At 40.6% G+C, this 127,056-nt stretch overlaps 3 protein-coding genes and 1 long non-coding RNA gene across 4 annotated transcripts; 2 read left to right on the top strand and 2 right to left on the bottom strand.

The window, feature by feature from the left end:
• The first annotated feature begins 1,917 nt into the window (after positions 1–1,917).
• Positions 1,918–22,222, top strand: LOC138976219 (sulfotransferase 1C2-like). Its single transcript, XM_070349054.1, has 8 exons — positions 1,918–2,839; positions 3,964–4,071; positions 13,779–14,049; positions 15,083–15,251; positions 16,450–16,764; positions 19,903–20,000; positions 20,310–20,478; positions 21,666–22,222. Exons 3-8 carry the CDS (start codon positions 13,930–13,932, stop codon positions 21,788–21,790), a joined length of 996 nt encoding a protein of 331 aa, XP_070205155.1. The 5' UTR covers positions 1,918–2,839; positions 3,964–4,071; positions 13,779–13,929; the 3' UTR covers positions 21,791–22,222.
• A 41,538-nt stretch (positions 22,223–63,760) lies between these two features.
• On the bottom strand, positions 63,761–93,461 carry LOC138976231 (BRCA1-associated protein-like). The gene is made up of 15 exons (XM_070349065.1): positions 93,266–93,461; positions 91,541–91,738; positions 90,223–90,562; positions 88,593–88,703; positions 86,499–86,580; positions 85,455–85,568; positions 81,874–81,939; positions 77,456–77,538; positions 76,849–76,924; positions 75,969–76,036; positions 74,659–74,839; positions 72,832–72,921; positions 69,442–69,555; positions 66,976–67,122; positions 63,761–64,295 (listed from the first exon to the last, which is right to left on the bottom strand). Exons 1-15 carry the CDS (start codon positions 93,342–93,344, stop codon positions 64,119–64,121), a joined length of 1,926 nt encoding a protein of 641 aa, XP_070205166.1. The 5' UTR covers positions 93,345–93,461; the 3' UTR covers positions 63,761–64,118.
• A 772-nt stretch (positions 93,462–94,233) lies between these two features.
• Positions 94,234–98,933, bottom strand: LOC138976234 (uncharacterized). Its single transcript, XR_011458916.1, has 4 exons — positions 98,460–98,933; positions 97,503–97,599; positions 96,817–96,964; positions 94,234–94,963 (listed from the first exon to the last, which is right to left on the bottom strand). It is a non-coding gene; the product is annotated as an uncharacterized lncRNA (long non-coding RNA).
• Positions 98,934–104,291: 5,358 nt separating this feature from the next.
• On the top strand, positions 104,292–117,473 carry LOC138976233 (nicotinate-nucleotide pyrophosphorylase [carboxylating]-like). The gene is made up of 3 exons (XM_070349066.1): positions 104,292–104,970; positions 112,850–112,981; positions 115,045–117,473. The coding sequence occupies exons 1-3, from the start codon at positions 104,392–104,394 to the stop codon at positions 115,261–115,263; spliced, it is 930 nt and encodes a 309-aa protein (XP_070205167.1). The 5' UTR covers positions 104,292–104,391; the 3' UTR covers positions 115,264–117,473.
• Positions 117,474–127,056: the final 9,583 nt, after the last annotated feature.

A 127,056-nucleotide genomic window follows, 5' to 3' on the forward strand; every position in this document is an offset into this window, starting at 1 on the left:
AATACTGTGGTTAGGGAGGGTATGTATGGTTTTTTGACGTGCTTTGCGATAATTTGGACAATCTAATATGAAGTATTTTACGGTTTCGGACGGAAATCCGCAGTCACAAGATGCATCTGTAGCAACGTGTCGTCTCACTAGATCGTTATTTAGATCACTTATATATATAGCCTGAGCTTACAGTGAATTGTTTGTGATATGCGATCTCCAGAATACCAATAACACGGCGGACTTAACTAATTTTTTGACATAAAATGCTTGAGGGACTTACTAAGTTTTATGTAGTCTGGTAAAGAATTCCAGAGTTGTGCTGTAGATGGGAGAAATGAGTTTTTTTTTTATAATTCAGTGTTAAACGATGGAACTTTCCTATCTAAAGGTCTGCGCTGGCGATATGGATTATTAGTTGATATTAATGGTGGCAATATCGCATGTAAGTAGTTTGGCACCTTACGGTGTACAATCTTGTGAAATAATATCAATTTTTGACGTTTACGCCTCTCTTAAAGTGAAATAAAGCCTGACTCGTCGTACAGTTGTTGATGGCTTGTACCGCGGACTGTTCCAACAATGGTCTTCATCTTCAAAGCTTCATCTTTGGCGAGAAGTGATGTCTGAAGAGGTTGATTTTGTGTGTTAGTTTTAGTGTGTGTGTATGTGTGTGTGTGTGTGTGTGTGTGTGTATGTGTGTGTGTGTATGTGTGTGTGTGTGTGTGTGTGTGAGAGAGAGAGAGAGAGAGAGAGAGAGAGAGAGAGAGAGGGGGGAGTTTTGTGCAATAACGCATCCTTTGAACACTTCTATGACAAATGACCAAAATATCGTTTTTCTAGCTAAGGACCCGCTCCTGCCAAGGTACCTAGTACCTAGTAAACGCCCCCCCCCCCCCCCCCACTTTTGGGCAAAACTGGTACATAGGGTGGGTGGGCGTATACAGGGTAGTTAACGGTAATATCATGTTAACCATCAATTTTTAAAAAAACCTCATTCTCGCCTAAAATTAATTTTTTAAATCAATTTTGATATTACAACGTACTCTTTTGCACACGAAGAAAATAAACAAAAACAAACAAAATTAATGACAAAGAGTAAAAAAAAAAAAAAAGTAAGGCCTGATGGCGATTCAATCTCGACTCAATCGCGCATCAGGCGAATTCGATAACCGTTCGGCTACGGAATCAGACACCAAATTCTCGCCACTGTAATGCATTAAACAAGACGCAAGCACGCTTTCGCAACACGCCGTTATGATCGAGCATCGGTTGAAATCTTTCGCGAGCAGAAGCTCGTATTTGACCGCAAGGCATCGGTGCTTAAATGACACCAATGTGTGTCCATGAGGGACATAAATCTACGAACAATATTTGAACAAGATTTATTCGAACTTGACGGTTTTAATGAACAGTGTTGGTGAAGTTACTGACAGGTAGCGACTTTACAGGAGGGGGATGGGTCCTCTAACTTTACAGCTCGGAGACAACCCGGTAAGGACTTACCGGTGTTTCATAAATAACACTCAGCAGTTGGCGGACTTATTGAGTTTTACAGGCCAGTATATGAGATGCAGCTTTTTCAAGAATAAATCTTGTTCAAATATTGTTTGTAGAGAGGAGCAAGCATGAGGAATCTCCTATTCTAAAAATAACCAATTCTGGTAGCTGCCGACCTTCCGCCAGACACAAATTAATACCGGGGGAAAATAAATAATTACTGGGCAGTAAAAATAAATACCGGGCGGTAGTTAAACGACAGTTTGACTTTACAGGACACAAGGTTGCAGCGTTTTCAAGAATACGAGCCCAGGCTATTTTGTTCAACTTGTCCTTTAACGTTAGTGCTCACAAAGTCTCTCACAAAAATTGTTTTATTTGCATTTTCTGTCCTTTTTTCCCCTTAAAACGTTGGAAGAAAATGCTCAGCAGAAACCTTTTTTTCCTCTAAAAAGTAAAACTTGGTACAGTTCAGTATTCTCTCTCTCTCTCTCTCTCTCTCTCTCTCTCTCTCTCTCTCTCTCTCTCTCAGGCTCTGTCTCTCTGTCTCTGTCTCTGTCTCTCTCTCTCTCTCTCTCTAGCTCTCTGTCTCCGACACGCGCGCGTGCACGCACGCACGCGCACGCACATACACGCACACACACGCACACACACGCACACACACGCACGCACACTCACACACGCACGCACACACTCAAAAATTAATATCCTCATCCAAGCGTTCTCTTCTCATTTCTGAACTGTCATACTAGCGGAACCACCCAACCGAAATTCGTACTCATTTTTGGACAACTCCCGAAGGACAGGTGACCGATTAAGTCAACGCAACTAGCACACACATAATATATTACGGTCGTCTTTTCCATATGATTATATAACAGTGCAGGCAACTTCTCGTTACGTTTAACCTTGCTTTGGTCGTGGGCGAAATCCGGGACGGTCGAGCGACCAGTCAGACAAGCTATCCCCCTGTCGCGTACGTAGGCGAAATCGGGGTCGGTCGAACTAGTGGTGCGTATGACGTCACAACACCCATCTACGGTCGAACGAACGGCTAAGCAACAAAATACTCTTCACGTCTCGACTAGAATCTCAATGAATTTGTATCGCGCGGCAAGTCAGTCCACCCACTCCGATCCAGCTGTGTATCCCAGAATGCCGCCTGACTCCGCCCCCTCGAATGTTTACAAATATTCACCCCCCAACTTGTAGCATTCAGTCTTCAGTCATCGACCGGCTTGAAACGTTGTCGCCGATTGGCCCATTTTGTCGTCTGCTCAAGTCCAGAGAGAGAGAGAGAGAGAAATCATTGAAAGAGTTGTCATTTTTTGGGGAAACAAAAAAGACATAAGTAAGTGATGGTGTTTAGATGAGAACTCTGTCTGTTTGTTTAGAATGTTTTATTTAACAATGACCACGGGTCTGTCATCAAAGAAAAGATACATGATTATCCTCTAGCGTTATGCGTATTGTATTCAAAAAGGCTTGTGGTATCCCTGCGTGCAATTGGTAATCCTGCACGGTCTTTCAAACTATTTCACTTTTCTGAATCTTCTAACATTGCGTTAAGTTAACCCCTGCCAATATTACAAAGGAACTGGGAATACACATTAACAAAAGAATAATAAAGAAAACAGTTATTTAAAAAAAAGAACACTTTATATCTCGTTATAAGTTTAAGGTTTCATTTATTAAAAAAATTTCAGTTTAATCATTTTGATTGCTTCTGTGTAAATGAACTATATCTTAAAATAACTTTTATGATTTTTTTTAAATTTTGCCGATGTGGGTGCCATTCTTGACATTATGCATGATGGCATTACTTATTTGCCGATCTTTATGCATTAAAAAATAGGGATGTAGACGAATTAAATCAGTCCTTCTATGGATTCAGCATAATAAAACAAGATCAATCCGGGGGAAAAAGAAGAAAAAAAAAGAAGTAAATGACAAGAGCAGTAGAAAAAAAAGTTTAAAATTAAAAGTAACATAGAATGAGTCAATTACAGCGAAAGCTACAACACTAACAAAGAACAATTTGAAGCGGTCGTAACGTTGTCATAAAGTCAGTGGTACGTTACCTGAATTGTAATCATGCCTACAGTCACACAGATGAAACACGACACAATCTCATAAGTAACAACGATAAAAGTGCATAACCATTATCAACACTGCCACACTCTTAACCACAACTCCAAACAGGTCACGCGTTCACTACCTTCACGCACTGACACATATTTTTCTGTGGAGTCATTTAGCCACATCATTGTTTTTTCAAACAGATCTTCTTCTTGTCGTTTGCTGTTAGATCGTTAGTCCGGACTGCAGGACGAAACGTGCTGTCCTGTCACGCTAAATTGCAGAAATAGCATAGCTAACAAGCATGAAACTAGCGTCCATTCGGAAAGAAATTCTGGAAGTTTCAGCGAAAAAAAATATATCACCGATCTCTCTGACTCGATTCTTCTTCTATAGGGGAGGCTACTGTGTTTATGCCAAACTCGTCTCGACGAAACGCAGTTCACTCCGTTGTCAAAGGTTTGCTGCAACCTCGCTGGTATCAGTCGTGCAAAAAAGGAACTGGTAAGTACATGCACTCTGGTGACGGACTCATTCTTTAGTTGCTGTGTGTTTGTGTGTGTGTTTTATTATTATTATTATTATTATTATTATTATTATTATTATTATTATTATTATTATTATTATTATTTTATTTTATTTTATCATTATCATTCTTATTGTTGGATGATCGCAGATGCTTTACACTTTTTCTTTTTTAAGCCAGTACACCTATAAATAAGAAAGAAAAAAGTTAAGCCCAGTATACATGTAGATAGGATAAAATAGGTAATCCCAGTATACCTGTAGATAGGATAACATAGGTAAGCCTCCACCTCCACATCACACACATATTTTCAAGAACACACTACACACGTCACTTTCTATCCACAAGCACCGGTGCACCCCACCATAACTGTCCCCCAAAAATTCAAAGCTCAAACCAAGATTAAAACATGAATAAACGAGTTGTAAAAAATCATAATTAGGAAGCGAAAGTAAAACAAAAATGCAGGAATACAAATATAGTTTGACCTAAAGATTTGTCTGTCTGATATGTCCACCTTATCATGTTCCTGTTTTGTTGATCTGTGCAGTACATTAAAAATTGCTTATAGTAAATAACAGGGGCGGGGATATAGCTCAGTTGGTAGCGCGCTGGATTTGTATTCAGTTGGCCGCTGTCAGCGTGAGTTCGATCCCAGGTTCGGCGGAAATTTATTTCAGAGTCAACTTTGTGTGCAGACTCTCTTCGGTGTCCGAACCCTCCCCCCGTGTACACTACATTGGGTGTGCACGTTAAAGATCCCACGATTGACAAAAGGGTCTTTCCTGGCAAAATTGTTTAGGCACAGTTAAAAATTGTCTACCTATACCCGTGTGACTTGGAATAATAGGCCGCGAAAGGTAAATATGCGCCGAAATGGCTGCAATCTACTGGCCGTATAAAATTTCATCTCACACGGCATCACTGCAGAGCGCCTAGAACTGTACCCACGGAATATGCGCGATATAAGCCTCATTGATTGATTGATTGATTGAAAACACTCCTCTGATACAAAATTAAAGGCACCCTCCTTCCCGTGAAGGGTTTGGCTCACCATATCAGATCTGGTCGGGCTTGTACATGGAATAAGACCATCCCCATTTTAAATGTGACCCTCCACGACGGTATGAGTCGCATGTCACCTTTGCATGATTTTCATATTTTTACATTTTCCTAAAGAGTTTTTTATGCTCTATCCAGTGGTGAAAACCGTTTTAGAAAAGAGCAAAAACTGTTTGAGTTAGAAGCCTGTGACTAAGGTGACCCTCATACTGTTACCAGACACTCCCCGGACTTATATGAAGCCCAGCGCAGAACCGCGCGAGGTGACATGCGACTCATTTCGTGGTGCAGGGTCACAAATAGTGATATCGACACGTAGTTCTATTGAGACGTAGTGATAATGGCATGTGTGAATTGTGGCAATAGCACTACGTGCCGATAGCACTACTGTTTTTGGCAATTTGTGTCGATAGCACTACAGAAAATAGCGCAAACGATACGTAGCACAAATGACACGTAGCGCTAGCGGGACGCACCGAATATTAAGTCCGGGGAGTGTCTGGTAACAGTGTGAGGGTCACCTTAGTCACAGGCTTATAACTCAAACAGTTTTCGCTCTTTTCTTAAACGGTTTTCACCACTGGATAGAGCATAAACAAACTCTTTAAAAAAAAATGTAAAAATATAAAAATCATGCAAAGGTGGAGGGTCACATTTGGTCACATACCCAAAATCAACAACCTAGGTGCCCTTTGTTTACTGTATGAATTTGTTTTTAATGAACTAATTTTGTTAAAAAAACAAGTGCCTTTTAAAGATATCAATTTTTTTTTAATCCAACTCACTGGAGCAAGCAGCCGGGCTCTTGGATTTTGGTATGTGACCAAGTGGAGGGATGGTCTTATTCCATGTCTGTCTGTCTCTGTGTGTCGGCTGACCAGATCTATGATTGTGAGCCGAACTGCTTTCATTAAAAGGAGTGCGCATTTAAAACAAACAGCATCTTTAAATGCCAAGAAAATGTGCATCGCACAACATTAACTGCACATTTGTTATAAACAAGACTTACGGCTTCCTTGACCTCTGATTTGACTTTTGTTTCCAGAATGAAAATATTGTAGTGTTAGTTATTAACTGCTTGACGTTTTGCGTGGTTTGTGTGTGTGTGTGTGTGTGTGTGTGTACGTGTGTGTACGTGTGTGCGTGCGTGCATGTATTATTTTAATTGATTAAATAAGTAAATAGTGCTTACATCATAGAAGAACATGTTATACAGGATCAAGCCAAAAGAAAATGTCCTTATTCTGAAGAAGAAAACCGTTGTCGAACAAGACCTGTTGTTGGTACCTTTTGAGAGTCTTTAGCTTGTGCGTAATCTTTTCGTCATCAGGCCACATGAACAGTTTATTGACTTGCTTTGAGTATGTTTCGTCCATGCATACTCGTTACGTCAGACCACGCGCACGTAGGTTTATTGATATGCTTTCAGGAATTCGGTCAGAGGGCTCTTGTACCTATAGGTAAAGTATCACACAGGAATGTTTATAGGCCGAGTTCGTTTTCGGGGAAACCCTGCCCCTAAACATGCATTATGTCTTCTCAGAACACGCCTACATAACAATCCCAGCCTTTGCTCGTCGAATGAGAAGCTTTACGAGTGTTGAAAATGTTTAGTGTCGTGTTTGAAGAAGTGACAAGTTCCAGGCTTCTTGGAAGAGAGAGAGAGAGAGAGAGAGAGAGAGAGAGAGAGAGAGAGAGAGAGAGAGAGAGAGAGAGACACACACTGTGACACACACTGTGACACACACACTGCTGAGAGAGAGACAAACAGACAGTGACAGAAAGGGTGACACACACACACACACACACACTGTCACATACATACACACACAAAGACAGACAGACAAACAGACACAGACAGAGATAGAGTGAAATATAGAGACAGACAGACAGACCGACCGACATAATATAGACTGACAGACAAACGGACAGGAAGAGAGGTGGACAGACAGACTTCATTGTGTGGCATGCTTACCAAAAGGAGCATGGCTACTGCTGTATGTGTTACAATAAAAAGCTTTGTCATCATTTTCACGAGTTTTCATTCACAAACACCTGGGAAATAAATCTCATGTTCCCCATGCAATAAATCGAGGTGGTGAATGGGTTCAAGCTTTCAGGTGAAACGTGGATTGTCAAAGTAAAAGCCAATCAGGCTGATTGTTTGATGTGTGGAACCATCGCGGCTTTGGATTTGTGTTTCCGAGGACAACGATTGTAAGCATTCACTCTCAAAGACCCAATCAATGTTGATAATTACCGCGGCGACTCATGGTCAATTTGCAACTTATCTCTGTAATCGCAAAATCCACAACGAAAAGTCATAAACACTTAAAAAGAAAAGAAATATGCTCAACACTTACTGAACTCACACGTATGATCGCAGCTCTGTAAATTTTGAGACTGGAAGAAAAGCGTCAACAAGCTACGTTTGACGTCACATACAAGTTTGACCTGTTATCTCGAGCTACTGTGGCGATGCTTTGTGGCCCGGAGTTGGATTCTAAAAATTCGTCTCCCTGTGGGTTATTGTGCATTTTGTTGCACAACCAAAATGATGACAAAAACGATGTTTGGTGGCTTGTCGTCAGACCAGCATTTTGTTGTTGGTCCTCGGGGAGCATATCGCCTTTTGTCTCATATTTATCAACCGCGGCCTTCGGCCTTGGTCGATAAAGATGAAACAAAAGACGATATGGTCCCCTTGGACCAACAAAAATGCTGGTCTGTCAACAAGCCACCAAACATCTTATATTATTACCAATTCAGTGCCCCATATGGCTTTTTGACAAATCAGGACGGATTCTAGGTGACCCTCTAAATGTTATAACGTTCAGGCAGGGACCCTTTTTGTTTATCAAGCTAAAAATGAACAAGACAAATTAAAAATTTAAATCAGCAATATCAGTGTGATTTATTCTAAAGAATGACACATCAAATGCTGTCAGATAATACTCTCTTTATCTAAAAAATACCGAAAAGCGAGTTTTGTCGGTGGGTGCTTTACGGAACAGCGAGGCACCGCCCATCCTCTGAGTGTGCAATGCCGACTCGCTCACTTAAAACCTAAATTATCAAAGTTCGGAAAATCAAGTGAAATTGGGTCACTCGCTTTACGTCAAATGTATCTGTAGGTCATTTCCCATCCGTCTGGAGTCGGTTCTAAATCTGTCGCTCTCTGTTCAACAAGAAAAAGCGAAGCAACCGAAACGCATGTTCAACATGGTTTGTTGTGTGTCAAACGCATTTGACCTGTGAATATTCATCACGTAAGGTGTGTTACTCTGATTGGCTGACCCAGGTCACGAGAATTCTTTGACTGACAGGCATAATCAGGTAGGAGCGCTCCAGTTCCCATTGCGGCTGTTCTGTCTAATTCGCAGGGTCGCTTCGAAATTTCTTTTGGTCGAATTAAACGGTAATAAAACCGTTATTTCTAATATGCTGACTGTTAGCAAATGATAACAGACATGTCTCACAAACGATACCAGCATTCGCCTAAAAGGCTCATGCTTTATATCTTTTTTCTCGACATGTCTGTTATCATTTGCTAACAGTCAGCATATTAGAAATAACTCATGTTAAAAACATTTGAAAAAAACAACTCACTGTCGCCCATAAGCTGACACTTCAACATTTCTGTTTAATTACACTTTAAAACTCTTTATCCGCCCTTGTTGAAAGGGTGCCAATATCGTGTGTAGAAACCTGACGACGGTTAAAACATGTAATTTACTCGGAAAGAAAGCATTTTTAAACGTACGTACATTCGTATTTATTTATTTATTTATTAAGGAGATTTCTATAGCGCATAACTAAAAGCACTAGGCGCCGACCAGGATCGCGATTTGAACTCTTGAACTCTACCGAATTATATATGCGTCACATGTTTTTTTCCTCCCAAGACCTTGAGGGAGCTACCCCAGTTAAGTGTGTTCACGCATGCTTCGATTGAATCGAATAACAGCGGGTATCGTCTACTGGGCTGGAGTTATGCAGTTTATCATATCTGTGACAGTTTTCCCTACTGTATTTGTATACAGACCATCTTTGCCCGAAGCCGAGTGATTTGAATATATCTAATGACCTGTGAAAATTATCAGCAATGGTGGATGTTTATAATTGAAATAAAGGTCAATTTTTATTGTTTCTTCTTCTCCTACGATTTGTGTCTTTAATTTTTTTTTTAACCAATGACTTTTCTTTATTTCATGGTTGTTACAAAAAATGATTTACAGATTTGGAAAAAAGGCTAGTCTGCTTCTGTTTTATGTTGAACAATTTGTATTTTAAAATAAAGTTCTTGGAATTAATATATAAAAGAACCAGGGCTTGTTAACCCGTGATTTGTAAAAATGTGAAAACATTTTACAAATTACAGTACGTCGAACCTAAAACCGCGATTTGTAAAAATGTAAAAATGTAAAAATATCGCATTCCACAAAGTAATACATGCCTTTTATGATTATTAATATTTGTTGTTTAGAGCCTCTATGCTGGGTGGTGGGGGGTGGTTTCGGCCCGATAGATAAAATACTACGATTTTTAGCATAACAAAGAAAACAAACCCGAATTTCCCAGCGATGGGACAATAAAGTAATGACATTTTTTTTGAAAAAATCTAATAGATCTCTTGACTTTGGGGTAGCGCGACTCTGTTGCTGCTAGCTTTCCACTGGGAGGAAGCGAAACGAATTTCACAGCGATGGGACAATAAAGTAATGAAACAAAATTCTAATAGATCCCTTGAGTTTGGGGTAGCGCGACTCTGTTGCTGCTAGCTTTTCACTGGGAGAAAGCGACCCGAATTTCCAAGCGATGGGACAATCTAATAGATCCCTTGACTTTGGGGTAGCGCGACTCTGTTGCTGCTAGCTTTCCACTGGGGGGAAGCGACACGAATTTCCCAGCGTTGGGACAATAAAGTAATGAATAACTTTTTTTTTTAATTTAATAGATCCCTTAACTTTGGAGATGACAAGAAAATATCGGGCGCATTTACGTATACGTGGTTTATAAAACACTGATTAAAAAAAATAAGTCGCGTGGAGCGATTACAAAACATTTAGTCAATCTGTCAGCCTGAGACTAAATCTGAAATTAAAAAACCACTAAAAACCCGGAAATCACCGAGACTATTACAATAATTCTTGGTTATCCTAAACTTGAAGTTGAACTTTTTGGAAATTTAACTTACGAATAACTACAAACTGTGCCCAATTTCTTATTTTTCAAGGACAAACCTGAACTTGAACTTTTTGGGTCTAACTTACGAACAATATTGCAATCTGTGACCATTTTGTGTGTGTGTGTGTGGTTGAAATCAACTTTTCTTCTGAGATATTAGGGATTACGAACGGAGATGTCTTATTTTACAATCTTAAAATAACAACAACAGCTTATTCATAATATATTTCTATTGTGTATAATAAATAAAATAATCATTAATCAATCGATAAATCAAGAAATAAATACTTAGACAAATAAATAGGTATGTAAATTCATAAGGAAAAAAATTAAAAATTAAAAAATTAAAATTAAATGCCTAAAAACAAATCAAACTTTAACCTAAACACCTACAGTATTTTATAAAAAAAAAAAAAAGATTTTAAATCTTTTATTTTTACTTCACAAATTATTCTAATACACTCACCGAAGTTTTACTATTTTTACTTTCGTTAAATTATATTTATTATTTTCATTTTTTAAAAATTATTTTTGAGTCACTTGAGAAAAAGTGACTCTATGTAATCGGTTAGTGTTAGTCTGTCCGGCCGGCCGTCCGGCCGGCCGGCCGTCCGTAGACACCACCTTAACGTTGGACTTTTCTCGGAAACTATCAAAGCGATCGGGCTCATATTTTGTTTAGTCGTGACCTCCAATGACCTCTACACTTTAACGATGGTTTCGTTGACCTTTGACCTTTTTCAAGGTGAAAAATTAGACATTTTATATCTTTGACAAAGTTCATCGGATGTGATTGAAACTTTGTAGGATTATTCTTTACATCAAAGTATTTACATCTGTAGCCTTTTACGAACGTTATCAGAAAAACAAGGGAGATAACTAGCCTTTTCTGTTCGGCAACACACAACTTAACGTTGGGCTTTTCTCGGAAACTATAAAAGTGACCGGGCTCAAATTTTATGTGAACGTGACTCATTGTGTTGTGAATAGCAATTTCTTCCTGTCCATCTGATGCCTCATATAATATTCAGAACTGCGAAAGTGACTCGATCGAGCGTTTGCTCTTCTTGTTTATTATATCTTTATTATTATTACTTTACATGCTTTTATTACATTACAGTTATATATTTTTTAAACAAAACATTACAACATTTTATATAATTAAACAAAACATGTAACAATTAACAAAACCCAAATAATTAATATGCCTATTTCTTATGTTTTCAGGACAAATTTGAACTGAAACTTTTTGGGACTTTAACTTACGAATAATTGCGATCTGTGCTCATTTCTTATTTTTTCGAGGACAAACTTGAACTTGAACTTTTTGGGACTTTAACTTGCGAATAATTGCGATCTTTGACCATTTTTTTCTTCTTTCTTTCTTTTTTGTGTGTGGTGGGAATCAGCTTTTCTTCTGAGATATTAGGGCTTACAAACGGAGATGTCTTATTTTACAATCTTAAAATAACAACAACTTATTCATAATATATTTCTATCGTGTACAATAAATAAAAAAAAATCATTAATCAATCAATAAATCAATAAATCAATACTTAAACAAATGAACAGGGATGCAAATTCATGAAGAAAAACAAATTAAAATAAAATAAATATAAAAATCAAACATTAAAATAGATCATAATTGCCTAAAAAATAAATCAAACTTTAACCTAAATACTTATTTTATCAAAAAATATTTCTTACATATTTTATTTTTCAATAAACATTATTTCTTATACACTCACCAAAATGTTCTTTTTTTAATTTTATTTAAAGGCTGACATTGTCCAATTTAATTACTTCCAGGGCTTTTCCCATCGTTGCGGGGATGTATAAATTAAGCTTCCTTGCAAAGTTTTAGCTTTGAAGTCCTTACCAATTACGAGAAATAATCAATTCTATATTGCTATGTTCTCCAGGACTTGGGCTATTTTTATACCGTCAACACAGACAGTACAGCGTCGCTAGACAGAACAGCCGCAATGGGAACTGGAGCGCTCCTACCTGATTATACCAGTCAGTCAAAGAATTCTCGTGACCTGGGTCAGCCAATCAGAGTAACACACCTTACGTGGTGAATATTCAAAGGTCAAATGCGTTTGACAAACAACAAACCATGTTGAACATGCGTTTCGGTTGCTTCGCTTTTTCTTGTTGAACAGAGAGCGACAGATTTAGAACCGACTCCAGACGGATGGGAAATGACGTAAAGATACATTTGACGTAAGGCGAGTGACCCAATTTCACTTGATTTTTACGAACTTTGAAAATTTAGATTTCAAGTGAGCGGGTCGGCATTGCACACTCAGAGGATGGGCGGTGCCTCGCTGTTCCGTAAAGCACCCACCGACAAAACTCGCTTTTCGGTATTTTTTAGATAAAGAGAGTATTATCTGACAGCATTTGAAGTGTCATTCTTTAGAATAAATCACACTGATATTGCTGATTTAAATTTTTAATTTGTCTTGTTCATTTTTAGCTTGGTAAAAAAAAGGGTCCCTGCCTGAACGTTATAACATTTAGAGGGTCACCTAGAATCCGTCCTGATTTGTCAAAAAGCCATATGGGGCACTGAATTGGTAATAAATATTTTTTAAACAAAACGTCACAACATTAATTTTTATACAATCAACCAAAACATGTAACAGTTAACAAAATAAAATAAAATAATGTGCCTATTTATTATTTTCTAGTACAAACTTGAACTTGAACTTTTTTGGACTTTAACTTACGAATATTTGCAATTTGTGCCAATTTTTTTTCGTTTCTTTTCTTTTTGTGTGTGGTGGGAATCAGCTTTTCTTCTGAGATATTAAGGCTTACAAACGGAGATGTCTTATTTTACAATCTTAAAATAACGACAACTTCTTTATAAGATATTTCTATCATGAAAAATAAATAAAGTAATCAATCAATCCATCGATAAATCAATAAATCAATAACTTAAACAAATTAATAGGTATGTTAATTCATTAAAAAAGAAATTAATAAAAAGGAAAATAAAAGAAATATAAAAAATATAAAAATAAATAGATCAGCAAATACCTACAAAATAAATCAACATTTAACCTAAACACCTATTTTATTAAAAATTATTTCTTATATATTTCATGTTTTCATAAACATTATTTCTAATACATTCTCCCAAATTTTTGTATTTTTATTTTTTTTAAAATTTAATTTATTTATTAATCTTTGTATCTTTATTATTATTTTTATTATTACGCTACATTCTTTTATTACATTCCATTTATGTTTTTAAAACAAAACGTCACAACATTTTATATATTTAACCAAAACATGTAACAATTAACAAAACCAAAATAAATAATGTGCCTATTTCTTATTTTTTCAGGACAAACTTGAACTGAAACTTTTTGGGACTTTAACTTAGGAATAATTGCAATATGTGCCCATTTCTTATTTTTCCAAGACAAACCAGCATTCCAGCAATAGGAGCATCATCATCATAATCATCTGGGTAGCACCCAGGACCTCAAACTGACATCCCACTTTGTCAACATCACGGGCCAACGGATATAGACACAATCATTATCGGACCCTGAAGAAGAACCATCATCATCATGACGACCTTCTGCCAGTCTCCAAACGTGGCTCAGACGATCGAGAAGCTGGTCCTTCATGAGCAGGAGATGAACGCTCGCCTCGACGTTGAGGATGAACAGGATCAGGAATATGCCAAGGTCAGTCAGTCGGCCGATGGACAAGGACAATGAATGAATCTATAAGCAACTAAATAAACGAATGAATTTAAAAAAAAATTAAATAAAAAAAAGTCGGGGGGAGGGGGGGGGGAGGGGGTGGTGGTGGTGTTGTCATCGAAAACATGAATCAATGGATCAATTAGCAAGTAAATGAAAACAATGAATGAATGAAGAGTAAAAATTAATTAAATAAATTATTTTTTAATTTTATTTTTAAAATGTTTTTTTTTTGGGGGGGGGGGGGTTGTTGTTATAGAAAACATGAATCAATGGATCAATAAGCAAGCTAATAAACAGATGAATGAAAACAAGCCGCGTAAGGCAAAATTACTACATTTAGTCAAGCTGTGGAACTCACAGAATGAAACTGAACGCACTGCATTTTTTCACAATGACTGTAGTCCGCCGCTAGTGCAAAAGGCAGTGAAAGTGACGAGCCTTTCTGGCGCGGTAGTTCTGTGCTGCACAGCACGCTTTACTGTACCTCTCTTCGTTTTAACTTTCTGAGCGTGTTTTTAATTCAAACATATCATATCTATATGTTTTTGGAATCAGGAACCGACAAGGAATAAGATGAAATTGTTTCCTTCGCGTGACGTCTAACCCTCTTACGCCATAATGTGACGTCTTCAAATGACGAAATGTTAAAGTTTCTACCACAGACATACACACGCACACACACACACACACACGCACAGACAGACAAAGTTACGATCGCATAGGCTACACTTACGTGAGCCAAAAAGGACAATGTGGAAGAGAATGTGGAAATAATTGTATCAAAGAAGTATTTATTGTTGCTTCTTCGCAGTGAAAAAGTACATTCAGCTGTTTGCACATTACTATGAGATGGGCAATTTATAAAAGGTGACGATGATGATGATGAAGACGACGACGACAAAGATGATGACGATGATTTTGAACACGAAGATGATGACGATGATAATGATGATGACGACGACGACGATGAGGACGACGACGATGATGCTGATGTCGATGATGATGTGTGCAGACAGGTCTTCAAGCGTTGGAATTGGAGGACGGGGGAGGCGAGGTGCTGCGCCTGTTGGATGCGGACGGTTTGTTGCTGAGTCGGAACGTGGACCCCAACATCCTGGATAAGTTCCAAAACTTCGAGGCCCGCGAGGACGATGTGCTCTTGGCCACATACCCGAAGAGTGGTAGGTTGTCTTGTTGTTTGCTTGATGCATGCAATCATTCGCTTGTGTCTTCACTGCAAGCCGCTGAAGATTTTTTCAAGATATGTGTTGTCTCATTATTGTTGGTCTGTGCAATTAAAAGACCGCTTGGTCGATATATCTGTGAAGGTAAAGGGGTGTTTGACGTTAATCCATAATGATGGATGTCAGGGAATAATTGAGCTTGCGGACTTTGTGGTCCGGTGTTTGCTTTTCCATACACGGGGTTTCTACATTCGCATACTCATTTATACATTTTTGCACACCGAGTCGCACACTATCACACACAAGCTTACGGGATGATGACAATTAACACGCACTCGACCATGACACACGGCACACAACGAATGAACATTTCAAACATTTCACTATTGAATCCAATCCAATCATCTTCATCACAAATCAACACAACACAATACCTCTGGTCACACCGAAGAAAAACACAGTCCGTCACTGTTCACACTACACTTCCTTCACTGAGAATCCTTGGAACCGCTGTTCACAACACATGTCCTCGGAATCACACACTAAAGTCCTGGAATTTGGTATAGTCCGAAACTCTTGTCTGTCCTAAGACACAAGTTCATTTCAGCTTCTTCTCTCTTCGTCGCAGTCATTAAACTAGAAGCTAACTACTCCAACCAAGAAAACACGTTCATCCCTCTACACAATAAACACATCGGCTCGCATCAGTCTCGCATCGCTCTCTGACGTAATACTATCATCACCCTCACAAGGTCAACCTCACGACCACTGCATTCATACAGAGGGGTCACAGCATACAACACATCGCACAGGACAACCGTCCCTCACTAAAGCACTGATTTTACCTATTCAAATTAGGCGAGTCGGCGCTTCCGCGAGACCGTTTCATCAGGGACCAAGAGACTTCGCACAAAAATAAGACTGATTCCACGATTTCATGGGCACTGTAATCATGTCGAAACCACTATCACATTTTCCCTTGACAGTAGACTTCACAAGAGTCAACCAGAAAAATAAATTCTTGGGGGTGGGGTGGGGAACTAAAGCTAAACAGAGGAATCTACAGGTGGGGTGGGGGGTGGGGGGTGGGGGTGGAGGGAGGGGGGTGGAGGGAGGGGTGGAGGGAGATCTTACGGGCAACCAAATAAACAAAATCAACATACTTTAAGGTCTTGAACTCTTCTCTCCTTTTCAGGGACCCACTGGGTGTGGGAAATCGTCTCCATGCTGAAGAAGAGCAGCCCCACTCTAATGTCAGAAACCATCATGCCCCTGGACTTCCTTCCGGCCAACATGCTGGGGGCGCTGCCATCGCCGCGCGTGCTCTCCACGCACATGCCCTTTTTGCGCATCCCACGTGACTTCCTAGCACGTGACTGCAAGATCGTGTGGGTGGTGAGGAACCCATGGGACGTGGCCGTGTCTTACTACCATTTTGTCAAAAAGCTCACCGTCTTCGAGTACTCCGGCGACTGGAATGGCTTCTTCGAGCTCTTTTTGGATGGAAATAGTGAGTCAAGTCTGTGGAAAATGGACAACTTGTCTCGTACTAGGATTGCTGAAAATAAGCACTATGCTTTAGTGAGAAATCCTACATGCCTTATATATATTGTTTATGTCACACGGCTAATTCAGCCTGCAGTTTAGTTGGTCCAGGGTGGGGTGTGAAGAAAACAGAAGGGGGCTTGGGAGGAAATATTCTTGAACACCTCAATTGGGGAGGCAAGTGCGAGCGGCAGTGTATGATGGATTTGTAAAGCGCCACGAGACTCTTATCTGGCAATGAACAGCGCTATAAAAGAATGTTTCATTATTATCATTATTATTATAAGCGCACTTTAGGACAGTGCCAGTCAGCGGTCACGCTTAGATTGATGCTACGGGCATCGGCGCCACCGCCTTATCAGGAGAGGCGTTGTTTATGGTAGCTGACCTTTTTCAAAATCCAAGGCTGAACTTTTATTAGACTTAAAACACGATTATTTTCGTCAATATCAAGCCTGAAAAAGAAAATTGATTAAAATAAAAAAAAGTGTGACTTTTAATAAATTACAGACAGACAATACAATTCATTTTATTTTATTAAAAACATAGTTGGTGGGGATAATGGCTGCATGTGTGTATGAAAGATCAATGTGGAAATGTAAACTACCCGTGTTACCTGTGACCTGCAAGGGGCGGTGATCTTAGTACTCCCAATGATCCTCTACTGCATCAGAATTACACAATATCAACACCGAGTCTGAATTGCACTTGTCCGTAGAATGTTATTCTGCACTAACTTACAAAGCACAAAACTCATCAAGAATCAATTTGCTCTGGGTACAAGACGAAAAGTGTGTTCTGCTAATGTATGTACACTATCCATGATGACAACAAACGCGTCAACACTGCACACATGAAATGTCCATCTCACGGAAGAGGAGAGTGCAAGAACCACATACACACACTAAAATTTAATACGCAGCCATACAAACTACAGTCCACTGGTATCCAAAGCAGCCACACAAACTACAGTCCACAGGTATACAAAGCAGCCACACAACCTACAGTCCACAGGTATCCAAAGCAGCCACACAAACTACAGTCCACAGGTATACAAAGCAGCCACAGATGGTAGAGCACTGGACTTGTGATCGGAAGGTCGCAGGTTCGAATTCGGGCCGGGACGGACACGGGTCAACTTTATGTGCAGACCCAGAGACGGATGCCATGTCCCACCCCCGTGTCATCACAATGGCACGTAAAAGACATTGGTCATTCTGCCATAAGTGCAGGTGGCTGAATACACCTAAACACGCAGACACCTGGGTAGCGCGACTCCGTTGCTGCTAGCTTTCCACTGGGAGGAAGCGACCCGAATTTCCCAGCGATGGGACAATAAAGTAATGAAAATGAAAAAAAATGAAAAACCTACAGTCCACAGGTACCCTAAGCAGCCACACAACCTACAGTCCACAGGTATCCAAAGCAGCCACACAAACTACAGTCCACAGGTATCCCTAGACTTTTTTTTGGCATTTGGGGGAGAAAAAAAAGTCTTTGTTTCTTGGCAAAATAACTTAAAAATATGGTTTTTGGGAAGAAAAAAAAATCCCGACCTACCGACCCTATTTTTTTGCCTATGTTACTGTAAACAGACTTTTTTGTGTGTGTGCCTAACTTGACTCGTAATAATCCCACAACAGATAGACTGCTAATAACCTACCGTTCTTGTTGTTTTGTTGATGTTTTGGGGGTCTCGTAATAGATGTCGTTCGGACATAACTCTACCGGGTTATTGTAACAGCCAAGGAAAAATCACTCTCACACAATTCATAACAAGTCGCGTAAGGCGAAAATACAACATTTAGTCAAGTAGCTGTCGAACTCACAGAATGAAACTGAACGCAATGCAACGCAGCAAGACCGTATACTCGTAGCATCGTCAGTCCACCGCTCATGGCAAAGGCAGTGAAATTGACAAGAAGAGCGGGGTAGGATAGCTGAGAAGGATAGCACGCTTTTCTGTACCTCTCTTCGTTTTAACTTTTTGAGCGTGTTTTCAATCCAAACATATCATATCTATATGTTTTTGGAATCAGGAACCGACAAGGAATAAGATGAAAGTGTTTTTAAATTGATTTCGAAAATTTAATTTTGATCATAATTTTTATATTTTTAATTTTCAGAGCTTGTTTTTAATCCAAATATAACATATTTATATGTTTTGGGAATCAGAAAATGATGGAGAATAAGACGAACGTAAATTTGGATCGTTTTATAAAAAATTTTTTTTTACAATTTTCAGATTTTTAATGACCAAAGTCATAATTAATTTTTAAACCACCAAGCTGAAATGCAATACCGAAGTCCGGGCTTCGTCGGAGATTACTTGACCAAAATTTCAACCAATTTGGTTGAAAAATGAGAGCGTGACAGTGCCGCCTCAACTTTCACGAAAAGCCGGATATGACGTCATCAAAGACATTTATCAAAAAAATGAAAAAAACGTCTGAGGATATCATACCCAGGAACTCTCATGTCAAATTTCATAAAGATCGGTCCAGTAGTTTAGTCTGAATCGCTCTACACACACACACAGACAGACACACATACACCACGACCCTCGTCTCGATTCCCCCGTCTATGTTAAAACATTTAGTCAAAACTTGACTAAATGTAAAAACACGACAGAGTTCTTCCCGGAAGTCACTGTTTAACTTTGTTAAAACCTGGTGAGGTTGGCCACACGCATGGATTAACTTCTAGAACATTTACAGTTGATCTTCCTTTTTTTTTTTTAATGCGTGTATGTTGTCATCTATTCAACACCCAAACGAACTCTGTAGCTCTCGGCTCAATTTCAAATCTGTATTTCCTAGACCACTCAGGGGCGAAAGGTAGGATACAAATTATGACTGGCGCAAAATGGGGTCACAATAAAAATTACACTCAAAACAAAGCCGTTTTCAATTTAAGTAACTGAGCGCTTAAACGTTTGTTTTTAAGGTATTTCTGGAATGTGGTCACATAATTACATTCCCCAATCTAAAATGTATAGCTCTTGGGGCGATGAGAGACAGTTGTTTTGCTAAATATTATCACTTTAAGGTGTATAGCAGTAAAAAGTAGAAAGTTCTTTAAAACTCCTATTATTCTGTTACAGTCCCTTACAACTCGTGGTTTGAGCACACCCAGGAGTGGCTGAAAGGCATGGACACCACGTCAAACATTCTGCTGGTCAGATACGAAGATCTTCACGCGGTGAGTACCCACTAAATGTATAGTGCAGTATTAGTTAAAATAAAGCGTGTGTCATTTCGTTCATACAGTTTATCTACCAGATTAAGGCACCCTCCGCCTCCCGTAAACCATCTGTGTCTGATCACTGAGCTCCCCGAGCCTTTACACACAGTACAAACATACTTCTATTTGAACTGTCACCGAACGGGAACATCCTGGCTGCTTCCAGTTGAGAGTGAGACATTTTCAAAGAATTTTATATTGTGTGAACTAAGTGCGTGTTTTTCTTCCAAGGCGCAGGAGATAAGTTTTGCATCTTCTGTTTGACAGGATTTCAAAAAAGAGGTTCAACGACTGGCCGACTTCCTGAACGTGGAAGTGACCGACGACACGCTGGACATCATTCAGCAGGAGACATCCTTCGCCAACATGTCGCTAAAGAAGGTCGACATCACAGTGCCTATTTCCAAGGACGGGAACTCATGCGTCTACAGAAAAGGTGAGAAAAGTGCACACAATTTGACACCTCTATGGTTTTTAGTGGAATTCTTAATTCGCCCGACACTGCTTGGCAATTTTCCTTGTTTTTATAAGGACAGTACAATTTTGAGTCTTTGCGTCTTAGGGTCTTGAGTCTTGGAACCCCAAAACTGACTTTTTACCCGGTACATTTACTAAAGCTTCCGGGAATATCTGAACTTGATTGGTTATCTTTACAATACCGGTATAAATTGGGCCAATGAGAGCCTGAGATGCCCAGTAGATTCCCATTGGCCCACATTCTACCGGTACTGTTAAGAGAACCAATCCAGTGCAGAGATACCCGGTAGGTTGTGTAATCTACCGGTAGATTTTAACCAGTAAAAAGTCAGTTTTGGCGTTCCATACAGCTCTGTTAGACAAAAAAAAAATAGGTGTGGTTAAGGTAACATAGTCACACAAAAAAAAGGGTAGAAAGGTAGGCAATCACTTTTTTTTTTAACTCTTTTTTCTAATGTGTACAAATTAAACCTACTTGACAGGGAAATAAGTGTGCGACTCGAGCGCTGTCGCTTTCATTGCGTTTTCTGCACTCGGGTTTGTTGTTTTTTTTGTTTTTTGTTTTTTTTGACAAATGTAATAAAAAGTTATAGGGTCGGCCCCTAAAAATAGGGTAGGTCGGGTTACCGTAACCACACCTATTTTTTTTTTAGGCCTTAGCAATAACAATAAATGTTAAAAGACCGCTGGGTCGACGTAGTGTAAAAGTAATGTTTTGCTTTGACATAAATTAAACGTTCCAATAATCTACTATTCTTGTTCACTTTTTGATTCTGAATTTTGAAACGTTAGCAGTCTGTCTATCTTTGGATTTTTAACAATTAAAAAACAACCTGGTCATATATTTTTTTATTTATAGTCCACACAATGTTGATATTTCACGAATATCCGTTTTTCGTTATTGGAAAATGTTCGGAAAGAAACTGAGAGATTTACGACAAAATTCAATGGTACATGTACCTGTTTGTGCGATTAGGTAGATGGTGCGGCCAGCAACATTTTTTCGATATTTCTGTTTATAGTTCACTGTTTAGTTCATATCTTTTGAGAAAAAAAATTCTCGTTATTGTAAAATGTTCACAACCAAATCGAGAGAGAGAAAAATGAAGATATTCAATGGAATTCCGTTCTTCTTCGTCCAATTAGGTGAATGTGGCGATTGGCGAAACTACTTCTCAGAGCAGCAATGGGCGGAGCTGAAGGGTGCTTACCGCGTATCCCTGAACCACCACCAGAGAACCCTACAGTACACTTCTGAAAAGATCAACTAGCAGCAGATTCTGAGCATATTCTTTCACTGGTTCACTCAGTGGGAATGCTTTGCCTTTAATTCTCGAAAGTGTTGACAGTCTGTTGGTTTTCTGACATTCTCTGGCAAGATGGAGGGTTGCTAGCTATAGAGATAGCAGATCATGTTGGATCATGGTTTGCAGTCAGTTTATTTTTGCCCGTTAAACATAGAGCGAGACTCTTCTTTCTTTCTTTCTTTATTTGGTGTTTAACGTCGTTTTCAACCACGAAGGTTATATCGCGACGACGCGAGACTCTTCAAAGAGTGTTGATATTGTTAATGTCTTTCATGTTGAAAGTTATTGTCCGTTGTACGGAGCACGTTGATCTTAAGGCAGACTCTTTAAAGGCCGTTGATTTGGTTAACTTATTTATTGGACATTGTCCAATTTCTGCCCCCCCCCCACCCCCCCTCTTCCTCTTCTAGTTTCTATACAGCTCCACTCTCCAAGATAAGAATGGCGGGGAGGGGGGGGGGGTATGGGGTGGTTGGATGTTGTCATCGAAAACAAACATTATTTTGTGCCTAATCAGAAATCGGTATTATCATTATCATAAGACAAAACAATCGGCATTTTCATTATCATGAGACAAAGAACGTGAAAGGAAGGTTGTTGACTTGTAGTTAGGCCCGTGTTGATTATTTCCAGTAAGCCTTTGTTTGTTTGTTTGCTTAACGCCCAGTCCACCACGAAGGGCGGTGCTGCTTTGACATTTAACGTGCGCCACACACAAGACAAAAGTCGCAGCACAGGCTTCATGTCTCACCCAGTCACATTATTCTGACACCGGACCAACCAGTCCTAGCACTAACCCCATAATGCCAGACGCCAGGCGGAGCAGCCACTAGATTGCCAATTTTAAAGTCTTAGGTATGACCCGGCCGGGTTCGAATCCACGACCTCCCGCTCACTGGGCGGACGCCTTACCACTAGGCCACCGTGTTGCGGTCCAGTGAGCCTGCATTGGCTGCACATGTAACACAATGTACAGTAATTCATTTTTACATTTAGTCAAGTTTTGACTAAATGTTTTAACATAGAGGGGGAATCGAGACGAGGGTCGTGGTGTATGTGTGTCTGTGTGTGTGTGCGTGTGTGTGTGTATAGCGATTCAGAGTAAACTACTGGACCGATCGTTATGAAATTTGACATGAGAGTTCCTGGGTATGATATCCCCGGACGTTATTTTCTTTTTTTCGATAAATGTCTTTGATGACGTCATATCCGGCTTTTTGTAAAAGTTGAGGCGGCACTGTCACACCCTCATTTTTCATTCAAATTGATTGACATTTTGGCCAAGCAATCTTCGACAAAGGCCGGACTTTGGTATTGCATTTCAGCTTGGTAGCTTAAAAATTAATTAATGACTTTGGTCATTAAAAATCAGAAAATTGTAATTAAAACTTTTGTTATAAAACGATCCAAATATACGTTCATCTTATTCTTCATTATTTTCTGATTCCAAAAACATATCAATATGTTATATTTGGATTAAAAACAAGCTCTGAAAATTAAAAATATAAAAATTATGATCAAAATTAAATTTTCGAAATCACTTTAAAAACACTTTCATCTTATGTCTTGTCGGTTCCTGATTCCAAAAACATATAGATATGATATGTTTGGATTAAAAACACGGTCAGAAAGTTAAAACGAAGAGAGGTACAGAAAAGCGTGCTATCCTTCTCAGCGCAACTACTACCCCGCTTTTCTTGTCAATTTCACTGCCTTTGCCACGAGCGGTGGACTGACGATGCTACGAGTATGAAAAATTGCAGTGCGTTCAGTATCATTCTGTGAGTTCGACAGCTTGACTAAATGTTGTATTTTCGCCTTACGCGACTTGTTTTCATTTTTCCCAACCATCCCCGGCCCCTCTCTCTCATGATCCTCAAAGCAGATTTGATTACTCAACAGGTTGTGACCGCCCTGATATGGCCCTTCGTGGTCGGCTGAACGTTAAGCAAACAAACAAACAAACAAACAAACAAACAGGTTGTGATGATGTGACCTAGTGGTATTTTCCTTCCCCTTATTTGTCAACAAGGTTTTCTTTTCTTTTCTTTCTAGAACGTGTACATACAATACTGCCCCCCCCCCCCCCCCCCTCCAAAAAAAAAAAATACAAAAAAGGGCTGCATTACTTTGTCAAGGCTCCAAACCAACCAGAATGAAAGTAATCATTAAGATTGCAATCGTGGTTGATCATTGGAACAATTTGACAACGACAATTTAAAGAACAAATCTTCTTGCGAATCTTCGTTTGACCTTCGTGACAAGGTTTGAGAAAATAGCTCCCAAAACTCCCAAGCAAATAAAGTTCCAATTGTGCATAAATCTAATGACGAGGCAATTATAATTCACGTGACGTCGACATCACACGACATTGAGACAAAGAAAAGACAATTGTTAAAAGAATAAAAAAATACTTTTCCATATGTACTTATCTCGGTGCATGTGCACTGAATTGCTGCGCCGGTGTCATACGAAATCCGGGTTTTTTTCCGAGGAAGGTAATAGAGAGAGAGAAAAGAAATTGTACCTGCACAAACCTGGCCTATGCTATTGCAAACGAGAAAAAAAAGGTTATCGTTTTTCTGTACAAAAATCTTCACCGCTTTTTTGGTGCATTTAACGGAGCTGAACTAAGCCGCGTACGTAACTCAAATGCTAATTAATCCAAAAAGAAAACTTGCTTTGTTGACACTTAAAGTTAGTAAGAATTTGTTTTTGAATTTAACCGAATAAATAATAGGATGTGACATGAATACACATACAAGAAAGATAAGTACGATAAAGATGAAGATTTGTTAACGAAGCATCCAATATTATGTCGACCTAGTGGTCTCTGAATTAAAGGAACAAGCAAGTAATAATGAAATGATAAGCAGAAAATGAAGTCGTTCAGTGGTCTCTTTGATACAAAGATGGCAAGATTCCTATTTTGAGTAACAGTACACCAGTCATTCATTTGCATTTTCAGCTTAGCAACTAATCCTTCTCGTAGTGCCAAAAAGAAAATACTGAAATGCCCATATAAATATGCAGTTGGTATGTTCCATCTTATCATAATCCCGTCATGTGCATAAATCACACGTGCATTAATTACATTTCAAACTTTGCAAATGGCTGCCGAAATTGCAAATGTCGAAGCCGAATGACTGTGACGAAATTCACACTATTATCAGAGACTATAGAGAAAGGGAGAATGTACGTTCTGGCTCACCGATTCCGACAGACCCTAAATATTAACGCAAAATAGGCTTCTGGACTAAACTTTTACTAAAATGAAACATGCGACAAAATCAGAAAAATACTGCATAAATCCATACAAAAAAAATACAGTAAAGTAAGGTTGTTTTGAACCAATGCCGGGTCTGTCGGAATCAGTAACCCAGAACGTACATTCTCCCTTTCTCTCTGTGCAACGCTAAATTTAGTTTCCATTGAAATATTAACTAGTTGCAGCCAGCGTGCGTATTGATCCAATCTGCCCGTTCGTCGGTAAGCCATAACTACCGTATTGATCTGGTAAAAACAAACAGCAAGCCTGTCTTCTATATTCCTCCAATGGCAAGACAAGATTAAATCATGTGTTGGCAACAGTTACGTCACTTCCGCCCACCACTGTCTGTTGATAACAACCCGATCTAGTTTGTGTTGTTAGCAACCAGGCAGACCTGTCTCGCCATTTCGTATTGCGGTGCTGTTCTGTGAGGACGTGTATGTGTTTCAGTGAAAAAAGTGCTTAATTTAACAAGGTGAATGTCGCAGAATTAGAGAAAGAGCTTCTTGAATCGCAAAATGTTCATCAAGAATTGTTAGATTATTCTAGGCGGTCAACAACTTTAATTCTACCTGACATGGAACAAGCTTGTAATGTCCCACTACCAGCGCCAACACCATCAGAATTTTGGACAGAAGAAGAACAGCATGTACTAGAAGAGAATAGAAAATATTTTGAGCAGATGGCCTTAATAGCAGTTAAGGCTAAAACAGAAGGATTAATGAGACTGCCCAAAAAACCAAAAAGGAAGATAGAAGATTTGTTCAAAGAAAAAGACGGAAAGAAAAAGAGAGTAGAACCAACAACGCCAAATGATTTACATCACTATCTCGTTTCAAACCAAGCAGATGTTAGCCATGCTATATCCACAGAAGCTTTCACAAATGCTTATTTTGCTCAAGCAGAAAATGAAAAAGATATTGTGGAAAGACTGCAAAAAGGGATGAGAAATCTCAAAAGACAGGACGCACAACAAATCTTAATTTACATTCAGTTTGGACAGTTTTTGATTATGTGCAAACAATGGCAGGAGAAGCAAAGAAAAGAAGGGAGAATGAAAGAAACGTGGGCTGACTGGTTGAAAGCAAAAACTGGCTATTCCGATGTTCATGCGCGTAGACTACGCGCCGTTGCTAGATCGCTTTATGCATTTCCGCGATTTACCACTGTTGGTTTGCCAATCAGTTTTATCATGGGCAAACTTAAACAAATCGAAGAGATGCTCCAGATCGAAGAGTACAGAGAGTACTGGTCAGAAACGCCGCATATTCCTGTCACATCAGAGCTCCAACAGTCCCAGTCTTAGACTTACAGTGCTTGTTTGTGCGCAACAACAGAAGTATCACACTGCGCCTGCACTGTTAGACAAGTGTTTAAATATAGTAACGATCATGCATGTACGGTTTCAAAAATAGTAATGACGTGATTCTAAATATAGTAACGATCATGCATGTACGGTTTCAAAAATAGTAATGACGTGATTCTAAATATAGTAACGATCATGCATGTACGGTTTCAAAAATAGTAATGACGTGATTCTAAATATAGTAACGATCATGCATGTACGGTTTGCTGCGCCTGCCCTGCTTTGGCTGTCTTCTTAATCATCCTGCTTCAACACCCTGCTTCAGCTGTGTTATTGGTTTTGCTTCACTCTGTTTCAACGCTTCGCTTCACTACGCTTCACTACGCTTCACTACGCTTCAATATTTAGGCTGCCTTCGGGCGGCCGCCGAGTGTTAACTTATTCAATTGACTTGTTTATTTTATTCAAGCTTTTGATAAGTGTACTTGGTGGCTGCTTTGAAACTCAACAAAGCCTACTAACTCCCCTTTCACAAACACTTCCCAAACGCAAGCAACGTCCTCTCCCCCGCTGCAGTCAAAACAAAGCTGTCATAGCGGGTTTTCCCGATTGACAAAAATTCTTATTACACACTCAGACTATTTGAAGCCGCGTTTGTTCTCCAGTGCCCAATTGCATAAGAATATTCTGGTGATGAATAAACGCGCTTTGTGTCATTAGCATCTAAAGATTTCTTGTTTACAATAGTTGTGTTGATCTGATGAAGCGCGGAACTGATCTTAGGGTTGTCATGGTGAAACACTCGCTTCTGAAACAGTGCTTCCTTGTAGTTATCATGCGATATGCTCGACTTTACAACCTGTTTGCTTACACCCTTTGCTTTTTTAACCACCCCTTTCTCACTTGCAACACTGTACATCTTTGCACGCAATCCAACATACTCCTTAATTATCTTCCCATTCATTTCATCTTTCATCTTTCCAATAACCTTCTTGTTAACATTTGAGTGCAATGGTGATTCTTTAGGGTAGTCGCAAGTGTCATAAAAAGAATCTTTTCCTTTTACTGCAGGACTTTCAGCTTCTAGATCTTTGTAAATGTCATCCGCTGGAATGTCAAGTAAGAATGAATCTGTGTCTGTGTAAAGTACTCTCGATTTGGGATATCTTGGTTTCAAATAATCATACAAAAACTCAAGCATCAACAGTTTTGACAACTCTAGCACAGTAAAGCCTATGAATACTGGTTTGTCAAGCTTGACTACAAGTTTTTTCATTAAGATACCATACAGCTGTTCATGAAAGTATTTAAAGTCTTGATACTGTGGTTTGGATGTCAGCTTGATGGCCTCATTTTCTCTTGTAACAAGTCTAACATCCTTTCTCTTGTGTGGGTTTTCCATTGTCTTACCAAAGCAACTGTTGTTCATCAGTTTAAAAAAGTCTTTCTCTGATGCATCAGCGGCTTTGGTTCTCAGTTCTGTGTTTTTCATAATGTAAGGTTTCATAAACTGTTCTTGATCAAATAAAATTATACGATGAACAGCCTTCAAAATTAATCCATGTCTAATGTAAAACTGTAACAGTCTGTAGTGACACACATACTTCTTTTTGTGAAACAGATTGGGCACCAGCTTTGGAGGTTCTCTTGGGTTTACTTTTAACCTCTCAGCCGCTAAAGGATAATCATTATGTAGATCATGAAGTGATAGTGGATAGTCTAAGTCAACTTCCAGTATCCATCCCTTTCGACTGTCTGGGCCTGCTTTTAATATTGTCATCACAACACATTGTGAAAATGGTCCTGAATAGATCTTAAAGTTCCGAAGTGGAAGCGTCTGACACATTGCCCAACCATACAAATTGTTTGCATCTAGATACATGATGTAATTAGAAGGTTTCATAGGATCAAAGTCGTCCAAGTATTTGTTGTTGGCTTTGCAGTAATTGTGTGAAGCCATACTGATTCCTCCACGTAGTCCATTTTCAATCATCTGAAGTGTAGGAAGATCTGATAGCAAGTCAATCTTTACTCCTGTAAATCTAAGAAATGCATCCCAGCTCATGCCTGGTGCAGATATGTAATGTGAAGGATCTAGATTGTAGTGCTTCATACATGTTCTTCTGTAATTCTCAAATATATCTGCAAGTAAACAAACATCAGCCAACAAATATTGATCATGATAATCACCCATTGTATTACATCCTAATTTATTCCATGCAGTCTTAGCGTGTTCATAGTCTTCGTCACTTATACCTTTACCCTTCAGCCGTGAGAAGTAAGCATCCTTTGGTGGTAACTCATCTTCATCAAACCTCTCCCACGAATCCATGTATTCATATGGATAGACTCCCTTTCTAACTAAGTCACTGTCAAAGTACTTACATGTGATTGGGAAAGCAGTTAGTGATGAAGATAAAGACTCAAGTGTTCCCATCAGATGTTGAGCAGAATCGTAGAAGTGTAAACTATTCAGAGTAAAGGCCATGTACTTTTCTGAAGACTGCGCAATGCATCTTGCTTTGTATTCATCAGTTACTGCCTGCATGATCAGATGTGAATCATAACCGCGCAAGTTATGGAAGAAGATTGGAAGCTTCCAAGTCTTAGGATCAAACTTTAATTGTAGATTACATTTGCTGTGTGCTGCTCCTCGGAACTGCCCACTTACATGATCATGATCTCTTACTATTGGATTGTCTGTGTTTGGTGTTAGACTTTGTTCGCATATCCAACACTGTGTGGTAGAGTTAAACTGTTCTTGGTCTTCAGGTTTCATAACAATGTCTGAAAGATTCAGTTGTTTGGAGCAGTCATTTCGCACTTGGTTCATTTGCTGTAAGAAGTTCTTTGCTGCATTAGGTCCTCTGTACAATTGCGGTTTAGAATGTTTACCATCTGAACTAACAACAATAAATGCATATGAACAGACTTGATGATTACTTAGAGTTACTGTTTTAGGTAGGTCTTTTGGTAAAGGTCCTTCATATGGCACAATGATAGATTCAAAGTCAGCATAAACAACATAAGGACTTTTCTGTAGTTTGCATACATTCTTAAAATACACTTTGCTGTCTGGCGGTGGTGTTGTTAACTTCACAACCGCATCATCAACGCTCTTACAATGTTGCTTGTGTATAAGTGCTGCATGAATTGATGGAATACGCAAGAGACATCGCCTACAAAAGTCTTGTTTACTATTGTGATTGCTTGTGCTCGCCATCAGTCTACTCATTGTACGAATCAAAGTGTAATGATATGTTACACCATCAGTCATTAGTAACATGTCAACATGGTTAGTATCACAATCACCAATCGTTGGTGAGTTCTTTGATATTCTGACTGGTTTCAGTTCATCTTCTTCATCCCACGTGTAAACATTTACGGTGATGGGTTTGTTTTGCTGTTCAAATTTGTCAATGCTTGTAATGCTGACAGGAAATTCAATACCAGTAAAGTTTAGTTTATTTCTGTATGCATGATAGTTCGACACTCTTTCTGCATTTTTCTTTACACTGTACAGTCTTGCCAGAACACACCACATAAAACATTTGTCATCATCATTCTTTATGTTCAGCACAGCACGTTTTTTGACAAGAGCAGGAGGTAAAGGTATGTAACTTCTACCTCTGATGGGGGCAAATTTACTTAGCTTCAATTCTATTTTTAGAATTTCACCTTCTGACCATCCGGATCCTTTCATCTTTGCATCCTCTGCAGCTTGCTCAAACCGTTTCATCATTTCATCTGCCCAGTTTCCATTCAATTCTGCCATAGAATTAAGTGCTAGTTGTCTGGTTGAAACATGAACTTCTAGCACCTCATCACTGACTGTTTTGTATTTTATTAAACTGACTATCTGCACTTTTACTGGAGGTTCAATCAACAAATTGTTTGGAATTTGTTCAATGGCGTCTTGCACACTGGACTGCACATTTTGAGGATCCGTTACTTGTAATTCAACGGTGTCAAATACTGTCGATAAAGATTCTAATACAGAGTCTTCCATCGCTGTGAGTTTGATTTTATAACTCAAAATAAAAATATAAATCAAAAAAATGAAGTTGCTTAGAATTCTTTCTCAGAGCTTCCATTTTTGTTAACACTATAAAATCTGAAATAAAAAATCATTTAACATTTGTACCACGTGGAACTAATTGTAATTCCTCTTTTACAAAGGCTCTTTGCGGTGCTGGTTCTCTCAAGTAATATATAGGTGGATTTGTCTCTACTACTCTCTTGATTTCATGAATGTCAATACTCCAGATTGGATCCGTTGCACGCTTCCTGCTGTCACCCTCAGCTTCACCGGGTGCATATAAATATCTGACTTTCTGATTGAAAGGTAGTAATGCCACTGGTGTTGTTGACTTTGGAGCAACAGGTATTGTTTTCTGTTTGATTGCATCAACTGGTCTTAACCCTGTAGCTTTAAATACCTCCAGATTCATTGCTCTAAGTACTGATGGTAATCTTTTGACCCATTCAGTGTTACGCAATTTACTTTCTGTGTCCAAAAATTCCTGATGGTACTGATATGAAAACAGTTTTTCTGCCAACTGTTTGTTAAAGCTCTCAACAATAGCCTGTGACCTGTGGTTTCCTGGAATACCTCTCTTCACTGTAACATGATGTTTTAACAGAAGCTGGTTGACAGCTCCTTTAAACTCCTTACCATCATCGCACTGAATCATTCTGGGATACTTTAGTGGTCCACGTCTGTAAATTTCTTGCAGGGCAACAGCTGTAGCTATAGCACTTTTCTCTGTCAACGGTTCAGCATCTTTGTATCTTGTTGCAACATCAACTACAGTCAGTGCATACTTATATTTCTTCCTTCTGACTGTGTCATGCGGTAAATACAGCAGGTCTATTTGATGAGTGTCATTCGGTTTAATGTTAACAAAGTGTGGTCGTGTAATTTTTCTTGGTGCAGGTAAATAGATCTGCCAAACTGCCTGCTTTGACAACCATTTCTTTGCTATATCTTGAGAAACACCTGCTGCGTCACTGAGCTTGTCAATAGCAGTTCTTCCTTTCCAGTATCCTTTTGGGGAATAATATATTTTAGATAACAAAGCATCACTCATGGTTTTTTAAATGACAGAATATTAAGATTTGACAGCACGCGCAATAAAGTAAACAACAGCCATACCAATAACAATGAAAACAATCTCGCCCACCTTCTGCTCTTCTGAAGGCTGATAAAAGTCACCCAGTTTTGGAGGAGCACTTGTCTTCATTTTCTTTCCAGTTACAAGATAGTATTCTTGAATGGCTGCATCAACATTGGCAAAGGTTTTGTTTGCATGTCCTTGCTGCCTGAGTTTATCATTCATAAAGTCTAACTGCGCAATTCGTTTCTTCTCGTATTCATCCTGTGCTTTCGCCAGTTGTTCCATGGCTTTGTTGTGCCTTTCCCTCTCTTCACCATTTTGCAGTTTAGAAAACAAATAGTTGCTGCCAGAAAATGCAAGCGCATTTACAATCGCACCTCCCACCATCATAACCAAGCTAGCCATTTTATTGTCTTACATGTTTATATTTTCTGGAATAATTCCTTGCTTCACCAGGAAGTCTTTTGTTGCAAAGGAAGCTGTCACAACACCAATTAGTTTAGCACCGTCTTCGAAGTCTAACTTTCCCAAGTCGGCTGGTTTCATTCTGAGGAGACTTTTACCCAGCATTGTGTAACCTACACTCAAGCCTCCAATCACTGCAGCGTGATAAACTAGATTAACTATTGTCTTTTCAGAACTCATTTTTATGTTATCAAAATTAAAATATTAAAATTATTCCATATGAAATGAATCCACTGCAGGTACTACTGTGGGCTTTTTTATTGTTTGTACTGCTTTGTTTGTTGGTTTTGGTGTTTCTGATTTTGGTGTTTCTGACACTTTATATTTGCCTTGCCAAAGTTTGTAAAGCAAGTATCCACCTCCTCCAACAACAGCTGCTACAGCTACTTTTCTGTATGATAGAAATGAAGATTTTAATTCTTGATCAGTTTGTGTGACCTTAGTCACTTCAGGAATGTTTGGTGTCTGCTCAACCTCAGACATAATGTTCTGCTTTGCCTTTTGATTTAACTTTTTTTGTCTGTTCCATTCGGCTAGTTTTTTTCCTGCTTCTACTCTACCAGGTTTCTTTGTCACTGTGTTCACTTCTGGTATTTTCGTCTGCTCCACTGTCTGCTTCAACTGATCTGTCATCTTTTTTATTCTGAAAATTAATGTGTTTGAAAGTAATTAATCCAGCAACAAATGGTACTAATAAAGCACCAAATCGATAATACAGGCCACAGGCAAGAGATTCGAGGGACTTGGAAACAACAGGGTCATGAGTTAGATCATGTGTTAAGTCTTCCTCCGAGTCGAGAGGTGTAAAATGTCCAAAAATCTTTGTGTACAAACCTATAACAGTCTGTCCAATACTTCTAACCATCTTAGAACCAAGCACTGATTCATACCGTCCATGATACTTTTCTATATCTTCTGAGGAAAGATGTTGTACTTCTTCCACAGTTAACTGCCGCCCAAGGTAGTGTTTTGTTTTTCCACAAACAGCAAGTGAATACAATCTTTCTTTTTTATCAGGTATAGTCCTACTGTCACAGATTTCAATATCTGTAGAAGTCTGCATCAGCAATTCATCACAGTTCATTTTATTTTGATGCAGAATAAAATAAAAATCTAGTAATTAAACTTGAGTAAGAACTTGGGTAGGAACTTAACAAGAACTTAGGTAGGAACTTGAGTAAGAACTTAGGTAGGAACTTAACAAGAACTTGAGTAAAAACTTAACAAGAACTTAGTAAGAACTTGACAAGAACTTAGGTAGGAACTTGAGTAAGAACTTAGGTAGGAACTTAACAAGAACTTAACAAGAACTTGAGTAAGAACTTAGTAAGAACTTGACAAGAACTTGAGTAAGAAATTGACAAGAACTTGGTAAGAACTTGAGTAAGAACTTGACAAGAACTTAGCAAGGATTTCTACAAACATACATACTGAACTGGTTGATCAGTTTTTAAAACCAGTTTCGAGTGCTTAGAAGATTTCAGATTATTCTTTATTCTTTCTCTCTCCTGTTTGTTTTCAATGACATCATTTTCTCGAAGACACTCTTCAAAACTGTCACGGTCCTTTGAATAGAACAATGTTATTGTTTTGAGTTGCTCTCTAAAGTCTTTCAGAACTGCATTGTATTTTTGTGTTAATATCCAAACTGATATTAATGCATGTCGTCCACTGAATGCAAGCTTTGCTAGTGCACTTTTCTTTCTAACAATGTCACGTTCTGCTGCACAGTCATCAATAATAAACAGTGTTGGTGTGTTCTGAAAAAGATCGAAATAATGCTCCAAGCAAACATTTAGACGATCAGAAGGATTTACAATAAATATATTTTGATCAGACCATATGAATTTTCTCTCCTTGTATGTTCTGTTATGCTTTATGGTTGGACAGAATATGACTATGTGTTCAAAGTGATTTATGTAAACAGTCTGTAATAAATCCAAAACATATCTTGTTTTGCCGCAACCTGTTGCCCCACAAATCAAAGAACAGTGTGGATCTTTTGGAAGAAAATCTAGATACTTCATTTTAACACGTTCAATAAACAATATCCTGTAATCTGCTTTCAGAGATGTTTAACTGCGCATCTGACACAACAAACACGTAGATCTTAACTGATTTACTACTACTCCCTACTTCCTTTTCAATTTGTATTGTGATTCCTTCTGATCCGTTTTCAATTCGCCTTCCACTTCCATGCAGTTTGTTGTCGTCAGTTGTTCTGAGATCCAGCCATAACGCATATTTATTTGTCAAGAAATCTTCTACGCCAACACCGTGTAAATGCAGATCTTTAGCCACAAGATCAGATGTTGGGTCTTTCAATCTTCCTCCAGTAAAGTACTTTCTTGCTTCATCATAGTGTTGGTATGGCAGCATGCCAGATGCAAATATTTGGTTTGGCTGCCCTTCAATTGTGCAATATACTCTATTGATTAGTGGATTGTAAAACTTTTCTATTTGCCTTTCATATGAATCTTTTGGTTCCTCAAACAACATAAGTATTCCCTTCATTGACCTAGCTGGTGTATTCAAGTTAATGTTCCAGATTGGATCAGCCTGGCTTTTTGAAAGTGTACTGTGATTCAACACTCTTTCATAATAGATAGGCAGCTTAGAACTGTACTGATTTTCTATAAGTCTAGCCAGTTCAGGATGGTTTACAACATCAAACTCTAAAGAAATTCCAGACACCTTATACTTTGCTTCCGGGTCTTGTGAAAGCATAACACGATCATAACTATTGAAAGTCAGGTCGTATGACAGCCTGTCACGCAATGCTCCTTGATAGAAGGGAGGATGTGAATTTATGAGTTCAAAGTCAAGTGGAATACAAAATTTGTTTCCAAAAGCAACATTGACAGCGTTATCTTTTTTGTTGTCAGCTTTATCTCCGGCTCCTATTCTAACTTTTATCCCATTGTCTGACTGAATCCCTTGAAACACTCTGTTTTTCTTTTCATTGTCAGTTAACCAATTATCTGCATAAACTAAAAATACATCTGCATTATTCAATGACATCACTTCCCGCCCTTCCAGTTTGACAGTAATCTTCCTCACAATTGCTCTTCCTACATTATAAGCCAAAGTCCTATTTTCATCTGAGCCAGATTCTAATTCTAATTTGAATGATAGTCTTACAGTGCCTGGTACAATAACATCGTTCTTACCTAGATTAGGAAACCTAACAGTAAGTATTTCATTCTGATCAATAGTAGAAGGATTATTTGTGACTATAACTGTTTGCCTTATTCCTTTTACCCCGAGAGGTTCTTTCAGCCTTCTGTAAGGATCAAGAACAGAACCGAACGATTGTGCCATCTTTTTTTATTTTCAAAATAAAAAATAAGTTACAAATGGCAGAAGGTGGATTTGAAGATTTATTTGAGCCAGCGGACGACATGAGCGAAGCAATCCCTTTGGTTCCCTACCATCATTCACTGCATTATGAGGTGGCACGACATGAACTTCTGGAAGGTAAAGTTAGAGATTTCTACAAAAGTTTAGGAGAAGAACCTGATGTTTTAGATCCAAACCAGTTCAAAATGGAAGCAAATCATTTATATACAACTAGCGATAAAGGAGAAAAAGTCCAACTTACATATAAATCTAATCCTGCTAAGTTTCTATCAAAAGTTTCACTAAAACAAAAACTTACTGCTAATCGACTTAGGCAATTAGATATTGTGCCTAGCACACGGTCATCAGCTTCCCATGTTGTTTCCTTACTTCAACAAGCAGAACTAGGACTACCAACTGCTACTCAAATAGAATCTGTTCCATTGCAAGATCTTAATAAACTTGCAGATGAGGCTGATCAACTTATACAAGAGATAGAGACTTCTTTTTCTGAGGAAACTTCACTGAAGACTCCACATGAACTATTACCTATGAGAGAAATAGAAGCCCTTAATCAATCACTACAAACCATCAGAGGTGAAATAGCAAATAATCTGTCAAAACTAGGTCAGCTGGATGAAGATATAAACAAAGAGAAACAAAAACTTGCTGATGCTGATGATTTGAACCTAGAACAAGAAGTAAAAAACAGAATTTCTAAGCGTTTAAAAGATTTGCAGGAGGAGAAAGCCATAAGGTTAGAAGTTCTAAGTAACAATAGAGAACAACTGAGAACACAGGTCAGCAGAATAAAAAATACAATTCAAAGAATCCTTTACGAAGACACAACTCTTGCTGAAAGAATTAGAACGCTTTTCAGAGAGCAGGGAATCACAATAGCTAGTATACTAACTGCGTTAGGATTTGCAATAAGCACATTAGTGTTAACACTCACAGGTGGCACTGTCACACCTCCACCTCCACCTTCACCTTCATCTCCATCTGATCCGGGATGGGTAAAGAAACAACTCAAACACATTGCAGAACTATTAAAGAAACTAGCAGCAAAAGCTTTGGATGCACTTCCAGGAATCATTGGTTCAATTGTTAGCTGGCTGTTATCTTTTGCAGGTAAAGTTGTTGGTTTCATGGCTGAACATCTCTGGACTCTAATAGTTTTAATTGCAGGTGTTCTGCTAACGAGAATAAAGCAAAAGTAAGCCTACACCCACTCCACCAATTACTAGAGCAGTCTTCTGCGATTCATGATCATCACTAATACTAACAGCTTGATCATCACTAGTGACAGAATGATCTTCACCTGCAGCGTGATCTTCACTTGTCACGCTTTGTTTCTGTTCATTGTGATATGGCTGTAACATCGTTCTGATTTCTGAATTCAGTTCTTCACCCTTTCCAAGCGGCTGGGTGTCACTAGCAATAATGATTTCATTGTTATAATTTGTTATTGTTCCAATCTGCAGCTGGAGATCAGAAGGTAACATGTAAAGGCCGTTACCAACAGCAAAGTCAACTTTTGATCTTGCATAACGGAGAGAGTCTTGATACCTTTTGATGCTGGAAGGCAGATCAACTGCAGAGTTTATGACATCTTCTAAATTTGATAACAACTGTTTCTGTGCACCAAACCCTGTGCTTGTTCTCATTATGTTTGATCGTGTCTGTGCCTGCGAGCCTAGCAAGCACCACGCATATGTTCGGATAGATTCATTGATCCTTTCAACACCTGATCCAGTGAAACCTTTGCCGGTGTCTAATATAAAAGTAGTCCATGCATTGTGGTGCTGTTGTTCTATTGATCCTAACTGTACCTGCACATTTGAAGAAAAAGATGTATGACCTGGCCAGTAATCAAAATTATACCTCCTGTGGACACCCCATAAATATAGTGTTCCCATGCCATGGTTTTTGTCTTGCTTTTGCCTAAAGTCGGTCTTAAAATCTATATTGAATTCATTGCAGAGACGCTCATACACTTTCATGTTTATCCTATTGTTGAATGGGTTCCAGCTCTTTTCATGCGGCATTGGTGCCTGAAGTTCAGACAAGATTCTCCTGCACTGATAGTAAACGTGAAATGTGTACACACACTTTGTCAGTAAGTTTGAATTATTCATGTGGTCTGCATAGGACACTCCACATCCCGTGGTTGCACAGAATATTGCAAAGTTTAACTGATTCTGATAGAACTGAATTGGGTGAGAGTTCCACATCTTTGGAACACTATCATTTTTGATTGGGGGATTTAGGTAAGAATGGAATGGGTCAGGCACTTTAACGCGAATGGATTCTGTTTCTGTTACAGCAAAGTCCAACTCATGGAAAGAAATAGTCTTTGGATTGTAATATGGTCCAGTTTTGTATTTAACATCTTTGTTGAATTTATACTGACTCATTTTTGTTGTTGAATAAAAAATGTTTATCACACTAACAAATGTGAAGACTAGTGTGCCAGTTAAACTTGCAAACCCTATCAACAATCAAAATGGAGGAATGAAAGTTGCACTGCATGAAATTATGTACAAGGTTACTTGGTATAATATCAGTAAAAAAAAGAATAACAACTGGGTAAGAATTAATGGTAAAACACATTCTGTAGAAGATGGTTACTATGACTTCTGCACTTTAGAGAAAGAATTGTTTGCTCCAGTAGGTATTACAGCGAGTTTAAATCATGCAAGTCTCATTGCTACTCTTACTATGCCCAAAACTAGAGAAGTAAACGTTGAGTTTCCAACCAAACTCCTTGATATGCTTGGAATTACAAATTTATACAAGGGAACACGTCCCATTGACATGGATGTTAACAGTGTACTGTTTGTTCACATGAGAGAGCTTAACACATCCTATAATCTGTTTAATGATCAGCGTTCTGATCTGCTTAGGATTCTTCCACCGAGTGATGCCTCTTTTTGTAAAATGCACGTGCCAACATTTAAGACACTTCAGTTCAAGGACTTGGAGGAAGGGTGTCATGAATTCCTACACATTGATCTGAAAAATCAAAGTGGACAACCAGTTGATTGTTTGTTTAACATTACATTGGAAATAGTTCCATAAAATATTGAGTATTAAAATGTCGAGTGGACCTACAATAGCTTATCCTGTTGCATGTTCAACTATAGAGTTGAAAGATTTAGCAGACGCTATCGACTTTGAGAGCAATGCTGAAGTTGGTGCAGTGTATGCATTCGAGTTTACAGACACTGGTCATTACAAGAGAAAGGAAATCGACGATGAAAAGAAACCAAGATTTCTCAAACTAGGCCAAATCCGTGATGTTAATGTACCTGATCCAATTGTCGATGACATATACTACATGTGGAAACATCAGAATAAAAAATGGGTACTTAGTCCTGTTATAAAAAAGATTGACTGGGAAATGAAGTTTGAATTTGTGAGTCCATACACTCTTGTTGGAAAAGACGACACATTCCGTAAGTCAATCAATGCTAAACCACTAATTGTTAGCCTTGTTCCTGCGTTTAACAGCAGGGGAGAAGTTGCAGTTAAACCTTTCCATAAGAACAACTATCTCATTCACAGAAAACAAAGTGTTGAAAAGGACGCTGACACCATTGTCGATTTTATACCCAAGCTTCCAATAGGGCAGAATGCAACTATGATATTTGATATAGTTGTCAGGAAAAGGGAAGAAACCACAAACACTGTTCTAATGAGAGGAATAAATCTCAACTGGAGACCATTAAATGTTGAAGAAGTCAGAGTATTTATTGCTGTTCAAAAGGATTCTAACACAATAAAAAAACAGACGTCAAACCAAAATGTTGTTGTTAACGCAGATATAAATAATTTAACAGAAATAAGAAGTATTAATCTTACTTATCTTGATTTGATTGCTTTCTACTATACAGATAAGGTGTTAAGCAATGAACAGCTTCAAAGCTTAGCAGAAACACTGGCCAGTGAGAATTAAGATAAATATTTTATATTTTGCATTAAAAAGATGACTAGCAGTGTGAAGCTTTATCCTAATATTGATGAAAGTGCAGCAGAAAGTCAACAATTCAGACTGGCACACATTAGTAATATACAAAAACAACTAGAAGATGAATTAGAAAAATATTCTCGCGCTAGACGTAAGTACTCAACAACTTACAACAGCCTTTCTAATGCCAGCACTGGTTCTACTATCCTTGCATCAGCTGCAGGTGTAACGGGAACAATTCTGTTAGCTACCGGAGTAGGGACTCCAGTTTCTCTAATCCTAGGTGGTGTGGCAGCAGCAGTTGGTGGTTTATCATTTATAGCATCAGCTATAATGAAAAAAATTGTGAAAAAGCTTGAAAAACACGAATCCATTTCCACTCTTGCATCATCAAAATTGTCTAGCCTAAAACTGTCTATCAGTAAAGCACTTGAAGATTCAAAAGTTTCTGACGAAGAATTCAAACAGATACAAACAGACTTTGATGACTACAAAAGTAAGAAAGCAAGTATTCAAACAAAAACACGAGCTGAATATAACAAGCCACTCGATATAGAAGATCTGAAAAAGCAGTTTTTAAAAAAGGGGATTCAAATAGGACGGGAAGAAAAAGTAAAAATAGAATCACTTGTAAAGAGTTAACTATTCGTTTAGACAGTCACATTGCATGTATCAGATATAATTCTAACAGTGAAAGAACATATGAAGTAAAGTTTGTAAATGAGAGAGCGTATTGAGCTTAAGAATGTTGTATAAGAGAAAGGGGGAATGTACGTTCTGGGTTACTGATTCCGACAGACCCGGCATTGGTTCAAAACAACCTTACTTTACTGTATTTTTTTTGTATGGATTTATGCAGTATTTTTCTGATTTTGTCGCATGTTTCATTTTAGTAAAAGTTTAGTCCAGAAGCCTATTTTGCGTTAATATTTAGGGTCTGTCGGAATCGGTGAGCCAGAACGTACATTCTCCCTTTCTCTACTATAGTCTCTGCTATTATCACCGCATACCGTGCCGACGGGTGGGCTACGATAATCACAATATAAAAATGTTCAGGAATGTTTGCGATTGAAGAGAGAGACAGAGAGAGGCAGACAGACAGACACATAATGACAGAGAGAGAGAGAGAGAGAGAGAGAGAGAGAGAGAGAGAGAGAGAGAGAGAGAGAGAGAGAGAGAGAGAGAGAAAACGAACGAACGAGTGAACTGTATCAAGTTACTAAAGGATTGCGATTTTAGGCTGACGCCTAGAATTACAATCTGTCCCTGCTAAAACAAAAACATAAAGATGGAGACAATAAAAAGGACCTTCTGTTCGTAAACCGACACGAAAAAGAAGAGAGAGAGAGAGAGAGAGAGAGAGAGAGAGAGAGAGAGAGAGAGAGAGAGAGAGAGAGAGAGAGAGAGAGAGCACGCGCTAGATCCCACAGAACAAGTGCAGTCCTTGCACTTTATCAGCGTGACATGACCTGGAAAGATGAGAACCCTTCTCACTCCGTGCAGGAAGTTTAAAACAAGTCGCGTAAGGCGAAATTACTACATTTAGTCATAGACCAAATGGTCTATGATTTAGTCAAGCTGTCGAACACACGGAATGAAACTGAACGCACTGTATTTTTTCACCAAGACAGTACAGCTTCGTCAATCCCCGCGTGGAGGAAATCGCTCACCTTCCACGTGCAAAACGTAGTGATATTGACACGCCAGATTAGCGCGGTGGCGTATTGTGCTAAGCAGGAAAGCGCGCTTTTCTGTATTCTTGTTAACTTTCTGAGCTTGTTTTGAATACAACCTATCATATCTATATGTTTTTGGAATCAGGAAATGATAAAGAATAAGATGAAATCATTTTTGGATCGATTTCTTAAATTTTAATCGTAAGACTAATTAATCTATTTTCGTTAATTGTGATCACATTTTAAGAGTAAACATGACATATGTATATATTTTTAGATTTAGAATGTGATGAAGAATACGATGCAATCAATTTTAAATCTGTTTGCGAAAAATCGATTTTAATGGCAACTTTAATGAGCAAACTCATTAATTAAATTTTAAGCCTCCAAGCTGAAATGCAATACCAAAGTCCGGGCTTCGTCGAAGATTACTTGACCAAAATTTCAACCTGACTAAGTGTAAAAAGGTATGCTTATCCTACCTTGCCAAGCCAGTCACAGTGTGTCAGTAGTGCCTGACAACTTACCTCACTAACCTAGATCTCATTTAGGTATCTCAATCTTCCATTCACGCGAAGCACCTGACCTTGCGTGTCAGCTGAGCAGCAGACGACTTTTGCTGTCACTGACGCCCTCTCAAATGTGGAGCACAAAAAAAGAGATTGGTTGGAGTCTGTGTATGGCGGCCTACTAGTGCCAATAGTTATTATTATGTGGAAATGCGTTTTGACTCACAAGCAGTTCCGGGCAATATTGTGAGCACCAGAATCTTGCCAGGGTATGAGCAAGTAAGACTTTAAGCGCTAGTATTTTGCAAAGATTAAGGGGGAGGGAGGGGGGGGGGAGGGTATTGATTACCGGCCCTGCAAAAACATGGTCAAGGCATATCAAACCAGAAGAAAGCGGAAATGACTTGTTGTAACGTTTTCACATTGTTCGTGGTGCTTAACGCATACTACCAGCAATATTGTTTTGTCAATAAGAAACGTTCCAGCAACCTACCTTTCTTGTTTTTTGATACTGCCAGCATGTTATCTTAAGACTTCAGAAGTACAGGCACATTATCTTTTAAGTCACACAAAAGCCCATGGTTACTATTGTACATACACTGTACTAAGCAATTATAGCCTACTTTCTTATCTCAGTTAGAGAAATTTATTTGTGCTGCTGACTATCCAATTATCACCTTACAAATAATGCAGCTGTTATCAGCGATAAGAAAGAAAATCACGTCACCGCGCGCATTTGTTGTATTGTTGTCACTTATGGCGCTCATCGGCCACCGTAGCTATGGGTGTGGGCTGACTGAGACATCCGAGCTCTTTTCTTTCGGAGACCGATTGACGTCACAGCGACAGGGTACAATGGCGGTGTTTTGGCGTCCAAAAATGAGATCGAGTTTTTGTTCAATCATTTAACCTGAAACAAGGTCAGGTCCGTGTCAAATGATAAATACTTTGTCAAGTCGTTCTGCGAATGAAGCCTTACCTTAATAATTAAAAGGAGTTACCTCGTAAAATGTGTTTCTTTAACGACCATTGGTCTTTCTTTGTTCCCCCACTACACACACACACACACACCGGACAGTGCGTGTCGGACACGCATCAAAAACAACTTCTATTTGGACAGATAAAAGGAATTAATCTGGATGATTCATAAAATACTCTCAAGTCAAAAATGGTCGACATTTATAAAAAATAAAAACAAATATAAAAAAAATAATAACTCATTAGCGATTTGCAATTTGACATCATTGCAAATAGGACTTCGAATTCTTTGGAACATGTCCTTTTACTTCAACGCCAACTATACAAAGCCTCATAACCGATTTCCGAGCCTTCTTGACCGATATCGTCGATAAAAGTACCAGGTTCTCTTCAGCTAACAAAGACTGAAAAACTAATCTTCCAGTGATTCAACAAACAAACAAACAAATATATAAATTTTATTAAAAAAAAACCTCTTTGTCGGTGATACCCGGGCTGCATGCTAACAGCTACTTTTTGAGGGGAAAAATGCTACTTCAAAGCAGGTTCAGGGCGTTGTGTATGAATATCAAATATTTCGCTTTCAGTTGTTTTGTTGTCCTATTTCTGGGTTAACTATCAGTCAACTTGTAGGCTATACATCGGTCGGTCAAGTAATGTGTCAATCCACCGATGAACCTGACAGTTAAAACACCTTCAGCACTTTATTTAGGAAGAAAATTAAGATTAGCATTTCATCATATATCTTTTGTTTATTCGTAATCGAGAGGACGGTTCTATGTTCGCGCACATTCTTTCGTGTCGTCTGCCCCCAATGAACATGGCTACCATTGAAATCAGATGTATTATAAGCTAAACACTGCTGATAATGATACCCAAAATGGAAAAAGTGATCAATAAAATTGAACTCAAACCGGATTGCAGATTAAACTAACACTTGCTCCTCGTCCATGCTATTTTGCAGACAGAAAAGAAAAGTATTTGACCGATTTTATTTTTTAGCTTTCACTGACGTGGTCAAAATTTTTTTCGTCATGACGACAGCGTCTCGCTAGCTCTTCTTTATATTCTTCGGCAAACTTGAATGTTGCGCATGCGCAGTCGTCTATTTACCTGGTCGAGTTTGGCATTGGACTGAATTGGGGACAGTTAACAAACAAACAAAACAAAAAAAAAGGTCAGTCGCGTGAGCCGGTGTAACACAAAATCTTTACTCCACGAAAAATTTACTCCGGAGTAAAAAGTTCGTACGAAATTCTTACTCCGAGTAGATCTACACCTTTCGTACGAGAAAAGAACTCCCCAAGGCACGAACAAATTACTCCCTACACGAAATTTTTACTCCCCATTTTTATATTTAGTCAAGTTTTGACTAAATATTTTAACATCGAGGGGGAATCGAAACGAGGGTCGTGGTGTATGTGCGTGTGTGCGTGCGTGTGTGTGTGTGTGTGTGTGTAGAGCGATTCAGACTAAACTACTGGACCGATCTTTATGAAATTTGACATGAGAGTTCCTGGGTATAAAATCCCCGAACGTTTTTTTCATTTTTTTGATAAATGTCTTTGATGACGTCATATCCGGCTTTTCGTGAAAGTTAAGGCGGCACTGTCACGCCCTCATTTTTCAACCAAATTGGTTGAAATTTTGGTCAAGTAATCTTCGACGAAGCCCGGACTTCGGTATTGCATTTCAGCTTGGTGGCTTAAAAATTAATGAATGACTTTGGTCATTAAAAATCTGAAAATTGTAACACAAAAATAAAAATTTATAAAACGATCCAAACTTACGTTTATCTTATTCTCCATCATTTGCTGATTCCAAAAACATATAAATATGTTATATTCGGATTAAAAACAAGCTCTGAAAATTAAATATATAAAAATTATTATCAAAATTGTTTTTTCGAAATCAATTTAAAAACACTTTCATCTTATTCCTTGTCGGTTCCTGATTCCAAAAATATATAGATATGATATGTTTGGATTAAAAACACGCTCAGAAAGTTAAAACGAAGAGAGGTACAGAAAAGCGTGCTATCCTTCTCAGCGCAACGAATACCCCGCTCTTCTTGTCAATTCCACGGGCACTGCCTTTGCCACGGGCGGTGGAGTGACGATGCTACGAGTATACGGTCTTGCTGCGTTGCGTTGCGTTCAGTTTCATTCTGTGAGTTCGACAGCTACTTGACTAAATATTGTATTTTCGCCTTACGCGACTTGTTGTTACTTCCAGTAAAAATCTCGTACGCGAAAATGGGATGCGGGCGAAGGGATATAATGCCAATAGGCCTATGTGATCTCGCGCAAACGAATGTTGCGCTACCCTCCCTCCACCCCTTCCACCACCTTCTTCTTCTTCTTCGTACGACGGTTGTGTCAGACTCGGAATCTGGAGGATGCCATGAACATGGACGTTCTTTCCAGGTCCTCCAGTGCTCCCCACATTTTGGTCCTCAGATCTGTTGGGTCAGGCCATGTCTGGATCCTTCCACCACCAAGACCAGGCTAACAGGGGACAAGGGAGTAAAAGTTTCGTACACCTGGCATGGGAAGTTAAATTGCTCGTGTTAGGGTGGAGTCATTTATAAGAATAAGAATACTTTATTATCTCATACAGAAATTCAGGCGTGGCGTTATTTATTCGTCAGGGGAGTAACATTTTTGTACGAAATGTTTACTCGGAACTCATCTGTCGTGGGGAGTAATTTTCTTGTGTTATGGGGGAGTACTTTTTTCGAAAAGGGAGTAACATTTTCGTACGAAATTTTTACTCCGGGGTAAAAATCTCGGAGTAATTTTCTCGTGTTACACCGGGCGGAGGGGGTGAAAAAGTGTCAAGGTTAAATCCCTTTCAGATGATGACCTAGGTCTGTCCAATATTAGGTGCACGCGTGTTTTAAAATTTTAAGGCAGAGGAGCATAAATCGTGTTAAGGTAGTGGGTACTTCATGACACATAACACCGAAGAGAGAGAGAGAGAGAGAGAGAGAGAGAGAGAGAGAGAGAGAGAGAGAGAGAGAGAGAGAGAGAGAGAGAGAGACGTAAGACATTTTATTGATTAAACACACAAGGTTCATTTCAACGGGGTGTGGGGAGGGGGGGGGGTCAGTAATACATGCCGTGTGTTTGTATTTATGGACAATCAACCGGTTTTTATCTCTTTCTCTCTAACATATACTCACACGAACGCGCGCACGCTCTCACTCTCTCTCACTCTCTCTCCCTCTATTTCTCTTAAACCTAAAGACATATCCAGCGCATGAATTAACAATACGGATAGGTGCAACGACAAACAAGTTTACAGTGCTAACATACATTATCGGCTTTCAATTATGAGTCTATCGTTCCACGGCACAAACTCTCTCTCTCTCTCTCTCTCTCTCTCTCTCTCTCTCTCTCTCTCTCTCTCTCTCTCTCTCTCTCTCTCTCTCTCTCTCTCTCTCTCTAACATAAAAACATTTCCAGCGCAAACTCAACAATTTGAATAGGTACAACAACAACACAAGTGTACTACACCAGCATACATTATTTGCAATCAAACCTGCTCTAACATTCCACGGCACAAACTATGTATAACACATCGCCGTCTCGTTCACCTGTTCCACATTGGGTAACTAGTCCAACAAACTTTTTTCTTTTTTGAAAAACACGATATATAAGAATCTGGCAAGGAGTACTGTATCAGAGCTCCTTGGAATCTGGCCACATGCACCACTGAATCCCCTTTATCTACAGACATAACACGTATAATACTGTTCGCATCTTCACTCTGGTTTTTTTCTCTTAAATATTTTGACATCAAGTCTGTAATCACAATATCCTTCCACGTCCTCTCTGCATACAGGGCAAATCAAAAGGCCCGGTACAACGTCAGTTCGATAGCGGCATTTGTGAGTGTTTATGGGTGAAATACCAAATCGAAATTGTATGTATGCATCACGAAAACAGCATCATTCAGTTGATAGAAATAGTTCGTTTCGCTTCGTATTCCGGTTCAAAGTTTGCTTTTTGCTCAGCACTTTCCGGGAAAACCCGAGAATTCTGATGCATCCAAACGATGCATCAAATTCGTGGTTTTGGATGCATCAATTTCCTGCATCAGTTGATTCGATCCGCGTTCCGTACTGGGTGTCCTTGATCCCATTGACACACTTCACAGCATTGTTACTGTCAACACTGGCAGGTACAGGCGCCCCACGTCGTTGTTTTTGTTGAGTGTTGTCCCTCATCATGTCGTCAATTCGTCCCTGCTTTTGTTGGCCGCTGTAGTACGTTTTGCTTTTCGTACCACCAGCAGTGCTGTTGATGTGTCGTCCCGAACGTAGGCGATGTACCGTTGATTCCTCATCGTTGAGCGGGGGTGGGGGAGGGGGGGGGGGTGGGCGGCAGCTCTGGTGTGACGATCGTGCGATACACTGCCACGGCCGAAACCGCGGAGGGGCACACTGCCACCACTGGCTCTGATGACACCTCCCCCGACACTTGGGACGCTGACATCGGGGGTGCCGCTGATGCGGACAAAAACCTCCCCCTCCCTCTTCCCCTGCTACCTGATGAGGGACAGGAGCTGTTGAGTCGTGGTCCACTCCTCGCTGCGCCGACCTCGCCGTCCCTCATCACAGGTGTTGATCTCTGGGTGTCGTCAAAGCTGAGATGGCGGCGGGGTGGGGGTAGGGAAGGGAACTCTGTGGTATACTCGCCGCTGGTGCCGTTGTGTGGTTCTTGTGCTTGCGTGTACACTCCGCGAAGGAGCATAAGGCATTAGTAGCTCTGCGCAGCAGTTGACATGGGAGATCGAAAAAATCTCCACCCTTAACCCACCAGGCGTCCGCGGCCGGGATTTGAACTCTCTCCGATTAGGAGGCCGATGTCTTATCCACTATAGGTCACTGTCAAATCAGCAAACAATTCTCACTTTGAGTGGGAAGCAGCGAGGCTGTTGGTTAAAACAGTGGTTCAATCAATCGTCCATTGATGTAAGATAAACATACAGTCTGTCCAAACATTATTGGGAATTTTGCTTCTGATTTCAAACACAGGAGCTTGTATCAAAGCGTCGGTCGAGGAGTATATTTTTATTTAAACATACGAAGTCATGGCAAATTACATACCAACATTCAGTTGATCAAGTGCCCTATATGGACATTTCAAACATGATCAACTTTTAAAGTTTCTCTTCCCGCTTGCGGTTTGCCAGACGACAATAATTATTGCCTTTGGATGCAAAATACGGGATTTAAAAAACAAAACAAGAAAGGTATGGAACGTTTCAATGGAACACACATTCCAATAACATACATACGTTCTAATAAAATACATTTCTTGTTGTTTTTTTATTCTGAATTTTGGAACATTTGCAGTCTATTTGTTTTGGAATTTCTGCAAACTACGGGTTTACTGAAACAATCTTAGAATCAACAACACGTTTTAGGTTTATGATGCTGATGCTCCTATGAAAGGGATGGCCAAATCTCAATATTTTAACTCCCTAACCGGGCGAGTAACTTCAAGAAAGTTACACGCCCGCCAGAAATTTCGCTGGCCCGGTACATACCCCAGTTGCTGCATATGCAGTGTTCATATGGCTTTGAAATTCGACATGACAACCAAAAGGGTCGCATTGGGCCAGAATTTTCACTGGCAAGCCGGGCGAGCTGAGTTTAGCCCGGCGGATTTTTTACTCGCCCCTGACGATCGGGCGGACGATTTGGCCATCCCTGTCAGTGAGTATGGTGTGTAGATCTACATGGTTGTGATGATTTTTTTTATGCGAGACTTTTACACAGATGCTATTGACCTTTGTTATGTGTTCAAGTGGAAGCACTCTTATTGCATGTAAAAGGCCTGGCCGACAGATCTGTAATCGTTTACATGATAGTTTACACGAGGTAGAAGATGCCTTTAGATTTGCCTGTGTTCGAGCAGTTCACGGGTAGTTTGTGGAAGGAACTCAGCATGTTCTAAGGTTGAAATATCTTTTCAAAATAAGTTTATATACGTATGTACTTAATTGCTGTACTTGGCGAGAGTGGATATCATGAACTGTTTAAAGTAAAGGTTGAAATATCTTTTCAAAATAAGTTTATATACGTATGTACTTAATTGCTGTACTTGGTGAGAGTGGATATCATGAACTGTTTAAAGTAAAGGTTGAAATATCTTTTCAAAATAAGTTTATATATGTACTTAATTGCTGTACTTGGTGAGAGTGGATATCATGAACTGTTTTAAAGTAAAGGTTGAAATATCTTTTCAAAATAAGTTTATACTTATACTTTTGATTTTGTGAGTGTGGATATTATGTACTGTTTAAAGTGCTTTGGTTAGTCCCATGAACTTTGTTGTAATGTATGTGATTCGACTATGTTAGTCAGAAGTGCATTAAACTACCTGTGTGTTAATGTGTTATGCTGTCATTGTTTATTGTTTGATTTTTCGACCACAAATATCGAGAAAAAATATATAAAGTGAACAGAAGGTGGAATGCTTCGTGACATATCATATATTTTTTGTATGCACTGCAATAGTATACTCACGGAATAAAATAACTTAACACTGTTTAAAATTTAATATATCAAAATCGGAAAAAAGTTACAGGAGTGATTTTTGTACCACCGTAAAGCTTGTTCAATTGCTCATTATGGGAAAAAAACCGGAATAGTCTGGGTTGTTCCGTTTTTTTGCAATTTAAGCTCAAAGACGCATGGTGTCATTTTGGAGTTTACAAACTTAGCACTGTGTGTTTGACAGCGCCGTGCGTGCACTGATTGCCTGGTCACTCCGAATCTCCTAGCAACATCAGTATAATAAGTCATCCCTCCTCTCAACATCCCTATTGCGACGAGTCTATCGTTCACACACGTTCGTGGCATGGTGAAAGAGAAAGACAGAGTGGACAGTTTTGGGCAAAGAGAAAGAAACATTTTAGTGAGTTGTTCTCACTCACAAACAAACGGACAAACCAAAGGCAGTACTTTCATGCAATATTCGTGGATCAGCAGCAGACCTTTTGCAGGTTTCAAGTACGGGTAGACGTGCCCCGAGAGTCAAAGAGTGCAGGCCTACCTGTTTACAGCACACACAGCGTGCACTGGCTGTCGGCAGCGTCGGCAAGCTTAGGCGTCAGTCTAGTGAACTCCAAAATGACACCATGCGTCTTTGAGGACCAATTGTGAAAAAACTAAGCAACCGAGAACATTCCGGTTTTTTTCCTCTTCTCAGGAATTGATGGTTCTATGATCGTACCACCCCGCTCTCCTGCAACTTTTTCCGATTTTGAGATATTAAATTTTAAAACAGGTTAAGTTATTTTATTCCATGAGTATATTATTATGGTATTTACACTGTGTTAAGTGGCGTTGGTAACTTATTGATATCGTAATTGTGTATAGCCAAGTTTTGACTAAATGTTTTAACATAGAGGGGGAATCGAGACGAGGGTCGTGGTGTATGTGTGTGTGTCTGTGCGTGTGTGTGTGTAGAGCGATCTTTATGAAACTTTACATGAGAGTTCCTGGGAATGATATCCCCGGATATTTTTCTTTTTTTTCTCGATAAATACCTTTGATGACGTCATATCCGGCTTTTTGTAAAAGTTGAGGCGGCACTGTCAAACCCTCATTTTTCAATCAAATTGATTGAAATTTTGGCCAAGCAATCTTCGACGAAGGCCGGACTTCGGTATTGCATTTCAACTTGGTGGCTTAAAATTTAATTAATGACTTTGGTCATTAAAAATCTGAAAATTGTAAACAAAATATTTGTTTTTATAAAACGATCCAAATTTACGTTCATCTTATTCTTCATCATTTTCTGATTCCAAAAACATATAAATATGTTATATTTGGATTAAAAACAAGCTCTGAAAATTAAAAATATAAAAATTATGATCAAAATTAAATTTTGGAAATCAATTTAAAAAAAAACATTTAGTCAAAACTTGACTAAATGTAAAAACCAATTTCATCTTATTCCTTGTCGGTTTCTGATTCCAAAAATATATAGATATGATATGTTTGGATTAAAAACACGCTCAGAAAGTTAAAACGAAGAGAGGTACAGAAAAGCGTGCTATCCTTCTCAGCGCAACTACTACCCCGCTCTTCTTGTCAATTTCACTGCCTTTGCCACGAGCGGTGGACTGACGATGCTACGAGTATACGGTCTTGCTGAAAAATTGCATTGCGTTCAGTTTCATTCTGTGAGTTCGACAGCTTGACTAAATGTTGTATTTTCGCTTTACGCGACTTGTTTAAGCCTAGTTTGTTGTTGTTGTTCAAATTTTTTAATATATCTCAGCGTTTACTCAGTTTGAGGTGAGGTTTATTGTAATAAAGATGAGAAAAAAATCCCGTCGAAAATGTCTGCTGGTTTTTGCTCAGCGTGTTTTTGCTGAAGAATGATTTATAAGGTGATGTGTCCATGTGCCTTACAACACACACACACACACACACACACGCGTGTGCACACACATATACACACACACACACACAAACACAAGCATGTGCGCACACATAAACACAGAGAACACACACACAAACAAGCGTGCGCGCATACATAAACACAGAACACACAGAACACATACACGCATAAATACACAGAACACACACAAGCGTGTGCACACATACACCACACACACACTGACACACACACACACACACACACACAAACACACACACACAGAAGTAGGGTAGCCTCAGAAAGGAATAAACACATCTACTTTCTAAGTACATCTGGAATAAGTCCGAACACTTGGACAATGTTAGTGGAAAATGATGAAAATGATACTCCAACCAAGCTGCATTTAACATCTCCTTACAGAGGAAATGTCAATGCGTGTACAAATAAAAAATTTAAACAAGTCGCGTGAGGCGAAAATACAACATTTAGTCAAGCTGTCGAACTCACAGAATGAAACTGAACGCAATGCAATTTTTCAGCAAGACCGTATACTCGTAGCATCGTCAGTCCACCGCTCGTGGCAAAGGCAGTGAAATTGACAAGAAGAGCGGGGTAGTAGTTGCGCTGAGAAGGATAGCACGCTTTTCTGTACCTCTCTTCGTTTTAACTTTCTGAGCGTGTTTTTAATCCAAACATATCATATCTATATGCTTTTGGAATCAGGAACCGATCGATAAGGAATAAGTTGAAAGTGTTTTTAAGTTGATTTCGAAAATTTAATTTTGATCATAATTTTAATTTTTTTAATTTTCAGAGCTTGTTTTTAATCCATATTTATAACATATTTATATGTTTTTTGGAATCAGAAAATGATGGAGAATAAGATAAACGTAAATTTGGATCGTTTTATAACAATTTTTTTTTTTTTTACAATTTTTAGATTTATAATGACCAAAGTCATTAATTAATTTTTAAGCCACCAAGCTGAAATGCAATACCGAAGTCCGGCCTTCGTCGAAGATTGCTTGGCCAAAATTCAATCAATTTGATTGAAAAATGAGGGTGTGACAGTGCCGCCTCAACTTTTACAAAAAGCCGGATATGACGTCATCAAAGGTATTTATCGAAAAAAAGAAAAAAACGTCCGGGGATATCATTCCCAGGAACTCTCATGTAAAATTTCATAAAGATCGGTCCAGTAGTTTGGTCTGAATCGCTCTACACACACACACGCACAGACACACACACATACACCACGACCCTCGTCTCGATTCCCCCTCTATGTTAAAACATTTAGTCAAAACTTGACTAAATGTAAAAAGATATAAAAAAAAAAAAACTGTGCATACGAACGCAGACAAAGCAAGGAGAAGAGGAAATGTGTTCGACTGTTTTTATCTCCCACGATGGATTGGAGAACAAACATAATTATTTTCTTCAAGGACAACATGGGCCGCCAGATTTAGCTCTAGTTTCTCATGCTGGCAACACCAAATCAAGCTCTGTGGTCTTCTACTACCGTGGAACCCCCCTTTTAAGACCTCCTTAAGTCTGAGAAATGCCGGTCTTAATAAGGAGGGAGTCTTGAATTGGAGGTAAATTTACAGAGGTTCTGAACAAAAAATCTGAAAAAGCAAGGTCTTAAAAAAGAGGAAGTCTTAAATTGGGGGGGGGGGGGGGGGGGGGGGGGGTCCTTCAAAGGCTTTTTTTATATTTAGTCAAGTTTTGACTAAATATTTTAACATCGAGGGGGAATCGAAACGAGGGTCGTGGTGTATGTGCGTGTGTGTGTGTGTGTCTGTGTGTGTGTGTGTGTAGAGCGATTCAGACTAAACTACTGGACCGATCTTTATGAAATTTGACATGAGAGTTCCTGGGTATGAAATCACCGAACGTTTTTTTCATTTTTTTGATAAATGTCTTTGATGACGTCATATCCGGCTTTTCGTGAAAGTTGAGGCGGCACTGTCACGCCCTCATTTTTCAACCAAATTGGTTCAAATTTTGGTCAAGTAATCTTCGACGAAGCCCGGGGTTCGGTATTGCATTTCAGCTTGGTGGCTTAAAAATTAATTAATGACTTTGGTCATTAAAAATCGGAAAATTGTAAAAAAAAATAAAAATTTATAAAACGATCCAAATTTACGTTTATCTTATTCTCCATCATTTGCTGATTCCAAAAACATATAAATATGTTATATTCGGATTAAAAACAAGCTCTGAAAATTAAATATATAAAAATTATTATCAAAATTAAATTGTCCAAATCAATTTAAAAACACTTTCATCTTATTCCTTGTCGGTTCCTGATTCCAAAAACATATAGATATGATATGTTTGGATTAAAAACACGCTCAGAAAGTTAAAACAAAGAGAGGTACAGAAAAGCGTGCTATCCTTCTTAGCGCAACTACTACCCCGCTCTTCTTGTCAATTTCACTGCCTTTGCCATGAGCGGTGGCCTGACGATGCTACGAGTAAAATGGCATTGCGTTCAGTTTCATTCTGTGAGTTCGACAGCTACTTGACTAAATATTGTATTTTCGCCTTACGCGACTTGTTTTTATATTTAGTCAAGTTTTGACTAAATATTTTAACATCGAGGGGGAATCGAAACGAGGGTCGTGGTGTATGTGCGTGTGTCTGTGTGTGTGTCTGTGTGTGTGTCTGTGTGTGTAGAGCGATTCAGACTAAACTACTGGACCGATCTTTATGAAATTTGACATGAGAGTTCCTGGGTATGATATCCCCGAACGTTTTTTTCATATTTTTGATAAATGTCTTTGATGACGTCATATCCGGCTTTTCGTGAAAGTTGAGGCGGCACTGTCACGCCCTCATTTTTCAACCAAATTGGTTGCAATTTTGGTCAAGTAATCTTCGACGAAGCCCGGGGTTCGGTATTGCATTTCAGCTTGGTGGCTTAAAAATTAATTAATGACTTTGGTCATTAAAAATCTGAAAATTGTAAAAAAAAATAAAAATTTATAAAACGATCCAAATTTACGTTTATCTTATTCTCCATCCTTTGCTGATTCCAAAAACATATAAATATGTTATATTCGGATTAAAAACAAGCTCTGAAAATTAAATATATAAAAATTATTATCAAAATTAAATTGTCCAAATCAATTTAAAAACACTTTCATCTTATTCCTTGTCGGTTCCTGATTCCAAAAACATATAGATATGATATGTTTGGATTAAAAACACGCTCAGAAAGTTAAAACAAAGAGAGGTACAGAAAAGCGTGCTATCCTTCTTAGCGCAACTACTACCCCGCTCTTCTTGTCAATTTCACTGCCTTTGCCATGAGCGGTGGCCTGACGATGCTACGAGTAAAATGGCATTGCGTTTCATTCTGTGAGTTCGACAGCTACTTGACTAAATATTGTATTTTCGACTTACGCGACTTGTTACTGTATAACAAGGCTTGGTCTCTGGGAGAAGGATTTTCGGCTTTCAGAATGTACTTTGAAAGGAAAACTACAAAGGTTCTGACAAACCATGAACCTTTAAACAAGAACAATTCATGGAAAATTGACTTGCTATGTGCAAAACAGAAAGTGATTTATACAAAGGGCGCATCAGCCTTGTTGTAAGGGTGTCAGCCTTCGAGCTTGAAGGCTCGGGGCTTGAACCATGACTGAGTCTGATGGGGGAAGGTTGATCATTTTTCCGATCTTCCAGGTAGACGGCTTGCTAGCGCCTTTTCCCCTCTAGCAAGTAGACACGACAATGTCAAATAAGCACAAAAAAGATTATGTAGTCCATGTCAGAGTTCGGTGGGTTACAAAAACAAGAAAATACCCAGCATGCACCCCCCCCCCTCCCCTACATCCCCGCCCCCACAGAGTACGACTGCCTAAAATGGCGTGGGAAAAGCAGCCATGTATATAAAACCTCACAGCCCCCCCCCCCCCCCCCCCAATAAAACACACAAAAACTACAGTGCACATGGGAGTTACAGCTCATAAATACAGAAGAAAAAGAACACAAAGTTATTAGTTTTTTCTCATGGATATACATTGTAGTTACACACAAAATTCCAAGTAAGTTTTAAATATCTGTATGTTTGTGTTGTATTGTATTCAAAACCTAATTAAAAATGTTTGTTTAAAAACAAAATAAATTTTTGAAAAATTATCAGCAATGCACTCATGCCAAGTTCATGTACTCAAACTATCGTTTTTGCGAAATCAGCATCAGTACACCGCATGCACTTACTTCTGCACCTTAGACTACTGCATTGTGCATTTTTATTTCATATAACTTCAGGCCCTGAACTTTCGGCATTGACACAAATTATACGTAACCAAGTCCAAAATATACGCAACATTCATGCACTCTTCTACAGCAGGCACATAACATGGATGTTAATACACACAAAAAGCAAACTCCAGGTGCCTTTTCCGCTTTTAAAAAAAAAATTCAAGTGCACATGTCACGACCCCACATATAAGTGCAAGCTTATTTTTCTGACTATTTAAAGTTACAAAACATGAACTTTTAGTCACTGGGGTATGTACTCGTAAAAAATCGTCCATCATGCGTGAACGAGGTACATGTACACTGAGCCCAAAAAGTTAAGGATATTTTTTCAGTGGTATACCCCAGATGTTAAACAGCAATTTTTGGGTCAGAAATATACGTGTATTTGAAGATCAGTCTTTCTTCTGCTTAAAAATGTGTTTCTTGAATCTGAGCAATATTTGGGTATGACGTCACATGTCCGTGACCACGCCTACCCTAAAAAATGTCGTTTTTTGACGGCATGATTCACCTTCAACCGTCGAAACGGTGACTTAAACTGAATAATATTTTGCATTTTTTTACACCAAAAGGTTTATTTGGTGTCTTACCTAACAAGTCATACAAATTTCGTTCAAATCCGCCTCGCAGTTAGGCTGATCCAACGTGTAAAGGAAAGCGACAACAATCCTGAAAAACAGCAAAAAATCCAGGGTTTTAAATTATGGTGTTTTTGCTGGGTAGCCGCAGTTGATATGCAATAAATCTAAAACTACAAATAGCAGCCTCTCCAAATTTCACAGAGCGATGACAAAAACCCTCATCTGGATATGTTCCAGTACTTAGGTCAAACAGAACCCAAGAATGGACGTTGTAACGGTTTTCCGTTAAAAATTTGGAAACGTTTGTAACGTCTAAGAAACAAATGTAACATGCACGCAACTTTGTATACTTTGCAAAGAATGGTGCCATTACATGTGTGCCAAGTTTCAAAAACATTCTTTCACGGGCTCAAAAGGTATGATCAAAAGAGGTGAAAAATACTGCCCCTTTTTTTTAGGACTTTTTCTATAATTTTGATTCTCGTTCTCCGATAGGATGCCTATAGCCTTTCACGGATGATGCGAACCACTTGCTCGGTAGAAGTTGCAGAAAAGAACTTTTCGCGTGTTTTGAACACAGCTGTGCTGTATAAGAAAGAAGTAAAGAATACAAAGAATCAAATAACAGAAGAATGCAGACATGACGTCATATAATTCCAAAAATATGACGTCAGATGGAGGCTGCCTCAGGCCGGCAACACTGGGTTTTTCTCATCGTCGTCTTGATAGCGGCGAGACACAATCTGGCATTTGCTGTGACGAATCAGACAGTTTGAATGCTACGAAATGGAGCTGTGGAGATGGACATCGCCAGGTTTTTAAGAGTCTGTAAGAGCATTGTCTCGATCGTGGAAAATGTGTGTCCTGATCACTCAGCCACCTTGATATGAGTTTTGCAGACGTCATCGTCTAAAAATAGAACAGCAGAGCGGAGTGAGATTTTACTTTTTATTTCTTCAAAATCATGAGGCTATATCTTTTGAGCCCACGAAAGAATGTTTCTGAAACTTGACACACATGTAATGGCACCATTCTTTGCAAAGTACACAGAATTGCGTGCATGTCACATTTGTTTCAAGGACGTTATGAACGTTTGCAAATTGTTAACGGAAAACCGTTACAACGTCCATTTTCGGTTTCTGTTTGCTCCAAGTACTAGCGCGAATCCAGACTGAGGGTCTTTGTCATCGTTCTGTGTAATTTGGAGAGGCTGCTATTTGTAGTTTTATATGTATTGCATATCAACTGCAGCTACCCAGCAAAAGCACCACAAAAACCTAGGATTTGTTGCTGTTTTTCAGGATAGTGGTCGCTTTCCTTTACACGCTAGATTTGCCTGACTGCGCGACGGATTTGAACGAACTTTGTATGACTTGTTAGGTAAGACACCAAATAAACATTTTGGTGTAAAAAATGCAAAATATCGTTCAGTTTAAGTCGCCGTTTTGACTGTTGATGGTGAATCATGCCGTCAAAAAACGCCATTTGTGAGGGCAGGCATGGTCATGAACATGTGACGTCATGCCCAAATATTGCTCAGATTCCTGAAAGGCATTTTTGAGCAGAAGAAAGACAGATCTTAAAATACACGTTAATTTCTGATCCAAAAACGGCTGTTTAACATCTGGGGTATACCACTGAAAAAATATCCTTAACTTTTTGGGCTCAGTGTATGTATCCCACATTTTGACGCGGGCAAAGACATGGAATAGTTTCAAGCATGAGAATCAAAAACAGGGTGGGTTGTTTTGCTGTTGGGTGGGTTTGGGGTGGGGTGTTTTTTTTTTTTTTTTTTTTTTTTTGGGGGGGGGGGGGGCAGGAGGGGGGTTGGGGTTCAAAGAGGTGTGTGTGGGGTCTTAACATTTATTTGCGCAAGGACGTACAGTGGAACCCCCCTGTTAAGACACTTTCTACCCCACCTATGTTGACCAAGTTGTTTTTAGCCGAGACCAGCAGCTGTGCTGCAGCAGGTCGCTCAGAATTGTAGTTACTGTGTAGTAACTGTGTATCAACACGCTGGAATGCAGGCCTTAGATGGACCGACGTTACAGGAAGCGACTGAAGCTAACACTCTGAGCGGATATATCCGTACCTGGTCAGATAGAGCCATATGAGTTGGTAGGATATATCCGTACCTGGGAGACAATGAGTTAAGACCCAGTTTTTGTCCAGACTTTCTGTTCATAACCTCAGTAAATTGACCCCCTATTTAAGACTCTCACCATTGTAAGACCCAATTTTCTCAGATATTTGGAGTTCGTAAAAGGGGGGTTCCACTGTATTGTCATACTTATAAGACAGACACAAATAATTCTTCTAAAAGGTTCTTATCAAACAAGCAGATGCGGTTTTATCATTACCACTTCCTTTCGAGTTTGCAATGCATTGAGTAAAGATGTAACTGTAATACTATTTTGAAAAAAAAACAACCTTGCGAGAAGTTTAGTGCCTGTGTGTACTAGGATGTGATAGTGTCCTTTTAAATGTTATATATACATACAACCTACGGGTTATTGAAATAAATCCTTGACCTAAATTAACTGTGTGCGTCCATGAGTGTGGCGACATATAGATACAGTGGAACCCCCCGATTAAGACTTCCTCTTTTTTAAGACCTGGATTTTTCACATTTTTGGTTCATAACATCAGTAAATTGACCTCCATTTTAAGACTCACTCCTTTTTAAGACCTAGTTTCCTCAAATTTTTTTTTAGGTCTTAAAAAGGGGGGGGGGGTTCCTCTGTACAGTAGAACCTGTCAATCACGATCACCCAAGGAACTGACCAAAAGTGGTCATTTTAGACAGGTGGAATGGTGAGTTATGTTGGGTAAAAAGAACCTTTTGTTTTTCAAATCTGTTGACAAGGTCTGTAAATTCACCTCAATTATAAGACTCCCTCACCTTTTGACAATCTGATATTATCTTTGTCTGTTTAGGTCTTAAGGGTTGGGGGGGGGGGGGTGTCACTGTATATCACAACAAGTCTTTCTTTATTTGGTGTTTAACGTCGTTTTCAACCACGAAGGTTATATCGCGACGGGGAAAGGGGGGGAGATGGGATAGAGCCACTTGTTAATTGTTTCTTGTTCACAAAAGCACTAATAAAAAAATTGCTCCAGGGGCTTGCAACGTAGTACAATATATGACCTTACTGGGAGAATGCAAGTTTCCAGTACAAAGGACTTAAAATTTCTTACATACTGCTTGACTAAAATCTGTACAAACATGGACTATATTCTGTACAAGAAACACTTAACAAGGGTAAAAGGAGAAACAGAATCCGTTAGTCGCCTCTTACGACATGCTGGGGAGCATCGGGTAAATTCTTCCCCCTAACCCGCGAGGGGTACCTTGTTACAGAATCTTAAGGTCTTAAAAGGGGAGGATCAGATTGGGGGGGGGGGGGGGGGGTAGGGCTTCACTGTATATTACTCCAGGACTTAACTCATTTCAGAAAGCTTACAAAATACCTCACAACACAGTTTGACAGAATCTGCTTTGTTTTGTATAAGATCAAACATTCCACAAACTAACCTTTTTAAAACTAACCTAACTGACAGAATCTAATTACAGAATCAACTATGCAGGCCATTTACAAAATGTACAGTAAACACACATCTAGAGAATACAAGGAGACATTTTTGGCAGGATGAAGGTTAAAGACAACAACATTTGATTGTTCCAAACAAAACTGGAATGTGATTGTCTCACACAACAGTGAAGGTATTACACACACACACACACCAGACCAGCAAATGTTCCAAAAGTAGGAAACTAAGCTGGGGTCCAGGGGCAACGCCCCGGTAGGGGGTTCAGGGGGGCAAAGCCCCCCTGACGGAAAATGAATGTTAGAATTATAAAGGCCATTTTGGGGCCTCTCCTGATAGCAAAAAATTAGATCATGCCTTTTTAAAAAGACATAAAAAACACAATAATATGTTTTAGCATTTTAAACAAAAGTGTAATTTATAACAATCACACACACACAAAACTTACTTGAAAACTTTCAGAACCAACACATTTTTTCCACCAAGTCCGTATTTCACCACGCAGTGGCCGTTGTCGCACCACGTGCACACGGCCTGACCGGGAATCATGGATATCTTGGCGATACTGTCGCCAATGAGCTGGCGCCTTTCTTTCTTGTTGATAATGACAGTCACTTCTTCTGACAGCCAGTTGGCTTTCCACTTGTTTTTCACACTTTGGTCGTCGATCGTAAGAGCTTCCACAGCCGACAAAACAATACGGAATCCAGATGATGCTACATTTTTCACCTTCGGCGTTTGGAGATCGGCAGCCATCAAAACAACCCGCAAACCGCCATCGGTGAATAATTAAGCCTAGGCGATAATCGTCGGAGATCGACAGCCAATCAAACGCGACCCATGATACTGCTATGGGTTCACGCGAGTGCTGGGGTGCGAATGCACTGACTTCAGACGCAGACAGCTTTAGCTGAACGGTTCATACCACCACCCCCCCCCCCCCCTTTTTTTTCTCAACAAATTTGCATCGATCTCAAGAATGGTCTGTGAGCTAAGGAAAATATCGGAATTCCGATAAAATTCGGACCAGTCCCATGTCTGACACACACATCCACACGCACACACACATCCACGCATACGCATGCACACACACACACACTTCAGACATGTTTATCATCAACTATCAAAACAGGCACACGATTTCGGCAGCAAAATAACTGCCTTGATTAGGACAAAGCAACGTACTCATTGTACCTTTCTTGTTGTTTGATTCCTCGTTCCTACGTGAACATCTATTCCTATTCCACAGGAAACTGACTCAGCCCTACAGAACAGGTGATGTAGAAACCTCAGCAGGTTAGGACCGGAAAGCAAGACACTGAGTATGGATTAGGGGAGACAAACTTTCCACAGGCAGGGGAAGCTAAGGAACAAAAGCAAAATACATGTACCGAAAACTACCATCATTACAAATCCTAAAACAAAGAGACTGCCAACGTTCCAAAATTCAGAATCAAAAAACAAGAAAGGTAGGTTGTTGGAACGTTTGTTATTGACAAAACAAGAAAGGTAGGTTGTTGGAACGTTTGTTATTGACAAAACAAGAAAGGTAGGTTGTTTGAACGTTTGTTATTGACAAAACAATTATACATTCACAGATATTTCGACCCAACGGTCTTTTAAGTGAACAGACAAACAAATATTCACACAAAACTTATCTTGATAGTTCTATCAGTTTAGGAAGCCCTGACGAGTGGACGTAAACTGATAGAACTATCAAGATAAGTTTTGTGTGAATATTTCTTTGTCTGTTCACTTAAAAGACCGTTGGGTCGAAATATCTGTGAATGTATTGTTTTGTCAATAACAAATGTTCCAACGTTCTTGTTTTCTTACCATCAATACAGACATGTTCAGAAAAGAACTCCATACAGCATGATCACAGATCCACATGTGACACACACACACACATATACGCATGCATGTGCACACACACACACACACACACACACACACACACACACACACACACACACACACACAGAAATGGATACTTGAAATGACTTGTTTATGTCCAGGTATACAATTTATCACATTAGCCTTCAATTGCAAAATTTAAACAGAACCTCACAAATGAGGTACACATGTAGACAAGTGACAGATTACAAACAACTTGAACCAGCTTCATATCAACGCACATTATGAACCCAAAACTGAAAGATAAACAAACAAGCGAAACAAAAGTGACATGGTTTTTGTGGTCACTGTCAGAGATTTTAGGAAAAAGCAAATGGGATTCTGGCAATTAACTACATAGTACATGAATCAATTTACTGATCAGTGCTTAATGCTGTCAGTTGTACTTCACATTATGCTTGTATTCACACACACACACACACACACACACACACACACACACACACACACACACACACACACACACACACACACACACACACACACACACACCAGGTACACACAAACGTACACCAGAGGTGCAAAATTATGCAGTATATAAGTGACAGCTAACTTTACTTCTGACATCAACTAGCAGTTGCACACACACACACACACACACACACACACACACACACACACACACACACACACACACACACACACACACACATTCTCCAGAGGTGAAAAATATTTCTCTATACAAAAGTGGCAGCAAACCTTACTTTAACCATGAACTTCTGAACATCATCACAGGTTATCACACCTCTCTGTCTCACAAACAAGCAGTATCAGAACAAAAAGAAAAAAACGCAACATCTGTGTAAACTTGTTTGATAGATAAAAATCACTAAGTAACTACACAATTGTAATTTAAGTCTCTAGGTCTCACAGACAAGCAGTATCAGAACAAAATGAAAAACAAATCTTAGTACATTGATGCAATATTCACCCATTGCTTTCAACATGTCGGGGTGTGCCTAAATTGTCTCACCTGTGATTTGTAAATGGAATCCCGAAGGCCGTAGGGATTCCATTTACAAATCACAGGTGAGACAATTTAGGCACACCCCGACATGTTGAAAGCAGCAGGTCGATATTGTAATTGTAAATCTATCCATTCAAAGGATCTTTCTTTTTGGATGTGAAGTGGCACCTCAATTCATCAATTTTATTCATGACTTGTCACGTACTTACCATCGCCTTCGGTGAAAGTATAGTCCCATGGAATTACGATGTGCTTAGCACATTATAATTCGCTTGAGGTTATTATGTGCTTTTCTATATTTTACAGACTGACTTTTCCATGGCTTGTTCCTTTTGAGAAGTCTGCAAAGGCCGAATCACAAAGTGACGTTCTCGCTAGAACAATTCGTCATTCATTATAACATGACGTCACATCCTTTTCATGTCTCGGTCACCAAATTGCGTACATGCTGTCTTCCATTTCCCTTGATTTGTCTATCGTTCGTGCGCATGACCAACCGGCTGGCAGAAACTATTGCAGTCATGGCGACACGTGAAACACATGACTTGTATTGATACGCTTGCCAGGAAGTGTACATTGAGGCAGATCCATTTGGAGGTGAGACACGCTGATTGCCTGACCGCTGAGTGATTGCATTGACCAATCAAAATGTCAAATTAACAAAGAAGGATTTACAATTCACAATAATAACGATTGTGTTGACAGCACAGAATCTTTCAAAAAAATCCACCTACCTCCCTGCTTTGTTGAAAAGCAGTTTTAGAACAAAACAGAGAATGTAATTTAATTTAATCTTAACTTCAGAATGGTACATGTACCAACCATGTTGACAGTATATAACCTTTTACAAAAACAGACAAAAACTCATCGTATGAAAGAACAAAATCACAGAAATAATCCAAGTTTGGTGCAATATTAACATGTCAGCGCATTCCCTCATACACTCTTCGCATAAACTTGCCTCCATGACATTTGTGAGGCCACAAAAAAATCTGAATAATAAACCCACCTCCCCCTCATCAGAGAGAGAGAGAGAGAGAGAGAGAGAGAGAGAGAGAGAGAGAGAGAGAGAGAGAGAGAGAGAGAGAGAGAGAGAGAGAGAGAGAGAGAGAGAGAGAGAGAGAGAGAGAGAGAGAGAGAGAGAGAGAGAGAGAGAGAGAGAGAGAGAGAGAGAGAGAGAGAGAGAGAGAGAGAGAGAGAGAGAGAGAGAGAGAGAGAGAGAGAGAGAGAGAGAGAGAGAGAGAGAGAGAGAGAGAGAGAGAGAGAGAGAGAGAGAGAGAGAGAGAGAGAGAGAGAGAGAGAGAGAGAGAGAGAGAGAGAGAGAGAGAGAGAGAGAGAGAGAGAGAGAGAGAGAGAGAGAGAGAGAGAGAGAGAGAGAGAGAGAGAGAGAGAGAGAGAGAGAGAGAGAGAGAGAGAGAGAGAGAGAGAGAGAGAGAGAGAGAGAGAGAGAGAGAGAGAGAGAGAGAGAGAGAGAGAGAGAGAGAGAGAGAGAGAGAGAGAGAGAGAGAGAGAGAGAGAGAGAGGAGAGAGAGAGAGAGAGAGAGAGAGAGAGAGAGAGAGAGAGAGAGAGAGAGAGAGAGAGAGAGGAGAGAGAGAGAGAGAGAGAGAGAGAGAGAGAGAGAGAGAGAGAGAGAGAGAGAGAGAGAGAGAGAGAGAGAGAGAGAGAGAGAGAGAGAGAGAGAGAGAGAGAGAGAGAGAGAGAGAGAGAGAGAGAGAGAGAGAGAGAGAGCCCGTTCTCTCAAACGATGAAAATAATCTTCACAACCCAACAGCGTTTTGATCAAGACTTTGCTTTCTGTCAGTCAGCCAGCCGAATAACTGTGTTGGAAAAATTCCACACACAAAAAAAACCATACACAGGCACCTATCATATCTGCGTTTCTTGCTACGTTTTTGGCCAACATGGCAGGTGACCTGTCATGACAGGAAACTGTGTAACTGTGTTGGAAAAATCCCCCACACAAATACACATCTCATCGGCGTTTCTTGCTTCGTTTCTTGCCACCAGACTCGGGAGAAGCAGCGGCGCCGACTATCACCTGGCCGTCTTGGAGCTCTTCCTGCGAGATTTCCGTGGTGTTGGCAAGTTTCTGCTGGGCCTCCAGGTAAAACATGACGTCACGCAGCTGTTCCCGTAGTTCACTGATCTCCTGGGAACATTGTCAAAGATTAGAGTTACACACAGTAACTTTTTATCTCCATTCACTGATTTTTCATTTTCATGTTCATTGCTTTATTGCCCCATCGCTGGGAAATTCGGGTCGCACCCTCCCAGTGGAAAGCTAGAAGCAACGGAGTCGCGCTACCCAGGTGTAAAAGACCTTGGCCATTCTGCAATAAGTGCAGGTGGCTGACTACACCTAAACACGCAGACACCTGGGTAGCGCGACTCCGTGTTTAGGTGTAATCAGCCACCTGCCCTTATTGCAGAATGACCGAGGTCTTTTACGTGCCATTGTGATGACACGAGGGTGTGACATGGCTTCCGTCTCTGGGTCTGCACATAAAGTTGACCCGTGTCCGTCCCGGCCCGGATGATGGCATGTAAAACATCATAGCGAATATAATAATAATAACAATGAGGATACTCATTAAATCCTAAAAGCGCCTCACAAAAACATACATTAATACATTATTCTGTACACAATTTCCAAATCAACATCAGACATGAGAATGGAAAATGATCAAACAGGAGCAAAAGGTTTTGCCAAATCCAAAATAAGACAAAACGTAAAAGATTTTGACAGTTTTTCTTAATCCTGATGTAAGTGAAAAAGGGAAATTGATTTACACATGAGGAGTGTTGCTTGTATTGGTTTTATGTACGTCCGTATATTTTCTGTGATACATTGTATGCTATGATTTTTTTTGCAATGATGTTTAGCCATAGTCCGTTATACGCGTAGGTGTGCGAGAATATGTAAGCGCAGTGCTTTAAAGATGTCCATGTGGGAATGTGTAAGTGGGCGTAGTCGAATGTCCATGTGGGAATGTGTAAGTGGAGCATATAAGAATGCCCATGTGTGAATATGTAAGTGGAGCGTTTAAGAATGTGTAAGTGGGCGTAGTCGAATGTCCATGTGTGAATGGGTAAGTTGAGCGTATAAGAATGTCCATGTGTGCGATGTGTAAGTGAGACATGGATGTGTTCATGACTGAATGCGTAAGCACAATGCAAGGAATGGTCAGAGAGGTATGTGGGAGGTGTGTTTATAACCTGCCCTGTTATATAGTGCTATATGTCTTATGTAAAAACAATGTCCTGTCTGTATTATTGTTATGTACCACGCCTGAATTTCTCTATGAGATAATAAAGTATTCTTATTCTTATTCTTACAGCTTCAAAATCAATTAAATGTGTTAATTTTCCATATTCAACAAGAACACCCAGACAGGTTTCAAAAGGAGGAGTTCCTCCAAACCTGAACATTGTCAAAGATTAGTGTTACACACAGTGACTGTTTATCTCCATTCACTGATGTCATGTAAAACATCAAAGCGAATATAATTTTAAAAAAAGTGTTGCTTTTATATCTACTGGTCCCTAGTTCATTGACCTCCTGTCATAATAGTGGGAGATTAGTGTTACACACAGCAACTTCTTCCTTCGTTCACTGATGTCATGTAAAACATCAAAACGAATATGATAGAAAAGATCATGTGACATGGGAGATAATGCAAGCAAGTGTTCCCAACATTTACTGGTTTGCTGCAAATACCAGTATCTGTTAAGCCTGATAATAATTGGGCAAAGTCGATTGCGCAAAGTCTACTTGACGAAGCTCGCTGCACCAAGCTTTGGCCTTGACTTTTCGGTAAAAAGAGAGTGTAAAGTCTTTGCGAAGTCAATTTCAGGCTCAATTGTGACCCTCCACCACGAAATGAGTCGCATGTCACCTTTGCATGATTTTCTTTTTTTTTTAACATTTTCTTAAACATTTTTTTCTGGTCTATCCAGTGGTGAAAATCGTTTTAGAAAAGCGAGTTATAAGCCTGTGACTAAGGTGGCCCTCACGCTGACCCCTGACACCTCCCGGAAGTATATTAGGCCAAGTGCAGAACGGCACGAGGTGACATCCGACTCATTCTGTGGTGGAGGGTCACAAGTAGGGAAGCCGCCTATAATATTAAAAACATCTTATCATTGCAGATGACAGGATTGTATTTTTAGACCATTCACTACTGCATTAGCAAAAACACAAACAAAAGTGAAGAGAAAGAAAAAAATAATAAGAAAAATTGCAGTGCAAAAAAAAAAAAGAAGCTACAAAGTCAAACTTCTCTCCGACTGAAGAACAAACAGATCTCCAGATTTAGCCCAAAGTGAGGTTAGTCGTTACACTGAATGCTTCTCAGAATGTTCACTCTTCTTTCAGTACTGTAGAACCCCCCCCCCCCCCCCCCCCCTTTTAAGACCTAAACAAATCTGAGAAAATCGGGTCTTAAAAAGGGGGAGTCTTAAAATGGAGGTAGATTTACAGAGGATATGAACAGAAAGGCTGTACAAGCAAGGTCTTGAAAGGGGGTCTTAACAGGGGGGTTCCACTGTATGATACCTCACATTCACAGGGCTCATTTGCAAGAAACCTGCAAACACAAATACAGTGGTACCTGTGATGAAAGGACACCCTTTGGACCAGGTAAAAGTGTCCCTACATTACAGGTGGCCTGTCATGACAGGTATATGTTGATAGAAATAATAGAAGGGACTACAAAAGGTGTCCTTTTAAGGGAGGTGTCCTCTTATCGGAGGGGCCACACATCACAGGTATCACTGTACATGCACACAGAACATGAAAAGCAACCAAGAAAACAACGTCTTCACCATACCTTTTCTTTGGACTCCGTGAGGTCCTTGACGGTGGTCTCCAGGGCGGTGACTCTCTTCTGCCAGATCTGCTGGTTCTCCATCAGACACTTGTTCATGTCTCTCTCCTCCTGGAGCTCTTCCAGCACCTTCTTCAGCTTGCCGTGCATCTGTGTGACACAGACATACAGATATAATACACATCTACTGTGTCACACAGACATACAGATATAATACAGATCTACTGTGTCACACAGACATATGGATATAATACACATCTGGACCAGTATTCAGGAAGCCTTATTAGCAGCATTTGACTGCATGGTGGCACTGTTTGAGCTTTAAAGTCGCCCTAAATGCCATTCATCAAACCCAGTTTCATCCCGCCAGTCACGTGACGGCTGTAAAGTTACCGGACCCACTCTCGCCGCTACAATCGCAAGAAGCGAGGTGACGACCATGATAGCTAAAGACGTTCCAACTTGGTGACGTAAATAGCTGAAAAAATAGGAATTTAGAGCCTTTTAGCTAAAAAGGTGGTAGCCGTTAACACCACTTCAAATTTCCCACTACTTATGAATTGGCCTCCTGCTGGTTCTCCATCCGACACCTGTTCATGTCCCTCTCCTCCTGTCCTCTAGATAAGAAATGTATTTGTTAGTACCGTACTTTCCGGGTTACAAGGCGCTACAGCGCATAAGGCGCACCCCCTTCTTTTTAAACGAAATTGTAATCCAGTCACCCATTGGGCGCAGGGGGCCGATAGGGCGCACCAAAATTAAAAAAGTATACCGGTAACAAACGGTGGAAGAATGAAAATAAGCCGCACATCAAAGGAAGAATACAGAGTGGAAATATGTGTGCTCTGTGTGTGCGGCCAGATCAAAGGCAGGTCCATTGTGATAGCGGGGTTGCCTTGTTTAGACACTGACCTTCTTCCCAGGGGTCAATGACCCAGTTTTTGCTATGAGAGGTGTTTCCCCTGTCATAGATCTGAGAGAGGAAACACTTCCTGCACCGGGGTCAGTGACCGAGTTTAACCTATGGGGCGGTCTCTTTGATGTCTTGAGAGGAAACTTGGCCAGGGTAGTACCTAGTAGCTGAAACATGCATTATCACAAGTTGTTTGCCTGGTACTCAGGCGGTCTCTTTGATTTGTTTCGTATTTCATACACCGATTAGGCGCTTCGTTATACAAGACGCAGGGGTCAAACTCGAGGAAAAAAGTCGCGCCTTATGACCCGGAAAGTACGGTACATTTATTTCAATATCAATAATGTTTTAGTCTTCCGTGTGTCTTCATGTTTATGGACCACCAATGTAATTTCTCAGATTTGAGATAATACAGTTAATTTGATTTGATTTGATTTGATTCTAGCACCTTCTTCTGCCTGCCGTGCATCTGTGTCACACAAACATATAGATGTACAGTGGTACCAGCGATGCGGGGCGCCTACGATGAGAGGACACCTCCCATGAAAGGACACGTTCTGTTGTCCCTTTGTAAACCAAAACATATCTGTCATGAAAGGCCACCTGCCATGTAGGAACACTTTTGGCCGGTCCCAAGGGTGTCCTTTTATCGCAGGTACCACTGAAGTACAGATGTGCCTGCAATGAACGCCGGCTGATGAAAGAACACAGAAAAAATTTATCATTGTGCAGAAGTAACTGTTATGTCGCCCTGTGTTTCCTGCAAAAAACATGCTTCCAACCAGTGTCTGTACTGGACAAATATAGATCCTCTGATCAGAGGACACCTCTCAAAAAGGGACATCTTTCAACTGTGTGAAAACTTTATTTGAGATATTCGACGGACGGCAGACAAGAAAATGCACCTTAAATAAAAACTGGTCTCACCTGCATGCCTTTTTCACAATGTCTGTATTGGACGAATATGGATTCTCTGATCAGAGGACACCTCTCAGTAAGGGACATCTTTCAACTGTGTGAAAACTCTATTTGAGAGATTCGACGGGAGACCAAAAAATGCACCATAAATAAAAACTGGTCTCACCTGCATGCCTTTTTCGCAATGTCTGTATTGGACGAATATGGATTCTCTGATCAGAGGACACCTCTCAGTAAGGGACATCTTTCAACTGTGCGAACACTTTATTTGAGATATTGGACGGCAGACACAAAAATGAACCATAAATAAAAACTGGTCTCACCTGAGTGCACTTTTTCGCAGTGTCTGTACTGGATGAATATGGATTCTCTGATCAGAGGACACCTCTCAATAAGGGACATCTTTCAACTGTGTGAAAACTCTATTTGAGATATTCGACGGCAGACCAAAAAATGCACCATAAATAAAAACTGGTCTCACCTGCAGGCCTTTTTCGCAATGTCTGTACTGGACGAATATGGATTCTCTGATCAGGGGACACCTCTCAATAAGGGACATCTTTCAACTGTGGGAAAACTGTATTTGAGAGATTCGACGGGAGACCAAAAAATGCACCATAAATAAAAACTGATCTCACCTGCGTGCACTTTTTATCAAGCGCATGCTTTTCTTTGGTGAGTTCAGACAGACGCGATGCAACTTGACCTTTCTCCGACCTCACGCAGGTCAGCTCATCCTCCGCCTCCTTCACCTGTCACATCGTCATGGAAACCATCACTCATCCAAATGCTCAGAATAATTAAGAAACAAACAATATAGTACACAAAGATAGTTAAGAAACAAACAATGTAGTAGAGTACATAAAAATAGTTAAGATAATAAGAAACAAACAATACAGTACACAAAGATAGTTAAGAAACAAACAATACAGTTCAGTACACAATTCAAGATAATCAAATAAAAGAAAAAAGTAATATAAAGGAAAATCAGTAAAGAAAAATATAGCCCAAAGGTAAGCAAGCTTACACAGACACACACACTGCTCATACTTTCTTTAACATTTGAATTCTTCCTTGAAGAGAAAACAGCCTTTAATAAACAGACACCAACATTTGTAATTGTGTACCAAAACACCCCCTGAGATTTCTGACAGCTTTCCAGTTTCAAACCCATATGATAACTTCTCTACTGTGTTATCTTCACTCTATAATTTTGTTTTTCTCTTAGTAAGCTTTTTTTTTTTTGTATCCAGGGAGGGAAGGGGTGGGGGAGGGTGCAACTTGAAGTTTCATTGCACAATTCAAAGAGTCAACCTTGAAAAGGGAAGGGAAGCAACCCACATACAATCAATCAATCAATCAATCAATCAATCAATCAATCAATATGAGGCTTATATCGCGCGTATTCCGTGGGTACAGTTCTAAGCGCAGGGATTTTTTTATTTATTATTATTCTCTTTTTTTATGCAATTTATATCGCGCACATATTCAAGGCGCAGGGATTTATTTATGCCGTGTGAGATGGAATTAGTTTACACAATACATCACGCATTCACATCGGCCAGCAGATCGCAGCCATTTCGGCGCATATCCTACTATACAGTGAACTCCATGTGCAGTGACCTCAGATCTCACTAACAGTTTGGCTGTACAGTGGAACCCCCTTTTAAGACCTTCAAAAGTCTTAGAAAATCAGGTCTTAACCCATTTGGCCCCGGAGCGCCCGCTGTTTTTCTGCAGTGGCTGACCGCGGAGCGCCCGCTACCAGCCGCTAAACACGTGTCTCAGTAGGGCGCAGCCATTGTTGTTGTTATAAACGAGACTCTCGCGGACGAGACTTCGTTGTTTTCGCGACTTCCTTCCGGTTATGCACATGTTTTCTTCTTGAAAATTGGTTCACTGTGAGAGGAGTAGCGATTTTTTGAAACTTCGAAATGGATACACGATCAAACGCAGAGTTTTGGTACGACTTCATGGGGGACTCAGACGATGACAACGATGTTTTTCAGGGATTTATGGACTTAGACCTGTGTAAGGGACACTGTTTTGCTCAGTTTCATTTGGAACTGCTGCAGTAGCAGCCTTCTGCAGCTTTTTCTTTTGTGGAGGTTGGACCCTTGCTGCAAGTCTGTGTGTTTTCAACAGTCTGACACTGTTTTGAAAGAGTATAAGAGACCAGACACTGATGTTGGTGCTTGCGTGAAAGTGAAATTTTGTACTTCTGATTTTTTTTAATACATTCCTGTGCTGTGTAGCTGCAAAAAAAAACAAGAAGAGCAAACGCTCGATCGAGTCACTTTCGCAGTTCTGAATATTATATGAGGCATCAGATGGACAGGAAGAAATTGCTATTCACAACACAATGAGTCACGTTCACATAAAATTTGAGCCCGGTCACTTTTATAGTTTCCGAGAAAAGCCCAACGTTAAGTTGTGTGTTGCCGAACAGAAAAGGCTAGTTATCTCCCTTGTTTTTCTGATAACGTTCGTAAAAGGCTACAGATGTAAATACTTTGATGTAAAGAATAATCCTACAAAGTTTCAATCACATCCGATGAACTTTGTCAAAGATATAAAATGTCTAATTTTTCCTTTGACGCTGACCTGTGACCTTGAAAAAGGTCAAAGGTCAACGAAACCATCGTTAAAGTGTAGAGGTCATTGGAGGTCACGACTAAACAAAATATGAGCCGGATCGCTTTGATAGTTTCCGAGAAAAGTCCAACGTTAAGGTGGTGTCTACGGACGGCCGGCCGGACGGCCGGCCGGCCGGATGGCCGGCCGGACAGACTAACACTGACCGATTACATAGAGTCACTTTTTCTCAAGTGACTCAAAAATTGTATTTGAAGGAATGATGTTTTGTGCATCAAGAAAAAATACACAGGTGAGTCAAACTTTTCAAACAGCATTTTATTTCATTTTTTAAATGTTTGTACAAGTGACATGTGACGGAATTACTTCCCTGTACATGGGATTTCATAGTAAAATGGCTGCCGCTGGCCTGGGGTCAAATGGGTTAAAAAGGAGGGAGTCTGAAATTGGAGGTAAATTTGTAAATTTACAGAGGCTATGAACAGAATATCTGAAAAAGCAAGGTCTTAAAATGGAGGAAGTCGTAAATTGGGGGGGGGGGGGGGGGGGAGGGGGGGTGAGGGGGGTGGGGGGTCTTAAAAGGGGGGGTTCCACTGTACTGAGCAACACACTCTTTCTCCGTAAGTTCACAGGCAGAACATGAATCAAGAATATTTCACAGTACACTTGCTAAGCATGGCAGGGCAACAGCTGGACAGAGGCAGAAAGAACAGCCCAGATCGAGGCAGAGCAGAGTGTGACCGAGAAACGTCATCAATGGACTATGCTCCGCTGGGGGCAAAGGGTCTATGTGAACAAGTAAGTACAGTGGTACCTGCCATGCGGGGCCCCTGCGTTGGGAGGACACCTCCCTTAAAAGGACACATTCTGTAGACCCTTTCTCTACTATCTTGACCTTCTTCTTCTTCTTCTGCGTTCGTGGGCTGAAACTCCCACGTACACAACGTGTTTTTTGCACGAGTGGAAGTTTACGTGTATGACCGTTTTTTACCCCGCCATTTAGGCAGCCATACGCCGCTTTCGGGGGAAGCATGCTGGGTATTTTCGTGTTTCTATAACCCACCGAACTCTGACATGGATTACAGGATCTTTTTCGTGCGCACTTGGTCTTGTGCTTGCGCGTACACACGGGGGTGTTCGGACACCGAGGAAAGTCGGCACACAAATTTGACTCTGAGAAATAAATCTCTCGCCGAACGTGGGGACGAACTCACGCTGACAGCGGCCGACTGGATACAAATCCAGCGTGCTACCGACTGAGCTACATCCCCGCCCTATATTATCTTGACCAAAGTATACCTGTCATGACAGGCCACCTGCTATGTAGGGACACCTTTGCCTGGTCCCAAGGGTGTCCTTTCATCACAGGTACCACTGTACAATACACTTACTACGCATGACAACAATAATATTGCAAGGAAAGTCAATCTCACCCTCAAATTGGCCTCTTTGGTCTCCTCAACAATTTTCTCTTCAAAGTAACGCCTCTGAGATTCCAACTGCGTGGTAAGAAGGTATGTGTACTGAAACAGAGAACAGAATCAATGAAATATTTTAAACCAGTAGCTGTTTTTCATCAATGCGGAAACAAAACACAATTTATTCATTAACAAAATGCTATGAAACAAACTCTGATGGGATTTGGGGCAAAAAAACAACAACAAATGAGCTAAATTTCAATCCATTTAAAAAAGAATAATGAGAGACGAGGAAAAAAACACATGAAGACAAACGGTTTAATTCAATTAAAAAGTCAACTTCAGAACAAACTAGCACCTATCCTTCATAAAAAAAACATCCCCCAAAAAACAACAGATCTCATTAGGATTATTTCTTCACTGCAGTGATACCTGCAATGAAAGTTTAAAAATAAGCACAGAACAAACTAGTTCCTATCCACCGCACAAAATCGACAGATTCAATTCTTTTATTTTTGTTTCTACACTACAGTGGAACCCCCCTTTTAAGACCCCCCCCCCCCCATTTTAAGACTCCAACCTTTTCAAGACCTCTATTTTCTCAAATTTTCTGTTCATACATAACCTGTGTCAAATTACCCCCATTTTAAGACTCCAACCTTTTCAAGACCTCTATTTTCTCAAATTTTCTGTTCATACATAACCTGTGTCAAATTACCCCCATTTTAAGACTCCAACCTTTACAAGACCTCTATTTTCTCAAATTTTCTGTTCATACATAACCTGTGTCAAATTACCCCCATTTTAAGACTCCAACCTTTTCAAGACCTCTATTTTCTCAAATTTTCTGTTCATACATAACCTGTGTCAAATTACCCCCATTTTAAGACTCCAACCTTTTCAAGACCTCTATTTTCTCAAATTTTCTGTTCATACATAACCTGTGTCAAATTACCCCCATTTTAAGACTCCAACCTTATCAAGACCTCTATTTTCTCAAATTTTCTATTCATACATAACCTGTGTCAAATTACCCCCATTTTAAGACTCCAACCTTTTCAAGACCTCTATTTTCTCAAATTTTCTGTTCATACATAACCTGTGTCAAATTACCCCCATTTTAAGACTCCAACCTTTTCAAGACCTCTATTTTCTCAAATTTTCTGTTCATACATAACCTGTGTCAAATTACCCCCATTTTAAGACTCCAACCTTTTCAAGACCTCTATTTTCTCAAATTTTCTGTTCATACATAACCTGTGTCAAATTACCCCCATTTTAAGACTCCAACCTTTTCAAGACCTCTATTTTCTCAAATTTTCTGTTCATACATAACCTGTGTCAAATTACCCCCATTTTAAGACTCCAACCTTTTCAAGACCTCTATTTTCTCAAATTTTCTGTTCATACATAACCTGTGTCAAATTACCCCCATTTTAAGACTCCAACCTTTTCAAGACCTCTATTTTCTCAAATTTTCTGTTCATACATAACCTGTGTCAAATTACCCCCATTTTAAGACTCCAACCTTTTCAAGACCTCTATTTTCTCAAATTTTCTGTTCATACATAACCTGTGTCAAATTGCCCCCATTCTAAGACACCCTCCTTTTTAAGACCTCTATTTTCTCAAATTTTCTGTTCATACATAACCTGTGTAAAATTGACCCCATTTTAAGACTCCAACCTTTTCAAGACCTCTATTTTCTGTTCATACATAACCTGTGTAAAATTGCCCCCATTCTAAGACACCCTCCTTTTTAAGACCGATTTTCTCAGAGTTTTGGAGGTCTTAAAAGGGGGGTTCCACTGTACCTTCATCTAACTTGCTTCACACATTTACCTCTAACGTTATGGAGTCCAGTTTTTCCTCCTGAATGACGCGCCCCCCTTCATCCACCTGCACCAGTTTGCCGTCGGACTTGTTCTGGGCCAAGCGGTGCACGTAGTTGTCCCCAGCGTAGTCCCACACGCGGTTCGTACCCAGCTGCATGGCGTACGTGTGGTTTGTTTCCTGGAAATGCCTGTGGACGGTAAAGCAGTAGACCTTTGTTGGAAGAGTCGAGAATGCAGTAAAACTGTCAACTATTCACTCCAAACCAATTTTCAAACGAACCATATGACTGAGACAAAAATCAATCAATCAATCAATATGAGGCTTATATCGCGCGTATTTCGTGGGTACAGTTCTAAGCGCAGGGATTTATTTATTTTTATTTTTTTAATTTTTTTTTTATGCAATTTATATCGCGCACATATTCAAGGCGCAGGGATTTATTTATGCCGTGTGAGATGGAATTTTTTTACACAATACATCACGCATTCACATCGGCCAGCAGATCGCAGCCATTTCGGCGCATATCCTACTTTTCACGGCCTATTATTCCAAGTCACACGGGTATTTTGGTGGACATTTTTATCTATGCCTATACAATTTTGCCAGGAAAGACCCTTTTGTCAATCGTGGGATCTTTAACGTGCACACCCCAATGTAGTGTACACGAAGGGACCTCGGTTTTTCGTCTCATCCGAAAGACTAGCACTTGAACCCACCACCTAGGTTAGGAAAGGGGGGAGAAAATTGCTAACGCCCTGACCCAGGATCGAACTCGCAACCTCTCGCTTCCGAGCGCAAGTGCGTTACCACTCGGCCACCCAAAATGACTTGTTTGAGTTCTTTGCTTAACATCTAATGTTGCACTACTCCAATTTAAGCACTCCAGCACTAAGCTCATTGTAAAATGCTTCACCACTAAAACAGGGTAACTGCGCCTTCTTCCGAAGATGAAGCACTTTCTTTTTTTTGGTACTGAAACAGGTTTTCACATGCAAAACAGCAAAATCTGAATGCATGAATGTAGGTTTTAACTGCAGTATTTAGCTCTGAAGACTACCAAGGATGTCGTTCAGAGGCAATAGCACAACAGCTGTTTTTTTTATATAAAATAGAATAAATAAATACACACTCTCTCAGAGCTAAATCATAGAGGTGTTCAGCTTTTTCCAAACAAGATACTAAGGATTTCTGTGACTTACCACTAGTATTCATGGATTCTGCAAATCTAAACTGTGCCCAAACCATGACTTAATGTGAACAAGATAATAAAGAACAACAAGAACAGCAACAACAGACTTTGACCTGAACAAACATACTTGTAAGCATGAAGGCCCACATATCTTCCACAGCCAACACTCCCACAAATGAGACAGATCCATAAACTCTGCAACATGACACAGAGAACATGTTCTCAAATCAATCAATCAATCAACCAATCAATCAAGCAATCAATATATCAGAGAGAGAGAGAGAGAGGAAAGAGAGAAAGAGGGAGTGAAAGAGGGGGGTGGGAGAGAGAGAGAGAGAAAGACAGAGAGAGAGAGAGAGAGAGAGAGAGAGAGAGAGAGAGAGAGAGAGAGAGAGAGAGAGAGAGAAAGAGAGGAAAGAAAAGAGAGTGGACAAGCAATAAAGGGAAGTAATCCACTCTTTTTTAATCAATCAAGAACACATGAAATAAAAGGACAGTTCTGGCTGGTCAAAGGGAGTTTTTCAAGATCGCTACTATTGCACAGTAGTCTCTCTGGTCTAACTTTAAGACCTAACAAACAAAAAACAAGCTCACAAAATACACTGACAACATAAGGTCTCCAAGGAGAGGTACTCTTACAACAGAGCTGAATCTACAGATTATACCAAGAATTAATCTGAGAAATCAAAGTCTTAAAGCTAAATAGACGATGTTCGGAAATAACTTTTGCTGCAAAAAAAAAAGAGGGCAAACAAACCCGTGTGACAAAGTAGGCCAATCACTAGCGAGCGGCTTGTTGCTGAGCGTTGTCACAGAGCACGTGTAAGACACGCAGCTCAATAGTGATTGGCCTATTTTGTCACGCGGTTTTGTTTGCCCCGGTTTTTTTCCGCAGCATAAGTTATTTCCGGAATTCCTCTATTGAAGTTTTCAGTGTGTTCAAAGCCCAAATCAACTGTAACGTCAGAGAAAGAGTTTTCCAGTCAGACAACGTGTTGTGACCTTACCTCCTGCGAACCACACTGCATGCAGAGCTGGTCTGGCACCTCCTCCGGTGTCTGGCAGTATCTACACACCGGGCACCTACAAACACACGCAGCAACAACCTCATCTTTAGAAAACAAGTCATTGCTAAAGTACAGCGCTTTTTGTTCTGACACCCCTAAAAATGATGCAAAAAGTCCCGTTTTTGACCGCTCTTGCGATTGGCACCTGCACCAGTAGGAATAGCATAGCACACGAAATACGCAAGCTAGCTGAACAAATCAACCTGTTCAGGGTAGATAATTGATTTGAATTTCTTTTCATATGTAAAAGGTGGCAAAATTTTGCCGATTGCGATTTTTTGTCGATTTTTATTTGGGCCCTTCCGTTTTTGTCTGGTCGAATTTGAGGGTACCCTTATTTGAGCGGCGGTCACGTGATACCTGTAAAATATATCTATTAATCCAAAAAGTGATCCTAATAGTTCAATAAACGGCCTTAACAGACATATTAAGTTTTAATGAAATGACAGGAGAATGAATGCTTTTATTTGGGTGCAAAATTTGTTGCAATAATTTTTGGGCCAAGTTTATTACCCAAGTTAAATAAAGAATTGTCGTTGTCACTTACGTGGTGTCGCCCCACTGGGCTAGACAGGACATGTGGAAGGAATGGTTACACAGCACGGTCAACACACCGTCCACCGACTCTTCCTGAAAATGACATCGGATGCATCACTTACTGTATTCAAGTCTGCATAGCCATGTGTGTGTCTGTGTGCGTTTGATGGTGTGTGTATGAGTGTGCGAGAGAGAGAAGAGAGGAAGGGGAGAGAGAGGGAGAGAGGGAGAGAGGGGGAGAGAGAGAGAGAGAGAGAGAGAGAGAGAGAGAGAGAGAGAGAGATGATGATGGAACTTTATTTTTCAAGGATAGAGGTTTAAGGCGACGCCTTTTCTTACAACCGGTCCTTACTTCTAATACAAATATCTAATAAATGATAAACAAGTAAAGCAACATGACAAATAAACAAAGTAAACGAACGAACCAGCAAACAATCGACAAGTAAGCAAACAAGCAAATAAACATAAACAATAAAATGGCAAAGTAAGCAACATACAAATCGAAAGCGAAAACATGCAACATGTTAACACATGGAAAGTGATCGACGGTAAAATTCACACGATTGTCACGTTTCAATATATCACTTAAGGTGATTATGAACCGGTTAATTACTACTAATTAACTAACCACACCACGATCCACTCTCGCAGTCATACAATTAAATAGAGTCAACAAAAGGATAAGTTTCAGACGCCTGTTTATGTATAAACTCACCACCTCCCTCGAGCCTTCACTCAAAATATGTTCCTTTTACGTTCTCAACACGTAAAAAACCCGTGATCACTGACAAAATGCCAGTAGTATATAGAAAATTATAGTAACACGCTGATCCCGTGTAAATACAGTCAAATGAGAATGTTCTGTTCAAAAAGCTCTAGTTCATGCAGGGGTCACACACCCCACGTTGTCACTACTCCAATGAAATCACAGATAAGAAAAGACAACGGTGGTCAACGGGGTGCGTAAGACACGGTGCACTTAGCTTTCTTTCTGTATGCTGGTTAGCCGGTATGCTGGTTAGCCGGGTTGCTGGTTAGCCGGTTCGCTGGTTAGCCGGGTTGCTGGTTAGCCGGTTCGCTGGTTAGCCGGTCTGCTGGTTAGCCGGTTAGCGTAGCTTCCTCAGGTCCCAGCTCCAACGTCTGCAGCTAGCAGTGTCCCGCCAAAGGCAGCCGTGCAGCGGTTACAGGAAAACGAACCGAAACGAACGAAGGCTGCAAACAGAAAGCATCGGTGCACTAAACATGTCAGCTACCCCTCACCCACCACCTTAAAACATGTCATCTTTAAATATCTCATCGAGCACGTGGGCCTGCACAAAACGGACTTTTTACAACAACAAAACAGCCATTTTCCGTCCTTCTCTCCCTATCTGCAAAAACCATATACAGATTAGTATTTTAGCGTCACAGAGAGTAAATTATGCGCTAACCTGGAAAGAACAACAGAGAGTATTTCATTCCACAAACACAGACTCATCAACAGCGTTAAATAATGATTTATTACCTCAAAAGCCTATGATTGTACTCTCATGGAAGCAAAAATCCGCTTCCTCCCTGGAACAGCCTCTGTTCGTCAACAGTGACCAAAAACGTCCAGAACCCCTTGTCGAATCCTTATGCGAAAGCCATCGCCGACGAAGGAAAGTTGACGACTTGTCCTCAGCAAAATACGTGGCAGAGAGAAGAAATAATTGGTGGAAGTTCCCTTAGAGTGCCGAATATAATACTCGGTGAAAAACCATCATACTCTAGAAACTGTGTATTAGATCCTTCCCCTTCTGCCGCTGGGTGTCAAGTGCGCCGTCCTTGTGCCTCTCTCAGACAACCTAGCCAATAACACGTGACTGACCTTGTCACAAAACCAGTCCAGCTATACACAATTCTGCCTCCCCAAGCAGAAAAAAGACACGAGAAACTCAATCCCTGAAAATCCCGTGTGCGCTGTCAGCGAAAAACCGTCAGCCCTATGACAGCAGAAACCTCCACTGTAAAACTCGTGCGCAGCAAACCCTCCGTGTTCATTGAGCACTGTCAGCAAACTCTGCTGTAGCCCAATATCACGTACAGGCGCTTTCTATCATAATCGACCAAGAACAGGCACTCCACTGAGTGACACTTTCTTGGTCTCTGTCACCCGATCGTGACAACGATACCAACGTTTACACTAATGCTAATAATGATTATATGGTGTAAATGATAATGATGATGATGATGATGATGATGATGATGATGATGATGATGATGATGATGATGAAGTGATGATGGAAAATCGCAACATAAATACAGAGAGAGGGAGAGAAAGAGAAAGAGAGAGAGAGAGAGGGAGAGAAAGAGAAAGAGAGAGAGAGAGAGAGGGAGAGAAAGAAAGAGAGAGAGAGAGAGAGAGAGAGAGAGAGAGAGAGAGAGAGAGAGAGAGAGAGAGAGAGAGAGAAAGAGAGAGAGAAACTTGAACTTGAACTTGAACTTGAACTTTATTACAGGAAAGATAGCATTAGGTCCGTAGGACCTTTCTTACAGCTAGTCCTGATCTAAGCAAAATGGTTATAATCGAAATGGGAATACATAGGAACAAACTTTTTATGATGAAACGCAGACTCACGCAATAATAGTAATATAAGAATAAGATCATTTTTTACTGATATGTGATATACAGATATCACAATACGGGCAGTACAACCGTACATATATATCAGAACACACACACACACACACACACATATATACACGCACACGCACACGCACACACACAGAGAAGATCAACTAACTTATAAGGCAAGCCAACATAACACGACACACTAACCAAATAAAGGATCAGGTAGCAAAGTAAAAAAAAAAAATAAAAAAAAATAAAAAAAAAGTTCATGATCTAATATATACCATCTTACATTATGAAGGAATCACCATGCCAATATAAAATGCAGTAATACTATCTTAGATACTAGAAGGAGTAATACACGAGAATGTATTCTTATCACACCAAGTTGACGCAAGACACATACATGCACATTTTCAGAAGGATAAAAGGCACACATACGTTTGAGCAACCAGGCACATTACATTAAAGTGATGTTTGAATGTATTTTTGCAGATGTGTTTTGAATGTTTTAAGGTTACTGGTCGATTTTAAGCATGTAGGTAGGGAGTTCCAGACATAAGCTCCCGAGTATGAAAGACTAGTTTTAAATATGTCAATGCGTGGCTTCGGGCAGGCCAGATTATGCTTGAAAGTGGAATACCGAGAAGGTGTTGATTGAAACAAGTGAGTTAGATATTCGGGTGCTTGGTCATGTAGGATCTTGTGCATGAAAACTGATTTATTAAATAAAAGCTGTTGTTTAAGTTGAGGTATATTGAGGGCTGTCAGTTTTGCGTCAGTAGTTAGTGATGGGTCAGGCAGAATGAGTTTAGCTGACCTACGATGACGAGAATTTATAGTTTTGAATAATGCATCACTACAGCCATCCCAGATGACAGAGGCATAATCAATGTGAGGGAGGGAGAGGGAGAGAAAGAGGGAGAGAAAGAGAAAGAGAGAGAGAGAGAGAGAGAGAGAGAGAGAGAGAGAGAGAGAGAGAGAGAGAGAGAGAGAGAGAGAGAGAGAGAGAGAGAGAGAGAGAGAGAGAGAGAGAGAGAGAGAGAGAGAGAGAGAGAGAGAGAGAGAGAGAGAGAGGCATCTGTGACTCTTCCTGAAAATGAGATTGGATGCATCACTTACTGTATTCAAGTCTGCAAAGCCATGTGTGTGTCTGTGTGCGTTTGATGGTGTGTGTATGAGTGTGTGTGTGTGTGAGAGAGAGAGAGAGAGAGAGAGAGAGAGAGAGAGAGAGAGAGAGAGAGAGAGAGAGAGAGAGAGAGAGAGGCAGAGAGAGAGATACAGACAGAGAGAGCGAGAGAGAAAGGAGAGAAAAGAGAGACTCAGACTCAGAACTTTATTACAAAAGGATAAAGGTTTTAGGCAAAGCCTATGCTTCCAACCTGTCCTTTATACAACACATAAAGACAGACACACATTAAAAATATAAATTCAATCATATAAAATACAGAAATACATTGTATGGAATGCAACACAATGAGAGAGAGGGGACAAGAAATGCAGGGAAGTAATCCACTCTTTTGGGAGCAAATGTGAAGATAAAATATCAATTACAGAATATCACCTTCATATGCTTTATCAGCTCTGTTGCAGATAGGTTCTAGACAGTGGAGTAAGTTTCGTTACCCTTGTAACCAGATGAAAGTGGCGGTTATCAACTTCAGCAATCAGTGAGGGTAACTGATGGTTGTGTGTATGTGTTGTATGTGTGAGTGTGTGTGCATGCGTGTGTATGCGTGAGTGTGTGTGTGTCTCTGTGTGTGTGTGTGTGCGTGTGTGTGTAAAGGAGGGGTGAGAGATGTGGGGAACGTTGGGAAGATGGGGCTTTTACTGACCATTCTTTCCAGGCAAACAGGACAGTGTGGTAGCTCTGTTAAACCTGGCACAGGTAAACTGCCACCCTGAAAAACAATGAAAACAAGCTTCAGACATTTTCAAAGGTACCACTCGTCTAGACTGTTGGAGATCATTCTCAGACGTCCTGCGCACTTTAGCTATGATATCCTCTTGAGCATTTTTTAAAATGTCATGACGCCAGCAGTAGTACTTGGCTCTGAGATACAAGAAATCCAAACAATTTTGATTTTTGTTTAAGAATTGATTCTACAGCAATTTATAGGTGGTCAATAATTGTTGGAGGATTTCTTCTCTCTGTAAACAGTACAAGATTTTGATTCGTCTAATCTAAGATAATTTTAAACAACTGCAATGTACAACTACAAACCATGAAGAGAGACTAGTCCGGTGTAGGATCCGGTCCGGTCCCCCCTCTGAAGTAGTCCCCCGGGGGACCAATTCGTGGCAAAAACTGCTCTATAATGGTCCCCCCTTAGACATCCAGCCTCGTTTTTCTTGTTACAATGTTAGTAATGTTACCAGCAATTTCAGAGAAAAGAAAGGAAAGAATCAGAGACTGCTTTCATTTCTTCTTATCAGTATTTATTTATTATTCATTTTATTTCATGTGATTTTTCTTTTGAACGGCATTATAAATCAGATCTATTTTATTTTCTGCAAAATATAGTCAAACAAAGAGATTGCTGTCTGTGCACTACATAATACCGGACGAAGATATAGATTGAAAATGGCTTGAATGCCTAAGAAAAACGAGGCTGGATGTCTAAGGGGGGACCATTATAGAGCAGTTTTTGCCACGAATTGGTCCCCCGGGGGACTACTTCAGAGGGGGGACCGGACCGGATCCTACACCGGTTCCAAAAAGCACAGTGGACACCCCCTTTACAGACCTCCACAAATGTGAGAAAATCAGATCTTAAAACAGAGGGAGTCTTAACTCTTTCCGCCCTGCGCCCGACAGTTTGTCGGGCGCTCTTTAGCAGCTTTCAACACCTGTGCCCGACAAACTGTCGGGCGGTGACACGCATCTTCTCTGACCTTCTTTTTGATCTAAATATAAAGGCAGGTCACGCGCAAGGGAGGTAAATCTGTTCCCACTTCCTTCTTCTTTGTTTGGAGCAATTTGGCGAACAAAAATCGTCCGATTGAGTGTGAAATATGAGCAACCATTGCCGCTACTCGTTGAGGCAGGTTCTTGACGAGATTTTTCTCGACGATGACAGTGATTATGATGCCGAATGCGACGTTTCTTCGTCTCAATCGAGTGAAACAAGTGGTGATTTGAGTGCACAAGACCTGTGTGCGGGCTTCGATGCAAATGTGAGACAGAAACATCCTGTGACTTGTTGGAACAACTGTGACAGAGTGGTGTGTTTACATACTTTTTGGTGTTGTGTTTGTGACTTGGAAGAAGGATTTCTTTGAACTTTACACACTTCAGAAGGTACTGACGGCTACTCAACAGGTAAGAACATGCACTTATCATACAACACACACAATTTTATGTGTCTACAACTATTAGTTGCAGAGTTAGAAGCGCTTTAGTGAAGTACCCATCAGATTTGCACTACAGTGCCAAAACCCTCCAGGCTGGAGAGGCTGCTGAGCCTGCACTGCAGTCAGGGCTGTTAGGGTTAAAATGGGGGTGAATCTACACAGGTTATGAAACGGAAATCTGACAAAGCAAGGTCCTAAAAGGAGGGGAAGGGGGCGGGGATGTAGCTCAGTCAGGGCGGGGATGTAGCTCAGTCAGGGCGGGGATGTAGCTCAGTCAGGGCGGGGATGTAGCTCAGTCAGGGCGGGGATGTAGCTCAGTCAGGGAGGGGATGTAGCTCAGTCAGGGCGGGGATGTAGCTCAGTCAGGGAGGGGATGTAGCTCAGTCAGGGCGGGGATGTAGCTCAGTCAGGGCGGGGATGTAGCTCAGTCAGGGCGGGGATGTAGCTCAGTCAGGGAGGGGAAGTAGCTCAGTCAGGGCGGGGATGTAGCTCAGTCAGGGAGGGGATGTAGCTCAGTCAGTGCGGGGATGTAGCTCAGTCAGGGAGGGGATGTAGCTCAGTCAGGGCGGGGATGTAGCTCAGTCAGGGCGGGGATGTAGCTCAGTCAGGGCGGGGATGTAGCTCAGTCAGGAGAGGGGATGTAGCTCAGTCAGGGCGGGGATGTAGCTCAATCAGGGCGGGGATGTAGCTCAGTCAGGGCGGGGATGTAGCTCAGTCAGGGCGGGGATGTAGCTCAGTCAGGGAGGGGATGTAGCTCAGTCAGGGCGGGGATGTAGCTCAGTCAGGGAGGGGATGTAGCTCAGTCAGGGCGGGGATGTAGCTCAGTCAGGGAGGGGATGTAGCTCAGTCAGGGCGGGGATGTAGCTCAGTCAGGGCGGGGATGTAGCTCAGTCAGGGCGGGGATGTAGCTCAGTCAGGAGAGGGGATGTAGCTCAGTCAGGGCGGGGATGTAGCTCAATCAGGGCGGGGATGTAGCTCAGTCAGGGCGGGGATGTAGCTCAGTCAGGGCGGGGATGTAGCTCAGTCAGGGAGGGGATGTAGCTCAGTCAGGGCGGGGATGTAGCTCAGTCAGGGCGGGGATGTAGCTCAGTCAGTGCGGGGATGTAGCTCAGTCAGGGAGGGGATGTAGCTCAGTCAGGGCGGGGATGTAGCTCAGTCAGGGCGGGGATGTAGCTCAGTCAGGGCGGGGATGTAGCTCAGTCAGGAGAGGGGATGTAGCTCAGTCAGGGCGGGGATGTAGCTCAATCAGGGCGGGGATGTAGCTCAGTCAGGGCGGGGATGTAGCTCAGTCAGGGCGGGGATGTAGCTCAGTCAGGGCGGGGATGTAGCTCAGTCAGGGCGAGGATGTAGCTCAGTCAGGGCGGGGATGTAGCTCAGTCAGGGCGGGGATGTAGCTCAGTCAGGGCGGGGATGTAGCTCAGTCAGGGCGGGGATGTAGCTCAGTCAGGGCGGGGATGTAGCTCAGTCAGGGCGGGGATGTAGCTCAGTCAGGGAGGGGATGTAGCTCAGTCAGGGCGGGGATGTAGCTCAGTCAGGGCGGGGATGTAGCTCAGTCAGGGCGGGGATGTAGCTCAGTCAGGGCGGGGATGTAGCTCAGTCAGGGCGGGGATGTAGTTCAGTCGGTAGCGCGCTGGATTTGTATCCAGTTGGCCGCTGTCAGCGTGAGTTCGTCCCCACGTTCGGCGAGACATTTATTTCTCACAGTCAACTTTGTGTGCAGACTCTCCTCGGTGTCCGAACACCCCCCGTGTGTACACGCAAGCACAAGACCAAGTGCGCACGAAAAAGATCCTGTAATCCATGTCAGAGTTCGGTGGGTTATAGAAACACGAAAATACCCAGCATGCTTCCTCCGAAAACGGCGTATGGCTGCCTAAATGGCGGGGTAAAAAATGGTCATACACGTAAAATTCCACTCGTGCAAAAAAACACACGAGTGTACGTGGGAGTTTCAGCCCACGAACGCAGAAGAAGAAGAAAGGAGGGGAAGGGGGATAGGTCTTAAACTGGAGGGTCTGAAAAGGGGGGGGGGTCCATTGTATGCTGAAAATCACACCCTTACCTCCGACTCTTTGACGATTTCAATCTTGGCAACATAGACAAGGTGACACACGTCCTCCTCTATAGAGTTGAACGGCCGACTGTTGAAGTAAGAGTAAAACTCATCGGCTGAATTCTGCACAGTAAAACAGTTAAACGTAAAACACATCATTTTTCATTTAATTTTTTTTTTCATTACTTTATTGTCCCATCGCTGGTAAATTCGGGTCGCTTCCACCCAGTGGAAAGCTAGCAGCAACAGAGTCGCGCTACCCAGGTGTATGTTTGTTTTCATTTTTTTTCTCTTCATTTTCATTACTTTATTGTCCCATCGCTGGTAAATTCGGGTCACTTCCTCCCAGTGGAAAGCTAACAGCAACAGAGTCGAGCTACCCAGGTGTATGTGTGTTTAGGTGTAATCAGCCATCTGCACTTATGGCAGAATGACCGAGGTCTCTTACGTGCCACAGTGGCAACACAGGAGTGGAACAATTGGATACCGTCTCTGGGTCTGCACATGAAGTTGACCCGTGTCCCTCCCGGCCCGGATTCGAACCCGTGACCCTCAGATCACAAGTCCAGTGCTCTACCAACTGAGCTACCAGGCCCTCTCTTGTCAGACCCATCTAATTATTGTACAGTACACTACTCATTTTAGTATGTGCAGTTATTACATGTATAAACAAGACACCAAATACAGACAAAATATTTTACAAAAGATTAAAAAGTGATATGTATAACATTTTCAGTTATCTGATTAAAAAAAAAATCTATTCCTTTTTTCAGAGGGAGTAAATCTGGTTTTCACCCTTTCAGGATTATAGACATACAGAAATAATTCGTCTGTTTAATTTGAATCTTGCTCCCCAAGACCAAACACTATTAAGTAGGGTTAACGATTAAAATCTTACATTTTATTTGATTTAAAAAAAATTGTTTTTATTCCAATAGACAAATTTTCCCTAACACTATCAGGCTAAAATCCAGTTCATTCTTAATGCAGAGCCATTCTACTATAAAGGTATTGGTAATCAGGATACAAGGTGATTGAATACCTGACACTTACCTGGTTTTTAAACTTGATCAGCAGCATGTATTGATTACGTACAGCGGCTCCCCTCAAGACTTGCATGCTCTCCATGCTCTCACTGAAACCAAGCAGCAACAAGTTTATATTTTGTTTTGTTTATTGTTAAAGGTGCTTGGGTTAGATGTTGGAGATAAATCTCTCAAAATGATCACTGTGTACACACACTATAGCAAAGAATGCCATCTCTAAATTATCAAACTACGACGGAAGAAAGTATGACGCTATATAGCTATTCTGATGAACACGTGGGGGAATTCGGGGGCTGTGATTGGATGGTCTCTTCCGATCATCAAAGCATAATGCTGCGGAAGTCGGCCATTTTTCTCAATATCCAAAAGCATATTGTCGTAAACAAAGACGCATGGTTCCGGTTTCTTCCACGTGTATAAAGTACACGCATACCTCGCCAGGTTTGTTTCTGTGACTAGTCGACAGACGATGCCATTTGCTGTGTGTGTGTTTTTGTTGTTGCTTACTGTACATGACATAGCATTACGTGTAAAATCCAGTTCTTTAACAGGCAACAAACCTTGCACATTTCCAGAAGCTGCAATCTGAAGCGACCTATCTCTGATTCTAGCAGACGATATCTCCAATGTTTAACACAAAATCAGCAAACTCCTGTCACATAGAACGTCCATTGTATAGTGCAATGTTGAAATGAAGTTACCGGTCTGAAACATTTAGTTGTTTCTTCTGAAACAATCCTTGTTCTCTTATCATCTACAGATTTACCACAGTCTTCACCACATGAATTCCTAACAGAAGTCAGACTTTCGAACATACAATATACGTAGGCAAGCATGATACGTCATGACGTCATATGATTCCTAACATATTGACGTAATGCCAAACATCCGGTTATCTCGAGTTTTCTCCGTAATACATGTCCGTGGGTTTTTCAATGTTATTTCCGTGGCTTCATGCGGAAAGGGAACCGTCGTCTGCAATCAACAACATGGACCATTCTGGTACTTGTTGCTGACAAAAACATGATTTTAACACAGAATTTAATGTCAGAATAGCTATATAAACGCTATTGTGTTTTCATCGTAGCAATAGGGTCCGATATTTAGACTCGAACAAGTATAATGCGACTCGTCTTCGACTCGTCGGCATTATACTTGTCTCGTCTAAATATCGGGCCCTATTCCTACGCTGAAAACACAATAGCTGGTAATGTTGTACGAATAAAATAAAGCCTTTAGCATGATACTTTTGGTAACTGGACTCAAATTATGTTAAAGTCAGTATAAAATACAGCGATCAGCCCCCCCCCCCCCCCCCCCTTATTGTTTAAGACCTCCTCCTTTTCTAGACCTTGTTTTTTTCAGACTTTCTTTTCACAACCTTTGTAAATTGACCTCCATTTTAAGACTCTCTCCTTTTTTAAAACCTGGTTTTCTCAGACTAGTGGAGGTCTTAGCCTTTACCATGTCACTGCCTGTAGGACATAATCTGACGTCCTGGGTAACTTGCTTTAGTGAGCAACCATTCAAGAAACAATGATAAAGAAGAAGAAGAAAAACAACAAACAAACAATGTGTGCGTGTGTGGTGTATTCATTAATACATCAAGGGCACATTGAAAGTTGTCAATTCAGGTAAATACATGTACCGTAAAACTCCCTTTTTAAGCCCCCGCCAATTTAAGACCTTGTTTTCTCAGACTTTCTGTTCATAACCTCTGTAAAATTACCCCCATTTTAAGACTCCCTCCTTTTTAAGACCCAGTTTTCTCAGACTTTCTGTTCATAACCTCTGTAAAATTACCCCCATTTTAAGACTCCCTCCTTTTTAAGACCTTGTGTTCTCAGACTTTCTGTTCATAACCTCTGTAAAATTACCCCCATTTTAAGACTCCCTCCTTTTTAAGACCTTGTGTTCTCAGACTTTCTGTTCATAACCTCTGTAAAATTACCCCTATTTTAAGACTCCCTCCTTTTTAAGACCGAATTTTCTCAGATTTTTGGAGGTCCCAAAGGGGGGTTCCACTGTAATGCTTTGTATACAACTATTGTAGGGGTTCCACTGTACTTTGACAAAATAGTTTAAAATAGCATGAGCTAACTTGAGAGGAGCAGTGAACTTGATGAGGTCATGGATGGTGTAGGCAGCGGGAATGGCCATCATGCAAAGCATCTCACTGCGAGGAACGTCTTCATCCAGTGACGTCATCTGACTGAAACGGGAAAAAGATGTCAGTAAAAGAGTAAACTGTGGTAAATAACTAAATATTCCTTGTTGAATTGTTCAGGAATCAAAATTAATTCATTGATTAAAGCTGTCAACAATTTTTTTAATTCTATTGACACTTTTGATGAATAAACTAATTGTTAAGTTTCCATGCTAAAATGCAATCCCATATTTCAGACCGAGTCAAAGAATGTTTGACCAAAATTTCAATCAATTTGACTAAAACATGAGGACATGACAGTGCCGCCTCAACATTTTTGAAAAGCCGGTTATGACATCATCAAAGACATTTGATTGATCAAAAGAAAAAAACTACCCACAAATAAATCTTAAAAAACAGTTGGGGATATCATTTGGAAGAATTTGGATGTAAAGTTTCATGAAGATCTGTCCAGTAGTTCTCTGGGATCATACTCTTCACACACACACACACACACACACACACACACACACACACACACACACACACACACACACACACACACACACACACAAACTCATCACCACCTTCATTCCAATTCCACATCCAGGTCTTATCTGAAAACATTGATCTTCAAATCGAACAAGTCGCGTAAGGCGAAATTACTACATTTAGTCAAGCTGTGGAACTCACAGAATGAAACTAAACGTAGTCCGTCGCTAGTGCAAAAGGCAGTGAAAGTGACGAGCCTGTTTGGTGCGGTAGCGGTTGTGCTCTGCTTCATAGCACGCTTTACTGTACCTCTCTTCGTTTTAACTTTCTGAGCGTGTTTGTAATCCAAACATATCATATCTATATGTTTTTGGAATCAGGAACCGACAAGGAATAAGATAAAATAGTTTTTAAAACGATTTCCGAAATTTAATTTTGATCATAATTTTTATATTTTTAATTTTCAGAGCTTGTTTTTAATCCGAATATAACATATTTATATGTTTTTGGAATCAGAACATGATGAAGAATAAGATAAAAGTAATTTTGGGTCGTTTTATAACAAAATAATTTTAAATACAATTTTCAGATTTTTAATGACCAAAGTCATTAATTAATTTTTAAGCCACCAAGCTGAAATGCAATACCGAAGTCCGGCCTTCGTCGAAGATTGCTTTACAAAAATTTCAATCAATTTGATTGAAAAATGAGGGTGTGACAGTGCCGCCTCAACTTTTACAAAAAGCCGGATATGACGTCATCAAAGACATTTATCGAAAAAAAGAAAAAAACGTCCGGGGATATCATTCCCAGGAACTCTCATGTCAAATTTCATAAAGATCGGTCCAGTAGTTTGGTCTGAATCGCTCTACACACACACACACACACACACACACACACATACACCACGACCCTCGTCTCGATTCTCCCTCTATGTTAAAAGATTTAGTCAAAACTTGACTAAATGTAAAAACAAAGAGACTGTCAATTTGTCTGTTCACTTAAAAGACCGTTGGGTCGATATATTTGTGATTGTAACGTATTTTTGTCAATTACATCGTTCCAGCAACTAACATTTATCAACAATACACACCTGTCTTTGTAGAGATGCAGTATTCCCTTGACAAGCTCCACACTGGGATTGCCACTGATGAAGTGAATGGCCTTCGACAGGTGTCCGGGAGGGCTGCGGCTCTTCTGGCGTCTCCCAGGGGTCCCCGGAGTCGGTCCCGGTTCATCGCAATCCTGGCCGGAATCGTCACGGTTCTCACTTCTCCTCACCTGGCGGAAAGAGCTGCGTTCCGGCTCTCTGGACGAGGCTTCTTTGCTGGTTTCCGGCGACTTGGATTTGCTGGTTTGTCGTTTTCTGGCCTCTTCCGCTTTCCTCTGCAGAGTTTCCATTTCTTCGGCTTCTTTCTCCATCTCTTTAATTGCTGAAAACATGAAGGAAAGAATTTACACCACAACCAGATGGGAAGATTGGAACGTAAAAGTATTTAAACATGCGCTTTGTTGATAAACTCTGTGTATGCTGTATGTTATGTTGTGTTTATGTGTATATAAAAGAAATAAAATTTTAAAAAAATATTTTAAAAAAAAGCTAATCTGGAGGGGGACTATGGCGGGGTAAGGGGGGAGGGGGCGGAGGGATAGTGCACAGTCATATAAAATGATATATACATTGCTCAATAAGTCAGAAAAAATTGATTATGAGAGATTGAAAAGGTACAGCATCTCTACTGTAACAAATGTGGACATATTAAGATATTAAGAATGGTGGTTACAACTTACACAGTTACTAAGGCAGAAGGGGTCTAATTCCACCCATTTCTATAAATGTTTTTTTTCCAGTATACAAGGAACGCACCTAGTCCAAAGTGCAATAAAGATGGCATTTTCAAATTTCTTTGAATAACTTTGGCTGCAATGAATGAACCATAATAACGACAAGTCGGAAATCACAGTGCAGCTTTGCCATCAGCGTAGCATAACCCGTTGTGCTACGATGATAGTTGATACGGCCACTCAACCGGCACCCGCGGTTTTGCTGTGCTGTAGGCTGGTTAACAAGAAAATGAGAATGACACTACAGTGGAACCCCCCTTTTAAGACCTAAAAAAAATCGGAGAAAATCAGGTCTTAAAAAGGACTCGGAGTCTTAAAATGGAGGTAAATTTACAGAGGTTACAAACAGAAAATCTAAGAAAACAGGGTCTTGAAAAGGAGGGAGGGGGGGGGGGGGGGGGGGGGGGTCCTAAAAGGGGAGTTCCACTGTACTGCCACTCGACCAGCTGCCGGCGTTTTGCTGTGCTGTAGGCAGTTTAACAAGAAAACAAGAGAGAATGACACTATGGACAGGAGGGATGGGAAGGAATTTCACTAGAGAACTCAGCCTGCACTTTAGTCTTTACCTTCTAATGACAGAAACTCAAGCGTGATGTCACTGTTCTCCCTCAGGCCCCTGTATTCAGTCAGTTCTTCTTTGGTCCAGGCGTGCTGTGACTTGGGGGGCGTGCTCTCCTTACTGGAGGACGGTAACTGTTTTGCCACCAGAGCGTACGATGCTTTGTTCTCTTTGTCTTTGATTGCCGATCTGTCGAAAGCGGGTGCTGAAACACAAGAGCCTAAAATATGGACTGTTTACAAGTAATTTGGACAGTTTTACAAAACAAACAGCTGGCAAAAATCCAAAAACAGAGAGACTGCCAACGTTGCAAAGTTCAGAATAAAAAAACAGGAATGGTAGGAAATTGGAATATTTTTTATTGACAAAACAAAACGTTACATTTTACTAGTAGTAGTACTGGTAGTAGCAGTGGTACGTCGACTCAAAAGTCTTCGAAGTATAAACTTATAAACCCTCGAGTAGCTTCCCTTGCTTCTCTGTCTTTGTCATTTGTTGGTTTGTGCAGTGCAGTTGTTTTGTCAGTTATTCTCCTCTTTATCTGTTCTATCGTCTGTCTTCTTCTTTTTTGTGTGTGTATTTTTGTGTTTTTGTGCCTGAAGTCAAGACCCTTAGGTCGAAACGTCGCTGTTATTCGTTCCGTGTTCGTCATTTTAACGTGAGTACATTGCTTTTTGGTCTCTTTATAAGGCCTAAAAAAAAAATAGGTGTGGTTACAGTAACCCGACCTACCCTATTTTTAGGGGCCGACCCTATAACTTTTTATTACATTTGTCAACAAAAAAACCCACAAAAACCAAGAAAACGAGTGCAGAAAACGAGTGCAGAAAACGCAATGAAAGCGAAAGCGCCCGAGTCGCACACTTATTTCCCTGTCAAGTAGGTTTAATTTGTACACATTAGAAAAAAAAGTTTAAAAAAAAAAAGTGATTGCCTACCTACCTACCCTATTTTTTGGGGCTATGTTACCGTAACCACACCTATTTTTTTTTGGCTTAAACAGACAGTCAAACATTTTGCAAGCGAGCCACACGATCTTGATATAAGTTCTTTATCTTTGTTTGTCTGTCTACTTCATTTAAGTTCAAAGACCTTTGGGTCGACGAACTAGTCAATGTAACATTTTGTTTTGTCATAATGTCAATAATAAACGTTCCTATAAAGTATTATTATTAAATACCATTCTTGATTTTTTATTCTAACAGCTTACAAACAAAATAACTCACAGTCACATATTATAATGAATGCAAAGGAGGTCTAATTATTAAGGGACCGATGAGAGTGAGACCACAACTAAGAATACAAATACTGAAATAGTATTCATACAGATTACAGAACTTTACAACTTACAAGTTACAATGTAACATGCCTCAAGTATACAAATTCAGGATTCACACAAACTATTTTAAATGAAAATTCAACGGCATCAAAGGTCAACAGTCCCGCAGAAACTTGTAAGTTGAAGACATAAGACATGAAACCACCCCCAGGTTTAAAACTAAAAGAGCAAACATGAAAGTGAACGGTCTCTCTGCCGTTCTCTTCCAAGTTCAACTCTTGAATCTTATAACCATTACAAAAACCTTTTTCCACTGAACACGAATCTACCATTTTAAAAAGTGTCTAAACAAAAAAAAAATCGAAACACGCCAACAATGCGAATCATCCTGAAAGTGAAACTCCACTTTCACTAATTATGTTGTTTCCCACAGGATGTGTAGGACGTTCTTACCACAGTAGGTACTGAAATTGGTCGGATTTTGGCAGTCATCGGCAATTTCCAGCCGAATGACTACGAGAGATATCAACATCTGAACCAGAGCCTAAGAATTGTCACTCATTAAAGACTTAATTTTCATGTAATTTACGGCGTAGGAAAGGTTCCGCGAACGCTCGTACAGTTCTGACGAATTGTTGATGTTATCGTCTGGCCGGAAGTCAAGATTATCCGGTCCGACTAAACTACGCGCCAGCACGCGCTAGCACGCGCTAGCACGCGCCAGCACGCGCCAGCTTGAACCATAGCACTTATATACTTTATTTTTATATTTCTAGTTAGTTCATCGTCCATTCTCACATAATACAAAATTTCAAACTTCAATGATAAAAAATACGGAAGTTATGACGAGTTTAAGGAGAGCTAATGCACTACTCTCAAATCCGACGATTGTCGGACATGGAGCCACGGCCTTAGCTAGGATAGCTCTCCAATAACGCGTCTTAGCTATCGTAAATTTTATCACTGAAGTTTGAAATTTTGTATAATGTAAGAACTGACGATGGAATGACTAGAAACATATAGATAAATTATATAACAGCTATGAATCTCAGTAGCGTCCACTTAAATTTGGTAGCGCGCAGTTTTAGTCCGGATTTTGTCGGATCCCAACAAACATTATGCATGCGTATCGCATGCGTATCGCATGCGTGAAAGTGTGCGTATCGCATGCGTGAAACGCATGCGATACGCATACGATTCTGTAACTTTTGTTTCGTGCGATACGCATGCGTTTTTTGCTCGGATATCGAGCGTGACACGCATCTCTAACGCAGGTCTACCGCATGCGTATCGCATGCGTATTCCATTCGTATTCCGGATTGTTTATGCTCTTTATAAAGCAGGTTTTTAGCTGCTCATATTTTCAGGCACTCTGACAACAACACTCACTCAAACCATGCAAGCAGAAACTCAAAAACAAATTGTTTCATCAAAATATTATGTTATTCAACAATTTTCAATTTTTATAAACATTCACAATCTTAGTGAAAATGCGTAATTAAATTTAGATACACTTACTGGGGCGGGGATGTAGCTCAGTCGGTAGCGCGCTGGATTTGTATCCAGTTGGCCGCTCTCAGCGTGAGTTCGTCCCCACGTTCGGCGAGAGATTTATTTTTCAGAGTCAACTTTGTGTGCAGACTCTCCTCGGTGTCCGAACACCCCCGTGTGTACACGCAAGCACAAGACCAAGTGCGCACGAAAAAGATCCTGTAATCCATGTCAGAGTTCGGTGTGTTATAGAAACACGAAAATTCCGAGGAGAGTCTGCACACAAAGGTAACTCTGAGAAATAAACCTCTCGCCGAACGTGTGGACGAACTCACGCTGACAGCGGCCAACTGGATACAAATCCAGCGCGCTACCGACTGAGCTACATTCCCGCCCCATCAATTAGTGATAATTATCAACACTCAAAATACAATTTGCAGTCACAATGCTGCGACTTTTCGGCTATCTCTGAATATATATGCAGCGAAAGGCAATGTGTTTTGTAAGGACTCCCAGTGCCGTGCTGACGTCCTCGGTGATCCATCACCAGGCATAAACAAGTGATGCGCCTTCCCTTCCTTCAAAAGATGAGACTCGATCTGCTTGGCTGCATTTGCTACCTCTCCTCTGCAGCCCAGGTCCAACAGAGTTTCCCTGAAACTGACAACAATTTATCAAATCATTAGTTAGTGTACATAGTCTGAAGCCACCTGAACACACGGCAGCCATTTTCCTTCAGTTCTCCACTTATTTATACTATAGGTACATGTTTTTAATTTATTTACACTCATCCTCATGGTACTGAAAAAGTGCCATGAAAGGCAGAAAATAAGAAATAGAAAGTCAAACAGAATGAGGCAGAGCGATGTTAAGATATCAAATAACCAAAGGGAAGTAATCGCTCAATGCATACGACATGTGTAATAGAGTAAGCGAGAGTTGTACGGAACCTTTTCTCCTGGCACCTGAGAGAATAACAACCATTGAAATGAACAAGCGACTTTCATCCTCAAAAAAGGATGATCACTGCAAGCTCATATGCTCATCATTCTCCAAGGCACTCCAACTAACACCTACGTACACAGTCATATACAAGAACCAGCTTTTATTCTCGACCGGACTTAGTCCTTAGATCAAGACTGGTTTTAATCAGAACAAATTCAATGTTCATTTCAATGCTTGTTATTCTCTCAGGTGCCAGGAGAAAAGGTTCCGTACAACTCTCGCTTACTCTATTACACATGTCGTATGCATTGAGCGATTACTTCCCTTTGGTTATTTGATAAGAAATAGAAAATAAGGAGCTCAATATTAGCTGATTCTTCAAAGCTTCCTTCACATACAAAGTAACACACACATGAATACAAACACAAAGCCTGTATTACAACATAAGATAACAAGAAGGGCAAAGCCCATAAGACTCATATTTTGGTCACATTTCATAAGGGTCAAAGTGACCTTGACCTTGATCATATGTGACCAAATGTGTCTCATGATGAAAGCATAACATGTGCCCCACATAATTTTTAAGTTTGAAACAGTTATCTTCCATAGTTCAGGGTCAAGGTCACTTCAAAATATGTATACAATCCAACTTTGAAGAGCTCCTGTGACCTTGACCTTGAAGCAAGGTAAACCAAACTGATATCAAAAGATGGGGCTTACTTTGCCCTATATATCATATATAGGTGAGGTATTCAATCTCAAAAACTTCAGAGAAAATGTGAAAAATGTGAAAAATAGCTGTTTTTTAGACAACATTTATGGCCCCTGCGACCTTGAAGCAAGGTCAAGATGCTATGTATGTTTTTTGGGGCCTTGTCATCATACACCATCTTGCCAAATTTGGTACTGATAGACTGAATAGTGTCCAAGAAATATCCAACGTTAAAGTTTTCCGGACGTCCGGACGGACGGACGGACGGACGACTCGGGTGAGTACATAATTCAGAAAACTTCCATAACACAAACATTTAAACCAGGAATGATGACACAAAGTGCTTTCCAAGAGTGTTATTTGTGACTGATCATGCCAAAACATCTTGACAGTACAGGCAAATACTGTGAAACTTATCTTACGTCCGGACGGACGGACGACTCGGGTGAGTACATAGACTCACTTTTGCTTCGCATGTGAGTCAAACATCAGGGACACAGAATTCAGAAAACTTCCATAACACAAACACCAGGAATGATGACACAAAGTGCTTTCCAAGAGTGTTATTTGTGACTGATCATGCCAAAACATCTTGACAGTACAGGCAAATACTGTGAAACTTATCTTACGGGCAGCTAATTGTACAGTGGAACCTTGTATTGAAGAAACTAGCTTTCCAAGTTTTCAGTTCACAATGTATTTATGTCTAAAAACAATTCCATTTAAAGATGGTTGCTCTCATAGGATGTGATCTGCTTTCAGTATATTTTTATTTTTGTGTTAATAGTCAAGATCTTTTGAAAGGTAGGTTCCATTGTACCCACAAACGAAACAAGTGTAAAACACAAACACTCACCAGTAATATTATTTGAGGTTGATTTGTGAAACTCTACAGCAAAGGAACACATGGAACGTAAGTGGCTGCCAGGGCTCTCAGTCTGACTTTCCTTGTTTCAGTGTCTCTCATTTGTGTTGACAGCATCGATTAGCAGCACCTTGATAAGCTACACAAAAGAAAAGAACATTGTCAATAAATAATATCCTTTTACATCAGTTGGTCTTTTTTACATGTAAGTTCACGGATAAATCTAAAGTGCATTTCAGAGCCGTGTTCATCCCAGACACAGAGGACAATCAGCCAGTTAAACCTGCATGAATTCAAAAACAATGTTGGTCTCCGACTGGAAACATAAGTGGCCACACTGTTACTTATTTTAATGTAACTCAGAATTACTCAGATAATTCCACAACTTACTAACATCACATAAAACACGCACACACACACAAGCCACATTATGAGTCTGTATGGTTAAAGCATGGAATAGATTATAGAGGCAACAAAAAACCTAAGTACACATATACCTATATATATGCTGTTCTTCAGAAGTGTTCAAATTAGAACATAAAGCCCCCAAAACCATCAGATACACACATTTTTACACAAAAAAGTAACAGAAAGCCAGAGTGATCTTTGAAATTTAAACTGCACACACAGCACAAAACACATACACTGTGTACATGAATAATAAAGAGGCAACTGACCTTTTCCAATTCAAGACAGCTGTGAGTGTGATGTTTCCATTGTGGGTGTCTCATCTCAAGGTGTGACATGTTACAACAGGATCCAGCTGGTATGCATCTGTAATAATTCAAATATCCTGCATACATCAGTACGCACTGTGCAACACAAACACATTTTATTTAAAACTCTAAGCATCGCTGTTTAAATTATAATTTGAGTCTTATGAGACAGTAAAACACACACCACTAACTATATGCAGTGGAAAAAACCCACAAAAAATACCATTGAAGCTCGATCAGTAAATGAAATGATTTCTTTTTTGCTTGTGCGCTGAATTCCAAAGAATTTGAACTTGAGTGTAAAGTTAAAAATAACATACTACCAGACCAATACTATTTTTCATTCTTGCTCTACTTCACATCAGTGAGCAAACTACTTTGATCGACCAGTTTGGGTCACAAATAAGCAAACACACATATGGCATTTCCAATACCCGGGAAAATAATATCTACTCGATTCTTAACTCGACTAGAACAGCAAAATACAATGCGCCCCATTCAATGCACATATTAACACTCAACTTAGAAGTTCAACTTCAACTTGTTCAAGGATTAAAAAAAACAAAAAAACAAGAAATGTAGGTTGTTGGAAAGCTTGTTATTGACAAAACAATACATTCCACTCTCCAGTCACAGATATTTCGACCCAGCTGTCTTTTCAGTGCACAGATAAACAAATATTAATTCAACAGTAAAAGACTGACCCTTTCGTTGTTTCAATTCGCATCACCAAACACTGACAGACTGAGACTGATCGAAGGTCAACTTCACGAAACAATTAGATCTAACTTGGCTTAAAACGGCGCCTCTGCACTTACCAAACCTTGATACGCGGTGCAGTGAACAGAATGCTTCGATACTATGCCTGCAAATACTTTCTTAAATAATGAAAACGTCAAAAATAGTGAAGAAACTTACCTGTCAAGCATTCCTGTCGTCAGCTGATTTTTGTTGACCGTTTCAGTATCGGGCTTGCAAAGGAACGAAAACAGAGTTGTTTCCCCTCGTAATAGCAGACGACATTGTCACTGCAATGCTGCTTTTACACTGATTCTGTTACTGAAACGCAGTTTTGACCTTTGTAAGTGTTCTCTCACACTGTATGCTACCTTTTAAATGCAGATCTACAGATTGTGAATTCTAGAGAGTCATCTACAAGCAAAACCAGTCGTGAGATAAGATTTCGAAAAACCGGAAGTGAAGATGTCGGAGCAAAATGTTTCGAAAAGAAATTAGCGCTGATAAAATATAAACATGAGTTTGAGTTTTCTGTGGGATCATCATCGATTTTCTTTCATTTTTCTAACTGAGAATTTGGCTTTTCTTTAATTTAAAAAGATTCAGAGGGACTGTGAGCTAAAAGATTGCACAGGCAAGGGCATCGTCGCCAACAGTAATGACGTCAAATCTTGGACCTAATATGGAGGTCCAAGGTCAAATGCAAAGGAACGCGTCACACAATGACGAGAAATATAGCGTCATAAAAAGCATGCGTATCGCATGCGAGACGAGTTACAAAATCGTATGCGTATCGCATGCGTTTTCACGCATGAAAGCATGTCGCATTCACGTATGCGATACGCACTCGACTCGAGTGCAGAAATCCGTGTTCGATTTTGTGCATGCGTGACGCGCTCGATTCGAGTGCAGAAATTCGTGCCGAGTGTTTTACGCATGCGATCCGAGGGTGCAATGTTTGCTGGGATTTGAGAGTAGCGCATTAGCTCGCCTAAAACCCGTCATAACTACTGAAATGTTCAACACTCAAGCTTGAAATTTTGTATTATGTAAGAATGGACAATTAACTATATAGACTATAAAAATAAATTATGTAAGTGTTATGGATCACCGGGTAGCGTCTACTTCAAAGTGGTAGCTTGCAGGCTGTTTAGTCAATGGCGGAAATCGTCGGATTTGAGAGTAGTGCATTAGCTCTCCTTAAACTCGTCATAACTTCCGTATTTTTCATCATTGAAGTTTGAAATTTTGTATTATGTGAGAATGGACGATGAACTAACTAGAAATATAAAAATAAAGTATATAAGTGCTATGGTTCAAGCTGGCGCGTGCTGGCGCCTAGTTTGAAGTAGACCGTCGCTACCCAGTGATCCATAACACTTACATAATTTATTTTTATAGTCTATATAGTTCATTGTCCATGCTTACATAATACAAAATTTCAAGCTTGAGTGTTGAACATTTCAGTAGTTATGACGTGTTTTAGTCGAGCTAATGCGCTACTCTCAAATCCGACAAAATCCGGCAGTGACTAAAACTTGACTGCGCACTACCAATTTTAAGTGGACGCTACTGAGATTCATAGCTGTTATATGATTTATCTGTATGTTTCTAGTCATTCCATCGTCAATTCTTACATTATACAAAATTTCACACTTCAGTGATTAAAAACAATGTCGGATACGGAGTCATTCGTTCGAACACAGTCAGTCGGATGCAGAGCCACTCATTCCTCTGTGTGTGTGTGTGATCCATAGCACTTACATACTTTATTTTTTATAATTTTTGTTAGATCATCGTCCATTCTCACATAATACAAAATGTCAATTTTCAATGATGAAAATTACGGAAGTTATGACAAAACTTCGACATTGACTGAATACAGACATTAATGCATACCAACTGCACAACCACTTTGAAGCAGGCACTGCCTTGACCTGTATCATTTATGTTACTTTATTCTTTAATTATACACAATTTCAGCTCCATAAATCAAAATGGTGATGGTTGTGTTGGATGATAGCAGAACTGCTAGGATAGTCTCAACTTCAAAGAACTTAGGACCAGCATTAGTTATACAACACGAAGCCGGTGGCGATCTGTCGGCAACTATTTTCAGTGAAGTATTTGAGCAGCAACAATGGAAAGATACGTCAGTCATGTATTTGCCATTATGTCAAAGAAGGGCGTTGTTTGTTTTTTTTCGTCGGAAAGGGTTTGAAGTTTTTGAGCATAATTATTATTATTATTTTATCATTATTATTTAAGTTATTGAGACATCCCAGTGCACTAAGGGATTTATAGAGCAAATCGAGAAAATTCATTATTGAACGAAGCGCATAGCGCTGAGTTCAATAATTATTTTCGAGATTTGCTCTATAAATCCCTTAGTGCACTGGGATTGTTTCAATAACGATATTGTCGGTACCGCTAGAGAAAAAAGAAGATACAACACGCACATTTTGCTACGCGCATTTGAATAGGCATAACTGTGTGGTCAGGTCGTATAGAAGATCTACTTTTGTGTGGGCTGTCTCGTGTGTCGTGCTTTCATCACACGCAAACTCTTGTTTTAATTTCTGTTGGTAAATTCCAGTGTAGCGTTAAAGGCACAGTAAGCCTCCCGTAAACCATCACAGAGCTCCCCGAGCGTCTAAATACAGTACAAGCATACTTCCATTTGAACGCTCACCGAACGGGAACATCCTGGCTGCTTTCTGTCGAGCGTGAGACATTTTCCAAGAATTTATTTTCGTAGACTTGTTCCGTTAACAACAACGGCGCCTCGTTTTTGCGCTAGACCTAACTTTTAAAATCTAAATAATAAATTGACAGCTTGTTACACAAACATTCTTTAATCATAAAAGAATTCTTTTTTCATCAAGACAAGATCAGAACAATTCGAAGTTGTGAAAGTTTAAAAAAAGAAAAGCCCGGAAGCAGGGTCACGCAAGGGTCGTAGCAGACGACGGCCGGTTTATCAGTGCAAATCGCCGTTCCTCTCAACAGTCAAAAGCCATCGCTAGAGTTCTTGTGAACCACAGCCGTTGTTTCGTGCATAAAAAAACGTGCTATTGTAGATAAGCTCACGTCGAGTCGCATTCAAATGACTAACTATGACGACTGCATTGTGAAAAGGGAAAACTGGATCACACGGGTTCACGATGGCTCAGGGGTAAGATAAACCACGCAAAAATAAATTCTTTGAAAATTGTTCGCTCTTTACGGAGGGCACCTAGGATGTTCTCAATTGGTGAGTGTTTAAATGAAAGGGTGTTTGTACTGTGTGTAAAAGCCTGACCGTATCTGTGATGGTTTACGGGAGGCTTACTCTGCCTTTAAGCTAAACAGTGATGATCTTTCTCTCATTTGAACTTGGAGAAAGGACTGTGCTTTCAATTATTTGCGGTTCGAAACCTTCATCGAGCTTCGACAGATTGACTGTGCAGAGTTTTGCCCCTTGCCAAGGTCGACGGAAAGCCCATTTTCAAAATAAACGTGGCATGTTTTTCGTGTGGTATCTTCCCTCATCGGGGAGTCTGGTACTAAATATGAACGGTAAGAATGCTCTGAACCCTACACGTATTATATCCCCATCGTTTTATCGTTCACATTTGCCTAACATGTTAATTTGCTGAGCGGGATTTATGTCGTCTGCTAGGCTATTGCACTGAGTCTCATTTCAAAAACAAAAATTGCTCGTCCCGTTGCACTGAGTCTGCACACATAAAGCAGGCTGGTAATAAGTCTTATATGTGCTAAGAACGTTCTAAACCCTACACGTTTTCGATTCCGATTGTTCTTGCCTTAAAATAAACGGAAAACATTCATTTACTGAACAGATGCAGTCGTATTTCAGTGTAGTCTGCTACGTGCTGATCTAGCTGCTACGTTATCGGAATAACACTTGTGTTTTCTGTTAGCTGCTGGGAATTGTATACTAACTCATCATTTGGTAATGTGGATAATAAGGTACATGCCACCAACATGGCATCATTATGAGAGGAATCTTCGCAAGTCGAAACTGAAAAATTAGACACAGCGGGTTCTATTTTTAGATCAGTGCAACTGTGGGCGGCACAGGCGCATGCAATCTGTCAGAAAAAAAACTTCTGCTTTAATTGAAAAGCAGGACATTTATGGTCATAATCATTGGTATTGTGGAGAATATAAGCTACATGTCATTAATTAATTCTGAGGATGAGAGTACAGTCTCGCTTTGGCAAAGGGTGTAAGAATACGCTCTGTGGAAAAGTTAGCGCACTCCAGGAGTGCGCTAACAGATTTAAGCGCATCGCCATTAGCCAATCAACTGGTTCACATCAGTCATGTGACACCAGTACTTACTGACAATTATTATTATTATTAATATTATTATCATTATCACTATTATTCTCATTACTAATGCACATTAAGTGCGCTCACCCCCCCCTCCTCCTCCCCCCCCCCCCCAAAAAAAAATCTTTGTTTTCTCCCTCTTGTCTCTGTACCTGTGTCCTTTTTATCTTTCACCATCTCTCACAAATAACACCAACCACACCCCACCCCCACCCCCCCCCCCCACACACACACACACACACAAACACACACACATCTCCTCTCTCTCTTCTGGTCTAGTTACTGTGCCGACTGTGTGTATGTCTTCGGTGTTATCTTCGTGGGTTTCTTTGTACGTCTCGTTCTTAACCCTTCATCGAACGATGCACTGTATGTAAGTGCCGTCCTCACAAAGAGGATTTCTAACCTGCAACTCATCGAAATCGTATCCTAGTCACTCTTCTTTACATCTACACCAAGATAAAGGGAGGTAAAGCTAGCTAACAAACAAACAACTGTTCCTGCACTTTTTGATTGTTTTGTCATGCTTTACAACTTATTTTAATTTATTTTTTAATCATTTTTTTAAATTAATTTTACTAGAACGGTAGCATATCAACAACATTCGGCTTAAAAAGGCTTGTTCATCCTGTGAGGACGCAAGACTTCAAGTTTGTCCAAATAAATACATGCTGAAAAGTATGTTGTTTCTTTGCCCTGTGAAGTAATGAACATGTCCATTGTTCTGTGCTGCAAAGTGCAGAATGTCATTTAATTTTAACTTTGATATGCTTAACTCGGAACATGGCGATATGCTCATTTGCACCTCGTGTCCATGGGTGTAGTCGGGGCTTCCATCCCCAACCGAGCGGGTCCCCAGGTGGTGGATAGGGGAACGGCCCCAGGGGGGTCAGCTGCGAATCAGAATAAGCAGCCAAACGGGTAGCGTTCACACACACACACACACACACCGTGGCACACAGAGGAATGACTGGCTCCGCATCCGACTGACTGTTGGAACGAATGACTCCGTATCCGACATTGTCGGACATGGAGCCACGGCCTTAGGATAGCTCTCCTATAACGCGTCTTAGCACTTATATACTTGATTTTTATATTTCTAGTTAGTTCATCGTCAGTTCTTACATTATACAAAATTTCAAACTTCAGTGATAAAATTTACGATAGCTAAGACGCGTTATAGGAGAGCTATCCAAAGGCCGTGGCTCCATGTCCGACAATCGTCGGATTTGAGAGTAGTGCATTAGCTCTCCTTAAACTCGTCATAACTTCCGTATTTTTTATCATTGAAGTTTGAAATTTTGTATTATGTGAGAATGGACGATGAACTAACTAGAAATATAAAAATAAAGTATATAAGTGCTATGGTTCAAGCTGGCGCGTGCTGGCGCGTGCTAGCGCGTGCTAGCGCGTGCTGGCGCGTAGTTTAGGCGGACCCAGATTATCTAATTACACAAAACTGATAACTTGTAAATAATTATTGTGAAATATCAGAAACATGCTGATAAAATAAGATACTTTTTATTTATGAGGGTAATATGATATAAAAAAAACATGGTTTTTTTACAATCAGCCCTTGCCCATATTTTCGATTTGAGCTTGATACTAAGATATTTTGATAAGAAAACAAATATTTGTATGTGCTGTGGTAAATTTATCACGCTTGCGCAGATGGTTGTGGCAGACGACAGAAGACGTGCGGAGTTGTAGTGTGTGGTTTGTGGTGTGAGGTCTGTTCGTTTCTAAGGCAACTGTTTGAGATTTACCGCACGAGATGGCAGCAGGGAACGGCATTTTAGACAGGATTTATAATCCAACAGTTGCACATGTCTTGAATCCTGCATCTTTGCGTCATTTGGCCAGGGAATGGTTGAAGGAGGACACTCCGAGCTTCGATTTTGCAGGCTTCGTAGTTGGAGAAAAGGAGGAATCCGCAGTTATTTTGATCAAAAGTCCTGGCGTGCTTGCTGGATGCCCATTCGTAGACTCAATTTTCAAAGAACTTGACTGCAAAGTAGAGTGGCTTGAGACAGAAGGTTGCTGGCTGGAACCGACGAAAGTCGTAGCACGGGTCAGTGGCAAAGTGCGACATCTTTTGTTGGGAGAAAGAGTATCCCTGAACTGTCTTTGCAGAGCGAGTGGTATAGCTACCTACTGCAAGAAATTGCAGAAAATCGCTGATAGTTGCCAGTGGGAAGGAGAGCTGGCAGGGACCAGGAAAACGACTCCAGGTTTCCGAATGGTGGAGAAATATGCCCTGCTTGTTGGTGGTGTGTCAACACATCGATATGATTTATCATCCATGATCATGTTGAAAGACAATCACATCTGGACAGCTGGCAGTATAGCACAGGTTTGTATGTTTTGTTAAACTGGTAGGGTTTTAGTAAATGATCCAATTACAGTCAGTTATTGTACATAGTGACTAATATTATACTAATAATCAGTTGCTTTAATTACGCACATTGGAACAAATAAGTATGTGTTCTCTTTTTTTCCTACTGGCAAAGCACACACATGCATGTGAACATGCATATGAAACACTCCCCTTGTCTAAGATCCAGTCTTATTTATGTATATATATTGAAAGGAGTGCTCAGACTGTATATATATATATATATGTATTTAAAGGAGTGCTCAGACTGTATATTTTAAAGGAGTCCTCAGACTGTATATTATGAGTTATCTATCTATATACAACTAGTGTCTGTCTGTCTGTCTGTTCGCGATGCACGGCCAAAGTTCTCGGTGGATCTTTTTCAAATTTGGACACCGTAAAGGCGTATTCAGCTACACCCCGGACACAACCTCATCGATGAGATATTTCAACACGTGCTCTCAGCGCGCAGCGCTGTGCGCGCTGAACCGATTTTTTTTGTGTGGTTGTTGTTGTTGTCGGGATCCACTACCAGTAACTCTTCCTTGTTGTCGGGATCCACTACCAGTAACTCTTCCTTATCTTCTCCAGTGTTTTCAGCCGCGATTATCTCCCTTCCTCCGTCAATCCATATTCCCGTTACTCTTTTTAGAATGTCACGATTGCACCCGTAAGTTGTTCTTACTGTAAAAGTAAAAAGGTCGAATCAATTTATAGGCACGCGAAAAATACACTGTCATCTATCTCTATATATTTATAGATATAGATATACATATATATATACGGCTTCTCTGTGTGTGTTTGTGTGTGTGTGTGGGCAACACCTGTGGATTGTAGAGTTCTGTTTGTGATGTGGTCTTGCGGCATTGGTGTGTCAGTAAGTTCAAGCCTTCCTTCGAGAAGCCATAACAGTTAATCTCAATCCCGTTTGAGTGGACTTCGCCTTCAAAGGTGATTGTGGTGTTTAGGCACTCAGTTACATTTGGCGTCGTCGACAGCGATGGGACTCGACATGAAATGTTCAGGCCACTGAATCATTTTCGTGCTGTTCCCATTCCACCTGGGAGTGACCTAAGTTCATTCAAAGGGGGTCGAGTGTGACAGGGAGACTACCGTCGCCCTTCACAGCAGACTCTGCAGAGTTGTTCGCCTTAGAAGTTGTGGGCTTTCCTTGCATGTACCCGTAACTTACTGTAAAAGTGAAAAGGTCGAATCAATTTATAGCCACGCGAAAAATCCACTGTCATCTATCTCTATATATTTATAGATATAGATAGATATATACGGCTTCTGTGTGTGTGTGTGTGTGTGTGTGTGTGGAGGCAACACCTGTGGATTGTAGAGTTCTGTTTGTGATGGGGTCTGGCGACTTTTGGCTGTCTGTATGTTCTGGCATTTGAGAAGCCATAACAGATAATATAGGGCTTAGAAATAAGCTCTAAAATTCTCAATCCCGTTTGACAGGACTTCGCCTTCAAAGGTGATTGTGGTGAACCGCCACGCTGGCTGTCTCTGTCTCGCGATTCACCCCGGCGAAGCCGCGTATTCCTCTAGTTTCTAATATGCTGACTGTTAGCAAATGATAACAAGACATGTCGAGAAAAAAGATATCAAGCATGAGCCTTTTAGGCGAATGCTGATATCGTTTGTGAGACATGTCTGTTATCATTTGCTAACAGTCAGTATTAGAAATAACGGTTTTATTACAGTTTAATTCGACCAAAAGAAATTTCGAAGCGACCCATCGAATTAGACAGAACAGCCGCAATTGGAACTTGAGGGCTTTACCTGATTATGCCTGTCAGTCAAAGAATTCTCATGACCTGAGTCAGCCAATCAGATTAACACACCTGACGTGATGAATATTCACAGGTCAAATGCCTTTGACACACAACAATCTCACAAGATAAACCATGTTGAACATGCGTTTCGGTTTCTTCTCTTTTTCTCGTTGAACAGAGAGCGACAGATTTAGAACCGACTCCAGACGGATGGGAAATGACGTAAAGATACATTTGATGTAAAGAGAGTGACGCAATTTCACTTGATTTTTGCGAACTTTGATCATTTAGATTTCAAGTGAGCGGTCGGCATTGCACACTCAGGCGATGGGCGGTGCCTTGCTGTTCCGTAACGCACCCACCGACAAAACTCGCTTTTCTGTATTTTTTAGATAAAGAGAGTATTATCTGACAGCATTTGAAGTGTCATTCTTTAGAATAAATCACGCTGATATTGTTGAATTACATATATTTACTTTGTCTTGTTAATTTTTAGCGTGATAAACAAAAAGGGTCCCTGCCTGAACGTTATAACATTTAGAGGGTCACCTAGAATCCGTCCTGATTGGTCAAAAAGCCATATGGGGCACTGAACTGGTAATAAATGTATTTAAAGGAGTGCTCAGACTTCCACTCCAGGCTTCTTTTTTTTATTCTTTTTTTTTTTTATACAGTTTCATGATCTCATGTCTGACTTAAAAAATCTTTGGGTTTGAAAGCTGTTGATTTTGTTATTAACACCTTGATTCATAAAGTAATACAAGTCACATGGCTTTATGTTGGTCACTCCACAGACAAATACCTCAGCCTTGACAACTCTTGACCACGTACAGCTAGTGTGGTACTTCTGAACACTTAAAGTCTTCAATGTGCTGATCTCTATAAGAATATGAAAGTTGCTTGTTTATGTCAATGCTTGTTATTCTCTCAGGTGCCAGGCGATAGGTTCCGTACAACTCTCACTTACTCCATTACACATGTTGTATGCATAAAGAGCAATTACTTCCCTTTGGTTATTTGATATCCCTGTAGAGTTAAAGCTGTAACAGTTTACTACAGGGTGTTCGGCCTTAAATATCGAACGCAAATGAAGAAAACTAAAGGGCCTAAACCTTTCCCTGACAAGCAAGGAGATTGTGCATGGTGTTTGGCATAATGCATACCAGAATTGTGTGATTCACTTGTAACCTTCAGAGAATGTATGCAACGGCTGGTTGGTTAAGGCTTGTGGTGGAGATTTTTTTCCAATATCAAGGTCAATAATGTGCAGACCTGACCTGTGTTTCTTTAAGGCGAAACATGTTTGCTGCTAGCTGCTCGCGGACCTAGGAAACAAGAGTGTATATGTACCGGTTTGATGGCCGGCTACGCAAGCATTATAAACACCATTGGTTGATACTCAAAAGTCGTCTGCACTGGTCGGTAAACAGCCATGGACAGCTAATCGGATTGGCAGCTACGTGGCCGCCTTTTTTTCTCGCGTATGAAACAACCCCAAAGCTACCTCGCCTTTGCTTGCCTAATCCAGTGTTCCTCGCAGGGAGAATTGCCCAAGAAAAGGTACTTCCTTGCCCCACTTGCGAATTCTCACCTTTATAAAGCACATTCAGCTTCACGTAAACCATCAGTTTCTGGCCACAGACACTGTCAGGCTTTTGCACACAGTACAAACACCCTTTTGTTGAAACACTCACAGCTTGAGAACATCCTAGGTGCCCTCCGTAAAGAGCGAGCAATTTTCAAAGAATTGATTTCATGCAGTCAGAACGGATTTACAATGAGACAAATCGGACGCCTCGTTTTGGCGCTAGAACTAACTTTTAAAATCTAAATAATAAATAGACATCTAAGTGTTACACAAACATTCTTAAATCATAAAAGAATTCTTTTTTCATCAAGACAAGATCAGCATAACTTGAAATTTTGAAAAAATTAAACCCGGAATCAGCTCACGCAAGGTCGTGTGTTCCCAAGCAGACGATTTTTCTGCATAGTGCTTGCTTCTTTGAAGCCAACGCCGCCGATAAGTTTGTGTGACTCGCAGTCGTTTGTTGCATTTTAGATTTAGAGGTACACAATAACGTGCTTTTGCAGATACAGCGAGTCGCATTAAAATCACAAACTGACGACTAAATTGTGAATAAAAGGAAAGTGGATCACACGGGTTCACAATGGCTCAGGGGTAAAATAAACCACGAAATCTGGTGTGTGGTTATGTATGTATGGGGCGATTTATATAGCGCTTGACGTTCTCTAATGGAATTTTTTACTCAATATATCACGCATTCACATCGGCCAGTAAATCTCAAGCCAATTAAGGCGAATATTTACTTTTCACTGCCTATTATTCCAAGTTACACGGGTATTTGGTGGACATTTGTATCTATGCCTATACAATTTTGCCAGGAAAGACCCTTTTGTCAATCGTGGGATCTTTAACGTGCACACCCCAATGTAGTGTACACGAAGGGACCTCGGTTTTTCGTCTCATCCGAAAGACTAGCACTTGAACCCACCGCCTAGGTTAGGAAAGGGGGGAGAAAATTGCTAACGCCCTGACCCGGGGTCGAACTTGCAACCTCTCGCTTCCGAGGCAAGTGCGTTTACCACTCGGCCACCCAGCTAAATAGCCATTCAAGCGAACGGTGTCATTTAATGCTATTAAATGCTATTGCAAGTGTGTTCCATAAGGTTATAAAGAACTGCTTTTTTTCGTGAGAAAGTTTAAATTGTTCTGTACACCATTTGAGGCAGACTGCGGCTTTAAAGAAACAGGGGACTGCAAATTATTCCCTTTTATGTGTGCATGCAAGCACAAGCCAATGCACGAAAAAGATTCTGTAATCAGTATGTCAGAGTTTGGTGGGTTATAAAAACACTCGTCATACATCCCCCACAATTGGAGTAATTGACTGCCTAAATGTGGGGGGGGGGGGGGAGGGGGCGGGGGTGTAAAGCCAAACAGGTCAAAGTCCACTTGTGCCAATATCCACATTACACACACACGCACACATCAATAGGATTTGTTGCAAACAGTCGGGTTTCTCCCTGTCACACACGCAGAACAACACACAAATGACCATTGTGACAATAATTAAAATTTCTCAAAGGAACACACCACACTGTTGCGTCACTGAATTCATAGGAATGTAAGTAATTTGTTCAAAGTAAGTACCCTTGGCTCAATAAAAAATTATTTTCTCTCCTTTGACTGAGGTACTGAATGTGGGTCAGAAGTAGTGCTAGCAGAGTGTTGTTCGCAATGTCGAGACTAACATGCATAGGTTATGTTAAAAGCTACGTCACTCCTGTAGAAAAAGAACACGCTTATACAAGGATCGTCACTCCTGTAGAAATAATGAAAGAACACGCTTATACAAGGATCGTGTTGATTGACGCACAATTTTTGCGTTATTGATTTGCTTAAAAAGTCCCTGACGAAATATAGGTCCCTGCTGACGCTTTTATTTTCATACGAACGCTAATGGCAGTATATATATATATATGAAAATTATAGGCCTTTTTTCAGAAGTTTCTTCAATGCTAATCCTGTGTGGAAAAATGTATACCCTGTTGGCTTTCAGGACATATCAAATACAGTGGAACCTCCGTTTTAAGACACCCCAATTTAAGTCTTCCTCCCTTTTAAGACCCTTAATTTATTCTCAGACTGTTTGTTCATAACCTCTGTAAATTTACCCACATTTTAAGACTCCCTACTTGTTAAGACCAGTGATTTTCTCAGATTTTTGGAGGTCTTCAAAGGGGCGTTCCACTGTACATTTGCAGCTGTTCTGCGATTATTTTGCATCTCTGGCAATGCCTGTACACAGATCTTTTACAAATGGTTGTTCCGACATGAAAAAGTCAAAACAATTTGCAAAAAATAGGGCTCCCTGATGCATGCCTGACTCATGTGTGTGTGTGTGTGTGTGTTTAAGAGCTGACTAGTGCAATCACTGCTTATATATACAGTGGAACCCCCTTTTTAAGACCCCCCCCCCCCAAATTAAGACTCCCTCCGTTTTAAGACCTTAATGTTTTTTTCAGAATTTCTGTTCAGAACCTGTGTAAATTTACCCCCATTTTAAGACCCCCTCCTTAAATTTAAGACCTGATTTTCTCAGATTAACCCCTTGACTGCCTTAGGACGGGTATACCCGTCCTGCACTTGTGCATTATTTCCATGATTAGATACTAAAAACAGATTCTTGGTTGAATTTCTTTTAAAAATAACATAGGTTTTACTTTTCTACCTACTGCCAGTTTGGAGCTAGAATTTTTTGTGAATTATTACACCCCGAACTCCAATATTCCCTGGCAGTCAGGAAGTCTTGATTGGCAGCGAAAGGGTTAATGGAGATCTAAAAAAGGGGTTCCATTGTGCACTACTTGCATTATGTGCAGCCAGGTTCTAGTTGTGTACCTAAGTAACATTCTTGTTATTTTTTGAGTCACTTGAGAAAAAGTGACTCTATGTAATCGGTCAGTGTTAGTCTGTCCGGCCGGCCGTCCGGCCGTCCGGCCGTCCGTAGACACCACCTTAACGTTGGACTTTTCTCGGAAACTATCAAAGCGATCGGGCTCATATTTTGTTTAGTCGTGACCTCCAATGACCTCTACACTTTAACGATGGTTTCGTTGACCTTTGACCTTTTTCAAGGTCACAGGTCAGCGTCAAAGGAAAAATTAGACATTTTATATCTTTGACAAAGTTCATCGGATGTGATTGAAACTTTGTAGGATTATTCTTTACATTAAAGTATTTACATCTGTAGCCTTTTACGAACGTTATCAGAAAAACAAGGGAGATAACTAGCCTTTTCTGTTCGGCAACACACAACTTAACGTTGGGCTTTTCTCGGAAACTATAAAAGTGACCGGGCTCAAATTTTATGTGAACGTGACTCATTGTGTTGTGAATAGCAATTTCTTCCTGTCCATCTGATGCCTCATATAATATTCAGAACTGCGAAAGTGACTCGATCGAGCGTTTGCTCTTGTTTTTATGTTGAACGTGTCTTGGGACAATTTGTGCTTTGAATCAAAATTGGAGTAACTGAGAAATGAATTATTGATGAGAAATTTGATCAGGCATTCGTTGGAGGGAATTAAGTGGCTTCTTTTCCCTGCCCTCGGTCCCACCCAGTTGTTGTTTTTAAGGGGGGGGGGGGGGGGGAGAGATATATATAAAGATAATAATAATTTTGCTATGGGTAGTTGTTAATTACAGTGTCAGTGGAACCTCCATTTTAAGACCTGAAAAAAATCTGACAAAATCAGGTCTTAAAAAGGAGGGGGTCTTAAAATGGGGGTACATTTACACAGGTTTTTAACAGAATGTCTGAGGAGACGTAGGTCTTAAAAGGGAGGGAGTCTTAAATTTGGAGGTCTTTGAAAGGGGCGGGGGGGGGGGGGGGGGGATGGGGTTCACTGTATAGCAGATGATTGATGAAGGAACTTGTGTGTGTGAACCTTCAACACACTCAGGCAGAAAGTCAAACTCATTTACATTCCTGCGCGGTTTTCTATTGTGGAAGCAAGTACAGTATAAGGCCTTTCAAGAGAAGGTATTCAATAAATTCAGCCTCCCAAGAGGTCATGCATTCAGAGAGTGAAAAGCAAGACAGCCTGGTGTCTTTTTGAAGTAGAGTGTTGTATGGGTGTGAATTTGTATGGACAGGCACCTAGGCTTTGGCTGTTACGTTTGCTTTGCAACTGTTCAATTGCAGAATTCACTGCTCAGATATTTTGGACACGCAGATGAAATGTGTTGATTTTGCATGTCCATTTGAATTAAAATTGTAAATGAATTGTGCATGATTTTCGTAATTGCTGTTTAATTGACAGTGAACTGATCAGTATGACACACTTAGACTCTCTCTCTCGCTATCACCCATTTTTTGTCTCCAAAACTAAACATTCGTCCTCTCTCTCTCTCTCTCTCTCTCTCTCTCTCTCTCTCTCTCTCTCTCTCTCTCCCCCCTGAGTGTTGCAGTCTGGAAGAAGCTCTAAAAAAAAAATTAAAATGCTGACAATGTAATAAAAACAATGTCTAAATCGTATTGTTACAGGCTGTGAAAGATGCGCATGTGGTTGGCGGGTTCTCCACCAAGATCGAAGTGGAATGTCGCAGTCTGGAAGAAGCCGTGGAAGCAATGGAGGCAGGAAGTGATGTCATCATGCTGGATAATTTCTCACCAGAGGTATAATAATCATACCAGCTGTGATACAGTGGAACACCCTTTCCCTTTGAAGGCCACTCCCATCTAAGACTTTTCCCCTCATTTAAGATCTAACCTGGGCGGGGATGTAGCTCAGTCGGTAGCGCGCTGGATTTGTATCCAGTTGGCCGCTGTCAGCGTGAGTTCGTCCCCACGTTCGGTGAGAGATTTATTTCTCAGAGTCAACTTTTTGTGCAGACTCTCCTCGGTGTCCGAACACCCCCGTGTGTACACGCAAGCGCAAGACCAAGTGCGCACGAAAAAGATCCTGTAATCCATGTCAGAGTTCGGTGGGTTATAGAAACACGAATATACCCAGCATGCTTCCTCCGAAAGCGGCGTTATGGCTGCCTAAATGGCGGGGTAAAAACGGTCATACACGTAAAAGCCGTGGGAGTTTCAGCCCATGAACGAACAAACAAACAAACAAAGACCTAATGCTTTTTCAGATGGCCCGGTAGCTCAGTTGGTATAGCTAGAAGTAGAAGTAGAACGGTGGACTTCTGATTCGCTGACCATGAGTTTGAATTTGGACCTGCCTGCAAGCACAGACACATATACACATGGATGCATATATGTGTGTATACACGCACACACCAACACACACACTAAAACATTTAATTCAGTTTAATAATAGCACATTGTTACTTGCAATGTTTTTGACAGGGGTTAATGGGGGGGGGGGGGGGGGAGAGAGAAGGGTGACAGGGGCATGTGACACTACAAGTACTGTTATTTCATTTTGTATCGATTGAACATTCGATTTCTTTTCTTTTAGCCATGGGATGTCAGAGTCCGACAAAAATTCATACTTAGGCGGCTAGCCGAGTCTACAAAATAATGCATGTTTGTGTGCATTCAATCATAAATACTAAAAGGAATTCTAACCAGAATCGATCGATACATGAATAGAGAATAATACATGGCTTGCTGTGTCATACCAGATTTACACGTTGCTCTTTTTAAATATTCAACTGCGAGCGAAAACGATCTGTTCAATATTTTAAAGAACAAAAAGCCATGTAATATTCTGTTTATTCTACATACTGTACTTACATGCCTTCAGCTCCAAACATCCCTGAGTCAACGCCCACAAATTGAAGACACTTCTAATGGAACCTGGATCTCTTCCAATGCCTCGTGCAATCTTTGACATCAAAGCAAAGTAACGTCACTCTGGAAAGTATTGCGTGACATTATTGTCCTTAAAATTCTTCCATCATGCGAAAACGTGTTCCCAGCTTGACGTTTGTCTGGGTGACTTTGACATCATGCGCAATGGAAAAGCAGGTCCCTGCCAGATTCATTTGACATGACCTCATTTACATGATATACACTCGTGTGGTTTGAACGATATTGTTATCTCATGAGTGATCTCTTTCACGTATGTAGGATAAATGTTATTTGTATTCTTGACCAAAATATGACATTTTACACAAATCTTGAGAGTCATTGTTCACCTCTACCGCTAGTGCGGTCCAGGAGGAACACTGACTGTCTCAATCTGTGTAAAATGTCATATTTTGGTCAGCAATACAAATAACCATATAGCCTGGACCGCCAACTCGTCACGTGACCCTTCGAGGTTACGACGCTCGACTTTCAGGGGCGCTTAGCGTCCGGTTTGAAAGGCCAGCGATTCGAAGACAGTGAAAAGAAAGCACGCTCCAGTTATTTGTGACAATGGGAGGTGACAATGAACTGGATTTTCCAAAACTCCAAACTAAACTTAACAAAACTCATCGAAAAACATGTTCCATATGCACTTTAGCTGAGTTTATTTTAGCATTTTCAGAACTTACCTCGGCAACTTCGTCCATGTTTACAATCGACTCCGGATATGACATCCCCCTGATATCTGAAAGGCCATGTAAGCGTAGGTTCCTAAATGCGAGAGGCCGCTACCTCGTAATAGAGAGAAAGAGCGGAGAGAGAGCTAGTTGGCGGTCCAGGATAAATGGTCTATGAAATAACGTATAATATTGGCATCCAGCAACATCCACAAATACCTGTCTATACCCTAACTTCCTTTCTTTATATGGTAGGCACTGAAGAAAGCATCAGCAGACCTGAAGCAACAGTTCCCGAAGGTGATAATTGAGGCCAGTGGGGGGATAACTGAGGACAACCTGGCTCGCTACTGCATTCCAAACGTGGATGTTATCTCCCTAAGCAGACTGGTGCAGGGCTACAGTATTGTCGACCTGTCCATGAAGATACAGAAAGAGGGGAGAGACCCACAGAATCCCACTGTCAATTTATAGACGTATACATGTACATGTATGATGATTTTTTGTCTTGAGAATAGAGTTGGGACTTTAGTTAGACATTCAGACCTGCGCAGTGGCCTAGTGGATAAGACATCAGCCTTCTAATCGGAAGGTCGTGAGTTAAAATCCCTGCCGCGGCCGCCTGGTGGGTTAAGGGTGGAGATTTTTCTGATCTCCCAGGTCTACTTATGTGCAGACCTGCTAGTGCCTTATCCCCCTTCATGTGTACACGCAAGCACAAGTCCACGTGCGCACGAAAAAGATCCTGTAATCCATGTCAGAGTTCGGTGGGTTATAGAAACACAAAAATACCCAGCATGCTTCTCCTGAAAGCGGCGTATGGCTGCCTGAATGGCAAGGTAAAAACGGTTATACACGTCAAAACCCACTCATACAAAAACATAAGTGAGCGTGGGAGTTTCAGCCCATGATTGAAGAAGAAAAAGAAGTTACATTCATGGCAGATACGAGAGACACGTACGTTTTAGACACAGTTATTCAAAGACATATGTACCACTTGTTTGTAGATCTTTATTCTGCCAGAATGATGATAAGTATCTCTCTAATGATAGGTAAAAACTGGTAATTGATTTGTACATGAACGAGCAACTTGAAGGCTCAGTGTTAACAGCGAGACTGTTTTCAGTCATCACCTGCAAGCGGTCTTGCTTTTTTAGCATCCATGATCAAGCTCAGATTTTGCATTAAAAAAGATATCATTCAAATGCGCAACTTAGAAGAAACTGATCTACATGCAAGGTATTTGATATTGAACGGAATTTGTGATAGAGCTGTTAATAACAGTCAGCATTGTTCAGTATTCAGAGATTGCTTATTTTTGTTCAAAGGAATGGTTACCTAACTGAGAACGATTTGAGCTTTAGTTTGGATTTCCCGAAAGTTGTTACGGTAGCTTTGTGATTTTTATTCTCAGCCTTGTCAAACACGCGCACGCACAAACACACACATAGTCACTGCCTAAATTGTTTGATCTGTGATGCCATGTATTTTAAAGAGAGGAGCATTTTTTGAAAGGTTAAATGCGCATACTAGATTTATAGCCATGGTTATTATTATTCCATGTATTTATACGCATATGAGATGATGTCATGATGGATTTCATGTACATGAATCCAGCTGCTAATGTGTATAATGGCCAGTCTTTTCCTGTACAAATGTACATTTGGTATCTTTCTACTGAATTCCTTGCTGCAGGTTTTATGAACGTTTTAATGACAAGGACAGTCAATGAGTCACCTTTTCACATTGTGCACACTTGCAAAGGAAAAAGTTGGTGAACACACATATGTGTGTGGAGAGGCTTATGCATGTACATACTTAACCTTCACTGGATCACGCTTCGGACTACACAGTCCGGATGATGTGGGTCATGTACGACCCATACTTTCCAAAGAAGGATCCAACGTAAAAAGTATGGGTCGTACACGACCCACGCCATCCGAATAAGGATAAACAACGTAAAAGTCCTTACGTAATTCCATATGGGTCGTCCACAACCCACATCATCCGGACTGTGTAGTTCAAATTACGTCATCGTTTATTTGTTTGTTTCCAAAGATAATCTTTCATAAGTTGGGCAATGGAGATTACATAAAGTCTTAATTCAAAACTCCTAATAGTTTCAGAGATATAGAGACGATTTTGTGAGGCTCTGGGTCGTCCACGACCCACGAAGCAGGTTAAATTCTAAAGTCTACTTTTACTTTTGTATAATGAAGCAATGGTTTGATAATGCAATTCTTCCCTGTGGCAGTGTAATGTGTTTATGAGTGAAACGCCTGATTTTTATTCCAGGCTCTTTGATATTTTTCTGACAATTATGTATGTAGAGCAATATTTTGTATCTATTTTTATACTTACATAGGTTAAGAGTGACTCCTTATTTGCTGCAAGTTATTTGCAATATATCATTATAGTTTGCAGTGTTTATTATTCTTTGTTGTAAAACCTGGGGAACAAATTGTTTGCTCAAGTTGGTGCTTGTAAAATTTTGGGGGATTCTTATGGGAAGAAAACCATGAGCACATGAAAAACAACTCTTGTTGTTGTATTTCCCCAGTTTCATATGTACTTTATATTTTGATTTTTGTTTTGGATATTGAAGTTGTATACCAGAAAGAGAGAGAGAGAGAGAGAGAGAGAGAGAGAGAGAGAGAGAGAGAGAGAGAGAGAGAGAGAGAGAGAGAGAGAGAGAGAGAGAGAGAGAGAGAGAGAGAGAGAGAGAGAGAGAGAGAGAGAGAGAGAGAGAGAGAGAGAGAGAGAGAGAGAGAGAGAGAGAGAGAGAGAGAGAGAGAGAGAGAGAGAGAGAGAGATAGTGTGTGTGTGTGTGTTTGTGTTAGCTACATGTGTGTGTGTGTGTTAGCTATGTGTGTGTTTGCTATGTGTGTGTGTGGGTGGGTGTGTGTGTCAGCTATGTGTGTGTTAGCTGTGTGGGTGGGAGTGTGTGTGTCAGCTATGTGTGTGTTAGCTGTGTGGGTGGGTGTGTGTGTTGGTGTGTGTGTGTTAGCTATGTGGGTGTTATAGCTATGTGTGTGTTGGTGTGTGTGTGTTAGCTGTGTGGGTGTGTCAGCTATGTGTGGGTGTGTGTGTGTTAGCTATGTGTGTGTGTGATTTGATGAACCACTTCCTTTTTGAGTGTGGTATCACATTATCCATTTCTTTGATTTCCATATAACTTGTGTAATTTTACTCTTTGTGTCATATCCTGAGCGTTAAAAACGTACAGCACTTTATCAGACATATCCATTGTTATATAATTATAGTTGTGATTCTCATGTATCCAAATGGCAGTAAAATACATTTGTACTTGTCACAATGCGCGGATGCCTGTTTTTCATGTGTGAGGTGTGTGTGTGTGTGTGTGTGTGTGTGTATGAGGATGTTAGAGGGGGGGGGGATGATAAAGATTTATTTGATAAAACATTGAGGGGAGTGGCCAACAGGCCATCGGAAAATAAGGTTGTTGAAATAAATTGTGGTTATACGGCCGGAGAGCTGATGCAACGGAGTAAAAGGTTGTGCTTACTTGAAGCCGTCAGAACACTGTGCTTTGGGACAGTGAGTTCTTTGGACAATTACCTGTAACACAATCCTGCTTTTGTCATAACTTGGGGTTTGGGACAATGCATTCTTTGGACAATTACCTGTAACACAATCCCGCTTTTGTCATAACATTGGGCTTTGGGAAATGAAGGCTGGTTGAAAATAGTACTGTCAGAATACAGAGGCTCTAAAGTCGGTTATTCATTGCGCGAAGTCGGCTTATCGAAGTCAACTTCGGGCTCAATTCAGGAAGGCCTTCAGGTCAGAAGGGGTTTTGGATTCGAACATAAGTGGGTAAAATTCCAGTAGGTGCTCTTCCTTGAAGTGTTTTTCCTGGTCACAGAAAACGAACTCATTCTGAGTCGAATTCCGTCACGATATAACCTTGAATGGTTGAAAACGACGTTAAACACCAAATAAAGAAAGAATGAGTCGAATTAGGCCAAGTTTGTCCAAAGTTTAGTTAACCTTCACCGGGTCACGCTTTGGACTACACAGTCCGGATGATGTGGGTCGTGTACAACCCATATTTTCAAAGAAGGATTCAACGTAGAAAGTATGGGTCGTAGACGACCCACGCCATCCGAATACGGATAAACTCTTTATACCGCCTCTTTGCAGAGTATGGGTCGTACATGACCCACGCCATCCGAATAGGGATAAACATCGTAAAATACTTCTTTAGTTTCATATGGGTCGCCTGGCCACGACCCACATCATCCAGAGTGCCCTGAGTTCAAATTACGTAATTGTTTATTTGTTTGTTTACAAAGATAATCCTTCAGAAAGTGGTTGATGGGAGGATCCTATGGTGTTTGTTTACAAAGATATAATCCTTCAGAAAGTGGTTGATGGGAGGATCCTATGGTGTTTGTTTACAAAGATAATCCTTCAGAAAGTGGTTGATGGGAGGATCCTATGGTGTTTGTTTACAAAGATATAATCCTTCAGAAAGTGGTTGATGGGAGGATCCTATGGTGTTTGTTTACAAAGATATAATCCTTCAGAAAGTGGTTGATGGGAGGATCCTATGGTGTTTGTTTACAAAGATAATCCTTCAGAAAGTGGTTGATGGGAGGATCCTATGGTGTTCGAGGATTACATGAAGTCTTATTCAATAACTCCCAATACTTTTAGAGATACAGACACGTGTGTGAGGAAGCACGGTGAAGGTTAACGGTTTGAATGAGACCCTGTCTGTACGTGCTACTGGGCCGGTAGTGTATGGAAGATAATAAACCTCAAAACTTTCCTTACCTTGTGCCTTGTGGTGACACTCAACAGGGACCTATATAATATAGGTCTATGCACTCAACAACAGAAGCTGTCAGAACAGTCGGCTATGAAAACTTGGAGTTGTCCGAAGGATTTGTTGAAGGTATTTACAATGTATAGTTCTGCTGTGACAATGGGTTGCAGGGAGGTATAGTTCTTGGGGCAATATTCTGTATGAAGTACAGAGGAACGTCCCTTTTAAAAGCTCCAAAAGTCTTTGCGAAATTTCTGTCTTAAAATGGAGGGGGGGGGGGGGGGGGGAGGCATTGAATAACAGAAGTTATAAAGTTACAGTTCGCTTTGGTAACTTTTAGTTGTCAGAATGATTTGCTGAAGAAAAACAGTCGCAAGAGTAATTGTCTATAGGAAGGTTAAATAAGTAGTTCTTGTGACAACTTACTTACTTACAAGTTACCATCGCTGGGAAATTCGGGTCGCTTCCTCCCAGTGGAAAGCTAGCAGCAACGGAGTCGCGCTACCCAGGTGTCTGCGTGTTTAGGTGTCTGCGTGTTTAGGTGTATTCAGCCACCTGCACTTATGGCAGAATGACCAAGGTCTTTTACGTGCCATTGTGATGACACGGGGGTGGGACATGGCTTCCGTCTCTGGGTCTGCACATAAAGTTGACCCGTGTCCGTCCCGGCCCGAATTCGAACCTGCGACCTTTCGATCACAAGTCCAGAGCTCTACCAACTGAGCTACCGGGCCCCCTTAATGGTACGTTGTAACACAAAACTGAGAGAACACTGGCCTGGTGGCAACAGTGGAACACGTACCATTTTGATACACCCCCATCCCCCCCCCCCCCCCCCCCCCACACATTAAATCAAAGACTTTTCCTTTTTATGTACAGTCGAAACTGTCTGTAACGAACACCCCAGGGACCAACCAAAAGTCATCGTTTAAGACATGCAGATGGTCGCTATGGAAAAGTAAATTACATAGAAAGGGACTCGTCAGGGATCCTTATATAGTCGTTGTGGGCAGGTGGTCGTTATCGAGAGGTGGTCGCCAGGGCAGGTTTGACTGTATCTATTTTGAGTGTTCACTTTCCATCTGTAAATGTATCCCTATGTTAAGACTCTCTTCCTTTTCAGACCTGATTTCTCAGAGTTGTGGCATTCAAAGTTGAAGGGGGAGGGGGGGGGGGGGGGTGACTGCATGGGTTGATGAAAGGAACATCGTGCAGAAAGAACATATGTGCCCAGCCAGCAAAATTATGCGCAGCGAATGCGTCTCGCAGTCGCCAAATAATGCGTTCCAACTGCGATAGACGCACTCGATACGCGCGCGTTTTTGCAAATCGAAATCAGATAACGAAGACCATACGCGCCCCCAGCGCACACTTATGCAACATGAAGACTAAGTATGCGCTCTCACGCAGACGTCACGATTGCTTTACGCACTCACGCAGGTGACACAACTACTTTACGCACTCTCTACGCAGATGTTACAATTGCTTTACGCACTCTCCACTGTCTCTGTACAAGATCAGGAGAAAACAGAGCTGGCCGCAGGGGTTTGGGCTGTTGAGAACATCGGATTGTGTTACTTGGGACTGACGCCCGGGATCAGTAAATTGCTGAATATAACATTTAAAAAATGAATAAATAAATTAATGAATAGATAAATACACAATTGTTTTTAAATTCTACACTGCATGGGACGCAAGCAGACTGTTGAATGCTGGGACGTGTGCAAGTCTAACGGTGGAAGGATGATCTTGTCCTAGGTATAATCTGGACGGATAACTATATATGGTGATGCACATCATCTTTTGCGCTGGAAGGAGGTTGCCTTTAAAGGCCTCTCATTTCCACGGGAAGTTGCATGATCATCATCTGAACATTCAAGGTAAACGCCCAAACTGCATACTGCTAGCTGAAGCCTGAAACAAATGAATGCCGTTTGAGGAAGACCTGTGTCACGTGATTGTGTTATTTATAGGCTAAAACTTGCATAACGCCACGGCCTGCGTTCTCCAGTCACCCTTGGCAGATATGTGGCACGTATGAGGATCATTGTCCTGGAGCACAAGGGGATTAGTCATCTGCATTGGGCGCAATGGCCTATATAGTGGGTAAGACGCCGGTGTAACACGAGAAAATGACTCCCACGAGATTTTTACTCCAGAGTAAACATTTCGTACGAAAAAGTTACTCCCTTTACGAAAAAAGCACTCCCCCATTGCACGAGAAAATTACTCCCACGAGATTTTTACTCCCCCATTGCACGAGAAAATTACTCCCCAAGACAGGTGAGTTCCGAGTAAACATTTCGTACAAAAATGTTACTCCCCTGACGAATAAATAACGAATAAATTACTTCACCCCAACACGAGCAATTTAATCTCCCATGCCAGGTGTACGAAATTTTTACTCCCTTGTCCCCTGTTAGTCTTGGTGGTGGAAGGAGGGTAGCGCGACATTCGTGTGCGCGAGATCACTTATTGGCATTATCCCTTCGCCCGCATCCCATTTTTGCTGGAGATTTTTACTGGAAGTAAAAAAAATGGGGAGTAAAAATTTCGTGGAGGGAGTAATTTTTTCGTGCCTTGGGGAGTTCTTTTCTCGTACGAAAAGTGTACTCGGAGTAAGAATTTCGTACGAAATATTTACTCCGGAGTAAATTTTTCGTGGAGTAACAATTTCGTGTTACACCGGCCTCCCAAGCGAAAGGTCGTCGGTCTTGGGTTCGAATCCCGACCGCGCCTGGAGAGTTAAGGGTGGAGATTTTTCCGATCTCCCTAGTCAACTTTTGTGCAGATCTGCTAGTGCCGTATACCCCTTCGTGTGTACACGCAAGCACAAGACCAAGTACGCACGGAAAAGATTCTGTAATCCATGTCAGAGTTCGGTGGGTTATAGAAACACAAAAATACCAAGCATGCATCCCCCAAAACGGCATATGACTGCCTAAACGGCGGGGTAAAAACGGTCATACACGAAAAAACCGTGCGACTTTCAGCCCATAAACGAAGAAGATCATCTATGATGATGATGATGACGATGATGATGACGATGATAATGATGATGATGATGATGATGATGACGATGATAATGAGGATGATGATGATGCCGCTTCATGTCCTACAGGCCTTGTTGGTGTGCCTACTGAGGACTAGATACTTATTCATAATGATAATAATAATGATAATAATAAAACATTCTTCTATAATAGCGCTGTTTACCGCCAGATAACAGTCTCATGGCGCTTTACAAATCCATCATACAATACAAGCATTAATAGTTAACATTGTTATTAACATTTGACGGCAAAGATCATCTACAAGTAAGATGATGCACTTGTACCTGTAACGATTAAGCAGCCTGCTTAACAATTCAATTTTCGCGCGACAATCATCACTGACACCAGTCCAGCTCCTTTCACCTCTTGAACTCCTTCCTCTGTCTATGTAACAACGATGAAGTGAGTGACGAAGAAGTTGGGAAGTGAACAGACACATTGGTTTAAACAATATTATTCAGCAAAATTACATACAACGAAGCCGCATACAATCAATTAATAAATGGAGCACAACAAGCAAAGCTTATAAACGTGCTCTTAAAAGCAATATGATATTTGGTTTGGCGGACGATACGGGGAACTGTAGAAGGGAAAACGAAGGAGAACAAATCGACAAGAAAAATAGGCCTACAAATGCACAAGCAACAACATCAAGACCGTTTTAAGACTAACAACATACAACAGACACATTGAGGGATGTGCGGGCGGGGATGTAGCTCAGTCAGGGCGGGGATGTAGCTCAGTCAGGGCGGGGATGTAGCTCAGTCAGGGCGGGGATATAGCTCAGTCAGGGCGGGGATGTAGCTCAGTCAGGGCGGGGATGTAGCTCAGTCAGGGCGGGGATGTAGCTCAGTCAGGGCGGGGATGTAGCTCAGTCAGGGCGGGGATGTAGCTCAGTCGGTAGCGCGCTGGATTTGTATCCAGTTGGCCGCTGTCAGCGTGAGTTCGTCCCCACGTTCGGCGAGAGATTTATTTCTCAGAGTCAACTTTGTGTGCAGACTCTCCTCGGTGTCCGAACACCCCCCGTGTGTACACGCAAGCGCAAGACCAAGTGCGCACGAAAAAGATCCTGTAATCCATGTCAGAGTTCGGTGGGTTATAGAAACACGAAAATACCCAGCATGCTTCCTCCGAAAACGGCGTATGGCTGCCTAAATGGCGGGGTAAAAAACGGTCATACACGTAAAAATTCCACTCGTGCAAAAAACACGAGTGTACGTGGGAGTTTCAGCCCACGAACGCAGAAGAAGAAGAAGAAGAGTGATGTGTAAATCAAGTGACGTACGTGTTGTGTCAGGTGATTTAGGAAACTGGCAAAACAGGTTAGTGCATGCATGTGTTCTTTGGATTACAATGACAATGTTTACATCAGTTTGTTTGTTTGTTTGTTTGTTTGCTTAACGCCCAGCCGACCACGAAGGGCCATATCAGGGCGGTGCTGCTTTGACATTTAATGTGCGCCACACACAAGACAGAAGTCGCAGCACAGGCTTCATGTCTCACCCAATCACATTATTCTGACACCGGATCAACCAGTCCTAGCACTAACCCCATAATGCCAGACGCCAGGCAGAGCAGCCACTAGATTGCCAATTTTAAAGTCTTAGGTATGACCCGGCCGGGGTTCGAACCCACGACCTCCCGATCACGGGGCGGACGCCTTACCACTAGGCCAACCGTGCCGGTCTTTACATCAGTTGTAGCCGTGCAAAATGTGATACAGCAACCAGTACCCTAGCTGGCTATAGTGCGGGGGGTGGGAGGGGGGGGGGTACTTTGGCTGGTCAAATTAGATATCTATTTTGAAAGTTTTTTTCCTCCGAAAGCGGCGTATGGCTGCCTAATGCTACTCTTACACTGTGCCGAATTGCCCTTGCGAATAGAATTTTCCAATAATTCACAATGATCGGGACATGGTCGCAAGACATTCGTAAATGTTCTTAACAATTCGCCACCATTCGTCTCTTGTTTTGAACATAGCAACATGTTACTAATATTCGCAAAGAAGTCATATTCTTAACTTTTTTGCAACGTACTTGTAAGATTTCGCAAGACATTCGTAATCATCGCAATGTATTACGCTCGCAAGGCATTCGCAACCATCCGTTATGCCTGCCTCACACTGTGCTGAATATCCTTGCGAACATTCGTAATCATTGCAATGTAATCGTCAGGCTCGCAAGGCATTCGCCAAAGTATTCGTTATGCCTGTCTTACACTGTGCCGAATATCCTTGCGAATATAGATTCGTATGCATTCGCAATGATCAGTAGACATTCGCAAGCACTCGCAACCATTCGTAAGACATTCGCAAGGATTTGTAAGGCTTCGAATAGTCAATATTTTTCCTGTCAATTAGTCTCTTTTTTGGCCAAATACAACATGTTCACATACACAATTCTTGCGAATGTCTTACGAATAGTTGCGAGTGCTTGCGAATGTGTACCGATCATTGCAAATGCCTTGCGAGCGCTACGAATACCTTTACGATGATTACGAATGGCTTGCGAATACTGAAGAATATGCATTCCTTACTCTTACTTTCTCCCAAGCGCAAGACAAATTCTTCTATGAAAATTGAAGCCAATAAAATTTGATTTGATTTGATTTGATTTGATTTGATTTGATATTAGGAGCATGTTGTTAATATTCGCAACTAGAGACGAATGGTGGCGAATGGCTAAGAACATTTACGAATGTCTTGCGACCATGTCCCAATCATTACGAATTATTGGTGAATTCTATTCGCAAGGGAAATTCGGCACAGTGTAAGAGCAGTATTACGAACAATGAGAATTGCATAATCGCTTTATTCGTAAAATGTTTGCAAGCACTCGCAACACTCGCAAGGCCACTCGCAACGTTCGTAATACATCCGCAAGACATTCGTATATGGATTTGTATGCATTCGCAATGATCGGTAAGGCTTCGAATTTTCAATATTTTTTCCTGTCCATTCTTCTCCTTTTTTTGCCGAATACAACATGTTCATATTCGCAAGGATATTCGGCACAGTGTAAGACAGGCATGAATGGCGGGGTACAAAACGGTCACATATACACGTAAAAACCCACTCGTGCATAAACGCGAGCGTACGTGGGAGTTTAAGCCCACGGATGCAGTAGAAGAAGAAGAAGAAGAAGGAAAGTTGTTGGGTTTTTTTCAGCAGAAGTTTAATAAACGACAAATGGATAAACCCGACCACCTAAGAGTGAGAGTTAAGCGTTTCGTAACATGACCCATATTCTGCAAAAATGCAGGGGGTAGGTTACAAATAAACACTTTATAATCTCTAAAATGAACTACAGTCAAAGATATCTCCAATTACCACCTAAAAGGACCGACCAACAGTGGTCGTGATAGACAAGTAGTCACAATGGAAAGGTGAATTATACAGAAGAAAAACACGTCTGGGATCCTTCGAAGTGGTCTTAGTGGGCAGGTGGTCGCTTCTGTGAGGTTCGACTGTACAATTATTTAACACTTTCTACCCTACCTATGTTGACCAATTTTGTTTTAGCCGAGACCAGCTGTGCTGCAGCAGGTCACTCAGAAGTGTAGTCTGTAGTACCGTAACTGGGCATCAAGACGCTGGAATGCAGGCGTTAGATCGACGTTACAGGAAGCGACTGAGCGAATATATCCATACCTGGTCAGATAGAGCCAAATGAGTGGGCACGGATATATCCGTACCTGGGAGACAATGAGATAAAGGAATCACCATTTCTAAACTCACGTTTGTGACTCTATCAGCGCTAAAAAAAACAACACAAGAAAGGTATGTTGCAGGAACGTTTAATTATGCACAAAACAAAACGTTACGTTCACAGATAAATCGACCCAGCGGTCTTGTAAGTGCACAGACAAACACTAATTAGACAAAACTGATCTAATTAGTACTAATTTGTGTTTGTCTGTGCACTTAAAAGACCGGTGGGTTGATATTATGTAAATGTAACGTTTTGTTGTGTGAGTCAATGTGGTCAGACCTTTTATCCTGTTTATGTGGATAAAGATATGTTTGAAGAAGCATCCACAGCAAAATGAATGAACATATTTGTATTTTGAAATTTAATTTATAGTGTAAAAATGTTAGTAAATCAACTAAAATGGCGTCAGAAAAATGGGAACAGGCTCGGTACATATATTGGAAGCTACGGTCCATTGACACGATACGTTGATTTTGGATGATTTGTTGAAAAGTCACTTTGTGAAACGATAAAGGTTCATCCCTGTGCAATTGTTGTTATTTCCTTTGTGTTTGAGCCCCCCCAAAAATGAAGTTGAAAACAGCGTTACGTACGCATCGAATGTTGTCACGCTCACTTAGATTTTTCCGACCTCTGTAACCAAATGAATTTCTTTACAATCACTAATTCTTTTGCGATCAAGTCAACAAGTGCAGCTTGAAGATGCAGAAAA

Source organism: Littorina saxatilis, linkage group LG9 (genome assembly GCF_037325665.1).
Source record: "Littorina saxatilis isolate snail1 linkage group LG9, US_GU_Lsax_2.0, whole genome shotgun sequence".
Taxonomy (NCBI): Eukaryota; Metazoa; Mollusca; class Gastropoda; order Littorinimorpha; family Littorinidae; genus Littorina; species Littorina saxatilis.

Excerpts from the sequence above, each read along its gene's own strand:
- LOC138976219 (XM_070349054.1), top strand. The coding sequence starts at position 13,930 with ATGACGACCTTCTGCCAGTCTCCAAACGTGGCTCAGACGATCGAGAAG. Across the intron at positions 16,765-19,902 it reads GCTCTTTTTGGATGGAAATA|TCCCTTACAACTCGTGGTTT; the intron begins GTGAGTCAAGTC and ends ATTCTGTTACAG. Across the intron at positions 20,479-21,665 it reads CTCATGCGTCTACAGAAAAG|GTGAATGTGGCGATTGGCGA; the intron begins GTGAGAAAAGTG and ends TCGTCCAATTAG.
- LOC138976231 (XM_070349065.1), bottom strand. The coding sequence starts at position 93,344 with ATGTTGATATCTCTCGTAGTCATTCGGCTGGAAATTGCCGATGACTGC. Across the intron at positions 76,037-76,848 it reads TGCAGTGTGGTTCGCAGGAG|AGTTTATGGATCTGTCTCAT; the intron begins GTAAGGTCACAA and ends GTCATGTTGCAG. Across the intron at positions 72,922-74,658 it reads TGGACTCCATAACGTTAGAG|TACACATACCTTCTTACCAC; the intron begins GTAAATGTGTGA and ends TCTCTGTTTCAG.
- LOC138976233 (XM_070349066.1), top strand. The coding sequence starts at position 104,392 with ATGGCAGCAGGGAACGGCATTTTAGACAGGATTTATAATCCAACAGTT. Across the intron at positions 104,971-112,849 it reads CAGCTGGCAGTATAGCACAG|GCTGTGAAAGATGCGCATGT; the intron begins GTTTGTATGTTT and ends GTATTGTTACAG. Across the intron at positions 112,982-115,044 it reads TGGATAATTTCTCACCAGAG|GCACTGAAGAAAGCATCAGC; the intron begins GTATAATAATCA and ends TTTATATGGTAG.